The sequence below is a fragment of the Callithrix jacchus genome, chromosome 22, assembly GCF_049354715.1.
Source record: "Callithrix jacchus isolate 240 chromosome 22, calJac240_pri, whole genome shotgun sequence".
NCBI classification, from domain to species: domain Eukaryota; kingdom Metazoa; phylum Chordata; class Mammalia; order Primates; family Cebidae; genus Callithrix; species Callithrix jacchus.
The window spans coordinates 9,144,163-9,269,978 of NC_133523.1; the positions used below are offsets into that span (position 1 = coordinate 9,144,163).

Genomic DNA, 125,816 nt, shown 5'->3' on the forward strand with positions numbered 1-125,816 from the left:
ACAAAAGGAAGGCAGTTTTCGCCTGACTCAGTTCCCAAGCTTCACTTTTCCCTTCTGCCACAGTTGAGTTTGGAGCCCCAGGATTCAGTCTTCCTTTCACAGCTGGGTGTGTGCGACTGTGTGTGTGCCTTGCTATTGGTGCCAGTGTGTCTGAACCTGGCTGAGAATGTCAGGTGTGTATGGGGATCTGGGATATGACCTGCAGTGTGGCAGGGGTGACAAGCGACAAGTCTGACTTTGAGGGTCCTCGGTTCGGTTCTGGTATGTAATTGTGGGTGAATGTCTCCATCAAAGTTGTGGCCAGGCTCGGGAGCTCACACCTGTAACTCCCGACCTCAGGGTGAATCACCTGAGGTCAGGAGTTTGAGAACAGCCCGGCCAACATAGTGAAACCCTGTCCTACTAAAAATACAAAAAATTAGCTGGGCGTGGTGGGGGGGTGTCTGCAATCCCAGCTACTTGGGAGGCTGAGGCAGGAGAATTGCTTGAACCTGGGAGGTGGGGGTTGCAGTGAGCCAAGATTGTGCCACTGCACTATAGCCTGGGCAACAGAGCCAGACTCTGTCTCAAAAAAATGAAACTAAATTGGCCAGGCGTGGTAGTTCACGCCTGTAATCCCAGCACTTTGGGAGGCCAAGGCGGGTGGATCACGAGGTCAAGAGATCAAGATCATCCTGGTCAACAAGGTGAAACCCAGTCTCTACTAAAAATACAAAAATTAGCTGGGCATGGTGGCGCACGCCTGTAGTCCCAGCTACTCGGGAGGCTGAGGTAGGAGAATTGCTTGAACTTAGGAGGCGGAGGTTGTGCTGAGCCGAGATCGCGCCATTGCACTCCAGCCTGGGTAACAAGAGCGAAACTCCATCTCAAAAAAAAAAAAAAAAGAAAAAGAAACGAAGTTGTAAGTATGCATGTGTAAAATTTTCTGCTAGGCCTGGCACCATGGCTCACACCTATCATCCCAGCACTTAGAGGGGCTGAGGCAAGAGAATCGCTTGAGTCCAGGAGTTCCAGACCAGCCTAGGCACCATAGTGAGGCCCTGTCTCTACAAGATTTAAAAATTAGGTGGGCGTAGTAGCATGAGCCTGTGGTCCCAGCTACTCAGGAGGCTGAGATGTGAGGATCTCTTGAGCCTGGGATATTGAGGCTCTACTCCAGCCTGGGCAACAGAACAAGACCCTGTCTCAAAAATAATTATAATAATAACCACAAAAGAATTAGCTGGGCATGGATGCTGTGCACCTGTAGTCACAGCTATTAGGGAGACTGAGGCAGGAGGATTGCTTAAGGCCAGGAATTTGAGGCTTCAGTGAGCTATGATCAAGCCACTGAACTTGACAGAACAGGTCCCTTAGTGGGGAGTGGTGTCATGCACCTGTGGCCCCAGCTACCCTGGAGGCTGAGGCAGGAGGATGACTTGAGCAGGGGAGGTTGAAGCTGCAGTGAGCCATGATTGCACCACTGCACTCCAGCCTGGTGACATAGCAAGACCCCAACTCCTAAATAAACTCCCCTACCATATCTCCCCACACCACAACCATCTCTGTATAAAGCCACGGGTGGCCCCTACTCTGGCGCTCTGCCCTGCCCCGCCCCTACCTGGAACACTGGGTGTCAGTAATCGCTCAGGGAGCACTAGCATTGTGATTAATTACGGATGCTAAATACACCAATCAGCTGGGGGTTTTCCGGGCAGCCGCCTGGGTGCTGGCCCGACGCTGAATAAACACAAGGAGCTCAGCAAGGCCCAGAATTCCCTTCTCACACCTTCGTCAATTAACCTTTCATTTACAGGGTCGGGTTTCTCATTCATTAACGAGCTTTGGGCTCATTAAGGAGTCCTCATTAAATTCTGTATAAATTGTTCCTCCCTTCCAAAACGCCTGCACCAGGATTTTCGAGACAGGCCGGCCTGCATTCAAATGCCTGGCTATGTGCTGTGGGCAGACACCGCCTCTCTCTGAGACTGTTTTCTTCCTGTAAAATGAAAACAAACAGGGATGGGGCCATGGGGGTGAGTGCCCCATGGCTCATGTCTGAAATCCCCACACTTTGGGAGGCCAAGGAGGGAAGATCACCTGAGGACAGGAGTTTGAGACCAGCCTGAGCAACATAGCAAGACCCATTCTCCAAAAAAAAAAAAAAAAAAAATTAGCTGAGCATGGTGAAGTGCACCTGCAGTCCCAGCTACTCAGGAGGCTGAGGCAAGAGGGTTCATTGAGACTAGGTGTTGGAGGCTGCATGCGCCATGATCACACCACTGCATTTCAGCCTAGGCAACAGAGCAAGACTCTGTTTCAAAATAAAAGGCTGAGGTCAGGAGTTCGGGACCAGCCTGGACAACATAGTGAAACTCCCGTCTCTACTAAAGATACAAAAATTATCTGGGCATGGTGGCACCTGCTGGTAGTCTCAGCTGCTTAGGAGGCTGAGACAGGATAATTGCTTGAACCCAGGAGGTGAAGGCTACAGTGAGTCGAGATCATACTACTGCACTCCAGCCATCCAGCCTTGGCAACAGAGCAAGACTCTGTCTCAAAAAAAAAAAAAAAAAAAAAATTGGCTGAGCTGGGTGGCTCATGCCTGTTATCCCAGCACTTTGGGAGGCCTAGGCAGGTGAATCACCTGAAGTCAGGAGTTTGAGACCAGCCTGGCCAACATGATAAAACCCTGTCTCTACTAAAAATACAAAAGTTAGCTGGGTGTGGTGGTGGGCACCTGTAATCCCAGCTACTCGGGAGGCTGAGGCAGGAGAATCGCTCAGGAGGTGCAGATTGCTGTGAGCTGAGATCGCACCGTTCCACTCCACCCTGGGCAACAAGAGGGAAACTCCGTCTCAACAAATGAAATAAAATAATAATAAAATAATAAAAATAAAAATAAAAGGAATGGGAGATTTAAAGTGGACTGTGATAATTAGGTAAGAGAATACATGTAAAGTGCTGAGCCCAGAAATGTAATTTTGAAAAACAGCAATGGCCAAAATTCCCTTAAGAGAGAGAATGGCTTTTTGTTTAGCAAAATGGTTTTTTTGTTGTTGTTCTGTTTTGTTTTAGAGATGGGATAAAGCCAGGCACAGTTGGCTCACGCCTGTAATCCCAGCACTTTGGGAGGCCAAGGCGGGCAGGAGTTCGAGACCAGCCTAACCAACATGAAGAAACCCCATCTCTACTAAAAATACAAAATTAGCCAGGCGTGGTGGCATGCACCTGCAATCCCAGCTACTCCGGTGGCTGAGGCAGAAGAATTTCTTGAACCCAGGGGGCGGAGGTTGTGGTGAGCCAAGATCACATCACTGTACTCCAGCCTGGGCAACAAGAGCAAGACTCACTCTCAAAAAAAAAAAAAGGTAAGGTAGGATCTTGCTGTTTGCCCATATAGACTTGAACTCCCGGGCTCCAACTGCCTCCAGATCTCCCCACTTAGGCGCCTAAATAGCTGGGGCGACAGGTGCATGTCATTATGCCCAGCTCTGTTCAGCAGAATCTGTTAGTGGTCTTCAGCACTTTCTAGTTCTAGACTTTGGATAAATTATTCCACCTCTCTCTGTTCTTCAGTTTCCTTATCTGCACCATGGAGATAATAATAGAACATCCCTCAAACATTGTTATGTGGGCTAAAAAAATTAATTGAGGGAAAACATTTGCTGAACAGTGTCTGGCATATGGACAACAAGGCAACTATGAGTAAGATTAACAGTGTTAACTGAGGCCAGGCATAGTGGCTCACGCCTGTGAGCCCAGCAATTTGGAAAGCTGAGGCTGAAGGATCCCTTGAGCCCAGGAGCTTGAGACCAGCCTGGGCAACACAGTGAGAACTTGTCTCTTAAAAAAAGTTTAGGTCAGGCACGGTGGCTCAAGCCTGTAATCCTAGCACTTTGGGAGGCCGAGGTGAGTGGATCACGAGGTCAGGAGTTCAAGACCAGCTTGGCCATCATGGTGAAATCCTATCAAAAAACAAAAATAAAATAATAAAAAGTTTAGGCCGGGCGTGGTGGCTCAAGCCTGTAATCCAAGCACTTTGGGAGGCCGAGGAGGGTGGATCATGAGGTCAAGAGCTCGAGACCATCCTGGTCAACATGGTGAAACCCTGTCTCTACTAAAAATACAAAAAATTAGCCGGGCATGGTGGTGTGTGCCTGTAATCCCAGCTACTCAGGAGGCTGAGGCAGGAGAATTGCCTGAACCCAGGAGGCGGAGGTTGCGGTGAGCCGAGATGGCACCATTGCACTCCAGCCTGGGTAACAAGAGCAAAACTCCGTCTCAAAAAAAAAAAAAAATTAAAAGTTTAAAAATTAGGCCAGGCACAGTGGCTCACACTTGTAATCACTTTGGGAGGCCGAAGGGGGTAGATCACAAGGTCAGGAGTTTGAGACCAGCCTGGCCAACATGGTGAAACCCCGTCTCTACTAAAAATACAAAAATTAGCAGGGTGTAGTGGTACGCGCCTGTAGTCCCAGCTACTTGGGAGACTGAGGCAGGAGAATCACTTGAACCCTAGAGACAGAGCTTTCAGTGAGTCAAGATCACACTACTGCAAAACTCCGTCTCAAAAAAAAAAAAAGTTTAAAAATTAGCTGGGTGGTGGCACATGCCTGCAGTCCCAGCTATTTGAGAGGTTGAGGTGGGAGGATCACCTGAGCCCAGGATTTGGTGACTGCAGTGAGCTATGATCGCACCACTGCGTTCCAGCCTGGGCAACAGAGCAAGATGCTGCCTCTAAAAAAAAATAATAATATTTTAAAAAGCAGTATTTAATCATATTTACGTAATAATTTATTACAAAAATAATGAATGAATGAACCGTCAACCTCTGGGCACCAACAGTCTTCCTGGAGTCAGCACTCTTGTCAATGTTGATTCAATGAAGGAAGGAATCCAGGACAAGTTTTCGGGTGGCCCTAGGGGGCTGGTGGCAGGAGTAGCAGGGCAAGACAGCCTTGGGTTTGAGGGAGAAAACTCAAAGTCCAAAGCCTCTACCCACCCAATCCCACCTGACCCAACTCAACATGCACCCGTTCTCCATTACTCCTAATGAAACTCAATCCAACTGCCCATCGACTGATGAATGAATAAGCCAAACGTGGCAGGCGACTGAATATTACTTGACAATAAAAAGGAATGAAGTGCTGATGCAGCTCCAAATAGACCCGGACACCAGCTGGGCGCTGCGGCACATGCCTGTAACCCCAGCTTGAGGTGGGCGGATCACTTGAGGCCAGGAGTTCGAGGCCAGCCTGGCCGACATGGTGAAGCCCCTTTTTACTAAAAATATAAAAACTAGCCAGGGATGGTGGTGCGTGCCTGTAATCCCAGTTACTGGGGAGGCTGAGACAGGAGAATTGCTTGAACCCTGGAGGTGGAGGTTGCAGTGAGCTGAGGTTGTGCCACTGTACTCCAGCCTGGGTGACAGAGGGAGACTCTGCCCCGAAAACAAACAAACAAAAAAACACTATAAAGCATTTTGCTGAAATGCCAGACACAAAGGGCCACATATTGTGTGATTCCATTTATTTTTATTTATTCTTTAAGAGACATGGTCTCGCTCTCTTGCCCAGCTGGAGTACAGTGGCATGATCACAGCTCACTGCAGCCTCCAACTCCTGGGCTCCAGTGATTCTCCCTCCTCAGCCTCCTGAGTAGCTGGGACTGCAGATGTGCACCATTGTACCTGGCTAATGTTTTTACTTTTTATTTTTGTAGAGATGGGGTCTTGCTATGTTGCCCAGGCTGGTATGGAACTCCTGGCCTCATGCCATCCTCCTGCCTTGGCCTCCCAAAGTGCTGGGATCACTCAGCCTGATTCCATTGTATGAAATGGACATTTCAGTCCAGAACAGGCAAATCCTTAGGGAAAGAAAGCAGATTCATAGTTGCCTACAGTTGGGAGGTTGGAAAGAGATGAGGAGTGACCACTAGTGGGTATAGAATATCTTTTGGGGTGATGAAAATTCTAAAATTGATTGTGTTGATGGTTGCACAAGTCTGTGAATGCACTAAGAACCATTTAATTATACAGCTTAGATGGGTGAATTCATGGCATGTGAATTCTATCTCAATAAAAAATCAGTTAAAGAACACACCTCAAACCAACATCTAATTCCTAATTCAAATCATCCCAAACCAAACTTTTTTTTTTTTTTTAGACAAAGTCTTGCTGTGGTGTTACCCAGGCTGGAGCACAGTGGTACAATCTCAGATCACTGCAGCCTCTGCTTCCCAGGCTCAAGTGACCCTCCCACCTCAGCCTCCTGAGTAGCTGGGACCACAGGCATGCTCCTCCATGTGCAGCTAATTAAAATCATATATATATATATATATAGTGGCTCATGTCTGTAATCTCAGAACTTTTGGAGGCTGAGTTGGGCGGATCACAAGGTCAGGAGTTCGAGACCAGCCTGATCAACATGGTGAAACCCTGTCTCTACTAAAATACAAAAATTAGCCGGGTGTGGTGGCGGGCACCTGTAATCCCAGCTATTCAGGAGGCTGAGGCAGGAGACTCGCTTGAACCCGGGAGACAGAGGTTGCAGTGAGCTGAGATCACAGCAGTGCACTCCAGCCTGGGGGACAGAGCTAGACTCCACCTCAAAAAAAAAAAAAAAAAAAAATCTTATAAAGAGGCCAAACTTCTGGGTTAAGCTGACGTGGGCCTCCCATCTCAAGCTATTTTCAACTTTTTTTAGGAGCCTGGATGAATAAATAGGCCTATAATCTCCAGCGAGTCTCATTATAATTGGATTCTCAAAAGACATACCTGATTAATATAGGTGATAACAGGTACGTCAGATGAGACAAGAGCAAGACCCCAGGAGAGATATATCACACACCAGATGAAAGAGATCAGGAGTTGGGAGAGGTGCTCATGCTTGTAATCTCAGCAGCTCAGGAGCCTGAGGCAGGGGGATCGCTTGAGGCCAGGAGTTTGAGTCCAGCCTGGGCAACGAAGCAAGGCACCATCTCTACACACACACACACACACACACACACACACACAAAACAAACAAAATCCCAGCTGGGTGTGATGGTACATGTCTGTGGTCCCAGGTACTCAGGAGGCTGAGGAAGGAGGATCACTTGAGTCCAAGAGTTGGAGGCCGCAGTGAGCCAGGATCATGCCCTTGCACTCCAGCCTGGGCAACAAAATGAGATCCAGTCTCTAAAAATGAACAAAGGCCAGGCACAGTGGCTTACGCCTGTAATCCCAGCACTCTGGGAGGCCGAGGCAGATGGATCACCTGAGGTCAAGGGTTCAAGACCAGCCTGGCCAACATGGTGAAACCCTGTGTCTACTAAAAATACAAAAAATTGGCCGGGCGCGGTGGTTCAGGCCTATAATCCCAGCACTTTGGGAGGCTGAGGTGGGTGGTTCACGAGGTCAAGAGATTGAGACCATCCTGGTCAACAAGGTGAAACCCTGTCTCTGCTAAAATTACAAAAATTAGCTGGGTATGATGGTGCATGCCTGTAGACCCAGCTACTCGGGAGGCTGAGGCAGGAGAATTGCTTGAACCCAGGAGGCAGAGGTTGCGGTGAGCCAAGATTGTGCCATTGCACTCCAGTCTGGGTAACAACGAAACTCCGTCTCAAAAAAAAAAAAAAAAAAAAAAAAAATTAGCTGGGTGTGCTGGCAGAGCCCGGCAATCCCAGCTTCTAGGGAGGCTGAGGCAGGAGAATCGCTTGAACCTGGGAGGCAGAGGTTGCAATGAGCCAAGATCGTGCCACCGCACTCCAGCCTGTACGACAGAGCAAGACTCTGTCTCAAAAATAAATAAACACAAAAACAAAAAATTAAAAAAAAGAAACACAGAGACAGAAACACAGTTCATCGGTTTATTCTCAGATTTGAGATGCAAATTATGCCCTATGGCCTGGGGACGGGAGGCCGGGCTTGGGCTGGAATCTCTCATCATATCCCAGCCTTCCCTAAGGAGAAAGCAGATGAAATCTACAACAGGAGGGTATTTTCCCCTTTAATACAGACCCAGGTATAAATAGGGCAGCACCATTAGGATCCTGATTCTCTCCCCACCATCTTGGTCCCCAAACCACCTGGCATGGCAAGGTTAGCCTGGGCAGGTGGGGAGAACGGGGAGTGGATTTGCAGAGCTGGGCTGAGGCAGGAGAAGAAACAGCTCAGTCAAGGGAAGTCCCACTTCCCTCTGTAGTCTGACTTCAGCCCTTTCACCATGGAAATAGAAAGGATCAAAGGGGGTGGGGGGGAGGGTCCCAGCCTGGGATCAGGAGACATCCAGTGCTTAACTCTGGGGAGGGGTAGCACCAAAAGGTGTGAAAGGCAGTGATGGAGGAGTGAGGAGGCAGGCATTGGGGATGGGGGGGGACATCGTTCATCAGCTCTAAGTTAGAAGCTCATTACATGGGAGTTCAAGGGATGGGGGTAGAGGCTTGGGTGAAAAGGGAGGGGAGAAAGAGCCAGACTGCAGTTTGCCACCTAAAATGGGGTGGGAGGAGGCTGGACCTTTGGGCCAGGGAAACCCAGCCACCAGTGCCCTGGAAAGGAGAAGGAATGACTAACCGTGATGAGCGAAGTCACATCCCATTGGCTCCAGAGTCACAGGTAACGATAAATAGGGTGGCTTCAAAGCCTCAGCACCAAATGCACCCCATTTTGGGGCTCCCTTATGATCCCTCCCACCCCAAACACTCTCAGCTGCTGAAGCAGACAGGGCCCAGTTCAAATCCAAACTTCTGGTTCGTCTGGCCAAAGTCAGTGGCCGCCACATCCCACAGGGGCAGAAATCCCGCTCGAGAAGAGCTGAATTCGAAAATGGTCTTTGTCTGTCCTTTCCGGAGCTGTCCACAGAGAAGACAGGGATGGCGAGTTATGGGGAGGGTGGCTGAGGTCTTGCCTCCCCTCTCCAGCCGGCCTCTGCCCCACCCTCTTACCCGGCAGCCGTCCTGGGGGACACTGACGGTGGCTGCTGTCATCTGGTTGAAGGACAGCTCCTCTCCATTGGTGCCAAGGAAGCGGGCGGAGCGGCTGTGGTCACCTGTGGCTTGGTCCAGCCAGGCAGCCGCATTCTGGCAGGAGTAGGTGAAGCTCTGGCGAGCTGTGGCACTCAGCAGTTTCAGGAAGTTCAGCTGCACGACATTCACTGGGGCCCCGTCGGCGTCCACGTAGGAGAACTGGTGGGAGGAGGTCAAGGCAGAGGGGGAAGGGGCTCCATGAGCCTCTATGTTTTCTGCAGAACCACACCCCCCAGTCTCCACCTGCTGGCAGAGCAGCCACCCCTCCCATGTTGCCATCTCGGAGGAGGTCCCTCCAGCCTCCTGGAGATCCCTGGCAGAACTACAAAAGTCATCTGAGCATCCACCCATCCCCCTCTCCATCCAGGGGGTCTCCATGCCCACTCCACCTGACCTCCCAAATTTTGATTGCTTCATCCACCAATCCAGGAATTTTTTTTTTTTTTTTTTTTGAGACGGAGTCTCGCTCTGTCGCCCAGGCTGGAGTGCAGTGGCGCTATCTCGGCTCACTGCAACCTCCACCTCCTGGGTTTAAACAGTTCTCTCCCTCAGCCCCCGGAGTAGCTGGGACTGCAGGCACTTGCCACCATGCCCGGCTCATTTTTGTATTTTTAGTAGAGACAGGGTTTGACCATCTTGGCCAGGCTGGTCTTGATCCTGACCTCGTGATCTACCCGTCTTGGTCTCCCAAAGTGCTGGGATTACAGGCATGCGCCATTTCAGGGTTTTAACACACTCATTCCCATGCAGAAGCCACAACTCTACTTCCACTCTTGTGAGCCGCTGGATCTACAGACCTCACTGTCTCCTAAACACCTGATTTCTGCCCTGTCCAATATGGCAGCCACGTGTCTAATGACCATGTGGCTTCTGAGCACTTGAAATGAGGCCGATTCGAAGGAGGGAATTTTTTTTAACTTTATTTAGTTTTTTCCCCCCTTTTTTGGGTGGAGGTTGGGGTCTCGCTCTTTCACCCAGGGGTGAGTGCACTGGCACAATCCCAGCCCACTCCAGCCTCCATCTCCTAGCCTCAAGTTATCCTCCCATCTTGGCCTCCCAAGCAGCTGGGACTACAGGTGCACACAACCATGCCTGGCTGGCACGTTTTTTTCTTTTTTTTTTTTCCACTCTGTTGACCAGGCTGAAGTGTACTGGTGCGATCTCAGCTCACTGTAACCTCTACCTCCCGAGTTCAAGCGATTCTCCTGCTTCAGCCTCCCAAGTAGCTGGGACTACAGGCATGCTCCACCATGCCTGGCTAAGTTTTATATTTTTAATAGAGACAGGATTTCATCATGTTGGCCAGGATGGTCTCGATTCCTTGACCTTGTGATCCACCCACCTCGGCCTCCCAAAGTGCTGTGATTACAGGCCTGAGCCACCACGCCCAGCTGCCTGGCTGGGGCTTTTTTCTTTTTCAACTTCATTTAAGTTTTTTACAAGAAAAAATTCATAACTAATGACTGAGCTTCAATCCGGTTACCAGAAAGCTTATGCTCGGAACAACTTGAGTCTGAATCTACTTTTTAAACTGTTGTCCATGGTTTTACGAAATCTAAATATAGACCAAGTATTGCCAATAAAATTTAGCATTCAAATTGTGATGTAAAATCTGCACCAGATTTTGAAGAGCTAATATGAAAAAATAGAAAATATCTTAACAATGCTTTTTGTTTGTTTGTTTTGAGGCGGAATCTTGCTCTGTTGCCCAGGCTGGAGTGCAGTGGCGCAGTCCTGGCTCACTCCAACCTCTGCCTCCTTGGTTCAAGCAATTCTCCTGCCTCAACCTCTCGAGTAGCTGGGATTACAGGCATGTGCCACCATGCCCGGCTAATTTTTCGTATTTTTAGTAAAGATGGGTTTTTATCATGTTGGCCAGGCTGGCCTCAAATTCCTGACCTCAAGTGATCCACCTGCCTCGGTCTCCCAAAGTGCTGGGAATACAGTCAGGAGCCATTGTGTCCAGCCATGTGGCTTTTTCTTCTTCAAATTCACCAGATCCTGTCTTGACTCTGAGCCTTTGCATATACCATTCCCTCTCCCTGGAACAATTGTTCTTGTCCTTCCTAGCTTGCTAACACAATACCTTCTGTTTTTTTGTTTGTTTTTGAGACAGAGTCTTGTTCTGTCACCCAGGCTGGAGTGTAGCGGCGTGATCTTGGCTCACTGCCACCTCTGCCTCCCATGTTCAAGCAATTCTCTGCCTCAGCCTCCTGAGCAGTTGGGAGTATAGGCACCTGCCACCATATCCAGTTTTTTTCTTCTTCTTCTTCTTCTTTTTTTTTTTTTTTTGAGACGGAGTTTCACTCTTGTTGCCCAGGCTGGAGTGCAATGGAGCACTGTCAGCTCGTCACAACCTCTGCCTCCCGGATTCAAGTGATTCTCTGGCCTCAGCCTCCCAAGTAGCTAGGATTACAGGCATGTGCTACCACGCCCAGCTAATTTTGTATTTTTAGTAGTAGAGATGGGGTTTCTCCATATTGGTCAGCCTGGTCTTGAACTCCTGACCTCGTGAATCACCCGGCCTCGTGAATCACATTGGCCTCCTAAAGTGCTGGGTGAGCCATTGCGACCAGCCACACAATGCATTCTTTAGGCTTCGGATGAGCTGTGATCTCTACCAGGAAGCCTTCTGGTCTTTCCAGCACTGCCTCTGAATTTCCACCATGCCCTGTGCTTCCCCTGTCCTGGCATCATCATTCTGTATGGCAATTGACTGCCTGTTCCACATCTGATGCTGCTGCCACCCCACCTCTAGCCTGCAATCTCTAGGAAGGTGGAGGAGAGTCTGTCCTGTTCATCTCACTTCTACGAACCCATCCCTCAACCGCCCCCCTGCTGGTTTCCATCCCTTTCCATGCCACCCCCACCTCGGCCTCTGGTGACTCACCTTCTTCCCTCGACGGAATGTGCTATACCAGCCTCCAGGCTTTTCCTTGGACCAGGAGGCCAATTTCACCTGGAGGAGAAAGGGGAAGGTCACTGTTGCAGATGCCCTTGGTGCCACCTAGATCCCACCTGCATTTACCTCCTCACACCAAAGGCTGCTGACTGTGACTATGTCAGGATGTTCTCCGGCTCCTGGGACAGATGGGCTCTGCCAGTGCACAATCAGGGAAAGGGGGTTCATGCCCCTGAGGCAGCCCTCATCCAATGACTGATGAGAGTTGGTGGATAGATACCCCAGGTCCCTTGCCTCCAAGGGGGATAACTCTCAGGTGCCTGTGCTACACAGTCTCCCAGGGTTCCCCAGTGGGACTGAGCTCTGGGTCCCCAGATGATACCATTTTATTTATTTAATTGATTAATTTATTTTTGAGGCAGGGTCTCACTCTATCACTCAGGCTGAAATCCAGTGACATAATCTTAGCTCACTGCAGCTTCAAACTCCTGGGCTTTGAAGCAATCCTCCCACTGCAGCCTCCTGAGTAGCTGGAACTACAAGCGTGCACCATGCCCAGCTTTTTAATTTTTTCTTTTATTTTTTGAGAGTCTTATTCTGTCACCCAGGCTGGAGTGCAGTGGTGTGATCACTGGCCCACTGCAGCCTTGTCCTCCAAAGTTCAAGCCATCCTCTGACCTCAGCCTCCTAAGTAGCTGGGACAATAGGAATATGCCACCGTGCCTGGATTTTTTTTTTTTTTTTTGGAGCTTGAGTCTTTCTATGTCACCCAGGCTGATCTTGAACTCCTGAGCTCGAGTGATCCTCCCACCTCAGCCTCCCGAAGTGCTGGGATTACATGTATGAACCATGAACCACTGTGCCTAGCCCCAGCCTCTCCCTTTGGGCTAGAAGGTAAGCAGGTGACTGAAGAGGAGGCCCTCAGATGTTAGCAATTGTTTAGGGATCAAGGCCTACGCTCCAGGCCCAGGAAGTGGGAAGTCCAAGGTTGTCTAAATTCCCATCCACTGGGCATCTGAACTCCACTAAACCAGGGGAAGATAGACCAGTTAAAAATAACAACATGGGGCTGGGTGAGGTGGCTCAAACCTGTAATCTCAGCACTTTGGGAGGCCGAAATGGGCGGATCACTTGAGGCCAGGAGTTTGAGACCAGTCTGGCCAATATGGTGAAACCCCATCTCTACTAAAAAATACAATACAAAAATGAACTGGGTGTGGTGGCAGGCACCCAGCCAATTTTTTAATTTTTGTAGAAATGGGGTTTTGCCATGTTGCTCAGGCCGGTCTTGAACTCCTGACTCAAGCAATCCACCCGCCTCAGCCTCCCAAAATGCTGAGATTATAGGCCTGTGCCACCACGCTGGCCTGATTTTTTTTTCTTTTTGATCCTCTGCTGTAGTCTTAGCTATTGAGACAGGACTTGGTATACAGTAAGTGCTCCATAAATGTCAGTTGAAGGAAGGATACCATCGCAGACAAGGTGGGGGTGGGTGTGAGGAACAGGGAACAGCCCTTCTTGGGGGAGGGGATGAGAGGTTTGGGGCACTCACGATCTCAAACTTCTTGTCGGGATAGAGGCAGGTCTCTCCTCCCGCCGTGAAGTTGCAAAAAACCCTGAAGGAGTCCCGCGCGCAGCCCTGGTTGGGGTCAATCCAGTATTCCCCTGCCGCAGAGCCAGGCAGGGTGGGTGAGTCCGGGCAGACCCGACGGACCCCACCCCCACCCCGCATCGCATCCCAGTGGCGGGGGAACCGGACCTCACCATCAGGCAGGTGCGGGTGGTTGCGGTGCAGCTCGTGGCACACGAGGCCCGGGCGCTCTGCAGTGCCGGGAGGACGCTGCAGCTGCTCCAGCTCCAAGCTCAGCGACGTGAGCGAGGCCAGCACCTCCTCCAGGCCGCCCTCCACGAATGGGAGCGGGACTGGGACCGAGCGCCGGCGCCTGCGCAGCCCATGCAGCTCAGCAGGGGGACCCTGGGCGCGGGGGATGGGGACCGAGGAGAAGAGAGGGGAGATGGGGGAGGAACAGACGGGAGAAAGAGAGACAGGCAGAGATGAAGAGGGAGAGAGACAAACAAGGGGCAGAGACAGAGAAAGGAGAGAGAAGCAGACAGGGAGAGACACACGGGAAAGAGACAGGTTCAGAGATGGGGAGAAGCCAGGTTGTAAGAGGACAAAATAGAAAACCGCAAGAAAAGCAGACGCCGAGGGAGAGAGAGCAGGAAAAAGAGAAGAGATGAAATAGTGGCGCAGGGGAGCCAGAGACAGGTAAGGGAGATGGAGAGAGACAGGAAGGGAGAGATGGGGTCGGAGAGACAAGACCCATGTCAGAGCCCCCATGGGTGTCCCCTTAAACCCCCCTCCCAGCCCAGACCTTCCTTGGTATTTTGCAGGGAACTGCCCTCTTCACCTACATCCCCTGAACACCAGTGTGTGCCTCGCCCAGTGCTGGGCACAGCCTCTGGGGACACCCATAGTCCTTGCTCTCCCCCTAGGCCTTGGCGCCCAGCCCCCTCTCCCTGGGGAACTCACTGGGGGGCCTGGGGGCCCTGCAGGTCCGGTGTCTCCACGGGGGCCCATGGAACCCTGTAGGGAGAAGTCACTTGGAGGGTAAGCTCTGTCTTTGGAGACCCTTCCCACCAACACACCAACACACACACACACCAACACACACCAACACACCAACACACCAACACACACCCCCACCAACACACCCACACCCCCACACACCAACACACACACCAATACACGCACAAACACACCAACACACCAATACACACACCAACACATACCAATACCACACATACCAACACACCCCCACACACACACCAACATACCAACACACACACCAACACACACACCAACACACCAATACACACCAACACACACCCACACACATCAACACACCAACACACACCAACACACACACCAACACACACACACCAACACACACACACACAGCCTTGGGGAAAGGACATAGTTTTCAGTACTGAGACACAAATTTTTCTTCCTTCCTTCCTTCCTTCCTTCCTTCCTTCCTTCCTTCCCTTCCTTCCCTTCCTTCCCTTCCTTCCCTTCCTTCCCTTCCCCTTCCTCTTCCTTCCTTCCTTCCTTCCTTCCTTCCTTCCTTCCTTCCTTCCTTCCCTTCCTTCCCTTCCTTCCCTTCCTTTCCTTCCCCTTCCCCTTCCTCTTCCTTCGTTCCTTCTTCTGCTAGAGTGCAGTGGCGCAGTCTTGGCTCACTGCAACCTCTGCCTCCTGGGTTCAAGCGATTCTCCTGCCTCAGCTTCCTGAGTAGCTGTGATTACAGGCGCCCACCAGGATGCCCAGCTAATTTTTGTATTTTCAGTAGAGACCGGGTTTCACCATGTTGGCCAGGCTGGTCTCTAACTCCTGACCTCATGATCAGCCCGCCTCAACCTCCCAAAGTGCTGGGATTACAGGCGTGAGCCACCGCGCCCAGCCACAAATTTCCATGTTTTAATGTCTCTGAAATCAGCATCTTAAAAACTTTGGCAAGTCACCGTTTACTTGGCAGAACTGTTTTCTTTCCTAGCAGCTTATAAAATAATGGTACATCTTATAATTGACGGCATTTTGGATCTGATGAAATACAACAGTAGGTGTTGAATAAATATTTGTCAAAGGCACGATGGCGTGAATGAAGAAAGAAATGAAGGCAGAGGCGTGGAGGCTTCTCATGCAGTGGAGGGGTGGGAGCTGGGCTGCACAAGCCCAGGGAAGGAGGGTGTACTCACCGGAGACCCCTTTGAGCCTTTCTGTCCCAGAGGGCCCTGTGGGGCACAAACAGGGAGAGCTGAGGTCCTAGCCTGGTCTGCCATAGTGACCTCATCCCACAAAACATTCCCTTCATACTCACCACCATGCCTGGGGGCCCAGGGTGGCCCAGAGAGCCGATGGGACCAGGGGGACCCTTGGGAAAGGACATCAGGGTCAGTATTGGTGGGGTACACCCTACTGCCCTGACAGATCCCCTAGACAAGCCTTCAGTACCATCCAAGAAAGACCCAAACCCTAGGCAAGCCTCCAATTCCCCAACAGAGAGACCTCAAACCCCAGACCCAGCCTCCAACTTGCCAGTTCCCAGATATAACCCCCTATTTTCCCCAGACACACCCTTATTAATCCAGACCCACGTTTCCCGGACCCCACACCCACAGTCTCCCAACAGCTCCTCCACCCACCCCCTCCTTCAAACATATTTCTCCCACTCAGGGCAGAACACTCACAGGGTCTCCCTTGGGGCCAGGAGGTCCCTGCATGCCTGGTAACCCCTGATCTCCTTTCTCACCAGCTTCCCCCGAGGGGCCAATGAGACCAATCAATCCAATGTGGCCCTGGAGGACAAAAGAGGCACAGACAGGGGAGGACATGGGAGGATGCAGGAGATTTTTCTCCTAGAGCCTTAGGGTGATGAGTTTGGGAGCAGAGGATGCCCTAATCTCCCAGCTCCTGGCCAGGGAGGGAGGGAAAAAGGGGAGGAGATGGGGAAGAGAATAATAAAATGATATTCTTACCTTTTCCCCCTTGGGGCCAGCATCTCCCTTCAGCCCTGGGAGGCCAGAGGGCCCCTGGGAGGAGAGCAATGGTCAGTGAGGGAGTCTCAAATGTGAACACTCAAGGTCTGTGTGGGTGGCTGGGGGATGGTCACATGGGAAATTATGCACACTTCAAATAGGAATGATCAGGGATGGAGTCAAAGCATGGTCAGTGTAGGCCAAGGTGGGATGATGAGAGCCACTGAGGGGTTGATTGGAGGATGGACACTGTGAGTGGTCAGTGGCCAAGGTCAGCATGGATGATCAGTGTAGACTGTCAGGGTGGTGGGTTGGTGTGCTCAGTGTAGATCATCAAAGTGGAGGGTCAGAGCAGAGGGTTAGTAGAGATGGGCAGTGTAGACCATCAGGGTGGCGTGTTAGAGCAGAGGGCTATGGAGACCAGCAGTGTCGACCATCAGGGTGGAGTGTCAGAGCAGAGGGCTATGGAGACCAGCAGTGTAGACCATCAGGGTGGAGGGTCAGAGCAGAGGGCTATGGAGACCAGCAGTGTCGACCATCAGGGTGGAGTGTCAGAGCAGAGGGCTATGGAGACCAGCAGTGTAGACCATCAGGGTGGAGGGTCAGAGCAGAGGGCTATGGAGACCAGCAGTGTAGACCGTCAGGGTGGAGTGTTAGAGCAGAGGGCCATGGAGACCAGCAGTGTAGAGCATCAGGGTGGAGGGTCAGAGCAGAGGGCTATGGAGACCAGCAGTGTCGACCATCAGGGTGGAGTGTCAGAGCAGAGGGCCATGTAGACCAGCAGTGTAGACCATCAGGGTGGAGTGTTAGAGCAGAGGGCCATGGAGACCAGCAGTGTAGACCATCAGGGTGGAGTGTTAGAGCAGAGGGCTATGGAGACTAGCAGTGTAGACCATCAGGGTGGAGGGTCAGAGCAGAGGGCTATGGAGACTAGCAGTGTAGAGCATCAGGGTGGAGTGTCAGAGCAGAGGGCTATGGAGACTAGCAGTGTAGACCATCAGGGTGGAGGGTCAGAGCAGAGGGCTATGGAGACTAGCAGTGTAGACCATCAGGGTGGAGGGTCAGAGCAGAGGGCTATGGAGACCAGCAGTGTAGACCATCAGGGTGGAGGGTCAGAGCAGAGGGCTATGGAGACCAGCAGTGTAGACCATCAGGGTGGAGGGTCAGAGCAGAGGGCTATGGAGACCAGCAGTGTAGACCATCAGGGTGGAGTGTTAGAGCAGAGGGCTATGGAGACCAGCAGTGTAGACCATCAGGGTGGAGGGTCAGAGCAGAGGGCTATGGAGACTAGCAGTGTAGACCATCAGGGTGGAGGGTCAGAGCAGAGGGCTATGGAGACTAGCAGTGTAGACCATCAGGGTGGAGGGTCAGAGCAGAGGGCTATGGAGACTAGCAGTGTAGACCATCAGGGTGGAGGGTCAGAGCAGAGGGCTATGGAGACTAGCAGTGTAGACCATCAGGGTGGAGGGTCAGAGCAGAGGGCTATGGAGACCAGCAGTGTAGACCATCAGGGTGGAGTGTTAGAGCAGAGGGCTATGGAGACCAGCAGTGTAGACCATCAGGGTGGAGGGTCAGAGCAGAGGGCTATGGAGACTAGCAGTGTAGACCATCAGGGTGGAGGGTCAGAGCAGAGGGCTATGGAGACTAGCAGTGTAGACCATCAGGGTGGAGGGTCAGAACAGAGGGCTATAGAGACCAGCAGTGTAGACCGTCAGGGTGGAGTGTTAGAGCAGAGGGCTATGGAGACCAGCAGTGTAGACCATCAGGGTGGAGGGTCAGAGCAGAGGGCTATGGAGACTAGCAGTGTAGACCATCAGGGTGGAGGGTCAGAGCAGAGGGCTATGGAGACTAGCAGTGTAGACCGTCAGGGTGGAGGGTCAGAGCAGAGGGCTATGGAGACCAGCAGTGTAGACCATCAGGGTGGAGGGTCAGAGCAGAAAGTTAGTAGACACAGACAGTATGGACATTCAGACAGTCAGTGAGGGTCAGCCTGCACCAATGCTGACTAGGTGGTCACTGGGTGCCCAGATTGGTCCTCAGAGCCAGGACCTCAGGGATAAGCAAGTCTCTTACCAGAGGGCCTGGAGGGCCCATCAGTCCAGGGGATCCCAGGAGGCCTGGTTCGCCCTGAGGATGAAACAGAATATGGGGTGGGCTGCACCCTGCCAGAACCCACTGTGGACCCCCCGCCACCATGCACCAGAGGCAGCCTCTCCAGATGGTGATGGGATTGCAAGCTGGAAGCAGGTTGGGGGGAGGGGCTGGACCCAGCCTGTCCCACCCCTGCTTCACCCCACTCACCACAGGGCCAGGAATCCCTCGAAGACCTTCGGGCCCCACACGTCCAGGAGGCCCTCGAGCCCCCATTGGACCTGTCCTCCCTGGGGTCCCGTCGGGACCTGGCTCTCCCTGGAATGGACACAGGCAAGGGAGGGGGCCAGAGTCAGAGGATTCCTGCCTCCTGATCCACAGCCAAGAACTACTCAGGACCCAGAAGGAGTGGGTGCCTAGGGTGGTCACGGTCTGTCCTTACCTGGTGGCCCCACTATTGGCCCTTCCCCTTTTCAGGGACCCTTCCCCCTTTCAGGGGGACTCACCTTGGCACCTTTCTCCCCTTCTCTACCTTCTCGACCCATGTGGCCTGAAGGACCCTGGGAAGGGAAAGACAGTGGGGGGGGCTAGGGGCTGACTGAGGGTCTGAGGGGTGACTGGGGGCTGTGGGGTGAGTGGGGTCTGTAAGGTGAGTGGGGTCTGTGGGTGAGTGGGGGCTGTGGGTGAGTGTGGTCTGTAAGATGAGTGTGGTCTGTAAGGTGAGTGGGGGCTGTGGGGTGAGTGGAGTTTGTGGGTGAGTGGGGTCTGTAAGGTGAGTGGGGTCTGTAAGGTGAGTGGGGTCTGTGGGGTAAGTGGGGGCTGTGGGGTGAGTGCGGTCTATAAGGTGAGTGGGATCTGTAAGGTGAGTGGGGGCTGTGGGGTGAGTGGGGTCTGTGGGGTAAGTGGGGGCTGTGGGGTGAGTGCGGTCTATAAGGTGAGTGGGATCTGTAAGGTGAGTGGGGGCTGTGGGGTGAGTGGAGTTTGTGGGTGAGTGGGGTCTATAAGGTGAGTGGGATCTGTAAGGTGAGTGGGGGCTGTGGGGTGAGTGGAGTCTGTGGGGTGAGTGGGGTCTGTAAGGTGAGTGGGGGCTGTGGGTAGGTCAGGGATCCAGGAGGTGGCTCATCACTTACCCTCTTGCCGGGGGGCCCAGGGGCGCCGGGTTCCCCAGAAGCTCCAGGCGGGCCCTGGAGGAGACAAGGGCACCAGCTGTGGTCTCAGCTAATGTTGTTTGAGCCTCACTGTTTTAGGACACCTTGGACCAGAGGACAGCTTTCCCCAGGCATCACCCCAGCACCGGGCACTCCCACCTCCCACCTGCTCCCTCAAGCTGTTCACATTCCTGGGGGTCCCCAGAGAGGTGAAGCAGGAGCATCTGCAGGGGCCTTGGGTACCCCACTAGCCCACTCCCCTGCCCCCCAATTTACTCATTCATTAGCTTCCCAACCCCCTCCCAGCACCACACCCTCTGTTCCCCCACTCACCGGCCCCCCAACATCACCAGGGTCTCCCTTCTCCCCTGGGGAACCGTCTATGCCCTGTATGGGGGGAAGACAGAGTTGGGTGGGGTGATGAGGGTCCGTGAGAATTTGGGGTGGGGCTGGGAGGCAAATGAAGGTTATTGGTTCCACTGTCAGTGCCCAGGTCTGTGGGGGTGGGGAGACGGGGACACAATCAGGAAACATGTCAGGATTGGGGAGGAGAGGGGGTCACACTCACTGAAACTCCAGGGTCTCCTGGGGGCCCTAGATCTCCGGGGAGCCCTGTGGGGCCCTGGAACACAGAATGATTAATAATCACATCTCTGAATTGTTGAGCAATCATGCATTTATGAAACAGATCAACTGTATCCAGGAACAGTTTGCTTTCTGGGGACACATTTGTGAGCAAAACATAAAATCCCCGGCCTGGTAGAGCAAACATTCTCCCATTTCATGGGTGCAGGCTCTGAGCTAAGAATGCTGCATGCATGGTCTCACTGCAGCCTCCTCACAGCCTCCCAGCTTGGGACTCACAGAGAAAACTGGCCATTCACTTGTCTATTCATTCATTCATTCATTCATTCATTCATTCATTCATGTATCTATACACTCAGAGAAGGGACATTCTGAACGATGAGACTCAAGTGGAGGTCCCAACGATGTTAAAGCCCCTCCCTGACCTCCACCCACCCCAGACCCTACTGTGGTGGCAAAAGGGCCTCAACCTTCACCTCAACACCAAATCCCACATCCACTCCCAATGTGACCCAATTCAATCTTCACCTTTACAACAGTGTTAGAATGATTCACTGTGAAATCAACTTTCATGCCATACAATGATGTATAACCACTGTATATATATGTTTCTTTGGTGTGTGTGTGTATTTTTTTTTTTTTAGTAGAGACGGGGTTTCACCATATTGGCCAGGCTGGTCTTGAACTCCTGACCTTGTGATCTGCCCACCTTGGTCTCTGAAAGTGCTGGGATTACAGGTGTGAGCCACCGTGTCCGGCCATTTCTGTTTCATTCACACATTTATTCACTAATTTACTCATCCATCCACCCACCCATCCATCCATCCATCCATCCATCCATCCATCCATCCGTCCATCCATCCATCTATCCATCTATCCATTCACTCATCTGTTCAGTAATTTTGTTCACTTATGCATCTATCCATTCATTCAGTCATCCATTCACACATTCACTCACTCATTTGTTCATTTGGCCACTCATTTATTCATCCATTCATTCACATTCATGCACCATTAATCTACTTGTTCATCCATTAATTTACTCATTCGTTCATTAATTCACTCATTTATTCATACACATTTATTCATTCGCATATTCATCTATCCACTGATTTATTCACTTATCCATTCATTAATTCACTCATTCATCTATTCATCCATTTATTTATTGAGACAAAGTCTCCCTCTGTCGCCCATTCTGGAGTGCAGTGGCACAATCTCGGCTCACTGCAACCTCTGCCTCCCAGGTTCAAGCATTTCTCCTGCCTCAGCCTCCCAAGTAGCTGGGACTACAGGCACATGCCACCATGCCTGGATAATTTTTGTATCTCTTTTAGTTGAGACAGGGTTTCACCATATTTGCCAGGCTGGTCTCAAACTCCTGACCTTGTGACCCACCCGCGTTGGCCTCCCAAAGTGCTGGGATTACAGGCGTGAGCCATTGAACCTGGCCACTTGTTTATTCATCCATCCATCCATCCACCCATTTGTTCATTCATCCATGTTCTGGAGGTTGCTTATGAAATCAGTAAAAAGTTTGGGAGAGCTTCAAGCACACTCAAGCGCTTCCTCACATGTCTGCCTCCACTTCCCCCCAGGACTCACCATGTTCCCTTTGGCTCCATCCTCTCCAGGGGGACCTTTCTTGCCTGGAGGTCCAGCAGCTCCAGATGGGCCTGAGTCCCCCTTTTCACCAATGTCTCCTTTGGGCCCCTTGACAGAAACAGGTCAGAGGTCAGAGTGGCCTGGACTGCCCAGGGATCGAGGATCAGCATTGGATTCAGGCATTGGGTGGTCTGGGACTTTTCTGGGGTCAGGGTTCAGAGTAGACTAGGCTGTCCAAGGATCAAAGGTCAGAAGGAGCTAGGACTTATGACAGTGAAAGGTCAGGATGGTATAGGTGCCCACTGGTTATGTGCAAGGTTGGCCTAGCCCATGTGCTGCCCTTGAGTGAATTAGAAGATGGGCCCCCTCTGGGCAACTCATCCTCAAGTCAGGACTCATGACGCAGATTGGAGCCCTCACCTATCCTCTGGGCCATGCAGTCTTGTGCAGTGTGCAACCTGCAGAACTGTACATAGCAGCCCTGTCTGAGACCTTCCAGGTTTCCTTCCTCAAGGTAATCAGGGATGCCCACAGGACAGGGGTGAGTGGATGACCTTCGACTGCACAGAGTTTAAGGTGGCCCAAGATGCCCAGGGGTCAGGAGTTCCCTGAGATGAGTGCAGGGACCACATCACATAGTCACTCACCAGGATGCCCGGGGCTCCTGGTGGCCCTGGGTCTCCAGCCTCCCCTGGCTCACCCTGCAAGAGGCAAAGTGAGGATGGGGAGAGGTCCTATCCTAGCAGACAGGGAGGGGCTCCCCAGAATGGCCCTGCCCCATAGGACTGGATTTGCCTCTTCCCCCCATGCAGCCCCTGCTTTCCCCCACTCACCTTCTCACCCACAGCGCCTGGCTGACCAACTCCTCCAGGCAGCCCTGGAGTGCCCTGGAGAGACAGCAAGGGGTAGGAATGGGACTGTGGAATCCCAACATCCTCTTACATCCTCTTACTAGGAAATGGGTGTCACCATCTCTGAACCATCTTGGCCCCCCAAGAGTTCTCACCTCTGAGCCACTGGGGCCTTGGGGACCCCGAGGACCTGGAGCTCCATGGGGACCCTGTGGAAGGGTCAGAATAGTATCCAGTGACTCCATGGCCCCCAAAAGGCCACGGTGACCACAGATACCACTCTCGATGCTACTTACCCTTAAGGACCTTAAAGTGACAATGTCCCTCAAATGAATCTAATGCCTCCCCCAACCCTATAACGCCACCATCCTCCCCCCACCCCCAACCTTTCCCTGAGAGTGCATACCATGGACCCAACATCTCCAACCTCCCCTTTCTCTCCAGGAGGGCCTGGCAGCCCCTGTGGAACAAAGAAGCAAGATTGGGGCACCAGGTAGGGAGACTCAGAGGTGCCAACCCCAAACCCAGACACCTACCTGCAATCCAGGAGGGCCAATCACCCCCACAAAGCCTCTGACTCCATCATCTCCTTTCTGCCCAAAGAGGCCTGGGGGTCCCCGGCGCCCCTGAGCCCCGTCTGCTCCCTGGAAGAATGCAGACAGGGTCATATTTGGGATCTGAGTCAGGGATTAGTGTACAGTGAGGCTCAAGGGTCAGGACTGAGGTTAAGGGTCAGAGTCAGGGTTCAGATTAAGTTTAGGGAGGGTCAGGGTTGAGTTTGGAGTTGGGGTCCAGGTTAAGGAATGGGGCTTTGGAATGAAGTCAAGGGTTGAGTCAAGGTGTTAAGCAGTGAGTTGGATTCAGTTCACGGGCAGGGTTCAAATGGGGTTGAGATGGGATTTAGCATTGGGTTTAAGGTTGGGGCCAAGGTTGGGGCCAGGGTCATATTCAAAGTCTGAGTTCAGGTCTGGGGTCAGCATTGGAAGAGTGGGTCAGAGCCGGGGTTAAAAATAGGGCTGTATGTTCCTATAGTTTGTTAATAAACAAACAAAAAGGAGAGGTCTGGGTCATGGCTTGTTTAAGAGATTTGTTTGGTTGGTTGTTTTTGCTTGCTTCATTTTGCTTTTTTTTTTTCCTTTTGAGACGGAGTTTCGCTCTTGTTACCCAGGCTGGAGTGCAATGGCGCGATCTTGGCTGACCACAACCTCCGCCTCCTGGGTTCAAGCAATTCTCCTGCCTCAGCCTCCTGAGTAGCTGGGACTACAGGTGCGCACCACCATGCCCAGCTAATTTTTGTATTTTTAGTAGAGACAGGGTTTCACCTTGTTGACCAGGATGGTCTCGATCTCTTGACCTTGTGATCCACCCACCTCGGCCTCCCAAAGTGCTGGGATTATAGGCGTGAGCCACCATGCCCGGCCTGTTTCATTTTGTTTTAAGGAGTCTCACTCTGTCATCCAGGCTGGAGTGCAGACCTTGGCTCACTGCAACCTCTGCCTCCCCAATTCAAGCAATTCTCCTGCTTCAGCCTCCCGAGTAGCTGGGATTACAAGTGTGTGCCACCCATGCCTGGCTTTTTTTTTTTTTTTGAGATGGGTGGAGTGCAGTGGTGCAAATCTTGGCTCACTGCAATCTCTGCCTCCTGGATTCAAGCAATTCTCCTGTTACAGCCTCCTGAGTAGCTGGGATTATAGGCGCCTGCCACCAAGTCCAACTAACTTTTTTTGTATTTTTAGTAGAGATGGGGTTTCGCTATTTGGCCAGGCTGGTCTCGAACTCCTGACCTCAGGTGATCCACCCGCCTTGGCCTCCGAAAGTACTGGGATTACTGGCAGGAGCCACCACGCCTGGACGAAGATCAGGTTTGAGTAGGACTGAGGTTAAGGTCATGAGCAGAGTTGAGATGGGGCTAAAATGGGGTTCAGAGCTGGGTTTAGGTTGGAACTGAGTCCAATTGTAGGGTTGAATTCACATTGGGCATCAATATAGGGGGGCAGATTAAGGTTGAGGATGAGGTCGAGACTCAATCAGACTCGGGGTGCGTTCACATTGGGTGTTGGTATTGAGGGGACACATGGTTGGGTTGGGATTGAGTCAGATTCTGGGGTTGAGTTCACACCGGGTGTCGGCATTGGGGGAGGACCAGGGTTGGGTCTGGGGTTGCAATTGAGTCGGTGAGTTTCCACTGTCATTTGCACCCAGTATCCCTTCCCATCAAGGGTCCAGAGAAGGACAACAAAGCCGTAAGCACTCACTGGGGGACCTGGGTGTCCTGCAGGACCCCGTATCCCTGCTGGTCCAGGTGGGCCCTGGGAGAACAGGAAACAGAATAAAAAACTCCCTCAGGTTTAAGATCAGAGAGGGCACTGGAAATATCAATCAGCACCTCCCTGCCCACACCCTTCATGAGAACAACTTCCCCTACCCGGCAGCAACAGCTGCATCCCCCCAAATCCTGGCTTCTCAGCCACCAGCTAATGGGACCAGAGACAGACATCTGTCCTAAGCCCAGCCCTGGCCATCAGGATCTTTCCCCACAAGTTCTACCAAGACCAGGGGCAAAGCTGGCTCAGTGATGGGAGACACTGGAATCAGATGCCTCAGCGCCTGCCATGCGGAGTCACAGGCAGAGGGAAGAACGTGTCACTAAGAAGGGAGAAGGAGTTCACCCCCACCCCAGTGCCTTTCCAGTTCTTCAGGAGCCCCAGCTATCCTTAGCCTGTCTGCAGTTGGGTTCTGTGGCCCCATTGCTCTAGCCAGCTCAAGTACCTTTTGTTGCATGTAGGTGTCAAGATGGTGCCTGGGAAGGCAGGAAACTCCATGGCCTCTCCTACCCCATAGAAATGATCTCTACGTCCCTGGCCTCCTCTCTTCTGCTACCTGCCCGCCCCGCCTCACTGGGGATCTCCACTCACCGCATCTCCTTTATCGCCTTTGATCCCCTTGTGACCGGGGGCGCCCACGTCCCCCTGCAGAGGAAATGGGATGAAGGACCCAGCTGCCATTCACCCCCATTCTCCCCTGGACCCTTTCTCTCTGTGAACCCCTCACCTTGTCCCCTTCCTCGCCAGAAGGCCCAGCAGCTCCAGAGGGTCCCAGAGGCCCTAAGGGCCCTGGGATCCCATCCTTGCCAGTGGCGCCAGGGGGACCACGTTCTCCCTGTTGTGGGGAATGGAAAGGGGGATGTCAGGGGAGGAATGTCCTGCAGGAGCCCAGTCCTGGGATGTGGCACGGCCAGACCCTGAGGGGGCCCTAGGAATGGGATGGGCAGGTCACTTACTGGGGACCCCTTCTCGCCTGCAGGCCCAATGGGGCCTTGGTTGCCACTTTGGCCAGGAAGTCCAATGCCTCCTGCTGGGCCCAAAGGACCCCGCTCACCAGGGGAGCCCTGAAAACAGAGGTAACAGATCAAGAATAATATGAGCAGTAGCCCTCCTTTATGGAGGGTTTTTAAGCCACCAGGCACTGAGTTCTGTGATTATCAGGATGGTATCTAACTCGTTCCCTTCCTGCAGCAGCCAGAGGTGCCTGTGAGCATGTGAGGGGCAAGGCACGTTCCTCTTCTGCTCAAGAACACTCCATGGTTCCCATATCACTTAGAGCAAAAGCCAAAGTCCTCTTGGCAGCCTATACACACACACAGACACACACATATAAATACACACATACATGTATTTATCTACATATATACACACACATATATTTATATACATATATACACATATACACACATACATACATATGTATTTGTGTGTATGGATATATGTATATATATGTGTATGTATGTATTGGTAGAGACAGAGTCTGCTATGTTACCCAGGCTGGCCTCAAACTCCTGGGCTCCAGCAATCCTCCAGCCTCAGCCTTCCAAAGTGCTGGGATTACAAGCATGAGCCACCACGCCTGGCCCAAGAAAAAGGGTTTTTATATGTTGGTGGCCAACACACAGGTAAGTATTTGTTGGATAAATTGTCTCATTGAGGCTTGTGATCATACTTGAGATGAGGCTTCTCATCATGGCTATTTTACAGACAAGGAAACTGAGGCTTGCCAAGGAATACAACTGCCCAGCCAGTGAGCAACAGAACTGATCTCGGCTCACTACAACCTCCACCGCCCAGGTTCAAGAGATTCTCCTGCCTCAGCCTCCAGAGTAGCTGGGATTACAGGCATCCACCACCATGTCTGGCTAATTTTTGTATTTTGAGTAGAAAGAGGTTTCCACCATGTTGGTCAGGCTGGTCTCAAACTCCTGACCTCAACTGATCCACCCACCTCGGTCTCCATCATGGGTTTTATCACGACAGTGTCAAGCTTCCAAGACACCTTGAGTCCCCTCCACCCTGCCCCCTCCCCAGCACATAGGGTTATACTTACATTGGCCCCGACGGGCCCTGGGGGTCCCTTGTCACCCTTCAAACCAGTAGGTCCCTGAAGGAGGAGATAATTTACAGTCAAGAGACTCCCAAGGGTGTCCCCAAGTCCTGTTTTCCTCTAGGGGGAGCTCACAGTCCTCACTCCTCTCCTGAGCTTTGAGGGGTCTGCCTTTCCCAGTTCCCGCCGCCATCTTTTTTCTTTCATCATTTCCCCTACTCTAAATGCCATTCCTCCATCCCCCTGCGGCCCCCCATCCTTTCCTTCTCTAAGGGACAGGCAAGAGGGTTTCCAAAGATACTCACTGGGTCCCCAGGGGCCCCCTTGGGGCCAGGAAAGCCCCTGGGTCCAGCTGGCCCTTCCTTCCCAAGGGGTCCTGGTGATCCTAGTTCCCCCTGCAGAAGTGGAAAGGCGGGAAGTCAAGCTCCAGGGAGGGGCTGTCTCCTCCCAGTCTGTGACTCAGGGCCCCTTCCCCACGAGACTGATTCTGAGCCCTTGGTTGATCTTGGATGTTCAGCCACGATCTCCAGTAGACAGTGTCTCACCTTGGCTCCCTCTCTGCCTTCCAGGCCAGGAAGACCTTGTTCACCAGGAGGTCCAGGGGGGCCCGGAGGCCCCCTTTCACCCAGAGGTCCCACTTCTCCTGTCTTTCCCTGGTGAGGAAGAAGGCTCCTCTTGAGTGAGGGTGGCCTGGGGGAGATGCTCAGGTGTCCAGCTGCCTTCTAAATATCCCCCAACTGGTACAAAACAAGGGAAGTTTAAGGAGTCCACGCTGACCTGAGGGCCCAAGACACCAGCTGGTCCAGGCGGGCCTGTCTGACCTTGGAAGCCCTAGAGAGAAAAATTAAATGGTGAGAGGGGGTGTTACATGGGAAAGGGATGGGGGAGGGGGAGACGGGAAAGGCCTGATAGGATCAGGAATCTGGCCAGGCGCAGTGGCTCACGCCTGTAATCCCAGCACTTTGGGAAGTCGAAGTGGGTGGGGTCACTCGAAGCCAAGAGTTCGAGACCAGCCTGGCCAACATGATGAAGCCCCGTCTCTACTAAAAACACAAAAAATAGCCAGGCATGGTGGCACACGCCTGTAGTCCCACTCGGGAGGCTGAGGCAGGAGAATTGCTTGAACCCCGGAGGCGAAGGTTGCAGTGAGCTGAGATCGCCCTACTGCACTCTAGCCTGAGCGACAGAGCGAGACTCCATCCCATTAAAAAAAAAAAAAAAAAAAAGGATCAGGTATCAAAGGTTGAGGGGTTACTCACCAATTCTCCTCTCTGTCCAGGGTGCCCTGGTCGTCCATCTTTACCTTGGTGACCCTGGGGGATGAGGTAGGAAAGAGTTGGGGCACAGATACAGGGCTTCCTCCCTTCCCACATCCTCCACCCGCCTGATCCACAATGAGGGTGACGTCACTCACAGGGGGGCCCTTTGGCCCGGGGAATCCTGGAGGGCCTTGCAGACCAGGGAGGCCCTGAAATGGAACTGAAGTCATTATCTCATCCCTCCTGCCTGACTGCCCACTCCCTGAGCCAGACACAGCAACAACAGGAGCCAGCACATACTGAGTGCTTACTGCCTGCCAGGCTCCGCATAGCAAGTCATTTTATTAACTACTGCAGCCCTTTAGGATGGAGACTAAGGTTACTTCCATTTTACAGAGGAGAAAACTAAGGCACAGAGAGGTTAAGTGTCTTGCCCAATGTCACACAGTAGGTGAGTGGCAGAGTCAGGACTTGAACTCATGGCTCTCTGACTTCAGAGGCTGTGCTCCTTCTTTTTTCTTTTTTAATGATGGAGTCTTGCTCTGTCACCCAAGTTGGAGTGCAGTGGTGTGATCATAGCTCACTGCAGCTTCCATCTCCTGGGCTCAGGTGATGCTCTCATCTCAGCCTCCCGAGTAGCTAGAACTACAGGCAGGCACCACCATGCCCAATGAAGCTGTGGTCTTCCCACTGCATTATAATATCTCTTCATCTCCTGGGCTTGTCCTCCACTCAGAGTCTCTCTCTCTCTCTCTCTCTCTCACACACACACACGCACACACGCACACACACTCACCTTTTCTCCAGGGATGCCAGGGGACCCGTCCTGGCCCACATCACCCTAGGACAGAGTAAATGAGACTCAGGCCCCAGAACAAACTCAACTGAGAAAAATTGGGAGGGACTAGCTGAGCCTGGGGCCTGGGGGGCCTTGATTGCCCAACCATCCCCAACCATCCCATACCTTGGGGCCTGGTTGCCCTGTGGCACCTGGTTGCCCCCTCTCTCCACGGGAGCCCTGAGTAAAAAAAAAAAAAAAAAAAAGGCAAAGATCAGATGTGAGGTGGTGGGGGAGCCTGGGAGATGGGACCGAGTCTTCCAGGTCCCCTCCCCTTGTGACTCCCTCTCCCACCCCACCAGGGTCATTGATATAACTGAAACCCTTTCCCTGCCCACTGATGATCCCTCCACCACCTCTCCTTCCCAGCCCTGTCCTGAAGTCCCAGCGGGGTAGGGGCACTCTCTATTTTCTTACTGGTGGTCCCCGCTCTCCTTCCAGCCCTGGCTGTCCTGCCTTTCCCTGAAAATAAATTGTAAGAGAGAAAGCAAAAGAGAATTAGAGTGCGAAGGCAGGACAAACACAAAACGGCACCTAGTCACAGACCCAGAAAGGTGTCAGCCACACATTCATTCACAAGCCTTTCAGTCATACACATACACACAAATACAACTTACACTCACAGCCACGCAAAGATCACAAACACACAATTACAGCTCTCATTGCATCTACAGAGTCCAAATGTGCAAGCATGTTTGCCTACAGACATATATTTATCACAGCTGTGCAGTATGCATACATGATTGCTTGCAATCATGGCATGCATTTGGCAACCCATAGCCTGAAGATGAGACAAAGAACTCATCATACAATAGATCTTTTGTACACATGTATACCCCTGTAAACACATGCATGCCTGGATTCATCTGAGGACCTTGTCCTGGTAAGCACAGCAGCATACGTACACTCATGTACATGTATACAATGTTCATTAACACTATTACAATACACACATAGCAACATGAATACAATACATGCCTGTATACACATCACTCAGTGTGCACAGAAGCACACACGTGTATACACATGTCCTTTCACATGTGTGTACAAGCTTCTTGCACACATTTATGCCCACCACCATGCCCTTGTTTGCCCAGGCACAGGCCTGCAGGCTGCAGTACTCAAACCTTGTCTGATCTATATTGAAAGACAGATGAAACACACATACATGTACTTATGGTCATATTTACAGTAATACCATGTGTGATCACTTACATGTGTCATGCATTGCATATAATAGCATGTGTGCACATAAGTGCTTCCAGGCATAGACACAGACACCCAGGGTCCACCATCATCAGGCACGTCCACACATGCTGTTCCCCTCGGACAAGCCCCTCTCCCTTACCCTGGTCATGACTCACCGACTTCCCTTTCTCTCCTATGGGTCCCAGGGGCCCCGGAAATCCAACGGATCCCTGAGTGGAGAGAATTAGAAAGAAGACATGAGGGTAAAGAGTGAGTGGTGCATGGAACTGACCCCTCATACCGTCCTTTGGGGCATTTCCAGGTCACTGATTCCAGAAGCTTCCTTGGTCTCCAGCCCCAGCCTCCTCCAAGGCAGCCCTCTTCTCTCCTCTCCCTTCCTCTCCTCCCTTCTTATTTCTCTCCAGCAAAACTGGCCTCCTCGATGTTCCTTGGGCACAGCAGTATGTTCCTGCTTCAGGGCCTTTGCACTGGCTGCTCTCTTTGCCTGAAATGCTGTTCTTCTAGGTCTCCACACAGTCAGCCACTCCTGGCCATTTAGGTCTCACTCAGATGTCACCTCCTGAGAATGCCTTTCTTCCGCCATCCTGACTTTCACACATTGCCCAAGTCACCCTCTGTCTGTCACATTGTGCTATTTTGTTTTCCCAAGAACTCTTGCATTGAAATGACTCTTAGTCACTTATTCAATGCCTGTTTTCCTTCACTGGGACATAGCTCACTGGTCTTACTCCCCACTGCCTGGCACACAGTGAGTGCTTTTTAATATTTGTTAACTGACTCCAGTCCATGCCGGAGGAACCTTCCCTCCACTTGGGGGAAGACATCAGAAGCTCTGCTATCCTCTCACACTCTTCACTGTGCAGACTGAGTTCAGATCAGAAAAGAGATTTGCCAAGTCACCTGGGTGCGGGTGGCATCCAGTCTCAAATTCCATTCCAGGCTCCCTCTACCCTCCCTTCCCATCTAGGGGCTCCATGGTCCCTATACTCATTTTTTTTTCCTTTTCTTTAGAGACAGAGTCTCACTTTGTCACCCAGGCTGGAGTGCAGTGGTACAATCATAGCTCACTGCAGCTTCCACCTTCTTGAGTCAAGTGATCCTCCTACCTCAACCTCCTGAATAGCTGGGACTACAGGTGCACACCACCATGCCCAACTAATTTTTAAAATAATTTTTTAATAGATATGAGGTCTCACTGTGTTGCCCAGGCTGGTCTCGAACTCCTGGCCTCTAGTGATTCTCCCACCTCAGCCTCTGAAAGTGCTGGGATTACAGGTGTGAGCCACCACAGCTGGCCCCTACGCTCTTCAAGGATCCTGCACACATGCACACAAGGACTTTCTAAAACCTTAGTCTGTGCCAAGTACAGTGGCTTATGTTTGTAATCCCAGCACTTTGGGAGGCTGAAGTAGGAGAATCACTTGAAGTTGGGAGTTTGAGACCAGCCTGGGCAACATAGCAAGACGCTGTCTCTGTAAAGAACTTAAAAAACCATTAGGCATGGTGGTGTGTGCCTGTGGTTCCCAGCCTCTCAGAAGGCTGAGGCATGAGGACTCTTGAGTCCGAGAATTGGAGGCTGCAATGAGCTATGATTGTACTACTGCACTTGAGCCTGAATGACAGAGTGACACCTTGTCTGAAAGAAAAGAAAGAGAAAAAGAAAAGAAAGAAAGAAAAAAGAAAAGAGAGAGGGAGGGAGGGAGGGAAGGAAAGAAGGAAGGAAGGGTGGAAGGAAGGAAGGAAGGAAGGAAGGAAGGAAGGAAGGAAGGAAGGAAGGAAGGAAAAGTTATCTATTAAAACTAAGTTAAAAGATTTTCCCCGATCATTAAAAAGAAAAAAGAGCCGGGCGCGGTGGCTCAAGCCTGTAATCCCAGCACTTTGGGAGGCCAAGGCGGGTGGATCACGAGGTCAAGAGATCGAGACCATCCTGGTCAAAGTGATGAAACCCCGTCTCTACTAAAAATACAAAAAATTAGCTGGGCACAGTGGTGCGTGCCTGTAATCCCAGCTACTCAGGAGGTTGAGGCAGGAGAATTGCCTGAACCCAGGAGGCGGAGGTTGCGGTGAGCTGAGATCACACCATTGCACTCCAGCCTGGGTAACAAGAGTGAAACTCCGTCTCAAAAAAAAAAAAAAAAGAAAGAAAGAAAGAAAAAGAAAAAAGAAAAAACTAGTTAAAGGGAAAGGATTCAACGTGAAGGGAAATCACACACACACAAAAGTGCTGCCAAATTCAATGTAGTTCCATAGAGCAAAAATATGGAACTCTGAGGATTCTGCACTAAAATATCTTCCCAAATGTCTTTTTTTTTTCTTGAGACAGAGTCTCACTCTGTTGTGTAGGGTGGAGTAAGTGACATGATCTCAGCTCACTATAACCTCCAATTCCTGGGCTCAAGCAGTTCTCCTGCCACAGCCTCTGGGTAGCTGGGATTATAGGCGCCCTCCACCATGCCCAGCTAATTCTTGTATTTTTAGTAGAGATGAGGTTCCGCCATGTTGGCCAGGGGGGTGGTGAACTCCTGACCTCAGGTGATCCACCCACCTCGGCCTCCCAAAGTGCTGAAATTACAGGTGTGAACCACTGTGCCTGGCCCCAAATGTCTTTATGTTCCTGCTCTACTCTGTAGAAACAGAACTCATCAGTGATATAATATGGATATAGTTTAGGCAGAAAAATGAATCTCATCAGTATCCTCACCCATCGAAACACTGGCAAACAAATGTTGTTTTTATGTAAGAATGTTTCTGCATAAGTACATTTGACTACAAGTTATAATTAATTCAAGATATGTAAGATGTGTATTTCATGATTCTATGATTCTCCCCCTTAACTGACTGTTGGTGAATGAAACTTAATCATGTCAAATAAAAGGATTCTACAGTTTTATAATCATTGTCATTGTCACCATGATCAACATTATTGTAATCAAATTGATGAGGTAGAAATTACTGGGATGTTTCACAGCAGAGAAAACAGGCTCAAGAAACTTGCCCAATATCACGTGGCAGGTAAGAGGGTATTTGAGCCCAAGTCTGTCTGATGCCAAAGCTCATTTTTTTTGAAATGAAGGAAGGCTCACTCCATTGCCCAGGCTGTAGTGCAGTGGTGCAATCTCGGCTCACTGCAATCTCCGCCTCCTGGGTTCAAGCAATTCCCTGGCTCAGCCTCCAGAGTAGCTGGGATTACAGGCACCTGACACCATGCCTGAATAATTTTTGTATTCTTAGTAGAGATGGGGTTTCACAATCTTGGCTAGACTGGTCTTGAATTCCTGACCTCGAGATCCACCCGCCTCAGCCTCCCAAAGTTCTGGGATCAACTGTGCCCAGCACCAAAGCTCACTTTTTGAAAAATTTTTTTGAGACAGAGTCGCCCAGGCTGGGGTACAGTGGCTCCATCATAGCTCACTGCAGCCTCAATCTCCCTGGGCTCAGGTGATCCTCACATCTCAGCCTCCCAAGCAGCTAGGTAACTGGGACCGCATTTGGCTATTTTTTTTTTTAAGATGGTATCTCCTTTTATCACCAGGCTGGAGTGCAGTGGTGCAATTTTTTTTTTTTTGAGATGGAATTTTGCTCTTGTTACCCAGGCTGGAGTGCAATGGCTCACCACAACCTCCGCCTCCTGGGTTCAAGCAATTCTCCTGCCTCAGCCTCCTCAGTAGCTGGGACTACAGGCGCGTGCCACCATACCCAGCTAATTTTTGTATTTTTAGTAGAGACGGGGTTTCACCTTGTTGACCAGGATGGTCTCAATCTCTTGACCTTGTGATCCACCCGCCTCGGCCTCCCAAAGTGCTGGGATTATAGGCATGAGCCACCGCGCCCGGGCTAGTGGTACACTCTTGGCTCACTGCAACCTTTGCCTCCTGGGCTCAAACAATTCTGCCTCAGCCTCCCGGGTAGCTGGGATTACAAGTACCTGCTATCAAGCCTGGCTAATTTTTTTGGATTTTTAGTAGAGATGGGGTTTTACCACATTGGCCAGGCTGGTCTCAAACTCCTGATCTCAAGTGATCCATCTGCCTCTACCCCCACAGTGTTAGGATTACAGGCATGAGCTACCATTCACAGACACATCTGGCTAATTTTTGTATGTTTTTGTAAAGACAGTGTTTTGCCTTGTTGTCCAGTCTGGTCTTGAACTCCTGGGCTCAAGCAACCCTCCCACCTCAGCTTCTCAGGGCTCTGGGATTACAGGCATGAGCCACTATGCCTGGGCAAAGCCCATATTTTGCATTCTTTCAATGACCCTTGGGGTGGGCAGCTCATCCCCCAAGACCACAGCCTGGGCCCCCAGATGTTAGTCTCTGAATCCTGCCCATCTCCAACTCTACCGCCAGCTCCAGCTTCCTACCTTAGATCCAGGACGTCCTGGATAACCTGGGAGGCCTGGCACCCCAAGCTTGCCCTGCAGAGAGATTATGAGACAAAGGTGAGAAATTGCAACCTGGAGGTCAGAGGCAGAAAGGTCAGGCTGGCTGGGGCATGGCGAACGGGCTAATGGAATGGGAGTTGGGGCAACAAGTTTCAAGTCCTGGCTCCTGCCTGCTAGGGGCACATCCTTGGGCAGGCCATTCAGCCATTCCAAGCCTCAGTTTTCCTTGTCTGTAAAATGGGATGAAAATGCCTATTGCATGTGGCAGTTATGGAGATAAACACCTAAGTTACGTGCAATAAATTGTTCTGTAATGCTGAGCTGAGGAATCAGGATGACAAGGTTGGTAGCAGCCTCGTGATGTCGGAGGCATAATAAAAGGGCAAGGGCAAAGGGCAGAGGGAGAAGGCTGGGGACACCCTGACTGTGGGAGGCTGGAGGGTGGAGAGTCATTTACCTTCTCCCCAGCTGAACCTGGGGGCCCCTCCTCGCCAGCCAGCCCCTCCTGCCCCTTTGGCCCCTCGGGACCATCCTCTCCCCGGGGACCTGGGGCTCCAGGCTTCCCCTGGAAGAGAAAGGAGAATCTTTAATATTAATCTTTTGTCCTTCCTGCTCTGTCTAGCTCCAGGTCATCCCCTTGCTGTCTTCCTCCAGCCCCATAGAACCACACCACCCCTCATCTGCAGCTGGTCTTACCCGATCACCTTTGAGCCCCACGTCACCCTTGAAGCCCGGGAAGCCGTCCTCTCCCTGGTGGGAGAGACAGAGGCTAGCAGTGAGGGCCTCGGGGAAGGGATGCCACCAGGACCCTATGACTGGGGGGTCCTTCTCCCAGAATGAATTCCTTCTCTCCTCACCTTCTCGCCTTTCTCCCCCTGGAGGCCCCGGTTCCCTGAAGTGCCCTGAAAAATAAAAAGGCTCTCAGGCCTCTGCCCTGCTTAAGAAGGACCCCAAACTCAGTCCCCTGCTCTAAAGCAGCCAGGACAGTCCCCAAAAGGATGCTAGGCAGAAGCTGGGAGGGACAGCTTCAGAAGAAATGATCTTTCCCCGGAGTCCCCTCCCTCCCCACTGGAGGCCTCCCAAGGTCATCTGTGCGGGGGTGTGTGGGGACAGCCAAATTTCCAAGTAAGTGATTCCGGTCTCCTGGAGACACTTTGTCCACAGTTCCTTCTGGCAGGAGAAGGCAGATGAGCATTCCAGGCCCGGACCTCATTACACAGGCAAAGGAATGTTCCCCACGCCAGCTACAAGGCGACTCTGTGCTTGGCTAAGGAGAGAACGCTCAGTGCAAGTCTGGATGCTGCTCACACCCAGTTCTGAAAACTGTACTTGGCTACGATGTATCTGAGCTCAGCAATGAAACGGCACTTGGATACAATATAGCCAGCCACAGAGAAATTCACTTGATCAAAATGTAATTGGGCTGATGGCCCCACAACAGTTGCTCTCTAGCTTTGGCTACAATGTAACCAAACTCAGCTACAACATGGGGGTCAATTAATGGAACTGCAGGCTGGGCATGGTGGCTCATGCCTGTAATCCCACCTTTTTGGGAGGCAGAGGCAGGAGGATCGCTTGAGCCCAGGAGTTTCAGATCAGCCTGGGCAACATGGGAAAACTTCATCTCTACAAAAAGTACAAAAAGAAGAAGAAGAAAAAAAAAAAAGCCGGATATGGTGACATGCACCTGTAGTTCCAGTTACCCAGGAGGGTGAGCTGGGAGGATTGATTGCGGCTGGGACTCCAGGCTTCATGAGCAAACTGATGGTGGCACTGTATTCCAACAATGACAACAGCCCTGTCTCAACCACCATCATCATCATCAAACGAAAAAACTGCCAAGCCTGATGGCACATGCCTATAGTCCTAGCCATTCAGGAGGCTAACGTGAGGGGATTACTTAGCCCAGGAGTTCAAGGCTGCAGTGGGCCAGTATTATGCTACTCTACTCCAGCATGGTCAACAGAGAAGGCTAGGTCTCTCTAAAATAAAACATTTTAAAAAATGATTTTTAAAATGTAACTATGCCTGGCTACAATGTAACTCTGAGGGTGATGCTTGCCAGACTCTGTGGCCTGCTGCAGTGTAGCTGATTCCTTGATTACAGTGTGACAAAGCTTGTCTAATGCACACATGTTCAGGTAAATTACATCTGTACTTGGCTACAATGTCACTGGACTCAGCTTCCATATGAACGTGAACTCTAATGCCCCTGTACCTCTATTTAGCCAGGGTGCAGCTCTTGGCTTAACTCAGCATTACTGTGCTTGTAGATTATATGGTTCTGAGCTTGGGTTAGAACACAATTCTCGGGCCAGGTGCAGTGGTTTACAACTGCAATCCAGCGCTTTGGGAGGCCAAGGCAGGCAGATCACCTGAGGTCAGGAGTTCGAGACCAACCTGGCCAACATGGTGAAACCCTTCCTCCACTAAAAATACGAAAATCAGGCAGGCGTGCAGGCACATGCCTTTAGTCCCAGCTACCTGGGAGGCTGAGGCAAGAGAATTCCTTGAACCCGGGAGGAGGCAGAGGTTGCAGTAATCCAAGACGGCTCCACTGTACTCCAGCCTGGCCACAAACTCTGTCTCAAAAAATAAAGAAAAAAAAAAAAAAAAGAAAAAGAAAAAGAAATGTGTTCAGCCTCTAATGGGCTTAACTCTTCTCAACAAGGTGACAACCACACTGTAAGGCTGTCCTTGGCTGTGCAGCTCCAAACCCCACTCCCACTACATCTGGCCTGTGTGATTCCCTTCTGCACACATCCAGAAGTTTCCAATGGAGCTGCATCCCTGAACCCAAAGCTGGTAAATCACTCTTACTTGCAAGCCCCCAATATCACCTACCTTCACTCCTCGAGGTCCAGGATAGCCTGGAGGGCCTGCCGACCCTGGTGGACCCTGGGAGAAAGACAAGGTCAGTGCCATTCTAGCCAATCCTTTCCACATTCCGAGAGCCTCCATCATTCTCCTCTGTGGCCCGTGACTCCAGGCCCTGCCTCCTGACCCTTGTTCCCAATCTTGTCTAACCTCCTGGTCACTCACCTGGACTCCTTTCTCTCCCGTGGGGCCCTCATGGCCTGGGTGACCCTGGGGAAGAAACATTCTAAGTTATCAGAGGCCAAAATTTGCCATTCCAATTCCCAAGCTTCCCCTTTCTCCTTCCTCCTTTTCCCAGCTCCTGGTTCTCACCGGAGGGCCATCAGCTCCTGGGAGGCCTGGAATTCCTGGGTTTCCAGGGGGACCCTGAAAGAAGATGAACAGCAGGGGAAAGACAGGCGTTCAGAGCCCTGGAGCACCACCAGGATCAGATCTACTCAGACATGCAGCCACCTCAAGGTTAAGGAAGAAGCAAACCCCACTGGCCAGAAAATCTCTCCCAGCTCTGCTCAAGCTTGCTGTGTGACCCCAGGCAAGCCCATTTCCCTCTCTGATCCTCAGAAATCCTTTGCCTCTGGGAGGGTTGCAAGGGGAACATAAAGACAGTACAAGATTGATGGCACAACAGGATGACTATGTCAATAATTTTTTTTATGAGATGGAATCTTACTCTGTCACCCAGGCTGGCATGCAGTGGCATGATCTCACCTCAGTTTTCTGCAACCTCTGCCTCCCAGTTCAAATTATTCTCCTGCCTCAGCCTCTTGAGTAGCTGGGACTACAGTGCCTGGTCAATTTTTGTAATTTTATTAGAGGAGGAGTTTCACCATGTTGGCCAGGCTGGTCTTGAACTCCTGACCTTAAGTGATCAACCCACCTCAGCCTCCCAAAGTACTGGGATTACAGGCGTGAGCCACCATGCCCAGCTTCAGTAATAATTTAATTGTACATTTAAAAATAACTAAAAGAAGCCAGGCACAGTGGCTGACACCTGTAATCCCACCAATTTGGGAGGCCCAGGAGAGCAAATTACCTGAGGTCAGGAGTTCGAGACCAGCCTGGCTAACACAGTGAAACCTCTTCTCTAATAAAATTGCAAGAATCAGCTGGGCATAATAGTGGGCACCTGTAATCCCAGCTATTCGGGAGGCTGAGGTAGGAAAATAATTTGAACTGGGAGGCAGAGTTTGCAGAAAACTGAGGTCACGCCATTGCACTACAGCCTGGACAAGAGTGAAGCTTCGTCTCAAAAAAAAAAAAAAAAAAAAAAAAAACCCAAAAACAAACTAAACTAAACTAAAACTAAAAGAGTACAATTGGGCTGGTGTGGTGGCTCATACCTGTAATCCCAGCACTTTGGAAGGTGGAGGTGGGAGGATCATGTAGTCAGCAGTTTGAGACCAGCCTGACCAGCATGGTGAAACCCCATCTCTACTAAAAATACAAAAATAGGCCAGGCGTGGTGGCGAACACCTGTAATCCCAGCTACTCAGGACGCCAAGGCAGTAGAATTGTTTGAATCTGGGAGGTGGAGATTGCAGTAAGCAAAGATTGCACCACCGCACTCCAGCCTGGGCGACGGAGAGAGACTCTGTCTCAAAAAAAAAGGGCCAGGCATGTTGGCTCATGCCTGTAATCCCAGCATTTTTGGAGGCCAAGGTGGGCTGATCACCTGAGGTTGGGAGTTTGAGACCAGCCTAATCAACATGGAGAAACCCAGTCTCTACTAAAAATACAAAAAATTAGCCAGGTATGGTGGCAGGCACCTGAAATCCCAGCTGCTCGAGAAGCTGAGGCCAGAGAATTCCTTGAACCCAGAAGGCAGAGGTTGCAGTGAGCTGAGATCGCATCATTGCACTCCAGCCTGGGCGACAAGAGTGAAACTCTGTCTCAAAACAAACAAAAAAAGTATAATTGGACTGTTTGTAACACAAAGGATAAATGCTTGAGGGGATGGTTACCCCATTCTCATTTTCCATGACATGATTCTTAGGCATTGCAGGCCTGCCTCAAAACATCTCATGTACTCCACAAGTATGTGTGTATATATATATATATATATATATATATACATATATATATATATATATACATATATATATATATTTATATGTATATATATATATTTATATGTATATATATATATATATGTATATATATCCCTACTATGTACCCGCAAAAATAAATTAAATTAAAACAGTGCAAAAGACATGTTGAAACAGAGGCTTCCCAACCACACCCCTTTCTTTAAGAATGCCAGCTGGGCAGTATGGCTCTTGCCTATAATTCCAGCACTTTGGGAGGCCAAGGCAGATTAGTTGCTTGAGCCCAGGAGTTTAAGAGCAGCTTGGGCGACATAGGGGGACCCCATTTCTACCAAAAAGAAAACAGCCAGGCATTCTGGCTACTCAGGTGGCTGAGGTGGGAGAATCACCTGAGCCCGGGGAAGTCAAGGCTGCAGTGAGGCACCATTGCACCACTGCACTCCAGCCTGGGCGACATAGTGAGAAATAAATAAAAACCAAAAATAAAAGATATGTGCAGAAAGAAGTCTGTCTGCCAGCGAAGGCGGAAGCAGATGTCCCAGGAAACAAAGATGAGACCACAGGGCCTGTGCATCTTGGTAATACCTTCTGTGACAGGCTTCTGTGGGCTCTCTGTATCCTGACAATATCCCTTATGTGAGCTAGCCTTGGTGGGTTTCTGTTTTTTGCAACCAATTCTTCCTCAACAAGGACACTTTGTAACTCTGGGCTGGCTTAGGGAATGTCGCAATTTATCACTATCCAGAGCTAACAGAGGAGCCCTGATGGGAAGATTTCCCTGGCAACAGAGTTGAAGGAAGGAGACTTGAGGAGGTCATGGTAGGTGGAACTGTCATTCACCTTCTCCCCAGGAGTGCCGATGAGTCCCTGGGGGCCGGGGATTCCCTGGGGACAGAAAAAAGAAGATGTGGGAAGGCATAAGAAAGAAGGATTATAAATCATTCTATAATAAAGACACATGCACACATATGTTCATTGTGGCACTGTTTACGATAGCAAAGACCTGGAACCAACCCAAATGCCCATCGATGATAGACTAGACAAAGAAAATGTGGCACATGTACACCATGGAATACTATGCAGCCATAAAAATTGACAAGTTCATTTCCTTTGTAGGGACATGGATGAATCTGGAAACCATCATTCTCAGCAAACTGACACAAGAACAGAAAACCAAATACTGCATGTTCTCACTCACAGGTGGGTGTTGAACAATGAGAACACGTGGACACAGGGAGGGGAGCATCACACACTGGGGTCTGTTGGTGGGTGGGAGGCCAGGGGAGGGACAGTGGGGGGTGGGGAGGTTGGGCAGAGATAACACTGGGAGAAATGCCTGGTGTAGGTGATGGGGGGATGGAGACAGCAAAGCACCATGGCACGTGTGTACCTATGCAACAACCCTGCAAGGTCTGCACACGTACCCCAGAACTTAAAGTACAATAATAAAAAAGACGAAGAAGAAGAAAAGAAAGAAGCAATGAGTGCAGAGGTTGGGAAGCCTGGGCATGGCCTAAGGTCTTAACTGACCACTCCCATGCCCCATTATTGGGAAAAATAGTTCAAACCTGGGACCCGTGGTTTCCCTGTTGTCCTGGAGGGCCTGGTTCTCCTGGAGGACCCTAGGGAGAAAGTGGGGTTTCAATGAAGCTGAGAGGGATCATGGTGTTGAGGCATCAGTCAGGGAAGGGAATAGGGATGTGGACAATCGGGGGGTCTGAGTGTCAGAAGGATCAGGGGTCAGAGGGCACAGGGCACGTACCACATGGCCTTTGGCACCAGGAGCACCGTCAATTCCAGTTACACCCTAGGAGAAAAAAGAAAGTGAGACCAGGACAGAGCAATAAGCTGGGAGCCTGAGTCTGAGACACCGAGAGATACAGGTGGAAAGGTGAGCGGAGCTGGGTGCGGTGGCTCATGCTTGTAATCCCAGCACTTTGGGAGGCTGAGGCAGGCAGATCACCTGAGGTTGCAAGTTCAAGACCAGCATGGCCAACATGGTGAAACCCTGTGTCTGCTAAAAATACAAAAATTAGCTGGGTGTGGTGGAGCATGCCTGTAATCCAAGCTAATTGGGAGGCTGAGGCAGGATAATAGCTTGAGTTTGGGAGGCAGAGGTTTCAGTGAGCAGAGATCACGCCATTGCACTCCAGCCTGCGCCACAAGAGCAAAACTCAAGAAAGAAAGAGAGAGAGAGAGAGAGGAAGGAAGGAAGGAAGGAAGGAGGGAAGGAGGGAAGGAGGGAAGGAGGGAAGGAGGGAAGGAGGGAAGGAGGGAAGGAGGGAAGGAAGGAAGGAAGGAAGGAAGGAAGGAAGGAAGGAAGGAAGGAAGGAAGGAAGGGAGGAGGCCGGGCACTGTGGCTCACACCTGTAATCCCAGCACTTTGGGAGGCCAAGGCAGGTGGATCATGAGGTCAGGAGCTCGAGACCAGCCTGGCCAACATGATGAAACCCTGTGTCTACTAAAAATACAAAAAATTAGCCAGTGTGGTGGCACGTATCTGTAATCCCAGCTACTCGGGAGGCTGAGGCAGAATAACTTGAACCTGTGAGGTGGAGGTTGCAGTGAGTAGAGATCACGCCACTGCACTCCAGTCTGGGTGACAGAGCAAGACTCCATCTTGGAAACAAAGAGAAAAGAAAAAGAAAGAAAAGTTAGCAGGCAGAGAAGCCAGCAACAGAAATGGACATGCAGAGGGCAGAAAAGTGAGGAAAAAAAGATAGACAGGGGCCAGGAATGGTGGCTCAGGCCTGTAATCCCAGCACTTTGGGAGGATTGCGAGAGGCCAGGAGTTCAAGATCAGCCTGGACAACATGGTGAAACCTTGTCTGTACTAAAAATATAAAAATTAGCCAGGCATGGTGCCAACACCTGTAGTCCTAGCTACTTGGGAGGCTGAGGCACGAGAATCGCTTGAATCCAAGAGGCGGAGGTTGCAGAGAGCCAAGATCTTGCCACTGCACTCCAGCCCGGGTGACAGAGTAAGACCCTATCTCAAGAAAACAAACAAACAAACAAAAAGACAGGGATGCAGAGAGCCAATGACACTCACCGGGCGACCCACGACGCCAGGGGAGCCTCTGGGGCCAATCAGTCCTCGGGGACCCTGAAAGGAAGCAGGCAAATTATCTCTACATGGCCTTGTGAGTTCTAGGGGGCCTTTGAGTCCTGGGGCTGACTCCCTCCCCTGCACCAAGCAAGGGGCCCAGGGATCCCTGATACTCACCGGCTCCCCAGCCTGGCCAGTGGGCCCTGGAGGTCCCTCTGGTCCCTGTGTGAAAGCATCATTACTTGGGAACAGGAAGGTACAACCCCCAGAGAGCCACCTCCCTCATCTGGGCAGCCCTTTCCAGGAAGTCTGAGTTAGACCAAGATCCCTGGGAACCTGCAGACTAAGTGCATGGGATTCCATTCAGGCCCCTGACTCCAATCCTGGACCTGCAACTCTCACCTCCTAACCCCACAATTTGTCCCCAGCTCTCAAGCTGGCCACTGTGACCTCCAGATCTTCCTCTCTGATTCTCATTCAGGCTTCCAAACTTACCCTCCAAACCAGGCCCTAATTCTCTTCCAAACTTACCCTCTCACCATCCTCTCCTGGAGGACCAGGTTGTCCCACGTGGCCAAAGTCACCCTGAAGCGAGGAACAGAGAAGAGTTCAGAGTGCAAGGGTGTGGGTGGAGAGGCCAGTCCCCCTGGGAAGGCAGATGGGGTGTGAGGAGTGAAGACAGGCCTCATGACTCTGATACTGAGGGAGGAGAAGGGGGCTTGAATATTGGGAGGAGGTCTTGGACCTCAGGGAGGGACCTCACACACTCACCCTTTGGCCCTTCTCACCAGGCAGCCCTGGGAGGCCATCGAAGCCACGATCACCCTGTCCAGAGACACCAGTGAGCCTTGAACCCATAAGGCTGACAGCCCCCACCGAGTCTTGTCTCAGCTCCATCACCTACCTTAGGTCCAGTGTCCCCTGGGAGGCCCCGAGCCCCGTCTGCTCCAGGGCGGCCCTATGGAGAAAGTGAGCCCAGAAGTCAAGGGTGAACCTCCCCTGTACCTCTCCCCCAAAGTCGGAACCCAACTTCTTCATCATCCCATCATCTAGATTTTTGTTTCTGAGATGGGGTCTCACTCTGTCACTCAGGCCGGAGTGCAGTGGCGCCATCTCAGCTCACTGCAGCCTCAGCCTTCCGAGTAGCTGGGACCACAAGTGCATGCCACCATACCTGGCTAATTCTTTTGTATTTTTGGTAGAGATGGTGGGGGTTTCACCCTGTTGCTCAGGCTGATCTCGAACTCCTGAGCTCAAGCGATCCACCACCTCAGCCTCCCAGACTGCTGGGATTATAGGCACGAGCCAGCATGCCCAGGGTAAGATACTATCTTTTAAACTGTATTTATGCATTTTAGAGCTGAGGTCTTGCTCTCTTGCCCAGGCTGGTGTCGTGGCATGACCATGACTCAATGCATCTTTAAACTCCTGGCTCAAGCCTCCCTCCCACCTCAGCCTCACAAGTGGCTGGGACTACAGGTGTGCACCACCATGCCTGGCTAATTGCTTATTTTTATTTTGTGTAGCTACTGGGTTTTGCCATGTTGCCCAGGCTGGTCTGAAACTCCTGGGCTCAAGTCATCCTTTCACCTCAGCCTTCCAAAGTGCTGGAATTACAGATACGAGCTGCTGTGCCATGGCCGGTTTATTTATTTATTCCTTTTTGAGATGCAGTCTCACTCTGTTGCCCAGGCTGGAAATATATATAAAACCATGGTCACATGTCACTGAACAACAGGGATATGTTCTGGAAATGCATCAGTGGGCAATTTCGTCATTGTGTGAACATCACAGAATGCACGTACACAACCCTGGATAGTCCTGCCTACTACACACCTCGGCTATGTGGTATAGCCTATCGCTGCCGGGCTACAAATTTGGACAATAGGCGACTGTACTGAATACCACAGGCAATTGTAACACTGTAGTGAGTATTTGTATGTCTAAACATACCCAAACATAGACATGGTACAGTAAAAATGCAGTGATATAATTTCATGGGACCATCACCTTATTTATTTATTTTTTTAACTTTTAATTTTTTTGAGACAGTCTCACTCTGTGGCCCAGCCTGGAGTGCAGAGGCTCACTGCAACCTCCACCTCCCGGATTCAAGCCATTCTCATGCCTCAGCCTCCCGAGTAGCTGGGTTACAGGTGCAAGCTGCCATGCCCGGCTAATTTTTGTAATTTTAGTAGAGACGGGGTTTCCCCATATTGCCCAGGCTGATCTCAAACTCCTGACCTCAAGTGATCCACCTGCCTTGGCCTCCCAAAGTGCTGGGGTTACAGGCGTGAGCCCCCGTGCCCGGCCAATCATCTTACAAGCATCATTATATCATTATGTGGTGCATGACTCGATCTGGAATCGGCCTCCTCGCCATTTCCTTCAGTGTGGTGGGCCTCTTTCTTGCCATGCTGCTTCTTCCACTTCCCCACCTGTTCATCTGTTATAGTTCAGATCCCAGGGCAAGCAAGCCCTTCCTGACTGTGCAGCCTGCCACACACTCAGTGGAGCTGCCATTCCTTGCCTTCCGCACTCTTGTCCCACTCATGACACCAGCGGACCCCAAGGTCACAAAGCCAAGGCTCGTGTTGGGTGTTGAGGGATGGATAAGGGGTGGTCTGGGAACCTGGCTGTCACTCACCATCTTGCCCACTCGGCCAGGGGGTCCATGAGGTCCCTGTAGACCTCGGGGACCCTAGGAGAAAGAGAAAAGGAGGAAGGAAAGGAAAATAAGAAGGAAAAGGGACTTATTTTATTTAAAAAAAAAAAAATTAGAAATGGGGTCTTGCTATACTGCCCAGGCTGGACACCTGGGCTCAAGTGATACTCCCTCCTCAGCCTCCCCAGCTTGGAGGGACACATTTATTTATTGTAGAGATAGGGTCTCCCTATGTTGCCCAGCCTGGTCTTGAACTCCTGGCCTCAAGCAATCCTCTCACCTTGGCCTCCCAAAGTACTAAGATTACAGGCATGAGCCACCATTCTCTAGGAAAGTCAGTAATTGCAAGGCATTTTGGTCCGGGGGGAAGGCGCTTCCCATCCGATTCCACCCCATCTCCGCCAGTCTCACCTGTGGCCCTGCCACTCCCACCTCTCCTTTTAGACCTGGATGTCCGGGAAGGCCCTTAAGGGAAGAGAGATGGAGGAGTGTGGTTTGAAGGAAACGATCCTTCTCTTCAGATGCATGCACCGCCTCCTCCATGCAGCCCCCTTACTCACCACGGGGCCTGGGCGCCCGGTGAGCCCCACTGGTCCAGGGGGGCCTTTCATAGAAAGCTGGAAAGACAGAGTCAGAGCCTGGGGTCTTCCACAAGACCCCCAAAATTCCCCACAGAGGCATCTACAGGAGAAAAATATCCCCCTTCTGCCCAGCCCCTCCTTACACGAGGGCTCTGTCACTCTCTGGGGTTCCTCCCACTGTGTCCACGCCCCCCACTCACCTGGGTCTGCTGCAGAACTGCCTGAGCCTGGGCCTGCTGGAAGGAGACTTGGGGTCCTTTAAAGGAGCCACCTGCAAACTGGAACTGGGGGGAATTTAGTGGTGAGAGGAGCCCCGGGGAGAGGCCCCCTCCTGGATCAGGACTCCACTCCCCAAGATTGGGCCACTCCATCTCCTTACCGGCATCATGATCACTGTGCCCGGTGGGCCCCGGATCCCGTCAATGCCGGGGATTCCTGGGAGGCCAGCAGGGCCCTGAGAGAGGGACGGGGGCAGAGAGATGAAGACAGGGAGAGAGGAGACAGAGAAAGTGAAGACAGGGAAGGCAGAGAAGGATGAGACAGGAAGAGAGAGGAAGGGAGAGATGGAGAGACAGACAGAATCAAAGAGGGATCGTGCAGCAGAGAAAGAGAGAAATAGAAGGGGAAAGGAAAAGACAGATGGAGACAGAGAGTCACAGAGAAGAGGAGGGAGAGACAGAGAAGGATGGAGGTAGAGGGATAGACATACAGAGAAACGAGACAGAAAAGGCAGGGAAAGAGAGACAGAGATGGAGAAATAGAGGCAAAGATAGAGATGGAGGGAGGGAGAGAGACAGAGACCAGCAGAGAGACAGAAGAGAGATGAAGAGACAGAGTCACAACAGGAGAAAGACAGAGATGAAAGACACTCAGAAACAGAGAGAGACAGAAGAAAAGCAGAGTAGACCCCAGAGACACAAGGGGAGCCAGAGTAGTTAACAGATGGGAGACAGAGAGCAGAAGACACAAGGGGAGCCAGAGTAGTTAACAGATGGGAGACAGAGAGCAGAAGACGTCAGTGCCAGGCCTGGGATGGTGCTCCTGAGTGCTGTGCCCACAGATCCGTGTTCAGACCCTCATGCTCCCAGCCCAAAACCTCACTCCTCTAAGGATGCACCCCAGGGGTAGTCTCTTACCGGTAGTCCAGGGTCCCCAGGGAATCCTGGGGGTCCAGGAGGGCCTGAGGGGCCAACCACCCCCTGTTGGGGACAGAGAAACAGGAGTCACAGGAAGTGAAAGTTTGAGCCAGGCTGACTTTCAACCTACCACTGACTCTGACCTCAGGCTGACCTACCTACCCTAGTACAGACCCCCTCCAACTCCCCTCACGCAACGCTGACCCTCGCTCACCCCCAACACTACTCTCTCACCCCTACTCTTTTTAGAGACAGTCTCACTCTGTCTCCCAGGCTGGAGTGCAGCAGAATGATCACAGCTCACTGCAGCCTCCAGCTCCTGGGCTCAAGAAATCTTCCTGCCACAGCCTCCCAAGTAGCCAGGAGTATAGGTGAGTCTCACTATTTTTTTTAAATAGGTGGCTATTTTTTAAAGAGATGGGGTCTTGCTATATTGCCCAGTCTCTATGTTGTTTATCCTCCCTATTTTGACTCATCCGTTAAGCCTCAAATGTCCACTACCTTCCACTTGGCCAAGCAATATTACATCCCAACTCCTCACTCCAGGGGCACAAACACCCCTCTGCTGAAAGGGAAAGACTGGAAGAAGGAAACAGACATGACTTACTCGGGGTCCTGGGGCTCCTGGAGGTCCCTCAAATTGCTGCCCCTGAAGGGAGAAATGAGTGTGACCCCTGTCATCATGAACCCCTCAACCCCCTCGCAGTCCAGACCCCTCACCTGTTCAATCACTGCCGGCTCTCCTTTTGCTCCTTTCTGTCCAGCACCCTGGGGCGGGGTTGGGGAAGATAAGAGAAAAGAGATGTGAACTTGGACATAAACCCCTCAACTATCCGATCTCTCTCTCTCTCTCTCTCTCTCTCTCTCTCTCTCTCTCTCTCTCACACACACACACACACACACACACACGGGGTCCACCCTCAGAGCCCTCTCTGCTCTCCTGTAACCAATACGCACTGAGAAGCTCAGCCCCCCGCATCCACCTGCTGACCCTGCATCAAGGTGAGGAGCATGAACTCCAGGGCCTGCTGCCCAGTAGTGATCCTGCATCTGCCTCTTACTAACCAAGTGATGTTGGGAAACAGTCAACCCTATGATCACTTACAGGTCATTGGTCCACTTGTAAAGCCAGTGGATGAATGATGACTGTGTATATTGCATGCAAAGATGAATGAATTAAAACAATGCTTGGCACACACCAAGCGCTCCAGGTAACAAGGTAACAAGGGCAAGTTAGTTACAGCCATGTGCCTCCCCTGTGGAACACCAAGCCTCGCTCCTTCCTTCCTTCCTTCCTTCCTTCCTTCCTTCCTTCCTTCCTTCCTTCCTTCTTTCTTTCTCTTTCTCTCTTTCTTTCCAATGGAGTCTCGCTCTCTCCCCAGGCTGGAGTGCAATGGCATAATCTTGGCTCACTGCAACCTCTGCCTCCTGGGTTCTACCAATTCTCCTGCCTCAGCCTCTTGAGTAGCTGGGATTACAGGTGCCCACCACCACGCCTGGCTAATATTTGTATTTTTAGTAGAGACAGGTTTCACCATATTGGCCAGGCTGGTCTTGAACTCCTGACCTCAGGTGACCCACCCACCTCAGCCTCCCAAAGTGCTGGGATCACAGGTGTGAGCCACTGTGCCTGGCTCCTTCTTTCCTTCTTTTTGTTTTTGAGACAGGGTCACTGTATTGCTCAGGCAGGATTTTCCTTTTTTTTCCCCCTCCCTCCCTTCCTTCTTTCCCTTTCTTTTTTTTAAGACAGGGTCACTCTATTGCCCAGGTTAGAAGGCAGGGGTATAATCATGGCTCACTGCAGCCTCGATCTTCTCAGACTCAGGTGTCCTCCATCCCTCATCAGCCTTCAGAGTAGCTGGGACCACAGGTGCACGCACCATCATGCCCAGCTAATTTTTTTTTTTTTTTTTTTTTTTAAGAGACAGGGTCTTGCTATGTTGCCGGGGCTGAATTCAAACTTCTGGGCTCATGTGATCCTCCCAAAGTTGGAATTACAAGTGTGAGGCACTATGCCTGGCCTCTTTTCTTTCCTCTAGAGACAGGGTCTTGCTCTGTCACTCAGCCTGGAGTACAGTGGTATGATCACAGCTCCCTGCAGCCTCCACCTCCCAGACTCAAGCAATCCTCCCACTTCAGCTGGGACCACTCTTGGGCTCAAGTGATCTTTCCACCTCAACCTACCAAATTGCTGAGATTATTGGTGTGCGCCATAGTACCCAGCCTCAGTTACCTCTTGATTTCTACCCTCTTCTCCTCCCCCTACCCTTAACATAAAAAGATCCTACCGGCCAGGCACAATGGCTCACACCTGTAATCCTAGCACTTTGGGAGGCTGAGGTGGGTCGATCACCTGAGGTCAGGAGTTTGAGACCAGCCTGACCAACATGCCAAAACCCTGTCTCTATTAAAAAGTACAAAAATTAGCTGGGTGTGGTGACACCTGCCTGTAATCCCAGCTACTCAGGAAGCTAAGGCTGGACAATCACTTGAACCCCAGAGGTGGAGGTTGCAGGAACCTGCTTTTCCTCCCAGCCAGCAGAGGGAGCCATCATGGATGGAGGAGGCGCTGAGACTGGCTGGCCCAGGAGCCCAGTGGTCAAGGTCCGACACTCAGGGCCAGCACCCCTGCACTCCAGCTTGGGTGACAAAGCAAGACTCTGTTGCAAAGGAAAAAAAAGTTTGTACTGACTTAAGGTGGTGCTTCAGAACAACAGTCCACTGTCTTCTTGGTTTGCTGTGTGTTGGAATAAGCCCGCTTTTCCTCCCACCAATTCTCATCTCTCTTGTTTTCCTTTCAAACATCAAGCCACTGAGCTTGGGTTGTTACATCAAAAGTGTATCCACCTTGCTCCACCTCCAGCAGCAAGGCCAAGACAAGCATGTCCCAAATCGGTCCACTTCTCTCCCTCCCTCCCTCCCTCCCTCCAATCTTCCTCCAGGCAGGTCACTTTCCGGACTGCGGACTGTGGGCGTCGGGCTCCCCTGCTGCCCCTCTGGCTCCCTCTACTGTCCATGTGCCATTCAGCAGCCAGAGAGAGTTTTTTGTCAAGAGATGGGCAGGACGGTGAGGGGGGTGGTGGTCTCACTATGTTGCTCAGGCTGGCCTCGAACTCCTGGCCTCAAGCGATCCTCCTATCTCAGCCTCTCAAAGCACTGCAATTACAGGCGAGGGCCACCGCCCCTGGCCCAGAGGGAGCTTTTAAAGCTCCAATATCGTATTCTTTCACAAGTGCTCAAGCGGCTTCTCCTGGCACTTGGACTAAAAGCCAAAACTCCAAAAAGCCAGAGTCAACTATCAGTAGAGTGCCTGACATAAGCAGCTGCAGAAGTCAAAAGAGAGACTGAGGCCTTTCGCAGCTCCAGGTAAAAATCCCTTCTAAGCCCACAAGATGTGATAAAAGCAAATAAATAAAATAGCACAGGAACAGAAAACCAAATACCACATTTTCTCACTTATAAGCAGGAGCTAAATGATGAAAACACATGGACACATAGAAGAGACCAACAGACACGGGGGCCTGGTAGAGGGTGGAGGGTGGGAGGAGGGAGAGGGTCAGTAAAAATAACTAATGGGTAACAGGTTTAATACCTGAGTGATGAAGTAACCTGTAGAACAAACACCCATGACACAAGTTTACCTATGTAACAAGCCTGCATTTATACCCCTGAACTTAAAAGTTAAAAAATAAAAACATTTAAAAATTAAATTAAATTAAACATATATAGGCCGGGCGCAGTGGCTCATGCCTGTAATCCCAGCACTTTGGGAGGCCGAGGCGGGTGGATCACGAGGTCAAGAGATCGAGACCATCCTGGTCAACATGATGAAACCCCGTCTCTACTAAAAATACAAAAAACTAGCTGGGCATGGTGGCGCGTGCCTGTAATCCCAGCTACTCAGGAGGCTGAGGCAGGAGAATTGCCTGAACCCATGAGCTGAGATGGCGCCATTGCACTCCAGCCTGGGTAACAAAAGCAAAACTCCTCCTCAAAATAAATAAATAAATAAACATATATATATATGTGTGTATATATATATAATTTTATTTTTATTTTTATTTTTTTCTGAGATGGAGTCTCACTCTTTTGCCCAGGCTGGAGTGCAGTGGCACGATCTTGGCTCATTGCAGCCTCCACCTCCTGGGTTCAGGCAATTCTCCTGCCTCAGCCTCCTGGGTAACTGGAATTACAGGCAGCTGCAACCATGCCCGGCAATATTTTGTAATTTTAGTAGACATGGGTTTCACCATGTTGGTCAGGCTGGTCTCAATCTCCTGACCTCAACTGATCCACCCGCCTCGGCCTCCCAAAATGCTGGGATTACAGGCTGGAGCCACTGCACCCTGCCTAAATAAATACTTTTTTTTTTCAAAAATTTTAAAAAAGGAATCCCAGGTTTTTAAAACCTAACCCCAGCCACCTAGACTCACAGGAAAGATCTGGAACTGAGTCTGAGATGGGTGTTCTGCTGCCCGGAAGTCAGGCCCCATGGTGGAATCACCTCCTTCTTCATCTTCCCTGGTTGCCTCGGTCTCTGGGGTCCCCAGCTCGGTTCCACTGTCAGGGTCCAAGCTTCCCTGAGAACATTAGGACAGACCAAAGTTTCCCCTAACCTCCTTATTGTCTGCCACCCCCAACCCTTGGGGTCTCCCCACTTCCAGCCCCAACCAACCTCTAGGATGGTGGTGGCATTGAGGCCAGTAGTCACAGTGGAGGTGATGACCAAAGGCATGGGGGTCGGAGGCAGATTTGGAGCCGGAGTCTCTGTCTTGGGGATGTCAGTGGAGGTCTGGAACAGGGATGGAGGCAGCCTTGGGCCTGGGGTCAAGGCAATCAAGACATCATCCCCAGGAGCTCCCAGTCTGGGGACAGGGCCAGAGAAGGCTCCCCAAAGAGCACCGAGACAGAAGTGTGCTGGCTGGACCAGGGCTGCCAGCAGAGGGAGCCGTCATGGATGGAGGAGGCGCTGAGACTGGCTGGCCCGGGAGCCCAGTGGTCAAGGTCAAGGTCCAACACTCAGGGCCAGGCTCCCAGAAGCCTGTCCCACATGTCCTCTCCCAAGGCAGAATTCAGCGGCCAACCAGCCAGGCCACAGTCAGAGAGGGAGTGGTGACTCCTTCTGGCCTGGACAGCTGCAGAGGAACTGGGTCAAGGCAGGGGTGTGGGGGAGGGGTGTGGGAAGAGGGTGGTAGGGTCCCAGGTGAGGGGACGAGGCTGAGGAAAAGGCTAAAGAAGGGCCCACTACTCCTGGGGTCTGCATTCAGGGCCAAGAAGATCTGGAACTGAGAGGCAGTGCAACCAGTGACACCCCCCCCAGCCACAGACCCCAAGCAATGACCCCCACCCAGGACCCCCCAACCCAGTGACCCACCAAGAATGACCTGCATCAACAGAACCCAATGATTCTAGAACCAGTGACCCATAAACAATCCCTCCCACTCCCATCAATGGCCTCAACCCATCACTCCTCCATTCAGTGATTTTCCCAACCAGTAATCTCAACCAGTGACACTACCTTGACTATTAGCACTAACTAGTGACTCTCCAACTAATAACCCCCAACAGTGACCCCTAATCAATTGTTCCTGTAATCAGTGATGCTTCAGCAATGAACATCCATACATGAGCCCAACAAAAGCGTCCTAACCAATGACCCCCAAGCAGTAATTTCACCTATCAATGACTTCCTAACTAATAATCCCTCAGGGACTCCCAAACTAATTACTCCATCCTTGACCCCCTGAAAATCACTCTTCCAACTTGTGGCCCCGATGAGAGACCCCACTATGACTTCCAATCAGTGACCACCCACCAACAACCTCCCATCACTGATCCTAAACTAGGGACATCAGTAATGCCAATAATGGTTTCTATCAACGACCTTCCACAGTGATCCCCAGCTAAGTGCACCCCAGACACTGACCTCAATTAATATCTCCCTAAATTATTCCCCCTTCCCCAGCCACCTCTATCAGGGAAGCCAAACAGTGCCCCCAACTAATGACTCCCAATGAATAATCGTCCTCACAGATGGGAGAGCTCATGAGATAGGACCCACCTCCACCCTGTCATCAATCACCCTGGCAGTCATCATTCAGCTGAGAGAAGTCAGAGCTCATGGATCACAGACCGAGAAAAAGATTATAAATTGAGGGACCAGAGATTAGTGGCGATCAGAGGCTAGAAGTCAAGCACCGAGACCGGAAGTCAGACTGTCGAGACCGGAAGTCAGACGGTCAAGACAGGAAGTCAGGCAGCCATGACCAGAAGTCAGGTGGTCAAAACCAGAAGTGAGCGATCTCGGGGCTCTTACCTGGTTCTCCAGGGAGTCAGGAGGTGGACTTGACGTCGAAATTTCCTTGTTCTTCTTTTTCCTGCCCTTCCCCTTGCGGCCTCGCCCTTTCTTCCTCCCCTTTCCCTTCCCCTTCCGCCGAGGACGAGGGGTTTCTGGTTCACCCTGGGGAGCCTGGGAGGAGGGTCCCAGTTAGGTCTAGAGCATTCCGCCAGCAGAGACCCCATCATTCAGGTTACCTGGGGTGAGACTGGCTCATGGCCCATGGGTCCTCACTCAGCCCTGTGACCTGCAGTCAAGGTTATTCATGTAACTTGGGGTCAAGGTGGCTCAGGAATATGACTTGAGGTCAGAGTCATTTGTGCCTGGGATCTGCTTGAGTAATGGGCCTTTTAGTGCCACATCTAGGGGATGACAATTCACTCTTTCCAGGGATCTGTAGCCTGGGAGAACCCAGCCTGTGTCCTGAGGTCAGGAGTGACATAGCCCCTCACTCACCTCTGTGGCTCCCGGCACCAGGCTGTCACAGCCGGGGAGGTACCGCTCACAAGCCTGGAAGGCAGCCTGAGGATCTGGACTTATCAGCAGCTCCTGAATGTCTCCCTGGGGGTCAGGGGTGTAGGAGTCAAGGAAGGCAGGCATAGGCTTACTCTGACCCCCATTACCCAGCAGTCCTGCCCACCTCCTGGCACCAAGGTGTGATGCTCCCTGACCCAGAGCATGCTAAGTGTAAGGAGGAGGTGACCTCATCACAGCCCTAGTAATCCCGCTACCCCCTGTAACTAAGAGAAGAAAAGATCCTATCAGGGGCACACCCGATCCCGCCCACAAGCCACAGCGCACACATCTGCCCCACTGGAGGTGCATTGGTTCCTTCACTCTCAGGAACAAGTTGAGCCAGGTGTCCTTCTATGTACTGGGGATAAGGAGCATGAGACAGATCAAGTCCCTGGCCTCCAAGAGGTGACACACATCACGGTCACACAGAGCTAACAACAGTCCCCACACCCAGAACACACATCACACAGCCACACAACACCGCTGCTTACCGGCTCCCAAAGTCATAACTGCCCACACACAATCACACACTATCACAGCAACCGGGACCATCTCAGGTCGCAGACTCAGATGCAGGACACCACCAGATCTTTCCACAAAAGCCAAGTAGGTGTCGTCACAATTTATGGTCTTGGCCGGGCTCAGTGGCTCATGCCTGTAATCCCAGCACTTTGGGAGTTCAACATGGGTGGATCACCTGAGGTCAGGAGTTTGAGACCAGCCTGGCCAACATGGCAAAACCTCATCTCTACTAAAAATTCAAAAATTAGCCAGGCGTGGTGGTGCATGGCTGTAAACCCAGCTGACAATCTCTTGAACCTGTAAGATGGAGATTGCAGTGAGCTGAGATCAAGCCACTACACTCCAGCCTGGGCGACAGAGTGAGGCTCCATCTAAAAAAAAAAAGTATACATATATGTTTTACATAACATATATATAACAAGTGTGCACTCGATTCCTTCAGCTTCCTGGGGATAGAAGCTTGACACCTTCCTTCTCCAATATCCTCTCCAAATTCAGGCTGTAGGCAAAACATCCCACCCTCTGCCTCAGGTTTCCCTATCACTGAACTCCTACCTCAAAAGTCTTCTCCCCAAGGTCCTGGGTCCCCAGCATAGTGAGTCCGGCTATGCTGATGAATCGGGGGCCATGGCTCAAGACAGGGGGCTGAGCTTCACAGTCAGTGACCAGGGTCACCATCCCACCATCTATGCTGACCGCCACACGGTGCCACCTGCAAGGGGACAGCCTCAGTGTGGGTCTCCTCTCCCCGCCCCTCATCCACGGACCCCCACCCACTCTCCCCATGCTCACCTTCCATCTGTGAGGTTGACCTGCTGGGGGAGGGGGCGGAAGGGGCCACCTAGGAGATCCAGGGCTGGCCCCAGTGCCAGGCCCAACTGCCGGGCACCCGTTTCATCATAAATGGACAGCAGGACAGACTGATTGGCTGGCTGGCCCCGCAAGGTGATCAGCAGGGAGAAGTTCTCAGGAAAGTGGCCATCTGGATGGGCAGAGGGAATGGGGCAGCTCAGATGGCTCGGCAGTGTCTCCCTCCAGGGTGACCCCCAGGCCCTCTACTCCGACTTACCTGGAAAGAGTTCCCACGTGGGGATGCCGAGCGTGCTGGCCTGGCCCACTCTGAATGCCCGGTCACCCTCCGGAGTCCTCTGGGGACAGAAGCCAGGCACCTCAGGGACCCCAGCCTGGCCTCCCCGCACACCCATGGCCTTCAGCACATCCACAGGATCTGCAGCAGAGAGAAGGTGAGGGGGCAGAGGTGGGGAGCAGCTAGAACAAGCCCAGGACTCCAGGATAGAGGCTCAGTGGTTTTTTGGGGTGCTCAGACTCTCTCGCCCTCCCCCCACCATGTGTTTGTGACTCAGAAAGGAGGAGCAAGCCCTGGCCCTCAGCACCCCCTGCCTCCTCACCACCCCACAGATGTTCCAACCTCATCAGCCTGTTGACTCTTGGTTTTTGGTGAGAAAAAAAGTTGACCTAGTTCTGGGATGAATCAAAGCTTTCTGGCCTAAGTAAGCCCCAGAGTGGAACTGTCCCCCTCTTCCCACTCCCCTGCGCAGGCTCCCTAGGGCTACATCCAGGCCTGGGACCCCCTTGCCAGGGGAAACCCGCATGGAGAGGAGGGGCTTCTAGTGTGTTTTCTTCCCCCATCTCCTCCCTCTCTGTAACCTCCTCCCTTGACCACCATCACCCACAGCCTCTTCCTTTTGACTACGGCCACTTTGGAGCTTCCCCTGACCACTCTTTCTCTGACCATGCCCACTAACTTCTCTTTCTGGTTACCCCCTCTGACCCTCTGATCTCCTGCCTGACCCCAGCCTATTCCCTCTGATCTCCTTTTTCTGCCTGATGGTAACCTCCTCCCTCTGACTTTCCCCTCTCCTCTGATTTTTCCTTCTGACTTCCCTTCCGACCTCCTCCCTCTGATTTCCACTTTGACCTCCTCCCTCTGAGCCTCATCTCTGACCTCCTCCCTCTGACTTTCCCCTCCAACCTCCTCCCCTCTGATTTTCCCCTCTGACATCCTCCCTCTAACATTTGCTTCCAACCTCCTCACTCTTACGCTCCTCTCTGACCTCCTCCCTCTGACTACCCCCTGACCTTCTCTTACTACCTAATCAGATCTCCTCCATCTGACCTGTAACCTCTTCATTTCTTCTCTCTGACCTCCTTCTGACAAGCTGTCTCTGATAACCTCCAGGCCTCCCCTCTCTGACCCTCTCCCTCTTTCATCCCAGCTAATGAGAGGACTGGTCTAGTCCAACAGTTCCTAATCTAGGCCATGCTACCAGCCCCACCCCGGCAGGCAGCCCAGCCAGTACTAAGTGGAACCACATGGCTGGGGCAGGGGAGGGTGGGGGCTTCCCCTGGGCCCCAAGCCCCTGCCTGACCCCCCTCCCCCCACCCTCAGCAAACTGTCCCACTGACCCCCTGCCCCAGCCTCTTGGCAGAAGCTGGATTCTGTAGAAGCTGGATTCTGCAGAATCTGCCATGACCTCACCCCTGGGGGTGGCTCTGCTGATCTCACCACGGGGAGCTGGTGGGGGGGGGCAGCGGTACAAGACGTTGGGGAGGCAGGGGCTTGGATGAAGGACCCTATTCCCATTCTTCCTAGGTCAGAACCCTCATTTTCCAGACTCCTCAGAGGCCTGTTTCAGTCTCTGTTTTCTCTTGCCTCCAATCTCCTCTCTCCATCCCTGCTGGCCTTCTCACTGTCCCACTTTCTGTGCCTGTCTTTCCAGGCCTCTATCTGTGTCCAAGTCTGTCTTTCATTCTCTCTCTCTTTTCTCAGTCTCTCTCCCTCTCCACCTTCCTTCCCCAACCCATCACCCCAACCCCCATCTCTAATTGCCTGTTTTGTGGCTGGGCTGTCATTAAGAGAAATCTGGGTTGCAGCCCCCTGGGGCTGAGATCTGGGCTCCCAGGCTCTGCTGACCACAAGAGTGACTCCCCCACAGAACAATCATCCCAGCTGCGCCATCTCAGGCTGGGGCCCAGGGGAGGATTGAGATCAACGACCTCACCTAGCCTGGAGGCCCTCCCTGACCCCAGACCCCAGCCCCTCTGCAGAGGAAAGAGGGTCTTCCCTCAACTACCACTCATTTACATTAAGAAAGTCCTTCCCGGGCTGGGCACAGTGGCTCACGCCTGTAATCCCAGCACTTTGGGAGGCTGAGGCGGGTGGATCACGAAGTCAAGAGATCGAGACCATCCTGGTCAACATGGTGAAACCCCGTCTCTACTAAAAATACAAAAAGTTAGCTGGGCATGGTGGCGCATGCCTGTAGTCCCAGCTACTCAGGAGGCTGAGGCAGAATTGCCTGAACCCAGGAGGCGGAGGTTGTGGTGAGCCAAGATCGTGCCATTGCACTCCAGCCTGGGCAACAAGAGCAAAACTCCGTCTCAAAAAAAAAAAGAGAAAGAAAAGAAAAAGAAAGTCCTTCCCGGCATCCAACTCAAATATCTCCTGCTTGAAACTTGTGCCCCTTCTGGAATGACCTTTCAGAAACTGACTGCCCTTTCTTTTCTTAGCTGGCTTTATGACAAAAAGGCACACAAGCGGCATTGAGTCCTGCCTACAGGGACAGGGTGTGTGGGGGGGTCTGTCGGGGGCCCAGTCTGCCTCCTGCCACTCTCCCCTGTGCTGGTCAGGGCCCTCAGGGAGATGCTGGATGGGGTCTGGGATGTGGAGGGACAGAGGCAGGGACTGGGTCAGGGCATGACTGGGAACCCCCCCACCCCAGGTATGCAGGTGAGAGAGCATTGGTGTATGTGAAAATATGAGCATGAGTGTGTGTGCAAATATGTGTATGTGCATGAGATTGTGTGAGCGTGGGTGAGTCTGAATGGGCCAGGCAGAGAATGGCAGGTCATGTCATTTCCCTAGGTGTCAGTGTGTGCAAATGTTTGGCTTCTAATGGAGGGATTAGGTGCAGTTGCTTGGCGTGTGGCCATGCTATGCTTGCAGTGACCCTGCAGGTGAGTCTGTAACACCTGGGACTGCTGATGAGGGAGTGTTTCTCTGTGAGAGTATGACCCAGTCAGCAAGTGGGTAATGGATTGTGAATGCTGACCGTATTTGTTCGGATGCCAGGGGCAGCATGTGTGAGAATTTGAGCGTGTGGGAGGGTCATAAAAGCTGGTTCCATGTGGCGGGTGGCTGAAGGGGGTTGCCTGGACACGGTGTTTTATATTCCTAGTGTCCCAGGGGACTTACATTCAGCGTGAGATTGCACGACCCTGTGGATGTGTGAGCATGGGAATGGGGCATAGGCCAATCAGGAACAAACCACATGTACAGGCACCTCCCTGGACTCCAAAGTGAGAAGTGTGCTGTGGTGTGTGTGTGTGTGTGTGTGTGTGTGTGTTGGGAAACTGAGCTCACCTTAGAAAGGGATTTCCAGGAGGGCCTAGCCTGGGGTCTCTCAGATAAGGGAAGCCCCATCTTCACCACTTGAGAAGTCACGCCATCCCCTGACTCTCGGAGCACCCCCAACTCCGAATCCTGTGGGGCGGGACACGGCGCCCAGCCAGATTCGAGCAGCTGGGCGTGCGTCAGCGCTGACTCACCCCATCCGGCGGCCCCCGGGACCCCTGGGGGGGCCCCTGAGAAACTCCTCGGGAAAAACACCCAAGGCTCCAGCAGCTGGGTTTAGGGGGAGCAACTTCCACTCCTGCCCCGCCCCGCCCTGCGTCCCGCCCCGCCCCGCCTCGCCCCTCACCGCGGCCCTCCCCCGAGGCCCTGTCCATGGTGCTGATAGCGGCTCTGGGGAACGCGGGGTGGGGGAGGGGGCAAGAGGGAGGGAGAAGATGGGCGCGCGCCAATTTGGGGCAGAAGAGGAAAAGGGAGAATGGGGTGAAGTCATTTAAAGAGACTCAAAGGAAACTGGGTTACCGAACAGCACCCTATACTCGTCCCCACTCAACTTCACCCTCACGGGCAATTATTTGCATCCCCAAATCACAACTACACCCCTCATAGGGGCACTCTGAGACACACAATCACACCCACAACCACACACACGGTTACCCTCGAAAATCAGCACATGAAAAAGCACACACGTGCATACTCACCTGTCGCAATAGACGCACTCAGCACTGCCTTGCCACTCATAGTCACACTATCGTCATCAAGCCCCCAGGCAAGCACACACGCAACTTCACTCCAAATACACACACATGGCTACACACACATGCACACACGCAGGCACCTGCACACTGCATGCATTCCCACGCGCCCGCCAGAAAACGCAGTCACACATCCCCACCCCCATCCCCGAGCTGTCACACCCACAAATCGCCCAAAGTCGGACACTCAGGCGCCCACATCACACCGGGGCCGCACACAGCCCGCACACCCTCCCCTTCTACGCCCCTACGCCCCTCGCTCTTTTAGGGCCTCTCTGAGTGGTGCGCCCTGGGTCCCATCTCTTCCCTCCCGGCTCACCGGCCTGCGTCCCGGGCAGAAGCTGCAGCGTGGCCAGGAGCAGGCAGAGACCGGCCCGCGGCTGGCCCAGGTCCCGGAGGTTCCCCATCCCGGCGGAGCCCACGGGCAAGGCGGGGGACCGGACGGGGCTGCAGCGAGGCGCGGCGACTCCTCGGGCTCTGTGCGGTCACTTACGGCGGCCGCTCCTCTCGGGGTCCGCGGGAAACTGCTGCCCGAGACCCCGCCCCGGCCTCGCCCTGCGCTCCAGAGCCCGGCCAGGCGGGGCTTGTTGGAGGAGGGCAGCTGACAGCTGGACGGGGAAATTGGGAAACTGCTGAGCGCTGATTGGCCGGCTGGGATGGAGCCCAGAGCCAGGAGCTGGGTTGTTCCTGCCCCACCCCATAGAGGAGGAGAAGGGTCACTTCCACCCAGCCCTAGAGTTCCAGTCTTACCCCAGACCTTTTCCGCCTAGGAGATGGAGACCTTAGCCTCATTCAAACCTTCAGCCTCCATGCAGGCCCTAGAATTAGGGGGAGGCGCAGCTTTATACCAAATCTTTTAAATTTTATTTTTACATTTTATTTTGGAGGCAGAGTCTTGCTCTGTCAGCCAGGCTGGAGTGCAGTGGTGCAATCATAGCTCACTGCAGCCTCCAACTCCTGGGTTCAAGCCATCCTCCTGCCTCAACCTCCTGAGAATCAGGGACCACAGGCACACACTACCACACTCAACTAATTAAAAAATACATTTTGGCTGGGCGCAGTGGCTCACGCCTGTAATCCTAACACTTTGGGAGGCCGAGGTGGGTGGATCACCTAATGTCAGGAGTTCGAGACCAGCCTAACCAACAAGAATAAACCCCTGTGTCTACTTAAAAGTGCAAAACTAGCCGGGTGTGGTGGCACGTGCCTGTAATCCCAGTTACTCGGGAGGCTGAAGCAGGAGAATCACTTGAACCTGGGAGGTGAAGGTTGCAGTGAGCCAAGATCATGCCATTGCACTCCAGCCCGGGCAACAAGAGCGAAACTCTGTGTCCAGGGGAAAAAAAAGAAGTATTTTGTAGAGACTGGGGTCTTGCTATGCAGCCCTGGCCGGTCTTGAACTTCTGGTTTCAAGTGATCCTTCAGCCTTGCCCTCCCAAAAGGCTGGAATTACAAGCATGAACCACCTTACCTGGACCCAAGTCCTTTCTGCTTCACTCAGAACCCCAAGTGGGGTCCCAACCTCACCCTGAACTCTCACTCACCTACCTGCTTTATCCTCAGTCCCTTACCTGCAAAATAGGAGGTACCAGCCTCAGCCCCAAAGCCTTTCTTCAGGTCCCTAAGGGGTCCTCATCCCACCTCAAACCTTGTCCAGATCCCAAATGGGGTCCCCGGATTTATCCCAAATTTTCATCTCTCCACTCAAATCCCTGAGTCACGTATCCTGGCCCCAAATTCTCACCACAGATCCCAGAACACAGTTTTCACTTTCCCCCAAATTCTTGATTTCTCAAATAAAGGATCTCACCTCCATCTCTAACCCTCATCTCCCCCGACCCCGAGCCAGGCCTCCAAATGGATGCCCCGGCCCCAATCCCAAATCCCCACCAAATAGGGGAGTCTGGGCTGGGTGCAGTGGCTCACGCCTATAATCCCAGCACTTTGAGAAGTCAAGGCGGCCAGGTTGCTTGAGTCCAGGAGTTAGAGACCAGTCTGGCCAACATGACAAAACTCCATCTCTACTAAAAACACAAAAATTAGCCAGGCGTGGTGGCTGGCACCTGTGGTCCTAGCTACTTGGGAGGATGAAGTGAGAGAATCACTTGAACCCAGGAAGTGGTGGTTGTAGTGAGCCGAGATTTGCCACTGCACTCCAACCTCGGCAACAGAGCAGGACTCTGTGTCAAAAAAAAAAAAAAAAAAAAAAAGGCATCAAGGGGGCTGGGGTGTGAGAATCTGGCCCTGTCGCAAAGCAGGGCACAGCTACCTGGAAGGAAGGGGTGGATTCTTGCCATTCTTGGGGTGAGGCAGAGGCCCCCCTCACTGTGCTGGGTCCCCCACCTGCAGCATGAAGAGGCCCCCAGGGAGTCAAATAGAGATTTTGTGCAACTGGACAAGCACAGACACGAAGGATGAGAGGGTGCTTCCCCAGGGAAAGGAGGAGCCAAAAGGCGTATCCTGAGCCCTGAACTACTCCCCGAACCCTGTTCCCCCCACCCCTGCCCCAGGGGAACAGTGAGACGCAGGCAGAGCCTCCCTCCTGGCCTCTGACTCCCCAGACAAAGAGTCTCTGTGTCCCTGAAGAGGAGGGGGTGGGGCCCCATCAGGCCTGACGGGGAGTTGGGGGGCCCCCCCAGGGTGGGAGGAGGAGAGGGACTCTCTGTAAGCTGCTCCTCCTCCTCCCTCTACAGGGACATCCGAGGCTGAGACTTCTCCAACTAAAAGGCTCTCACAAAATTCCTGCCCTGCCCTGCCTTGCTGGAAGTTCTTCCTGTAGTCTAACTGCTTCTTCTGACAGTTCTACACCCCTTCCCTCCATGAAACCACACTTCTGGATCCACATTCTCTGTCATCTTCTCTCATTCTCTCCCTTCAATCAGAGATTCTTCATCTAGAATACAGACACTAATTCCCCCCAGCTTTCACAAAAACTCTCCCAGTACTAAATAATTTACACTTGGCCGGGCTCAGAGGCTCACCCCTGTAGTCTCAGCTCTTTGGGAGGCTGAGGCGGCTGAACCACTTGAGGTCAGGAGTTCAAGACCAGCTTGGCGGAGTTCAAGACCAGCCTGGCGGAGTTCAAGACCAGCTTGGCCAACATGGTGAAACCTTATCTTTACTAAAAATACAAAAATTAGCTGAGTGTGGTGGCAAGTCCCTGTAGTCCCAGCTACGCGGGAGGCTGGCACAGGAGAATCGCTTGACCCCAAAAGGCAGAGGTTGCAGTGAGCTGAGATTGCACCACTGCACTCCAGCCTGGGTGACAAGAGCAAGATTCTGTCTGAAAAATAAATAAATAAATAAATAAAATAATTTACACTCATAATAAAAATAAAAATTAAGAAAACAGGCTGGGTGCAGTGGCTCACACCTGTAATCCCAGCACTTTGGGAGGCCTAGGTGGGTGGATCATGAGGTCAGGAGTTCAAGACCAGCCTGACCAATACGGTGAAATCCCATCTCTACTAAAAATACAAAAAATTAGCTGGACATGATGGCGCATGCCTGTAGTTCCAGCTGCTCAGGAGACTGAAGCAGGAGAATCGCCTGAGCCCGGGAGGCAGAGATGGCAGCGAGTTGTGGTTGCTCCAGCCTGAGCAACAGAGTGAGACTCCGTCTCAAAAAATAAAATAAAATAAAAAGATAAGAAAACAGTTTACAAATGGCCAAGGCCAGAGCATCACTGGAGGCCAAGAATTCGAGTCCAGTCTCGGCAACTTAGCAAGATCCCATGTCTAAAACAAAATTTAAAAAACTAGCTGGGCATGGTAGTGGGCACTGGTAACCCCAGCTACTCTGGAGGCTGAGGCGGGAGGATTGCTTGAGGCGGCAGTGAGCTATAATGGTGCCACTGCACTCCAGCTTGAGTGACAGAGCAAGACCCTGTCTCTTAAAAACAAACAAACAAAAACCAGTGATGCGTATAAAAGGTGGAGAAGAAATTTTGGGCAGATGAAGAAAATGAGGTGCAGAGAAGATGTGAGATTCTCTCTAACTGCCTCTTCAGGGTCAGTCCAGAATCGACGGTCTCCGGGGGAGGGTAGGGGCTTCTTCCTGCAGGGGATCTGTGGGAGGTGGTTAGGAGGGAGCAGATGAGCCCAGGATGAATGGTGAGAGTCAGGTGCTGCCCAGCAGAGGTCACGCGTCCAGGGAGGGGATCAACATGGCCGCTGCACCCCGGACTGTACTGATCTCCGGCTGCTCATCAGGAATTGGTCTGGAACTTGCAGTGCAGCTGGCCCATGACCCCAAGAAGCGCTACCAGGGTAAGAGGTGCAGGGTGGTGCTAGGAGGTGGCAGGGTGCAGATGGCTTCCCCAGCACTGTCTCCCCTACCTATCCCTTCCAGCTGCACTTGTGGGCTTGGGGAGGACCAGCAGGCATGGGGTCTTCCTCTCCCTCCGGGAATCATCCCCTCATCCTGCAAATATTTCTTGAGCACCTTCTGGCTGTTCTGAATGCTGGCAACACAACTGGGGATGAAATAGATGAAAATCTCAGCCCTCAGGACGCATGTCATAGAACTGGGGTACGAGAGGGAGGATGGGAGATAAACAGATGAAATTGTTGCTGTATCTGGTGGGAATATGTGCTAAGAAACAAAATGAAGCATGCCAAGAGTGACGGGTGGTATTTTTAGAAGGGTTTCACTGGGGCACTTCCTTGGCTGGAATAATTACTACCCTGATGCTAACTCCTCCACCTCTCCCCAGATTACTGCTTTTAATGAGATAAGCTTCTTAAGCACTCCTGACCTTGGGGGTTGAAGGGATGGCCTTCTAATTCTAGGCACTTGCCCCTCTGCAGCTCTGACATAAATCCCTGGGACCTGCATCCTAACCAACCAGGAGAACCCCTGACCCAGACGAGCATGCTGCAGTCCAAGTGGGCAAAGGGTTGTTACTTATAAGGAGGCGACTGGGGGTGAGGGCACTGCCCCAGTTGGCAGGGCTGCTTCCCCCAGCCCTCTGTCCTCTGTTTTAGAGACACTCACAGCTTTGAGCGTGAGAGCCTGAATGCCAGTGTGCAGGGAAGAACGTGTGTCCCTGTGGGCAGGCAGATGGGTGCATGAACCTGCTGGAGGCTCGTGCTGATTGAGCTTTTACAATGCACCAGGCTGCATTCTAAGTTCCCTGGCATCCAGGAAGTCGTTCGTTTCTCAGGCCTGTGAGGCAGGCACTGTCAGCCACCCCAATTTATTATTATTTTATTATTTATTAGTTTGTTTGTTTGTTTTGAGTCAGAGTCTCATTCTGTTGCCCAGGCTGAGTGCAGTGGTGCAATCTCAGCTCACTGCAACCTCCACCTCCCAGGCTCAAGTGATTTTCATGCCTAAACCTCCTGAGTAGCTGGGATTACAGGCACACGCCACCATGCCCGGCTAATTTTTTGTATTTTTAGTAGATGGGGTTTCACCATGTTGGCCAGACCAGTCTCAAACTCCTGGCTTCAGTTGATCTGCCCGCCTCGGCCTCCCAAAGTGCTGGGATTACAGGCGTGAGCCACTGTGCCCAGCTGCCCCATTTTAGAAGTGAGGAAACTGAGGCACAGACTGTCGAAGGTCTTTACTCAAGGTCTCTCAGCTGCAAAGTGGCAGAGCTGGGATTTGAACTCAGGCAACCCATCCCTTGCATCCATGTTTGCCACTAACTCTCATGTAGATGCAAGTGGCCTCATTCATGTGGCTGCTACCCATGAATCACACTGGCCCAAAGACAAGATGCAAATGCCCCCAGGAGTGTTCATGGGTGATTATGGGTGCACACGTGGGGGGATATCAAACATGTATGCTGGGGCAAGTCCAGAGTACATATTCTGAGGTCCCACTTAAGAGCATAAGCTGGAGGCCGGGCACAGTGGTTCATTCCTAAAATCCCAGCACTTTGGGAGGCTGAGGCAGGGGGATCACCTGAGGTCAGGAGTTCAAGACCAGCCTGGCCAACATGGTGAAACCCCTTCTCTACTAAAAATATAAAAATTAGCCAGGCATAGTGGCACGTGCCTATAATCCCAGCTAGTTGGGAGGCTAAGGCAGGAGAATGGCTTGAACCTGGAGGCAGAGGTTGCAGTGAGCTGAGATTGCGTCATTGCCCAGCATGGGCAACAAGAGCTAGATTCTGTCTGGAAAAAAAAAAGAGAGCAAGAGCATGAACTTGGCTGGGCACTGGGGTTCTCTGGCCCCTCATGCCTGCAATCCCAGAACTTGGGGAGAATGAGATGGGCAGATCATCTGAGGTTCAAGACCAGCCTGACCAATATGGTGAAATCCTCTCTCTACTAAAAATATGAAAAATAAGCTGGGCATGGTGGCGGGGCCCTGTAATCCCAGCTACTCAGGAGGCTGAGGCAGGGAAATCGCTTGAACCTGGGAGACGGAGGTTGCCGTTAGCCGAGATAGCACCATTGCACTCCAGCCTGGGAAACAAGAGTGAAAGAGTGAATCTCCTTTAAAAAAATGTGGCTATTCACTTAAGTGTTTATATATGTACATACGTTGGCTGTAGGTGCGCATGCGCTTTTTTCATGGCAGTCTGTTTTGTGTTTATATATTTTACTGTCTTACCTACTAGGCTATAAGTTCCATGAAGGCAGACACTATTGATTGATTGATTTTTTGAGACCGAGTCTTACCAGGTTGGAGTGCAGTGGCATGATCTTGGCTCACTACAACTGCCACCTCCAGGTTCAAGCGATTCTCCTGCCTCTGCCTCCTGAGTAGCTGGGATTACAGGTGCCTGCAACCATGCCCAGATAATTTTTTGTATTTTTAGTAGAGATAGAGTTTCACCATATTGGTCAGGCTGGTCTCCAACCTCAGATGATCTGCCTGCCTCATCCTCCCCACGTGGTGGGAGGATGCCTGCCTCAGCCTCCCGAGTAGCTGAGATTACAGGCACGTGCCACCACACCTAGCAAAGTTTTGTATTTTTAGTAGAGATGGGGTTTCACCATGTTGGTCAGGATGGTCTCAATCTCTTGACCTTGTGATCCACCTGCCCAGGCCTCCCAAAGAGCTGGAATTACAGGTGTGAGCCATCTTGCCTGGATTTATTCTTTGATTTTTTGAATCAGGGTCTCACTCTGTCACCCAAGCTGGAGTGCAGTGGCTCTGTCTTGGCTCACTGCACCCTCAAACTCCTGGGCTCAAGCGATCCTTCCATTGCAGCCTCCCAAGTAGCCTGGACTACAGGTGGGGGCCAGCCCACCACACCTGGCTAATTTGTATATATATTTTTTGTAGAGATGGGATCTCGCTTTACTTGTCCAGGCTGGTCTCGAACTCCTGGGGTCAAGCCACCCTCCCACCTTGCCCTCCCAAAGTGTCGGGATTACAGGCGTGAGCCACCAGGCCCGAATGACTTTATCTTATTTCATGCCATAGCCTCAGCACCTAGAATAGGGCATAGTGTATCGTAGATGCTCAATAAATGTCTGTTGAACTCATGGTTGGCAGGATGGATATAGGTAGGTGGAGATGCGTGTACACAAGTGTGCATTTGTTGGCTGAGTGATAATGTAGGTGTGTAAACTGTGACTTCTCATGCAAGATCACAGAAACACGCAAGCCCTCACCCAGGGGAAAGGAGCTCAGTGCCTGTCCCTGCTCTACTCTCTGCCCCCAGTGGTGGCCACTATGAGGGACCTGAGGAAGAAGGAGACACTGGAGGCTGCTGCTGGGGAGGCTCTGGGGCAGACCCTCACTGTGGCCCAGCTGGACGTGTGCAGCGATGAGTCGGTGGCCCAGTGTCTCAGCTGCATCCAGGGAGAAGTGGACGTGCTGGGTGAGAGTCACAGTCCCTGGTTCACTAAGCCCCATCCTGGGCTGAGTATAGACCCTCAATACGGCCAGGTCTGAGCACCAGCTTTCTGGTTTCTTCAGCAGTCTCTAAACCTGGACAGAAGGGGTAGATCAATTGGCCAAGATGGGTAGACAGATGGTCCTACCAATGATTTACTAAGGGCTGGGTAGGGTGGCTCACGCCTGTCATCCTGGCACTTTGGGAGGCTAAGATAGGAGGATTGCTCGAGTCCAGGAGTTCAAGAACAGCCTGAGCAAAATAATGGGACTCTAACTCTACAAAAAAAATTAAAATTTAGCCAGGCATAGTGGTGCATGCCTAATCCCAGCTACTTGGGAGGCCAAGGTGGGAGGATCCCTTGAGCCCAGGGGTTTGAGGCTCCAGTGAGTTATGATAGAGCCAGTATGGAAGACAGAGCAAGACCTTGTCTCAAAACTCAATTTTTTTTTTTGAGACATAGATTTGCTCTTGTTACCCAGGCTGGAGTGCAATGGCGCGATCTCGGCTCACCGCAACCTCCGCCTCCTGGGTTCAGGCAATTCTCCTGCCTCAGCCTCCCGAGTAGCTGGGACTACAGGCGCGCGCCGCCATGCCCAGCTAATTTTTTTTGTATTTTTAGTAGAGACGGGGTTTCACCATGTTGACCAGGATGGTCTCGATCTCTTGATCTCTTGATACACCTGCCTCGGCCTCCCAAAGTGCTGGGATTACAGGCGTGAGCCACCATGCCCGGCAAATCAATTTTTTTTTGAGATGGAGTCTTGCTCTGCATCCAGTGGCATAATCTTGGCTCACTGCAATTACCACCTCCCAGGTTCAAGCGATTCTCCTTCCTCACCTCCAGAGTAGCTGAGATTACAGACACCTGCCACCATGTCCAGCTAATTGTTGTATTTTTAGTAGAGACGAGGTTTCACCATGTTGGCCAGGCTGGTCTCAAACGCCTGACCTCAAGTGATCTGCCCACCTTGGCCTCCCAGAGTGCTGGAATTACAGGCATGTACCACCACACCTGGCCAAAAATGAATTTTTTTAAAAGAATAAAAATATTAGAGACACTAGTAACAAACAGAGGCCTGGGCGGGGCGGATTTTATGGAATGGAAATTCTCACATATGGAGAAAGCCATATGTGGTTGGGAAAATTACTTGGATGAGTCACTTGGGGAAGACAGTATGATGCAGAAATAAGTCATAAGGTCCCTAAACCTTCACAGGAGGGTGGGTGTTGCTGTCTTGATGTGATTTGGGGTCGGAATTCAATTGCTCATGCATTAAGGGGGACGCTATTCCCAGCAGCCCTTCCTCCCACCCAGGGCTGAGGATCCCCTATGACAAATGCTAAACTGTGTTCAAAGATCATCAAGGTTTCAGCCGGGCTCGGTGGCTCACACCTGTAATCCCAGCACTTTGGGAGGCTGAGGCGGGTGGATCACGAGGTCAGGAGTTTAAGACCGGCCTGACCAACATGATGAAACCCTATCTCTACTAAAAATACAAAAAATTAGCTACTTGGGAGGCTGAGGCAGGAGAATCGCTTGAACCCGTGAGGTGAAGGTTGCAGTGAGCCAAGATCATGCCATTGCACTCCAGCCTGGGCAACAAAGCAAGACTCTATCTCAATAAATAAATAAATAAAGATCACCAAGGTTTCCAGGGTTTCATATTTGTCCACCTAAGATACCGTGGACATGGAGTACGGGATGGGGTGATTCAGGGAGTGTCTGAAAGTGATGCTAGGGGACAAGGGATTTGCGGTAACCCTTAGTGCCTCTTCTCTTAGTGAATAATGCCGGAATGGGCCTGGTGGGGCCCCTGGAGGGGCTCAGCCTCGATGCCATGCAGAATGTCTTTGACACCAACTTTTTCGGAGCTGTCCGTCTGGTCAAAGCTGTGCTTCCAGGCATGAAGAGGAGGCGGCAGGGCCACATTGTGGTCATCAGCAGCGTCATGGGGCTGCAGGGTGAGCTGTGGGGACCCGCCCCTGGAAATCCCAGCAGTGTCTGACCCTCTCCAGACTGGAAGGATGGCAAATGGGTTTTAGATCATATTCTAATTTAGCCTGGAGCCCGGGTGTGATGGTTCACGCCTATAATCCTAGCATTTTGGGGGGCTGAGACGGGAGGATTGCCTGAGCTCAGGAGTTTGAGACTAGCCTGAGCAACATGGTAAAAGCCTGTTTCTAGTAAAATACAAAAAAATCAGCCAAATGTGGTGGGCACATGCCTGTAATCACAGCTATTCAGGAGGCTGAGGCAGAATCGCTAGATCTCGGGAGGCGGAAGCTGCACTCCAGCCTGGACAACAGAGCGAGACTCCGTCTTCAAAAAGAAAAAAACTGAGAAATCAGCCGAGCATGGTTGTGTGTGCCTGTAGTCCCAGCTACTCGAGAGGCCGAAGTGGGAGGATCACTTAAGCCAGGAGTTCAAGGCTGCAGTGAGCTGTGATGGTGCCACTGCAGCCCAGCCTGCAGGACAGAGCAAGACCAAGCAAGGAAGGAAGGAAAAGAAAGAAAGAAAGAACAAAAGACAGAAAGAGAAAGAAGAGAGAAAAAGAAAGGCAGGAGAGAGAAAGAAAAAGGGAGAAAGAGACAAGGATCCCACTGAAGAGAAAATGGAGGGGATTCCATGTCCATGGGGCCCAAAGGTTTAGAGAATGGAGGGAAATAGGGGAGTTTCCTGGGACCAGGTAGAGCTGGAAGGTGGTGGCACCCGAGAACAACCTTGTCCTGACCCCGTACGACCCCATCACACACAATGCCATACAGCCATCATCTTGGCACCAGATATCTGTTCTGTCTGGTCCCCACATCCTCGTTGCTCTGTCTCCCAAAGGCCCCATCACCCTGGAACCCACAAAACCTATCTCCCAGACCCCCAAAGAGGTTTCCTCCCTCTGACCCTCACAGGTGTCATCTTCAACGATGTCTATGCTGCCTCCAAGTTCGCCCTGGAGGGATTCTTCGAAAGCTTGGCTATCCAACTGCTGCACTTCAACATCTTGTGAGGCGGGCACGTGGGCAGATGGGGGTTGGAGGCCGGGCTGGGGAGTTGGAATCGAAACGGGGAAAGACAATGAAGTTGGGTGCAGTGGCTCACACCTGTAATCCCAGCACTTTGAGAGGCTGAAATGGGAGGATCGCTTGAAGCCAGGAGTTTGAGACCAGCCTGGGCAACATATATCGAGACCCTATCTCAACAAAAAACTTAAAAATTATCCAAGGGTGGTGGTGTGTGTACCTGCAGTCCCAGCTACTTTGGAGGCTGAGGGAGGAGGACTGCTTGAGCCTAGGAGTTGGAGGCTGCAGTGAGCTATGATCATGCCACTGCACTCCAGCCTGGGCAACAGAGTAAGACCTGTCTCTTAAAAAAAAAATTGGAGGCCGGGTGCGGTGGCTCACGCCTGTAATCCCAGCACTCTGAGAGGCCGAAGTGGGTGGATCACCTGAGGTCGGGAGTTCAAGACCAGCCTGACCAACATGGTGAAACCCCATCTTTAAAAAATAAAAATAAAAAAAATTGGACAAAATAGGGCAGGGAGTGGTTGAACTGTCAGACTCACACTACCCCTGCCTGGTCACAGCATCTCCCTGGTGGAGCCAGGCCCCGTGGTCACCGAGTTTGAGGGGAAGCTTCTGGCGCAGGTTTCTACAGCTGAGTTCCCAGGCACTGACCCTGACACCCTGCACTACTTCCGGGACCTCTACCTCCCAGCCTCCAGGGAGCTGTTTCGCTCCGTGGGACAGAGCCCACAGGACGTGGTTCAGGTGAGTGAGGGGCCCAGAGCCCCAAGATGTGGCTCGGATATGTTTCAGGGAGAGGCCCTCCCTGGGTCCCAGCACTCAGGGACTCCACCCTGCAGGCCATTGTCAAGGTCATCGGCTCAACTCGACCACCCCTGCGCCAACAGACCAACATCCGCTACTCGCCGCTGACCATGCTCAAAACCGTGGACTCCTCCGGCAGCCTGTACGTGAGAACCACCCACTGCCTCCTCTTCCGCTGTCCACGCCTCCTCAGCCTCGGCCTCCGATGTCTGTCCTGCGGCTGCCTCCCAGCCCGGGTGCGGCCAAGATGAGCCGAACAGAGCCTCACGATCCCCACCCCTAAACAACTAGATCTGTTCATTCCATGTCTAATTCAGAGACTGAGCAGACTCTCCATGCATTCATTCACTCTGCAAACTCCTCTCCTGCTCTGTGCCTGGATGTGGCTAGAATCCCAGAAAGGCCTCAATTTTCAGGCATAGACACCTCTGTGGTCACAGTTGGAATAGAGAGAGGAACCCCGGGAACTTGGGCTGGGGAGCCCAGAGCAGGAAGCCCCAGCTGTCGCTGGGAAAGCAAGGGCGGCTTTCTGGAGGAAGAGGCATTGTTATGACCCTTGAAGGATGAGACAGACTCTGCCTCATTCAACCTCATGACTTCACGATCCTGGGCCCGAGAATACAGGAATGATTCATAACTCCCACCCCCCACCCCCGTGCATACCAGAGCTCTGTAGACCAAGGGGACACTCCTGGTTACACATCCCATCAGCAAAATGTATTTGAGCACACACCAGCAATGTATGTATATTTTTTCCATTAAATATATATTTATAATCACAAGTCATAGTTACATTTACTATTTAATGAAGCTCGATTTCTTAAAATTGAATAAAAAATTAAAAAGCCAGTTGAACTACTGGCTCCAAAGAGAGAGAGAGAGAAAGAAAGACGGAGAAAGCCAGCAAGCAAGCAAGCCGGGCTGGTGGCTCACGCCTGTAATCCCAGCACTTTGGGAGGCTGAGGCAGGCAGATCACTTGAGGCCAGGAGTTCGAGATCAGCCTGGCCATCATAGCGAAACTCTCTCTCTACTAAAAATACAAAAATCAACCGGGCACGGTGGCAGGCGCCTGTAATCCCAGCTACTAGGGAGGCTGAGGCATGAGAATCACTTGAACCCAGGAGACAGAGGTTGCAGTGAGGCCAAGATCACGCCACTGCACTCCGGCCCGGGCGGCAGAGCAAGACTCTGTCTGAAAAAAATAAAACAGAAACTCATGAAAGGATAAACAGACTTTTGTATATCCTTATAAAGGAAGGAAATTCTGACACACGGGTGAGTACTGAGAACACCAAGCTGAGTGAAATAAACCAGATAGAAAATTCCACTTATCTGAGAGGCCTAAAGTAGTCAAATCCACGGAGGTGAAAAGTCACACAGTGGGCACCCGGGGTGGAGGGAGGACGGAATGGGGAATCTGTGTTTCAAAGGGACAGAGTTTTGGTCTGGGAAGTGGATGAAGTTCTGGAGATTGACAGCGGTGAGGGTTGCACCCCAATGTGAATGTACCTAAGGCCGCTGATCTGTACACTTATAAATGGTTAAAGTGGTAGTTACTATTTTTTTGGAGACAGTCTCGCTCTGTCACCCAGGCTAGAGTGCAGTGGCACAATCTCAGCTCACTGCAACCTCTGCCTCCTGGGTTCAGGCAATTCTCCTGCCTCAGCCTCCAGAGTGGCCACAGGCGTGTGCCACTATGCCCAGCTGATTTTTGTATTTTTAGTAGAGATGGGGTTTTTCCACGTGGGTCAGGATGGTCTCAAACTCCCAACCTCAGGTGATCCTCCCGCCTTAGTCTCCCAAAGTGCTGGGATTATAGGCGTGAGCCACCATGCCCGGCCAAAAATGGTAAGTTTTGTAGTGCACATATTTTACCACAATTTTATTTTTATTATTATTTTTTCTGAGACAAAGTTTCGCTGTTGTTACCCAGACTGGAGTGCAATGGCACGATCTCGGCTCACCGCAACCTCCGCCTTCTGGGTTCAAGCAATTCTCCTGCCTCAGCCTCCCGAGTAGCTGGGACTACAGGCACGCACCACCATGCCCAGCTAATTTTTGTATTTTTAGTAGAGACGGGGTTTCACCTTGTTGACCAGGATGGTTTCAATCTATTGACCTCGTGATCTACCCGGGTTGGCCTCCCAAAGTGCTGGGATTATAGGCGTGAGCCACCGAGCCCGGCCTTTACCACAATTTTAAAACAGACATGGAGAGTTTTAGTTTAAACAAACTGAATATAGGCCAGGCACAATGACTCATGCCTGTAATCCTAGCACTTTGGGTGACCGAGACAGGTGCATCACCTCAGGTCAGGAGTTCAAGACCAGTTTGGCCAACATGACTAAACCCCATCTCTACTAAAAATACAAAAATTAGCTAGGCACGGTGGTAGGTGCCTGTAATCCCAGCTACTCAGGAGGCTGAGGCAGGAGAATTGCTTGAACCCAGAAGGTGAAGGTTGCAGTGAGCCAAGACTGCCCCACTGCACTTCAGCCTGGGTGACAGAGTGAGACTCTGTCTCAAAACAAAAAACACGCAACTGAATATATACTTTAAAAAACTTTTTTTCACTAAAAGCATCATACGATATGAATTAATGTGAACTTTACTTGTTACCTTTAATCATGTATACCTTGGAGGATTTTTTTTTCTTTTTTGAGACAGGGTCTTGCTCTGCTGTCTCAGCCTCCTGAGTAGCTGAGATTACAGGCACACTCTACTACACCCAGCTAATTTTTTGTACTTTTAGTAGAGACGCAAGGTGGTGCACGCCTATAATCCCAGCTACTCAGGAGGCTGAGGCAGGAGAATTGCTTGAACTGGGGAGGTGGAGGTTGCAGTGAGCCGAGATCACACCAGTGCATTCCAGCCTGGGTGACAGAGCGAGACTCCATCTCAAAAAAAAAAAAAAAGTTTGGACTTACTCTATTTATTTATTTAATTTTGAAATGTTTCCTAGCTGGAGTCTTGTTCTGTCACCCAGGCTGGAGTGCAATGCGCAGTCTCGGCTCACTTGTCCCACCTCAGCCTCCCAGCCTTACTCTTATGTTGTGGAATTATTATTATTGTTATTACACTTTTAAATTTCAAGACCCAGTAACAAAGGACGTACTGATAGCACAGTGGCTCACACATGTAACCCCAACACCGGGAGGTGAAGCCAAGCAAATCACTTGACGCCAGGATTTTGAGACCAGCCTGGGCAGCACAGCAAAACCCCTTCCCTACAAATAATTTCAAAAGTAGCCCAGTGTGGTAGCATGCCCCTGCAGTCTCAGCTACTCAGGAGGTTGAGGTGGGAGGATCCCTCGCATCCAGGAGTTGGAGGCTGCAGTGAGCTATGACTGCACCATTGCACTTCAGCCTGCTGAGAGAGACAGACCCCATCTCAAATAAATAAATAGATAAAGGACATACCCACACTGATTCTGTTAAAACACAAAGATGGCTGGGCACGGTGGCTCACGCCTATAATCCCAGCACTTTGGGAGGCTGAGGCGGGCAGAACATGAGGTCAAGAGATCAAGACCATCCTGGCCAACATGATGAAACTCGTCTCTACTAAAAACGCAAAAATTAGCCGGGCGTGGTGGCACGCACCTGTAGTCCCAGCTACTGGAGAGGCTGAGGCAGGAGAATCACTTGAATCCAGGAGGCAGAGGTTATAGTGAGCCTAGATAGCGCCACTGCCCTCCGGCCTGGAGGCAGAGCGAGGCTCCTTCTTCAAAAGCAAAAACAACAACAACAAACAAACAAACAAACCAGAACCAAAAGGTACAAAGGTAAAGTCAATCCTCTTTGCAAAACTCCCCAGTGGCTTCTCCTCCTATTTAGACTTTTTTTTTTTGAAACAGGATCTTGCTCTGTCATCAGATTGGAGTGTAGTGATGCAGCCTCAACCTGCTAGTCTCAGAAGACCTTCCCACCTCAGCCTCCTGAGTAGCTGGAACCCCAGGTGCACGTCACCACGCCTAGCTAACTTTTAATAAACTTTTTGTAGAGAGGGAGGTCTCACTATGTTGCCCAGGCTGGTATTAAACTCTTGGTCGGCTTTGCAGATGCCACCGCCGCCTGGAGCCTTGTAGTATCAGCCATGGTCAACCCCACCGTGTTCTTCGACATTGCCGTCGACGGCGAACCCTTGGGCCGCGTCTCTTTTGAACTGTTTGCAGACAAGATTCCAAAGACAGCAGAAAACTTTCGTGCTCTGAGCACTGGAAAGAAAGGATTTGGTTATAAGGGTTCCTGGTTTCACAGAATTATTCCAGGGTTTATGTGTCAGGGTGGTGACTTCACACACCATAACGGCACTGGTGGCAAGTCCATCTACGGGGAGAAATTTGATGACGAGAACTTCATCCTGAAGCATGCAGGTCCCGGCATCTTGTCCATGGCAAATGCTGGACCCAACACAAACGGTTCCCAGGTTTTCATCTGCACTGCCAAGACTGCGTGGTTGGACGGCGAGCATGAGGTCTCTGGCCAGGTGAAAGAGGCATGAGTACTGTGGACGCCATGGAGCGCTCTGGGTCCAGGAATGACGAGACCAGCAAGAAGATCACCATTGCTGACTGTGGATGACTTTCATACGTTTGACTTGTGTTTTATCTTAACCACCAGACCGTTCCTTCTGTAGCTCAGGAGAGCGCCCTCCACCCCATCTGCTCGCAGTTTCCTAGAATCTGTGCTCTCGCTGCAGTTCCCTTTGGGTTCCACGCTTTCCTTGTTCCCTTCCATGCCTAGCTGGATCGCAGAGTTAGGTTTATGATTATGTAATAAAGACTAATAAAATAAAATAAATAAACTCTTGGTCTCAAGCAATCCTTCTGCCTTGTCGTCCCAAAGGGCTGGGATTGCAGGTGTGAGCCGCCGTGCCCGGCCTGTTTTCCCTCTTATTCAGACTCAGATCAAAACTACACCATCTGACCACTGAACATTTGTCTCAAATTATCTCCCACTTTTCCCCCATCCCCCACTCATTCCAGCAACACTGGCCTCTTTGCTGTGCCATTTCGTCTGTCTGTCTTTCACTCTTTTTTAGAGACAGGGTCTCTCTCTGTCACCCAGGCTGGTGTGCAGTGGCACAATCATAGTTCACAGCAACCTCAAACTCCTGGACTCGAGTGATCCTCCAGCCTTGGCCTCCTAAAGTGCTTGTCTCACAGGTATGAGCCACCATGCCTGGCCTCCTTGCTGTTTCCTCTTCATAGAATGTTTTCCCCAAATATCCACAAGGCTCCCTCCTTCACTTCCTTCATTTGCTCATTTATCACCTCCTCCATGAAGCCCTCCAGGATCACCATAAGATAGCACACTGTTCCTTTATTCTCTTACCTGTTTTATTTCCCATCATCTGACATGGTTCTCCCTTTCTTTCCTTCCCCCCTTCCTTCCTGCCTTCCCTCGTTTTTCTTTTCTTTTTCCTTCCTTCTTTTTCTTTCATATATACATATATAAACAAGGGCCTTGCTTTACTGAGCAGGCTGCTGTTGAACTCCTGGGTTCAAGCGACCCTCCCACCTCGGCCTCCCAAAGTGCTGGGACTACAGACATGAGCCACCACGACTGGGAAGCATATACTACTATGCTACGCTTGTTTCTTACTGGCGCCACCCCCTAGAACGTCAGCTCCACGGGCAGGGGACTGTTGTTGTCTCTTTTCTCTACCCACATCATCAGCACTGTGGAAATGAAAAAATGACTCAAGGAGCCTGGGCTGGGGACTGGAAGTGACCAAGCTAGCACATCCTGGCAGTAGAGTCCACACTGAGAAGCTCCTGATACCTCCTACCTGGACAAGACAGGGTACTTCTCTGACCCTCGGTTTCTTCATCTGTGAAATGGAGCTTGCCAGGGAGAAAGTCCTATTAAGTGCTGGGAACGTAGTAGGTGTCTAATAGATTAGAGCCCTTAATAATCATGTTGATGGTAGCCTTATTCCTTGGTCTCCTGGGTCCTGCCCGGCCTTTCCTGGGAAGCTCTGAGCTACAAGCCCTGGAGGAGGGAGTAAAACCAGAGGCTGCATCTCTGTAAGGACACATCCCTGCAAGGCCGCCCCTCCCTCCTCGGTTTAAACTCCGGGTCCCCGGGAGGGGAAGGCGGACGGAATCTGAGCGGCAGGCGCAGCTGCTCCGGGCGGGCGGCCAAAGTCTCCTCCCTCCAGCACCGGCATTCCTGCGGGAGGGGCCGAGAGCAGCTGTTCGCCTGGCCGGAGGCTCGCTGGCGCCCTCTGGTGTCCAAGTGCGAGACGCCACGTGGACTTGAGCAGGAGCCGCCAGTCTGTCCCAGGCCACTGTCTGCAGCTCAGGTGGACCTGGGTGGAGCTAGGTCCACCCCCTACCTTTCTGGGGTTCCCTTTACCATCCGGGTTCACGAACTCAGCTGCCATTACTAAACTTGCTGTGTGACCTTGGGCAAGACACTCAACCTCCCTGTGCCACAGTTTCTCAGCTGGGCAATTTGGGATAGGATTCTTCACCTTTTTAGTGCTGCTGTTTTTCTCTTTCTTTCTTTCTTTCTTTCTTTCTTTCTTTCTTTCTTTCTTTCTTTCTTTCTTTCTTTCTTTCTTCCTTTCTTTCTTTCCTTCCTTCCTTCCTTCCTTCCTTCCTTCCTTCCTTCCTTCCTTCCTCCCTCCCTCCCTCCCTCCCTCCCTCTCTCTCTCTCTCTCTCTCTCTCTCTCTTTTGACAGAGTTTCACTCTTGTTACCCAGGCTGGAGTGAAATGGCGCGATCTCGGCTCACCAAAACCTCTGCCTCCTGGGTGCCTCCTGGGTTCAGGCAATTCTCCTGCCTCAGCCTCCCGAGTAGCTAGGACTACAGGTGCGCACCACCATGCCCAGCTATTTTTTTTTTTGTATTTTTGATAGAGACGGAGTTTCACCTTGTTGACCAGGATGGTCTCGATCTCTTGACCTCATGATCCACCTGCCTCGGCCTCCCAAAGTGCTGGGATTATAGGCGTGAGCCACTGCGCCCAGCCTAAAAAAAAATTTTTTAATGGCTCAGATTGTTCTACCTGGAAATCTCATCGTGTAGACAGAGACATTGGTACTGGGAGATAGGGCCCAGACTGGAGGAAAAGAAAGGGACTGTGGAGAGAGCCAGCTGATGCCCCTTGCTTCTGGACAATTGCCTGTCCCAGACACCTGCAATCCCTGCCCGCAACAGAGGGGGGATGTGAACACCTGCTGAAGGGAACTCTCACCCCCAGCCCAGGCAGAGCTAAACAGAACTACTGAAGGCCAGGCACAGTGGCTCACGCCTGTAATACAGGTACTTTGGGAGGCCGAGCTGGGCGGATTACCTGAGGTCAGGAGTTTGAGAGCAGCCTGATTAACATGGTGAAACCCCGTCTCTACTAAAAATACAAAAATTAGCTGGGTGTGGTGGTGGGCATCTTTAATTTCAGCTACTCATGAGGCTGAGACAGGAGAATTGCTTGAATCTGGGAAGCAGAGATTGCAGAGAGCCAAGGTTGTGCTACTGCACTCCATCCTGGGTGACAGAGCGAGACTCCATTTTAAAAAACAAAAACAAGACCGGGCGCAGTGGCTCACACCTATAATCCCAGCACTTTGGGAGGCTGAGGTGGGCAGATCACAAGGTCAAGAGATCAAGAACATCCTGGCCAACACAGTGAAACCCCGTCTCTACTAAAAGGACAAAAATTAGGTAAGTGTGGTGGCAGGCGCCTGTAATCCCAGCTACTGGGGAGGCTGAGGCAGGAGAATCACTTGAACCCGGGAGGTAGAGGTTGCAGTGAGCCAAGATCACACCATTGTACTCCAGCCTGGCGATAGAATGAGACCCCGTAAAAAAAAAAAAAAAAAAAAAGAACAGAACCAATGGAGATTCCCTGAAACCCTGGGACAGTAAATATAGACACTAATGTTCTAGAACCTTCCAAATTAAGTGTCACCTGCTTATCTGAGCCAGGCTTAAATTTGATTCTATTGAGTCTTTGCTCCCTAAAACATCAACTTAAGAGCATTAGCTGAAGCCTCACTGCTCCGCAGCTGCCTGACATGGGGCAAATTGCTTAGCCTCCTGGGGCCTCAGTCTCCTTATCTGTAAAATGTGTGCTAATTACTTCAGCATGACTGGAAGGCAACTCTTCCTCCCCCTTCTCCCCCTTCTCCCCCTTTTCCCCCTCTTCCCCTTCTCGCCCTCCTTCCCCCTCCCCTCCCCCTTCCTTCTCCCCCTCCTCCCCTCCCTCCCCCCCTCCTTCTTCTTCTCCCTCTCCTTATCCTCCTCCTCCTCCTTCCCCTTCCCCTCCTCCTCCTCCTTCTTCTTTTAAGGTAGGGTTGCCCAGGCTGGAGTGCAGTGGTGTAATCACTGCTCACTGCATCCTCGGCCCCCTGGGTTAAAGCAATCCTCCCACCTCAGCGTCCTGAGTAGCTGGGACTACAGGTGTGCACTACCACACCTGGGTTTTTTTTTTTTTTTTTTGTAGGGACAGAGTCTCACTATGTTGCCCAGGCTGGTCTCAAACTCCTGGCCTCAAGCAATCCTCCTACCTCAGCTTCCTGAAGTGCTGGGATCACAGGCATGAGCCACCACTCCTGGCCCAGCTGCAAACCTTCTATGAGGGGACAAAGAGCACATTGAACGCTGTCTGGAAACAAATGCCCAAGGAATAAATAACTAGATCCCACTCCTCTCTTTGCTTCTGACACCCTTGGTTTCAGCTCTCTACAAAGGCAGGACCTATAAAATGGGCACACATTAAGGCCCAATTAATGGGAGACTATGAGATTTCAGGAGAAAATGCACCTTAGACCCTTGGTAAGTAAGTGTGCAGTAAATGTCCACTTCACACAGGCAGGGATTTTGTCTGTCATGCTCACTGCTGTGTCCCCAGCATGCCAAGTAGGGGCCAGGCTCATAGTAAACGCTTAACGAATCTTTGCTGGATAAATGTGTATTATCTGCTGGATGCAGTGGCTCAGGCCTGTAATCCCAGCACTTTGAGAGGCTGAAGTGGGTGGATCACTTGAGGTCTGGAGTTCAAGACCAGCCTGGCCAACATGGTGAAATCCTGCCTATACTAAAAATTCAAAAAATTAGCTGGGTGTGAATGATGCACACCTGTAATCCTAATGACTCAGGAGGCTGAGGTGGGAGAACGGCTTGAACCTGAGATTGCCGTGAACCAAGAGCGCACCACTGCACTCCAACCTGCAACAGACTGAGATGTCTCAAAAAAAAAGTGGCTGGGCACAGTGGCTCACACCCATAATCCCGGCACTTTGGGAAGCCAAGGTGGGTGGATCATGAGGTCAGGAATTTGAGACCAGCCTGACCAACATGGTGAAATCCTGTCTCTACTAAAAATACAAAATTAGCTGGGCATGGTGGCGCACACCTGTAATCCCAGCTACTCAGCAGGCTGAGGCTGGCGCAGAGCCAAGACTGCGCCACTGCACTCCAGCCTGGACAACAGAGCAAGACTCTATCTCAAAAAAAAAAAAAAGTATATTATCATTTAGCAGGGGGATCAGGAACCCTTCAAGAGGCAAAATTTCCCAAGCTGCTGAATTGACATCACTGTAGGGGGTCGAGTCAAACAGGCTCTTCATCAAGCCCAGCTGCCTCGTAGAGGCAGACACCACAAAGCCATCTCAACATTGTATTTAATAAGCCCACTGAACAGTGCGAATTATTTGAGGACAGAGAAAGCCTTTTTCCAGGAATGCTTCAAGCATGATGTGTTTTCTTCCCTGGTTTAATATGTATAATTTGCCTTCTGGAAAAGGAACCCAGAGACTCTGGCATGGCTTAGGAAACAATAGACAATGACCACAATTTACTAAGCGGAATTGCCTCCTGCAAGGATGGAGAAATCCGTGTAGTACAAGGACTTGAACCCCGGAAAGAGGACTTTGACCCGTGGATTTCTCAGGAGGTTCCGTTATGGTGGGTCCTGAGGCCAGATGGTCAAATGCCACATGGCTGCTCATGCCTGGAATTGGGAAATAGGGAAAAAATGCCAGCACTGCCCCTATTTGGGCAGCTGCCCTGTTTTGCCAATTTCACAAGGGCAAAAGTAGGGAAAATCCATCCAGGCTAGGGAAGAAAGATGTTTGCTCCTCCTCCTGTCAGCCAATCGCAACCAAGCCCTGAGTTGTGTCCTGGGTGTGCAAAGCTCCTTGCTGGGTGAGGGGAGGGCTTTAGGATAAGACCTTCATGGCCAGGCATGGTGGCTCACACCTGTAATCCCAGAATTTTAGGAGGCCGAGGCGGGCGGATCACTTGAGGTCAGGAGTTCAAGACCAGCCTGGCCAACATGGTGGAAGCCCGTCTCTATTAAAAATACAAAAATTAGTCAGGTGTACTGGCGCATGCATGTAATCTCAGCTACTTGGGAGGATGAGGCCTGAGACTCACTTGAACCCAGGAGGCAGAGGTTGCAGTGAGCTGAGATTGCGCCATTGCATTCCAGCCTGGATGACAGAGCCAGACTCCATTTAAAAAAAAAAAAGGATTAGACCCTCATGGCTCATGGGGCAGGCAATTCTCCTACCACTCTGGCCCCAGAGGAAGGGGACTGGGGTACTTCTCAATGCATCTGACCCAAGCCTCTTTTGGAGGCTTGGCTGGAAAGTAAGAAACACCCCTGACTCCACCCCATTGGATTTACAGGAATTCTCGCCCCACACTTGTTTAGATATTAACTCAGCCACGACAAGCCAAGGCAAACAGTCCAGGGCTGGGGCAGACGAGAGGACAGACATCTGCAGCTGCCATGGATGTGCCCTGGCCCCTGGGGTGGATTCTGCTTCTCTTGGGAAGCCCCCTTACCCAAGCTGAGCCTCTGTGAGTCTGGGGAATGGAGGGGGCTCAGCCAGCTTCCTGCACATCCGATGTCTGTGATTCCAGCGTGTAACTCCTGTTCTGTGTCACTTTCCCTACTCAAGTCCCTTACTGCCACTGTGTTTATCTACCAGCAGGTACATCCTGGTGACCCCCCGAGTCCTGAGGGTCGGCAGCCCAGAGAACATCCACATTCAGGCCCATTCGGACTCCAGGCAGCCCCTCACAAGGACCCTGGAGGTGAACCTCACAGTGTGGGACTTCCCCAGGAAGAAGACAGTGTTGGCAAGGAGCCAGCTCATTCTCTCACCAGGAAATAACTTTATGGGCCAGGCACCTGTGACGGTATGTGGCAGGCTGGGATGGGTGACCACAAAGTGAGGCTCTGGGTCAGCAATAAAGGCAAAAAGGGGCAGACTCGGTCTGGAGAGTAGACGCAGGCCCCAAAGTACTTACTGCTCCTCTCATGCCCTGTCCATTTAGAAGTCGAATGTCCTTAATACTGGGCTCCAAGAAGCCTCCATTAGCCCATTTGATGCCTCTGCATGAATTATAAAAGGTGCCTTCTGTCGGTAGCTTGGGAAGCTGAGCAAGGACTGGGTCCGTCCTTCCCTTGGCTGGGCGTTCTTGTGTAGTGAGCAACCTGCACAACTGCACGTGGCAACATGTCTCCCAAAGACAGAGCCAGAAGACCTTCAGTCAATTGCTCCTTCCAGGATCTGTCCCAGGGCTTTACCCCCAGCCAGGGAGACCCCAGCAGAGCCTGCGGAGTATGGGTATCTCTCTCTCTCTCTCTCTCTCTCTCGGGTTCCTGAGAGCCTGGTATACCCCCCACAACCAGGGCAGCAATATGTCATCATCCGGGCAACTTGGGCACCCACTTCAGTCTCCTCATTCATGGAGAAGATGGTGCTGGTGGCTCCTCATGCTGGTTACATCTTCATCCAGACAGACAAGACCATCTACACACCTGAGCACTTGGGTACAGCCCTGAGGCCCTTGGCCTGGGACAGTCACTGGCTCTCATCCCTAGTCTCTCCCAATGTCTGAGATACTCCCATCCCCTAAAACCTTTTCCACCTCCCAAGATTTCTCTCTGCATAAATGGCCCCCCCACAGCCCAAGATTCAAACCTCTCTCTCTCTCTCTCTCTCTCTCTCTCTCTCTCTCTCTCTCTCTCTCTCTCCCTTCCTCTACCCAATACTCAGAGTCCTCCTTCTCCCCCAGTTCAGTACCGGGTGTTCACTGTAAACCACAGGATGGACCCTGTGACCAAGATATTCATTCTGGACATCAAGGTGGTCTTTCCTGATGGGGGGTGAATCCGGGACTCGGGTTACACGGTGTGCATGCCCCCCGGGCTGTCCCAGAGGGCAGTCACCAGCACGAGCCCCTGTCCCCACAGAACCCGAATGGAATCCCTGTGACTAGCCAGAGTGTGTTGGCCAAGGACGGCTTCTTTTACAGCTCCTTTCACCTCCCAGAGCTTGTCAGGTGCCCTTGTCAGGTCTGGGAGCCCGAGGGGTGTCAAGGGAAGCTGTCATTCTCTGTCTCCATCTCTCTTAACTTTCTGTGCCTCAGTTTGGGGACCTGGACCATCGAAGCCCGCTACCAATGTGCACCCAGGCAGAGGTTCAAGGCTGCCTTTGATGTGAAGGAATATGGTGAGAAGGGTATGGATGGTGTGGGCAAGATGAACACGCCAGGGACAGGACTGGGATGGAAGGGAGGTTTCAGGGGGAGCCTCTGCTGTGAACCAGGACCTGAGCTGGGCACTGAGTGCTGGGTGCTGGTGTTTTAGACCTTAGGGGTTGGCAGAGCCACCGAGGAAGGAGCAGGACTGGGAGGAGATGAGGGAGCAGATGCAACACTGAGGGTGCCCATGGCTTTTTTTTCTCCTAGTCCTCCCATCTTTTGAGGTCCAGCTGATCCCCAACAGGACTTTCTTCTCCCTCAACGATGAGGCTCTGGGCATTGATATCCAGGCTCGGTGAGCCCCTTCCTCCCAGCCCTGCCAAAGGGCCAGGGACACAAAAATCGAGTGCACAGAAACAAGTGCCAGGTGTGATAGCTCATACCTGTAATCCAAGAGCTTTGGGAGATCTAGGCAGGAGGATCACTTGAGGCCAGGAGTTCAAGACCAGCCTGGACAACATGGTAAAATTTCTTCTCTACAAAAAAAAAAAAAATACAAAAGTCAGCAGCCGGGCGCAGTGGCTCATGCCTGTAATCCCAGCACTTTGGGAGGCCAAGGCAGGCAGATCATGAGGTCAAGAGATCAAGACCATCCTGGCCAACATGGTGAAACCCCTTCTCTACTAAAAATACAAAAATTAACCAGGCATGGTGGAATGTGCCTGTAGTCCCAGCTACTTGGGAGGCTCAGGCAGGAAAATCACTTGAACCCGGGAGGCGGAGGTTGCAGTGAGTGGAGATTGCACCACTGCACTCCAGCCTGGCAACAGAGCAAGACTCTGTCTCAAAAAAAAAAAAAAAAATTAGCTGGCTGGCTGGGCACGGTGGCTCATGCCTGTAATCCCAGCACTTTGGAAGATCAAGGCCATCCTGGCCAACATGGTGAAACTCTGTCTCTACTAAAAATACAAAATTAGCTGGGTGCGGTGGTAGGTGCCTATAGTCCCAGCTACTCAGGAGGCCGAGGCAGGAGAATCACTTGAAATAAGGAGGTGGAGGTTGCAGTGAGTGGAGATTGTGCCACTGCACTCCAGCCTGGTGACAGAGTGAGACTCCATCTCAAAAAAAAAAAAAGATATATATACACACACACACAATTGCTGGGCACGGTGGCACACACCTGTAGTCCTAGGTACTCAAGGACTACTGAGATGGGAGAATCGCTTGAACCCAGGAGGCGGAAGTTGCAGTGAGCCGAGATTGCACCACTGTACTCTGGGTGACAGAGTGAGACTCTGTCTGAAAAAAAAAAAAATTAGCCGGTATGGTGGTGTGTGCTTGTTGTTTCCATTACTAGGGAGGCTGAGGTGGAAGGATCACTTGAGCCCAGGAGGTAGAGATTGCAGTGAGCCAAGATTGTGCCACTGCACTCCAGTTTGGGTGACAGAGCAAGACCCTGTTGCAAAAAAAAAGAAAGAAAGAAAAGAGAAGAAGCAAGCCACTTCTGTAGCACTTAGGGTGGCAGACGCACTCTTCTCCCACCCATGGGCTATTCTGGGCCACCTATGTTGTCCTGTGAGGTTGTGCAGACCATGTCTGCCACCTGTGAGGTCGTATTTCTTCAAGTCTACAAAGTTGTACAGACCACCTTGTCTACCCGATGGAGTTATACTGAGTCTCATCTCACCTGCAGCTTCACAGTGTAGACCACCTCTGAAAGTCCATGAGGTGGTACAGGCTACCTTTGCCATCGTGAGATTGTCCAGACCATCTCTGCAGCTCTACGAGATGGCAAATGACACATTTGCCACCTTGCGTTTCGCAGACCATCTGCATAGCTCTGTGAGGTTGTTCAGGCAATGCTGTCCACCAGAGGTTGTACAGGCGATGCCTGCCACTTCTGGACATTATATATAACGTCCGCAAACCATTCCTGCAGCTCTGGCATGCCACATAGGCCACCTGGTTTCCCTGGTGAGGCTGCACAGGCCACTTCATAGGTTGCCCAGACTTCTTGCGGCTTTATGTAGTCTTAAGTCCACCTCTACCATCTCGGGAGATTGCACAGACCACATCTGCAACCCATCAAGGCTTTATGAGATATATTTTTCACCTCTCAGAGTTGTGTGTGTCATCAGTGAAACCATCTAAGTTTCCAGGGGCTACCTCTGCCCCTCCCAATTGTGCACAGCCATCTCCGAAGCAACATGAGGTGTGTGGGTGCTTCAGAGACAGTGGAATGATCCTTCATCTCCCCACCCCAGGTATATATTTAACAAGCCGGTGGACGGACATGCTCTGGTCATCTTCGGGGTAAAGTTGGATTCCCGCCGGATCCTTATCCAAAGCTCCCTGCAGACGGTGAAGGTAACTGAATCCCGGCCCCTCCCCGACCTCCAATCCACTCCACCCTCTATCACTCCCCAAGCAACCGTGTCTCTTCCTCTCTCTTATCCTACAAACAGATCTCTGAAGGCCTGGGCCACATCTCTCTCCAGAAGGACATGCTGACGTCCACATTCCAAGGCCCAGAAAAGGACTTCATTGGAGGCTCAATCTTCGTCAATGTCACCGTGTTCTCCTCAGGTGCCACCCTTGCCTAGGCCCCTGACTGAGGACAGGACATGGTGTTCTTGCCCAACGCAGACACCCAACCCACGTAGCCTGGGGCCATTAGAGAAATGGGAAAACACCAGAAGGGGTGGAAGGAGCTGAAATGGCATTATTGTCTTTCTCTGCCTTTACCAAGTTGGGGCTCCCATACTAATCCTGCCACTCACTCAGGAAATTGAACCCCCTCACGAACTCTACGGTCCCCCTGTCTCTACAGGGGGTGAGATGGTGCAAGCCAAGACCTCAGGGGTAAAGATCGTCCAGAGCCCATACAACATCAAGTTCACCAGGACACCCCAGTATTTCAAACCAGGAATGCCCTTCCACTTTCGGGTCAGAGTCTGGACTCACTACAACCAGGGACTCAGGGCTCCCTCCCCAAAACAGACCTCCCACAAGGAGACAAAAACCCACACTGGACTCACCTGTATCCAACTCATCTGAAAGTTGAATTCATCATGTTCCCCAGACTAATCCCAGAGTCCCCCCAAGCCTTAACCCAGGTACCCTCAAAGCACAGTGATGGCTCCAGAATTTCTCTATGGAGAAATTACCTTCATCACCTCTATTAGAGGCCACAATCAGGCTGGAAGGTGGTGTTTGAGGCTTTATCTAAGAGGCTGCATTTGCACGGTAAAGCATGTTCTTTTCACATGTTAATTTGAATGGGCATTGGGAAAGCAAGGAATATCCTTTGGCGTCAGTCCTACTTCACGTTTCCTGCAGGCTCTCCGTGCGTCCTCCGTCCCTCCACTCTGTCTTTCCACTCACCATCGGCTCCCAGACACCCAGGGTAACCACGTGTGGTTGTCCACTGCAAAGCTCTAGGGGGCGCCATTCATAAAAACTCTAATACGAATGGTGCCCCTGGTGCTTAGTGCATCACTTATATAGTTGTACAAAGCAATCCTCCTTATAGCCGGGCGCAGTGGCTCAGTCCTGTAATCCCAGCACTTTGGGAGGCCGAGGCGGGTGGATCATGAGGTCAAGAGATCGAGACCATCCTGGTCAACATGGTGAAACCCTGTCTCTACTAAAAATACAAAAAATTAGCTGGGCATGGTGGCGCGTGCCTGTAATCCCAGCTACTCAGGAGGCTGAGGCAGGAGAATTGACTGAACCCAGGAGGCGGAGGTTGAGGTGAGCCGAGGTCACGCCATTGCACTCCAGCCTGGGTAACAAGAACGAAACTCCGTCTCAAAAAAAAAAAACCAATCCCACTCAGATCACGTTCCAGTCTCACCTCTCACACCGGGCCACCCCAGGCTTTTTCTTCACCTTACCCCAGATTCCACCCCAGGTCTTCGTCTCAAATCCTGATGGATCCCCGGCTTCCAGAGTCCTTGTCCACTCCCCAAACCAAAAAGTGTATACCTCGACTGAGGGTTTGGCCACTCTGACCGTCAACACAGATGGAAATATGGACAAGCTCCCCGTCCAGGTACCAACTTGACAAGGCAAGGAGGGTGGGTTGGAGCTGTGTGAGCTGGAAGAGTTGGGGTCTACTTGCCCATCACCTTCCCCAGGTGAAAACTGAACAATCTCTTCGGCCAGAAGAGCAGGCTTCAGCCAGGATGACAGCTTGGCCTTACTTGACTCAGGATTCGTTAGGGAACTTCCTACACATCGAAGTAAAGACACTGGATACAGAGGTTGGCAGCAGCATCCAGCTGAGCCTCAACACAAGGCACCAGAACCCTGAAACCAAGAACAGGATCACTCACTTCACCATCCTGGTGAGGGACTGGGACCAGGATCTGAGTCAAGGAATTCTTTCCTTGGAAAAACCTTGACTTGCTGGGTTGGAGAAACTATGAAAAAATATATGACGATGGGAAAATCTTGAGTGGGCTCAGATCAAGAGGCTGAAGCAAAGAGACTATGGGCCTCCACTGTGGGCTGGGACAGCTTCCGGGAAAGACTGAAGCTGCCCTACCTTTCTCATCCTTGGTCTAACCTTGTCTCCAAGGTCCTGAGTAAGGGCCAGACTGTGAGTGCTACACATCAGCTAAAAGCCCAGGAGAGTGTCTACACGTCAGCCACTATTGATGTGACTTCAGAGATGCTGCCCTCCTTCCGCATTCTGGCCTTTTATTTACTTCCCAGAGGAGGAAGCCAGAACCCTGAGCTGGTGGCTGATTCCATATGGATTGATGTGAATGATGCATGGGGACGGTAAGACAAACTCCTGACAGTTTGTGCACCAGCATCATAAAGCCCCACGAAGGGTCTGTACAAGTGTAGGCATTCCCAAACCGGAAGCCAGGGGAGAGAGGGGGAATATCTGGCCTAAAGAGCTCAACACAAAGTACAGTGATGATGCTGGAAAATAAATACAGAGTTGGGATTAGCCTAGTGGAGCTCCCAGATGCTCCATCAGCGCAGCAGGGGACATAAACTTGAATGTGGACTTGTACGGTCTATGATTACCTTTTCCTGACATCTCTCTTTTTCTTGGTTCAGCTGAAAGTTGGCTTGAAGAATGAGGGATTATTCCAGCCTGTGGAGCCCAACAGCCTAGTGGAACTGAAGGTGACAGGTGATGCAGAAGCCACAGTGGGGCTGGTGGCTGTGGACAAGGCTGTCTATGCCTTGAACAGCAAACACAAGCTCACTCAGAAGAAGGTAAGAGCATGTGGTCTTTGGGCCAAGATATTGCCAGGATGTTCTAGCTGCAGCCTCAGCTTCTTCAGCCATAAAGAGGACAGCATCAGTGTAAGGACTCAAGGGGACGGTGCAGAGTCTAATGACTGAAAGGTGATAAGAGCTCAAAAAATGGGAGATAGTATGAGAATTATTATTTGAGCCTGCAATTCCCATTCACCACTGCTCCTTTCATTTAGGAGTCATGGAGATCTCACATCCAGGCTCCTCTCTTGTCCTCTAGGTCTGGGATGTCGTGGAAGAACATGACATTGGCTGCCCAGCACGAAGTGGGAAAGACAGATTTGCTGTGTTCAAGGATGCTGGATTGGACCTGAAAATCAGCACAGGAATGGATAGCCTGGCAAGCTCAGGTACAGGCTTGGAGGGGTGGACAGGAGGAGGGCAGGAATGGGGGCAGTGCTGCCTAGTGGGGTTTAGTGTCAAACAGATATGGGCTGTAATCCAGATCCTGTCACTTACCATGGGCTAGTCACATTTCTCTCTGAGTCTTGATTTCCTTGTCCATAAAATGGAGATAATCATTGTCAAAGATACAGACTAACAGTAGGTTAACCAGGTCGTTTATTTCTCATTCAGTAACACTGGGAAGGTCATCCTGGGACTCAGACTCCTTACAGGAGTCCATCCGTGCCAGGCAGCAGGGTGAAGGGAAGTGGGAAGGGGAGGACACTTCCACATCTCACTGGACAGAATTCAGTCACGTGGCCCCATCTAAGTGCAAGAGAGGCTAGGAAATGTAGTCTTTTTCTGAGTGATCTATACAAGATGGAGGCTTAGTTGCCACAGATGAGGGATGATAAAGATTTGGAGACAACTGAGAGTGTCTTCTCTCAGTATAAATAGTAATATTCATAACAGTTCTTATTCATTACATGCCAGACTCAGTGCTAAGTACTTGTACATGCATGATCTCATTGATAGAACTATGATTATGCCCATTTTATGTCACTGGGGAAATTAGCACCCAGAGAGGTTAAGTGACTTTCTGAAAAGCTCCCAGCTTTTAAGCAACAGTCTTGAATATAGGAGGCTATCAGGTGAAATTAAGTGATACATATAAAGCACTGGACACACAGCAAACACCCAATGAACATAATCAAGAATGTTGGTAATGATCTTGGCAATCGTTCTATCATCATTCCCTCTGCTCCCCAGATTGGCCCTGCCCCCGGGACCTTCCTCCCAGCCGCCATCACTGCTCCCTGAAGAGGATGGAGACAAAGAGGCAGGTCAGTGTCAAAGCTGCATGTCTCCCTCCATCTCCCCAACCTACTGTATCCATCAGGGCTTAGAATAGGACACCCAAAGCACTCTAGGTATTTCTAGCAGAGAGGGATCTAATGGGGGGAGTTTGGTTCTTATGAAATCATTAGATGGGCTATTGGGGTGGACGTTGGAAGGCTGCTTGCTGGGACTCAAGATAACCCCATGTCAGTCTTGCAATCCATGAAATATCAAGAAACTGCTGCCAATATCTCTCATAAGGCTGGTAGGTTGATAATGAAACATGGACTCATGCCCATTGCAAAAACACCCACAGACTGGAGCCCACCCATCAGCTACCACTGCTGCGGGAAAAACGGTTTCTGCTTCTCTTCTATCTCCCAGATCTCTCGTGAGAGCATCTCAGTGGCTGCATCTAATCCCATTCAGAACCCCAGCAGCAAGGCAGTATGGGGAATGTAGTTTTCAGATGTCTAGCCTCTGTGGTACAGGAAGGAATGCAGACAAAAGGAGAAAGAGGTCTTGAGTGTCATTGGACAATATCTAAACTGCCATCCTGAAGACTAGAGTGTGAACCAGAAGAAGGGGTTTTGAGCCTGGAGTCAGGGGAAGATGGGAGGCAGCACTGGGTGGTGTTAGAGGCATGGAATCTGAGGCTGGCACGGTGGCTCACTCCTGTAAACTCGGCACTTTGGGAGGCCAAGAGTAGGTGGATCACTTGAGATCAGGAGTTCGAGACCAGCCTGGCCAACATGGTGAAACACTGTCTCTACTAAAAATACAAAAATGAGCAGGGTGTGGTGGTGGGCACCTGTAATCCCAGCTACATGGGAAGTTTAGGCATGAGAATCGCTTGAACCTGAGAGGCAGAAGTTGTAGTGATCTGAGATTGCACCACTGTGCTCCAGCCTGGGTGACAGAGCAAGACTTCATCTCTTTTTTTTTTTTCTTTTTTTGAGATGGAGTTTCGCTCTTGTTACCCAGGCTGGAGTGCAATGGCGTGATCTCGGCTCACTGCAACCTCCGCCCCCTGGGTTCAGGCAATTCTCCTGCCTTAGCCTCCTGAGTAGCTGGGATTACAGGCACATGCCACCGTGCCCAGCTAATTTTTTGTATTTTTAGTAGAGACGGGGTTTCACCATGTTGACCAGAATGGTCTCGATCTCTTGACCTCGTGATCCACCCGCCTCGGCCTCCCAAAGTGCTGGGATTACAGGATTGAGCCACCGCGCCTGGCCAATCTCTTTTTTTTTTAAAGATGGGGTTTCACCCTGATGGCCAGGCTGGTTTTGAACTCCTGACCTCAGGTGATCCACCCACCTCAGCCTCCCAAAGTGCTAGGATTACAGGTTTTAGCCACCACGCTTGGCCGCAAGACTTCATCTCAAAAAAAAAAAAAAAAAAAAGCAGTATGGATTCTGGTCCCAGCTCAGCCACTTGGAAGCCTTGACTTTAGGCAAATGAACTCACCTTTCTGTGGCTCAGCTTCCTTGTCAGAAGCTCACCATGTGAGTTCAATATGAGGCTTCAGAAAGAGCACAGGTAAGGCACTAGACATAGCATCTGCCACAGGGTTATCGCTAAATAACGGCAAGGTGTGCATAGCATCAAGGTGAATGGGTCCTAGCTTCTTAGATCCTGCCCAACCCCTCCTCTTTCCCTCTATCCCGCAGTGAACAAGTTTAACACAGAGCTGGAGCAAAGGTGCTGTAAGGCTGGGCTCCAGGAGAGCCCGGTGGGGCTGTCCTGTGAGGAGAGAACCTGGCATGTCCGCCACGGTCCAGCCTGTGTGGCTGCTTTCCTGGACTGCTGCCATCTGTCTGAGACCCTGACTCGGGAGGCTCGAGAGGATCAGCTGCTTCTGGGGACAAGTGAGGGGGCCATGGCAGGAGATGCAGGGTGGGAGTTTTGTGGAGGGATATAGAGTGACACAGGACAGGCTAAGGGGTGATACGGGCCGTGGGGGATTGGAGAAGAGGACCCCACAAGGATTCTGGTGGAACATGGAAGAAACATGAAGGAGACTCTGCCTCACACCTGCTCCCTGCAGCGGATGAAGAGGAGGACTTGGATGATCTCTTTGAGGATGACATGCCTGTACGGACCCTGTTCCCCGAGAGTTGGCTCTGGAGGAAGTTCACTCTGCCAAAGACTGACTCGGGGCAGGACATCAGCCCCCATGCCAGAATCTGGTCCCGGGTCCTTGCCATCATCAGTGGATGCTGGTCAGGGACAGTGACCCCAGCAGTGACGTTGAGCCTCAGGACAGTCCCACAATGGGGAAAATATCTTAACGGGTTCCCTAAAAAGATGATGACCCTCTGGTGATGTTGTCACTAATGAGATGACCTGATGATTCTCAATAGTGACCATAACCCCTGCATGGTGATCCCAACCCAGAGATTCTGTCCATGCAGCACAAACTCAATGACGCCCCCTCGCTCCCAGCAGCATCTCCCACTACCCCATCTCTGTGAACATGCCGGATTCCATCACCACGTGGCAGTTTGTGGCGGTCAGCCTCAAGGCTGGTCAAGGTGATCCCCAGCAAGCCCAGTGCTAAGGGAATGTGGGTATGGAGACCCTACCCAGCCCCTCTCCCCAACCCAGCCTGTGCTTGAACCCAGTGTGCTCTCCTGGCTGTAGGTCTCTGTGTCTCAGACCCCTTTGAGCTGACAGTTATGAAATCCTTCTTTGTGGACCTTAAGTTGCCCCACTCCGTGATCAGGAATGAGCAGGTGCAGATCCAAGCCGTGTTGCACAATTTCAGGAATCATCAGGCCAAGGTGAATCCCCTGAGCCCTCAACTTCCTGCCAAAATCTCTGCTAGCATGTATTTTATTTTATGCTTAAATTATTTTTATTTGTTTATTAGATGGAGTCTTGCTCTGTTGTCCAGGATGGAATGTAGTGGTGTGATCTTGGCTCACTGCAACCTCCACCTCTAGGGTTCAAGTGATTCTCCTACCTCAGCCTTCCAAGTAGCTGGAACTACAGGCATGCACCACCATGCCCAGTTGATTTTTGTATTTTTAATAGAGACAGGGTTTCACCATGTCAGCCAGGCTGGTCTCGAACCTCTGACCTCAAGTGATCTGCCTGCCTCAGCCTCCCAAAGTGCTGGGATTACAGGGTGAGCCACTGTGCCCAGCCTATTTTTTTTAATTTATTTTTTGAGATGGAGTTTTCTCTGTTACCCAGGCTGGAGTGCAGTGGTGTGATCTCAGTTCAACCTCCGTCTCCCGGGTTCAAGCAATTCTCCTACCTCAACCTCCTGAGTAGCTGGGACTACAGGCGCCCACCACCACACCTGGGTAATTTTTGTATTTTTAGTAGAGACAGGGTTTTGCCGTGTTGGCCAGGCTGATCTCAAACTCCTGACCTCAAGTGATCCACCTGCCTCGGCCTCCCAAAGTGCTGGGATTACAGGTGTGAACCACTGCACCCAGGCTATTTTATTTTATTTTTGGAAACAGAGTCTCGCTCTGTTGCCCAGGCTAGAGTGCAGTAGCGCGATCTCAGCTCGCTGCAACCTCACCTCACAGGTTCAAGTGATTCTTGTGCCTCAGCCTCCCCAGTAGCTGGGGTCTCAGATGTGTGCCACCACGCCTAGCTAATTTTTAGTATTTTGAGCAGAGACAGAATTTTGCTGGTTGCCCAGGGTGGTCTCAAACTCCTGAGCTCAGGCAATCCACCCTCCTTGGCCTCCCAAAGTGTTAGGATTACAGGCGGGAGCCACCATACCCAGCCTGTTAGTGTGTTTTAGAAAAGGAAGTTGGGTGTATTTATTATTCCCATGGGTCAGTAAAGTGGAGGCTGTTTTGGAAAATCTAAAATATTCTCTTATTTAACTAGGCATATTGGTGCACACCTGTATTTCAGCTACTTGAGAGGCTGAGGTAGGAGGATGGCTTGAGCCCAGGAGATTAAGGTTGCAGTGACCTGTGATTGCACCACTGCACTCCAGCCTGGGTGACAGAGTGAGACCTTGTCTCTACAGAAAGTAATTTTAAGAAGATTAGTTAGCCAGGCTTGATGGAATGCACCTGTGGTCCCAGCTACTCAGGAAGCTAAAGCAGGAGGATCGCTTGACCCCAGGAGTTCCAGGCTGCACTGAGTCCTATTTGTGCCACTCCACTCCAATCTGGGTGATACAGCAAGATAAAGGAAGAGAGGAAGGAGGGAAGAAGGAAGGAAGGAAGGGAGGGAGGGAGGGAGGGATTAATTTAAACCTCACGACAACCCCATCAGATGGGTACTATTATTGTTCTTGGTTTAGAGATAAGGAAATTGAAGCACAGAGAGGTTAAAGGGCTTGCCTGGAGTCACACAGCACATAAATGGCAGATGAGGCTCTGACTCAGGCTGGGTCTGTGGTCCCCATCACTAGGCTTCACTGTCACCTACTTGGGCATCTCAGGGCAAGGAGGGGACTGTGACACTAGGGTCCTGGACCACGCCATGGATTGATACCCCCTCCCTTTGCCCATTCTGCTCTAGGTCCGAGTGGAGTTCCCCCACAGGGAGCCACTGTGCAGCGCGTCAAAGCCAGGAGCACCATCCCGCCAGGTGGTGGTCATGCCCCCCACCTCCTCCAAGATGGTACCCTTTGTTCTTCTCCCTCTGGAGATAGGCAAAGTGGACGTGGAGGTCAAGGCTGTGGGCTACGGGATCCAGGACCACGTGAAGAAGACACTCTTGGTCCGGGTAATGGGCACCCCCAGCTCCCTAGCTATTGGTGCAGACAGCAGGGCTTCCACCAGGTCCAGGCTGTGTGATCGTGGATGGGGCAGGTGGGCCCAGGATGGATAAACAGGGCTCCTAGATGGGAGTGAGGTGAGAGAGAACGGATCTGACAGTTCAGTTGGTCAGCCAAGCACAGCGGTTTACACCAGTAATCTCAGTAGTTTGGGAGACCGAGGCGGGTAGATCATCTGAGGTCAGGAATTTGAGACCAGCCTGGCCAACATGGTGAAACCCCATCTCTACTAAAAATACAAAATTAACTGGGCGTGGTAATGCACACCTGTAGTCCCAGCTACTCTGGAGGCTGAGGCAGGAGAATCACTTGAACCTGGGAAGTGGAGGATGCAGAGAGCCAAGATGGCACCACTGCACTCCAGCCTGGGTGACAGAGTGAGGCTCTGTCTTCAAAAAAAAAAAACACAAAGAAAAAAAGTTTAGTCAGTGGACTGATGGGAGGGGCTCACAAGACCCCACTTCAAAGGAGTCAGGCCTGGGATCAAATCTTGTCTCTGCTTTGTGACCTTGGGCAACTTACTTAACTTCTGTGTTCTGAGCCTCCCTTTCTTTGTTTGCGGGATGAGGGTAATTTTCATACCAGCGAATAATCAGAGTTGCAAAAATGACCATAACCAGTGTATGGTCCATCAAAAATACTTTATTAGGCTGGGTGTGGTGGCTCATGCCTGTAATCCTAGCACTTTGGGGGGCCAAGGCAGGTGAATCATGAGGTCAGGAGTTCAAGACTAGCCTGGCCAACATACTGAAACCCCATCTCTACTAAAAATACAAAAAATTAGCTGGGTATGGTGGTGGGTGCCTGTAATCTCAGTTACTCGGGAGGCTGAGGCAAGAGAATCTCACTTGAACCCGGGAGGCGGAGGTTGCAGTGAGCCAAGATCACACCACTGCACTCCAGCCTGGGCGACAGTGCAGGACTCTGTCCAATTAAAAAAAAAAAATTTGTCTGGTGTGGTGGTGCGCACCTGTAGTCCCAGTTACTCAAAAAGCCGAGAGGGGATTGCTTGAGCCCATGAAATTGAGCCTGAAGCTGAGATCGCACCACTGCACCCCAGCCTGGGTGACAGAGCAAGACCCTCTCTCCGAAAAACAAACAAACGAGCAAAAAACTTTATTTACTTTACAAACGCTTAAGATATGGGTGCTTAAGAATATTAACTCCGTCAGCTGTGGTGGCACCCTCCTGTATTCCCAGCTATTTGGGAGGCTGAAGTGGGAGGATCATTTGAGCATAGAAATTTGAGTCTAGCCTGGGCAACCTAGAGAGAACCTTCTCTGAAAAAAAAAAAAAAAAAAAACATTAACTGGGCCAGCCATGGTGGTTCATGCCTGTAGTCCCAGCACTTTGGGAGGCCGAAGTAGGTGAATCACGTCAGGCCAAGAGTTCAAGACCAGCCTGGCCAACATAGCTTAACCCCCATCTCTACTAAAAATACAAAAATTAGCCTGGTGTGGTGGTGTGCACCTGTAATCCCAGCTACTCAGTAGGCTGAGGCACAAGAATCGCTTGAACCCAGGATTTTTTGAGAACCTGTCTCAAAAAAAATTAATTCAGTCCTCCAAACAACCCTCTGAGGTAGGGACAATTATTATCCCCCTTTTACAGATGAGAAAACTGGGGCAGAGAGAGGGTAAGTAACTTTCCCAAGGACACACAGGAAGCGGAAGAGCTGGGATTTGAACCCAGGTATTTGGGCTCCAGAGTCTGTGCTTATCATAGCCCAGCAATGCCTCCTGCACCGTCACTGCGATTGTCATTATTACTGTGGCTGCTGTTTTTGCTTTTGACTTAGATCCTCCTCTCGTCCCTCAGGCAGGGGGTCAGATTCAACAAATGTCCCGTAGTATCCTCCTGAATCCCCAAGGTTTGTGAGCTCTGCAGGGGACATGTGAGATCCTGGGGCCATGCTGGGAAGGAGGAGGGAGTGGGCATGAGGGGGTGTGCCCAGGTGGGAATCCCCAGCCCCAGAGCCTACTTGTCACAGAAGGTTATGCTTCTTCAGGTCAGACCCAGACAGAACTGGTGCCAAGACAGGAGTTCTTGAACATGGTACCCGACACGCAGGCAGAAGTGTTTATCAGTGTTCAAGGTGCTGGGGGACACAGGGATGTGGGGAGGGCTGGCGCTGGGTCCTCTAAGGTCCATGAGGCATCAGGGCTGGAGGAACTGGGGGTGGCCATGTGGGGTGATCAGTGAACCATGGTGGCGTAGGCAGAGGCCACTCCCAGAGTCACCCAACTCACCCACCTGACAGGTGACATCCTTGGTGAGGCGACTGTGGGTAGCCTGACACCCGAAGACATGCAGCAGCTGCTGCGGGTCCCCAAGGGCTGCCCCGAGCAGACACTGAGCTCCCTGATGCCTGTCGTCATCCTGACCCGATATTTGGATGCCACCGGCCAGTGGGGCAAGGTCAGGGTGGAACACAGGGACTAGGTGATGAAGAATATTGTAAGCGGTGAGAGCAGGAACCCTCCTGGGGCCTCCAGGGGGTGTCTGGGGCTCTCCCGGTGGGTGGCTGGGGCACCCCCAAGATTGGGGAAATCGTGGGGTGACCCCCGGCCTCAGGCACTAACACCCAAACTGTGACTCCTCCTCCAGACTCAGCTTGATACTGAGTTCCCCAAGGTCATTCCATGACTGACACACCTGTGGGACTTCTTCACCCTGACCCCTTCCCAGACTTCAATTTTTTTTTTTTTTTGCAGTGGAGTCTCACTCTGTCACCCAGGCTGGGGTGCAGTGGTGTGATCTCAGCTCACTGCAACCTCTGCCTCCCAGGTTCAAGCCATTCTCCTGCCTCAGCCTCCTGTGTGACTGGGATTACAGATGCCTGCCACCATGCCCATTAATTTTTGCATTTTAAATCATTTATTTATTTATTTTTCGATACAGTCTCACTCTGTCACCCAGACTGGAGTGCAGTGGTGCAATTTCAGCTCACTTAAACCTCTGCCTCCTGAGTTTGATTGATTCCCCTGCTTTGGCCTCCTGCAGAGCTGGAATTACAGGTGCCAGCCATCACAGCCGGCTCATTTTTGGATTTTTTGTAGAGATGGGGTTTTGCCATGTTGGTCAGGCTGTTCTTGAACTCCTGACCTCAGGTGATCCACCTGCCTTGGCTTCCCAAAGTGCTGGAATTACCAATGTGAGCCACTGCGCACAGCCTCCAGGCTTCAGTCTTATAACAGACACCCTGATTTCTCCCAAAAAGCCATCCTGCCAGAGGATGTTATACTCGGACCCTGCTCCAGGTTACACTCCCACCCCCAGGGAATCCCAGGGAATACCCAGGCAGCAAACCCCAGAATAACCCCAGGGAGTGGCCCCTTGGTTGTACCTGGATGCTGACACCTCCCCAGGTTACAACCGAACACCCCAGGGAGCAACCAGAGAGGAACACCCCTGGTAACACCCACAGACCTCTGAGCTAATTGTCCCAGGTTACCCTCAGACTCCAGCCTTTCCTCCAAGTCTTCTCAAGCAGTAACCCCTCAGGTAACATCCAGATACTATCACCCCAATGCTCCAAACAATCAGTAAACCGCTGAGCGTGGTGGCTCACGCCTATAATCCCAGCACTTTGGGAGGCCGAGGTGGGCAGATCACAAGGTCAGGAGATCGAGACCATCCTCAGGGAGGAGAATCACTTGAACCTGGGAGTCGGAGGTTGCAGGGAGCCAAGATCACACCACTGCACTCCAGCCTGGGCATCAGAGCAAAACTCTGTATCAAAAATATACATATATATTTGCTTCCCAAGCTGTATATAAGGTGGGCAAAAATTTTTTAAATTAAAAAAATTAAAAATAAAGAAAAGGGCCGGGTGCAGTGGCTTACGCCTGTAATCCAAGCACTTTGGAGGCCAAGACGGGCAGATCACCTGAGGTCGGGAGTTCAAGACCAGCCTGACCAACATGGTGATACTCCGTCTCTACTAAAAATACAAAAAATTAGCTGGGCATGGTGGCGCGTGCCTGTAATCCCAGCTACTCAGGAGGCTGAGGCAGGAGAATTGCCTGAACCCAGGAGGTGGAGGTTGCGGTGAGCCAAGATCACGCCATTGCACTCCAGCCTGGGTAACAAGAGCAAAACTCTGCCTCAAATAATAATATAATAAAATGAAGAAAGAAAAAGGAAAACTTCCAGGTAGCGCCCCTCCCAGGTTGCATGTGGACAACACCTTCTATGATTTCTTCCAGCAGCAACTCCAAGGCTGGCATGCCCTGCCCCAGAGTCCCCGAGGTGAAGGTCACCTGGGTTATACCCGGAGTCAACTGCCTCCTGGGTCCCTCAAAGTCATTCCTGAGCCCTGCCCTTCACTTACGCCTGGGCCCTAAACCCCCCTCCAGAGTACACCTGGACAATAGGCCACCCCTTCTAGATGACCTCCAGGTGTGACACCCCCATGCCACCTCCAGTCCCTGCCCACCAGGTTCTATCTGTAACACTGATTGTCCCTCCAAGCCCTGCTCTGTTTCCCCAGGGTACACCCAGATGCTGACCCACCGGAGTTCAGACAGCACCTACCACACCTCCAAGGGGAACCCAGGAAGCACCTGGTGAGGATGACCCTGTCTCTCCTGCCACTGCCACCCTCGAAGCCCAAGGGGCCAGCCTGGGGCCTGATTTCCCAGGAGCATCCATGCTGCCGTCTTGGGGTCTTGGGGTATCCAGTGCATGGGCCTGGGGCATTCTGCACTGGCAGACCTGGGCAGCGGTGAATGGCAGGGGTCCACCTGGGAGGGTATGTATGGCCCATGGTGTAGACTCCCCTGTCCCAGAGCCCCCTTGGCTGCCGTTCGCAGGTGTCACCCTCGCTCTCTGCCAACAGGCTTACAAACTATGTGTTCCGCGTCTTTGCCCTGGCCTACCCTATGATGACGACCAGCGTTCTTGACCTGCCCTCTCTCTGTGCCATGGCCAACTGGCTCATCATCAACAGGCAGGCGGAGGACGGGCACTTCCTGGAGAAGGGCCCTGTGGTCATGACATCCATGCAGGTAGTCACAGCCCTCCCTATCCAGGCCATTCAAACCCATCCGCAGGGCTCTGTGCACTAGGAGGGGGATTTCAGGCTCCCAATCTGTTCTTGGGCAGATGAGAACAGGAAAGAGCTGAGGCTCAGTGCCAAGGATCACACCTGCCCTGGTCTGAACCACCTCGTGCTCTGTTAGAATGTGGGTGAGGCTGGGCACATCTGGGAACCCATCCCTTCCTCATCCCCACATCAAGCAGTGGCCTGCCCTGGCCCTCTTCCCTTGGAGACTGTGTCCTGCCAGCTTGCACACCCATCTCTACCAAGAGTCCCTTTGCACCAGCATCCAGAGAAGTCTTTCAAATGCAGTCTGGCAGGTCTCTCCCCTGCTCAAACACCTGCTGTGGCTCACAGCTACCTTTATCTATATCTCCTCCTAGGACTCACCTCACCACTCCCTGCTCACTATGCACACTTAACCATTCATGGGCTCTTCCAACTCTCCCCCAAAAAGGGCTTTTGCTGTCCTCTCTGCATGTATCAGGCCAAATTATTATTATTATTAATTATTTTGAGAAAGAGTTCCACTCTGTCACCCAAACTGCAATGCAGTGGCATGATCTCAACTCACTGCGACCTCCACCTCCCGGGTTCAAGTGATTCTTATGCCTCGGCCACCCAAGTAGCTGAGATTATAGGCATGTGCCACCGCGCCCAGCTAATTTTTACATTTTTGTTTTAGTAGACATGGGTTTTCGCCATGTTGTCCAGGCTGGTCTCAAACTTCTGGCCACAAGTGATCTGCCTGCCTCAGCCTCCCAAAGTTCTGGCATTACCGACATGAGCCACAGTGCCCAGACTACTATTATTATTTTTAGAGACAGGATCTTCTTCTGTCACCCAAGCTGGAATGCAGTGGCACAATCATAGCTCACTACAACCTCAAACTTCCGAGCTCAAGAGATCCTCCTGCCTCAGCCCCCTCAGCGGTTGGGACTACAGGTGCACACCACCATTCCTGGCTATTTTTTTTTTTTTTTTGAGACAGAGTTTCGCTCTTGTTACTCAGGCTGGAGTGCAATGGTGCGATCTTGGCTCACCACAACCTTCACCTCCTGGGTTCAGGCAATTCTCCTGCCTCAGCCTCCTGAGTAGCTGGGATTACAGGCACGCGCCACCATGCCCAGCTAATTTTTTGTATTTTTAGTAGAGACGGGGTTTCACCATGTTGACCAGGATGGTCTTGATCTCTTGACCTCGTGATCCATCCGCCTCGGCCTCCCAAAGTGCTGGGATTACAGGCGTGAGCCATCACCCCCGGCCCTGACATGACCTTATAAGGAGACCCATCATTAGACAGGGTCTGCTCTAATCCAGTATGACATCTTCTTAATTTTAATCACATCCTCAAAGGCCTCATTTCCAAATAAGATCACATCTTGAGGTCCTGCATGAACACGAATTTTGGGGGACACTATTCAAGTCCAGACAGGAGGTGAGGGTGGAAGCTGGGGTACTAAAGAGATGTTTGAACCCTGACTTGGCCACTTTCTAGAAATGGGAAGTCTCTGCCACTCTGACCCTATTTTCTCATCAGGAAAGTGGGGCTGCTGCCAGAATGCTCTGATATGGTGTACAGAGCTCAGCCTCTCAGGTTGATAGCTTTTTGTTTGTTTGTTTGTTTTGTTTTGTTTTTAGAGATGGGGTTTTACCATGTTGGTCAGGCTGGTCTCAAACTCCCGACTTCAGGTGATCCACCCTTCTTGGTCTCACAAAGTGCTGGGATTACAAGCATGAGCCACCATGCCTGGCCTTGTTTTGTTTTTGAGACAGAGTTTCGCTCTGTCATCCAGGCTAGAGTGCAATGGCACAATCTCGGCTCACTGTACCTTCCACCTCCCAGGTTCAAGCAATTCTCCTGCCTCAGCCTCCCCAGCAACTGGGCTTACAGGCACCCACCATCTTGACCAACTAATTTTTATATTTTTGTAGAGACATGGTTTCATCTTGTTGGCCAGGCTAGTCTCAAACTCCTGACCTCAGGTGATCCTACTGCTGCAGCCTCCCAAAGTGCTGGGATTGCAGATGTGAGCCATCGCGCCTGGCTGATGGCTTTTGTTAGTAGGGCAGACCCCAGGGAGGGAAACCTCTCCTCTCTGTCTTTATCCCACCTCCACCATTATCCAGCCCAGAGCTGGGTACTTGGAAGCTTCTCAGGGTCAGACAAGAGAGGCTGAGGAAGGCATCACCAAGATGCTGAGGGGATCACATGGGGGACTCTGCATCACCCACAGGGTGGCTACCAAGGCTCCGAGGCGAATATATCCCTCACGGCTCTTGTCGGGATAGCCCTGGATGAGGGAAAGGAGCTGTGCAGCCGGGAGATACCGGTAGGATCCGGAGAGGAGGGCAGGATCTGTGGGGCCCTCCAGCCCCAGCACCTGGAAAGCTCTTCCAGCCTCATGTCCCTCTGGGTCCCTCCAACTCCCAGACTTCTCTCCTCTGGTGATCTCCCTCTGGCCTCCTCCCTCTGACCCTCTAGAATTTGATGACCAGCATCGAGCGAGCCCGTGGATTCCTGGAGAGAAAACTCCCGACATTCAGACAACATTTGCCATAGCCACATTATCCTACGCACTGGCCCTCGCCAACAGCCCCCAGGCCAACGACCGCCTGGACAGCTTTGCCAGCCAAGGTGGGTGTGGGCAATTCTTAGTCAACCTCAGTCGTGGAGTGGGGAGAGGGTGATCTCAAACCCAGCAAGGTGTCACTCATCACTTAGTGTTTCCTGAGCACCCACTCTGTGTCAACTCTTGAGCCCAAACCCCGTGAGACCAAAGTAAGTGACACTGATGAGGTCCCCGCCCTCAACGGTCCTACAGTCCTTGGGAGAGACAATCAGAAGACAGGTCACTGTATAATTCCAAACTGAATCCAGGAGCAGTGGCTAATGCCTGTAATCCCGGAACTTTGGGAGGACGAGGCAGGAGGATCACCTGAGGTCAGGACTTCGAGACCAGCCTGGTCAACATGGTGAAACCCTGTCTCTACTAAAAATATAAAAATTAGCCAGGCATGGTGGCAGTTACCTGTAATCCCAGCTATTCGGGAGGCTGAGGCATGAGAATCACCTGAACCCAAGGGGCAGAGGTTGCACTGAGCTGAGATTGCACCACTGCACTCCAGCCTGGATGACAGAAGGAGACTCTGTCTCAAAATAATGATGATAATGATAATAATAATAATAACTCCAAACTGAGACAAGCACTGAGATGATAACACACAAGGTGGGTAGGAGAGATAGCAACGGGAGGGGAGTACAGATTGGGGGACCGAGATGAAAGACGGAAAGACATACCTGCTAGGTGTGGTAGCTCATGTCTGTAATCCCAGCCACTTGGGAGGCTGAGACAGGAGGATTGCTTGAGGCCAGGAGTTTATGACCAAACTGGGCAACATAGTGAGACCCCATCTCTAAAAAAAAAAGTTTGTGATTAGCTGGCTATGGTGGTATGCACCTGTAGTCCCAGTTACTAGGGAGGCTGAGGCAGGAGGATCACTTGAGTCCAGAAGGTCAAGTCTGCAGTGAGCTATGATCAACCCCACTGCACTCAAGCCTGGGCAACAGAGCAAGACTCTGTCTCTATATAAAAATAAAAAAGGCTGGGCATGGTGACTCATGCCTGTAATCCCTGCACTTTGGGAGGCCGAGGCAGGCAGCTCACAAGGTCAGGTGTTTGAGACCAGCCTGACCAACATGGTGAAACCACATCTCTACTAAAAGTATAAAAATTATCCAGGCATAATGGTGCATGCCTGTAATCCCAGCTACTCAGGAGGCTGAGGCAGGAGAATCACTTGAACTTGGGAAGTAGAGGTTGCAGTGAGCTGAGATCTCGCCACTCTACTCCAGCCTCAGCGACAGAGCAAGACTGTCTCAAGAAAACCTTATTTTTAAGGTACACCTTCATGAAAGACCATGGACATTCCAAGCAAAGGGAACAGCACAAGTAAACACCCTGAGGTGGAAAGAGTGCTTGGTGTTGTCAAGGATGGAGAGGGATTTTTTGTTTTGTTTTGTTTTTGATTTTTGGTTTTTTGAGACAGAGTCTCTTGCTCTGTCACCCAGGCTAGAGTGCAATGGCATGATCTCGGCTCACTGCAACCATCCACCTCCTGGGTTCAAGCAATTCTCCTGCCTCAGCCTCCCAAGTAACTGGGACTACAGGCACCCACCACCATGCCTGGCTAACTTTTGTATTTTTAGTAGAGATGGGGTTTCACCATATTGGCCAGGATGGTCTCAAACTCCTGACTCTATGATCCGCCTGCCTCAGCCTCCCAAAGTGCTGAGATTACAGGTGTGAGCCACCGAGCCCAGCAGGATGGAGAGGTTATAAAATCTTCCCCTGGTTGATTCTACCGCATCCCCAAGGATCCACATCCCGTCTGCTACATTCCACAAGGCAAAGAAAGTGGAGCTAGGTCAATTTGCTTGCAGTGGGACTGGAGAGACCTAAAGGAACTTTTACCGTTTTTTTTGGTTTTTTTGTTTTTTTTTTTTTTTGGTGAGACAGAGTCTCACTCTTGTCACCCAGGCTGGAGTGCAATGGCATGATCTTGGCTCACTGCAACCTCCACCTCCCAGGTTCAAGCGATTCTCCTGCCTCAACCTCCTGAGTAGCTGGGATTATAGGTGCCCACCACCACGCCCAACTAACTTTTTTGTATTTTTAGTAGAGACCGGGTTTCACCATATTGGCCAGGCTGGTCTGGAACTCCTGACCTCAGGGGATCCACCTGCCTCGGCCTCCCAGAGTTCTGGGATTATAAGCATGAGTCACCACGCCCAGCCAGGAACTTTTTTTTTTTAACTCAATTTCTCCATTGGTAAATGGAGTCCTGTCTCCTAGGGTCGTTCTGAAAATGGAATGTCCACGTTTCCTTAGCAAAGAGCTTCACATAAAGTAGGCGATGAGGGCTGGGCACGGTGGCTCATGCCTGTAATCCCAACACTTTGGGAGGTCAAAGTGAGAGAATGGCTTGAGGCCAGGAGTTCGAAACCAGCCTGGACAACATAATGAGAACCACCCCCACCCCCCCTACAAAAATAAAAATAAAGTAGGTGATCAATAAGATGACAGATGAGAAAACTGGGCCAGATGGCACAGGAGAGAGCAGGTTAAGGTGGGCAGGCCCAGCTCTGGGTGAAAAGCCGGGCATCCCTATTTCTAGACAAAACCCACTGGCCAGTGGATGAGCAGAAGCTGGGCCCCCTGTACACTGTTGAGGCCACAGCCTATGCGCTCATGCAGAAGCTGGAGCTTGGCCGGCACAATGAGACACACCCCATTGCCAAGTGGCTACTAGAGAAGCGGGAGCTTGGAGGAGGCTTCGGGTCCACCCAGGTGATGGGGACCTCCGGGAGGTGGGGGCCAGGGTCGCTAGCCAAGGTGCTGACGTGCCCAGCCCAGGGGGGGAGGGGGGGTGGAGCTGTCCTTGGTCTTGACGTGCCGCCCAGTGGTTTCTTGGGTGCTGTCTGTGGTGCTGATCCACATACCCCTCCCCCCCCCACACACCTCCCCACCCCATTCCAACACCCAGACCACGGTGGTGGCCCTTGAAGCTCTGACCCGCTTCCGCGAAGATGTTCCCTTCGAGGGTGTCCAGGATCTCCGTGTTCAGATCAGTGCCCCCAAGAGAGCCTTGAATGTGAATTGGCAGATTGATGACAACAATGCCTACCAGCAGCGGTCAGCAAAGGTATGGCACTGAGGGGCAGGCCAGAGTCCACGCAGAGGTGGTATTGGAGATGAGGCCAAGCATCATGTCCCTGCTGATCTCCCTCCTCAAGATGATATCATAAGCATTGGAAATGTGGCTATACTGTCAATGTATTGATTCATTTATTCCACCAACATTTCCTGAGCATCTACTATGTACCAGTGAATCTCCTAGGTATTTGGGGTTATGTTGTGAAAGATCCATGGTCCCTGCTCTTATGGAATGTACAATCTAGAAGGAAATGGGTCTGGCACGGTGGCTTATGTCTGTGATCCCAGTACTTTGAGAGGCTGAGGTGGATGGATCACCTGAGGTCAGGAGTTCGAGACCACTCTGGTCAACATAGTGAAACTCCATGTCTACTAAAAATACAAAAATTAACCGGAGATGGGCATGCCTGCAATTCCAGCTACTTGGGAGGCTGAGGCAGGAGAATCGCTTGAACCCAGGAGGCAGAGGTTGCAGTGAGCCGAGGTCACCTGAGAGTGAGACTTTGTCTCAAAATATAAATAAATAAATAAAAAGAAACGACACCTTGGGCAACATAGCGAGAACTCATCTCTACGAAAAAAGAAGAGAAGTAAAACAACCAGTCTAAGGTCATGCATTGTTTAGTGGAATGTCTTGGACAAATAGTTGTCAAGACGAAGAAAGCAGAGGGAAAGGAACACTGTTCCTCCTCCCCCTCCTCCTCCTCCCTCCTCTCCTCCCCCTCCACTTTCTCCTCCTCCTCCCCCCCTCCTCCTCCCCCTCTTCCTCATCCCCCCTCCCCTTTTCCTCCTCCCCTTTCTCCTCCTCCTCCTCCTTCTCCTTCTTCTGCTTTTGAGACAGAGTCTCACTCACCCACCCAGGCTGGAGTGCAGTAGCACAATCTTGGCTCACCACAACCTTCACCCTCCTGGGTTCAAGCAGTTCTCCTGTGTCAGCCTCCCCAGTAGCTGGAATGACAGGCATGTACTACCATGCCTGGCTACGTTTTGTACTGTTAGTAGAGATGGGGTTTCACCATGGTGGCCAGGCTCATCTTGAACTCCTGGCCTCATGTGATCCACCTGCCTTGGCTTCCCAAAGTTCTGGGATTCCAGGCATGAACCACTGTTCTTGGCCTAGGAAGAATGTTTCTGACATAGGGAACAGCATAGAGTGGAGACCCAGAGCCAGTCAAGCACAAGAGTGGTCAGAAGGGAGAACAGCAGATAAAGCAGGCTATCAGGAGGCTTTGAGGCTAGCATGGCTCAGCAGTGAGGGCTGCAAGGCCATGGCGAGAATTAGGACTTGATCCTATAGGCAGTGAGATTTTGGTGACTGGCTGTGATTTTTTTAAAAAATTAATTAATTTATTTTTTTTGTTGTTATTTTTTGTTTTTTAGAGACAGGGTCCCACTCTGTCGCCCAGGCTGGAGTGCAGTGGCACAAACATAGCTCACAGCAGCCTCAAATTCCTGGGCTCAGGCAATCCTCCTGCCTTAGCCTCCTGAGTAGCTGGGACTACAGACATGCACCACCTTGCCCGACTCGATTTTTAGTGTTTTTTTTTTTTTTTCGTAGCGATGGAGTCTGGCTAAATTGCCCAGGAATATTTTGAATTCCTGGGCTCAAGCAATCCTCCCTGCTTGGCCTCCTGCATTGCTGGGATTACAGACGTGAGCCACTATGTTTGGCTTGGCTGTGAATTTTTAAAATTTTATTCTGGCTGATGTAAGAATGCAGTGAGGAAAACAAGAGTAGCTGCAGATGAAGATAGAGATTAGATTGGTGGTTGCCAGAGGATAGGAAGTGTAGGAAGAAAGGGAGGGAGGAAAAGAAGTTGATTAATGGATGCAAACATATGGTTAGATAGAAGAAATAAGACCGAACATTTGATAGATTGGTAGGGTGACTGTATTTACAATAATCTACTGCATATTTCAAAATAGCTGGAAGAAAAGAATTAGAATGATTTTAGCATAAAGAAAAGACAAGTATTTAAGGTGATGGATATCTGAGGTACACTGATCTGATCTTTACACATTATATGAATGAGTTTCATTATCACATGTGCCTTGAAACTATGTACATCCATTATGCATCAATTTTTTCTTTTGAGATGGAGTTTCACTCTGTTGCCCAGGCTGGAGTGCAATAGCACAGTCTTGGCTCACTGCAGCCTCCACCTCCTGGGGTCAAGTGATTCTCCTGCCTCAGCCTCCCAAGTAGCTGGGATTTACAAGCACCTGCCACCACACCCAGCTAATTTTTGTATATTTTAGTAGAGACAGGGTTTCATCATGTTGGCCAGGCTGCTCAAACTCCTGATCTCAAGTGATCCACCCACCTCGGCCTCCCAAAGTGCTGGGATTATAGGCATGAGCCACTGCATCTGGCCCATTATGCATCAATTAGAAAAGGCAAAGAAAAATAGAGAGGTACAGAGATGCCAGTGAGAAGGGGCTCGTGGGAGCTCTATGCACAGGAACCTTGGAAATGCTACAAAGAGAACAGATTCTAGGGATGCACATTAGGACACAGCCTGAGCTGAGGTGGCCGGATCACCTGAGGTTGAGAGTTTGAGACCAGGCTGGCCAACATGGTAAAATGCTGTCTCTACTAAAAATACCAAAATTAGCTGGGCATGGTGGCATATGCCTGTAATCCCAACTACTCAGGAGGCCGAAGCAGGAGAATTGCTTAAACCTGAGAGACAGAGGCTGCAGTGAGCTGGGATTGCACCACTGCACTCCAGCCTGGATGACAAAGCAAGACTCTTGTCTCCAAAAAAAAAAAAAAAAGGCTGGGCACAGTGACTCCCACCTGTAATCCCAACACTTTTGGAAGTCAGAGGTGGGTGGATCACTTGATGCCGGGAGTTCAAGACCAGTCTGGGCAACATAGTTAGACCCTGTCTTTACAGAAAAATACAAAAAACAAAATTAGCCAGGTGTGGTGGCATATGCCTGTAGTCCCAGCTACTTGGGAGGCCAAGACAGGAGGATTGCTTTAGCTCAGAAGGCAGAGGCTGCAGTGAGCTGAGATCACACCACTGCGCTCCAGCCTAGGCTACAGACTGAGACCCAGCATCAAAAAGAAAAAAAATAGGCTAAATGAGCAGTTCCAGTTGATCTATGAGAGTGTAGACACCACAAATGCTTTCTGAAGAGGGAAAAGAAAAACCATCTGCATGTAGAGAGATGGAAAATTAATCACCAGGTCCCAGGTTAGGGAATAACCGAGGCCTTAGTGACAGTTCAGGCTCCACATCCCCCTGCACTTGACCCTCACTTTGCTGCCTCCTCCACCCTTAAATCTTCCTCTTTGTTCTTTTCAGTTCCTTGCCCAGGACGATCTAGAGATCAAAGCCAGTGGCAGCGGGAGAGGCACCATCTCAGTAGGTCTTGTATTCTACCAAAGCAGTTTGTTCCGGCTGCTACAACAAAATAGACTGGGTGGTTTATAAACAATAGAAATTGACCCAGCATGTGGCTCATGCCTGCAATTCCAGCATTTTGGGAGGCCCACGTGGGAGAATCGCTTGAGCCCAGGAGTTCAAGACCCACCGGGGCAACAGAGTGAGACTCTGTCTCTACAAAAAAATGGAAAAATGGGCTGGGCATGGTGGCACATGTCCGTAGTCACAGCTACTCAAAAGGCTGAAGTGGGAGGATTGCTTGAGCCCAGGAGGTGGTAGCTGTAGTAAGTTGTGATTAAGACCTTGCATTTTACCCTGGATAACAGAGTGAGACTCGGAAGGAAGGAAGGAAGGAAGGAAGGAAGGAAGGAAGGAAGGAAGGAAGGAAGGGAGGGAGGGAGGGAGGGAGGGAGGGAGGGAGGGAGGGAGGGAGGGAGGGAGGGAGGGGAGGGGAGGGGAGGGGAGGGGAGGGGAGGGGAGGGGGGAAGGAAGGAAGGAAGGAAGGAAGGGAGGGTGGGAGGGAGGGAGGGAGGGAGGGAGGGATGGGAGGGGAGGGGGGAAGGAAGGAAGGAAGGGAGGGAGGGAGGGAGGGAGGGGAGGGGAGGGGGGAAGGAAGGAAGGAAGGGAGGGAGGGAGGGAGGGAGGGAGGGAGGGGAGGGGAGGGGGGAAGGAAAGGAAGGGAGGGAGGGAGGGAGGGGAGGGGAGGGGGGAAGGAAGGAAGGAAGGAAGGAAAAGCAAGAAGGAAAGAAGGAAGAAAGGGAGGGAGGGAAGAAAGGAAGAAAGAAAGGTATGAAGGAAGGAAAAAATAAAGAAAGAAAAGAAAAGAAAAAAGAGGCCGGGTGCAGTGGCTCAAGCCTATAATCCCAGCACTTTGGGAGGCCGAGGTGGGCAGGTCACCTGAGGTTGGGAGTTCAAGACCAGCCTGACCAACATGGAGAAACCCCGTCTCTAGTAAAAAATACAAAATTAGCCGGGCATGGTAGTGGATTGTAATTCCAGCTACTCAGGAGGCTGAGACAGGAGAATCACTTGAACCCAGGAGACAGAGGTTGCAGTGACCTGAGATTGTGACATTGCACTCCAGTCTGGGCAACAAGAGTGAAACTCAGTCAAAGAAAGAAAGAGAGAAAAATAAAAAAAAAAAGAGAGAGAGGGAGGGAGGGAGGGAGGAAGGAAGGAAGGAAAAAAAAGGAATATTTATTGCTCACAGTTCTCAAGGCCAGGAAGTTCAAGATCAAGACACAGTACACTCTGTTTCATAGATGGTGTCTTCTTGCTATGTCCTCACATGATAGAAGGGGCCAGGCAGGCCAGGCAAGGTGGCTCGTGTCTATAACCCTAGCAGTTTGTTAGACCGAGATGGGAGAATCACTTAACGGCAGGAGTGCAAGACCAGCCTGGGCAACATAGTTAGTCCTTGTCTCTACAAAAATAAAAATAAAAAATGAGCCAGGTGTGTTGGCATGTACTTGTAATCCCAGCTACTCAGGAGGCTGAGGTGGGAGGACTGGTTGACCCCAGGAGGTCGAGGCTACAGTGAGCTGTAATTGCACCACTGCACTCCAGCCTGGGCAACACAGCAAGACCCTGTCTCCAAAAAAAGGAAGGTGTGAGGAAGCTTTTTGGGGTTGCTTTTACAAGAGCCCTAATCCCATGCAGGAGAACATCACCCTTGTGATGTAATCACCCCCCAGACCCTATTTCCAAATACCATCACACTGGTGATTAGGTTTCAGCATGTGAACTTGGGGAGACACAAATATTCAGCTTATAGCCCCCTATCTTGAGATTATTATTATTATTTTTTAAGACGGAGTCTCACTCTGTCGCCCAAGCTGGAGTGCAGTGGCACAATCTTGGCTCACTGCAGCCTCCGCCTCCCAGATTCAAAGTACTCTCCTGCCTCGGCCTCCTGAGTAGCTGGGACTACAGTGTGTGTCATCATGCCGGCTTTTTGTATTTTTAGTGGAGACGGGGTTTCACCATGTTAGCCGGATGGTCTTCATTTCCTGACCTCATGATCCGCCCACCTTGGCCTCCCAAAGTGCTGGGATTACAGGTGTGAGCCACAGCACCCGGCCCCGTCTTGAGATTCTTAGCTGGAGCCCAGGGATTCCCTAGTTGATGGGGCTACAAACAAGCCCTAGATTCCACAGCAAGATCAAAATCATCAGTAATTTTAGCTATCATTTAGGGCACTGCTGTTTGCTAGGCATCAAGCTAAGGACACCTCAAAGCTACCTAGGAAGTTGGTAAGTTCATTCTACAGCTGGAGAGACAGAATCAGAATGGCCGTCATTTGTTCTAAATCAAGAGCCAGGACAGGTAGAGGACCAGCTGTCCTGGGACCCCTCTGCCCGCCCCCCCCCCCACCATACTGAGTCCCTCAGCAGATGTCTCCTTGCTTGTCTCTCCCAAGGGAAGATTTTCCCTCCAGTATGCCTCCCAAGGCCCAGGAGATAACTCCACCCTTCCTCCAAAATCTCAGCCAGTGACTGGGACCCAGGGATGTCTAATTCTTCTTTATTATTTTATTTTGACTATCATTCATTAAGCACATTTATTGCTGGATAGAGTCATTTAGCTTTTTTTTTTTTTGAGACTGAGTCTTGTTCTGTTGCCCTGGCTGGAGTGCAGTGGCATGATTGCAGCTCACTGCAACCTCTGCTTCCTGGGTTCAAGTGATTCTCCTGCTTCAGCCCCCCAAGTAGCTGGAACTACAGGCACGTGCCCAGCTAATTTTTTTTATTTTTAGTAGAGAGGAGGTTTTACCATGTTGTCCAGGCTGGTCTTGAACTCTTGACCTCAAGTGATCCACCCACCTCGGCCTCCCAAAGTGCTGGGATTTACAGGCATGAGCCACTGTGCCTGGCCCATTCAACAAATATTTAGTCAGCATTTACTGTGTGCTGGGTCATTTATGAGTCCCAGGAAGACAGACATGAACAACAGCAAAAAATATTCCTGGCTGGGCATGGTGGTTTACTCCTGTAATCCCAGCATTTTGGGAGGCTGAGGCAGGTGGATCACTTGAGATCAGGAGTTCAAGACCAGCCTGGCCAGCATAGTGAAACCCTGTCTCTACTAAAAATGCCAAAAAAAATTAGCCAGGCACAGTGGCAGGCACCTGTAATCCCAGCTACTCAGCCGGCTGAGGCAAAAGAACTGCTTGAAACCAGGAGATGGAGAGCTAGACTCCAGATAGTGCTGTGGCCACTGCACCTAGGAATTGACAGGGGGCATTCTTACAGTAAATTCCCCACATGGCCAGAGACCTGGGAAGTCAAAGACTGGGGTGCAGGGCAAAGGCAGTGGGTGAGGAAAAGCTCTGACAGCCCCCTTTCCTGGCCCGGCAGATCCTGACCACGTACCACAAGTCCCCAGTGTCCTGGGAAGACAACTGCAAGCTGTACCAACTGAATGCGACTCTCTGCAGTGTTCCAGAAGGTGAGCCCGGACCCAGGAATGCCTAATCCTTGTTGTTATTTTATTTTTTTGGCCTTTGGGGATTTTTTTTTGAGATGGAGTCTTGCTCTGTCACCCAGACTGGAGTGCAGCGGTGTGATCTCAGCTCACTGCAACCTCTGCCTCCTAAGTTCAAGAGATTCCTGTACCTCAGTCTCACGAGTAGCTGGGACTACAGGTGCTGCCACCACAACTGGTTTTTATATTTTTAGTAGAGATGGGGGTTTCACCATGTTGGCCAGGCTGGTCTCGAACTCCTGACCTCAAGTGATCTGCCCACCTTGGCTTCCCAAAGTGCTGGTATTACAGGTGTGAGCCACTGCACCCAGCCTGTTATTTTATTTGACTCATTCATTAAGCATATTTATCATGTAATGTAGTCATTCAACAAATATTTAGTGAGGACAGGCACGGTGGCTCATGCCTGTAATCCCAGCACTTTGGGAAGCTAAGACAGGATGGCCACTTGAGCACAGGAGTTCCAGACCAGCCTGGGGAACACAGAAAGACCCAATCTCTAAAAAAAAAAAAAAATTAGCCAGATGTGGTAGTGCACCCCTGTAGTCCCAGTACTTTGGGAGGCCAAGGCAGGGGTGTCACTTGAGGATAGGAGTTTGAGACCAGCCTGGTCAATCTAGCAAGACCCCATCTCTAAAAAAAAAATTAAGTTAGCTGGATGTGGTGGTGTGCACCTGTAGTCCCAGCTACTGAGGGGTGAGGCAGGAGGATTGCTTGAGCCTAGGAGTTAGAGGCTGCAGTGAGCTCTGATCACCACACTGCACCAGCTCAGGTGATAGAGTAATCCCTGTCTCTAATCAATTTTGAATAGAAACAACATTTTAGTGTGCACTCACTGTGTGTTGGGTCATTTATGAGCCCCGGCAACATAGGCATGACAAGAAAAATATTCCTTTTTTTCCAAGAAGCCACATTCTAGTGGGGAGAGACAAACAATACATAAATTGTAACATATTATACTCATACTGTTATTTATTTACAACCTAAAGAAATAAATCTAGGCTGGGCACCATGGCTTACACCTGTAATCCCAGCACTTTTCGAGGCCAGGGCAGGAGGGTCACTTAAGGCCAGGAGGGTCACTTAAGGCTGGGCAACATAGCAAGATCCCATCTCTATAAAAAAAATTGTTACCCATGCATGGTGGTGGGGACCTATAGTCTTATTTACTCAGAAGGCTGAGGCAGGAGGACTGCAGGCCAGGAGGGTGAGCCTGCAGTGAGCTATGATTGCACCACTGCACTTCAGTCTGAACCACAGAGTGAGACCATGTCTGTAAGAAATACAAATAAATACATATATATTAAAAACAATCAGGCTGGGCACAGTGGCCCACGCCTGTCATCCTAGCACTTTGGGAGGCCAAGGCAGGCGGATCATGAGGTCAGGAGATTGAGAACATCCTGGCTAACATGGTGAAACCCCATCTCTACTAAAAATATAAAAAATTAGGCATGTATGATGTGCGCCTGTAGTCCCAGCTACTCAGAAGGCTGAGGCAGGAGGATCGCTTGAACCCAGGAGGCAGAGGTTGCAGTGAGCCGATTGCACCACTGCACTCCAGCCTGGGTGTCAGAGTAAGACCCCATCTCAAAAAAAAAATCAGGATATAACATAATAGCAGGTGATAACAAGTCTGTAGAAAATAGAGTAGAAAGGCCGGGCACAGTGGCTCACAGCTGTAATCCCAGCACTTTGGGAGGCTGAAGCAGGTAGATCACCTGAGGTCAGGAGTTCAAGATCCGCCTGATCAACATAGTGAAATGCCATCTCTACTAAAAATATATAAATTAGCTGGGCATGGTGCCCTGGATCCTGTAATCCCAGCTACTCGGGAGGCTGAGGCAGGGGAATCGCTTGAACCTGGGAGGTGGATGTTGCAGTGATCTGAGATGGTGCCATTTCACTCCAGCCTGGGCAACAAAGCAGGACTCCATTATAAATAAATAAATAAATAAAGTAGTTGCTTATAGTCATTACTGGAGATAGTGGGAAAAAAAGAGAATAAATAAAGTAGGAAAAGGTGATGCAGGCTTTGGGATGATCCACGAAAAGCCCTCTGAGGATATGGCATATGAGCTAAGATAAGAAAGACGGGAGAGACTCAGCCATGAAAGATCTGAGGGAAGAGCATTCCAGGCAGACAGAACAGCAGGTGCAAAGGCCCTGGGGCAGAAATGAGCTCATCATGTTTGAGAAATAATGAGGAGGTCTGTGTAGCTACAGGAGGAGCAAGGGTAGAGTTTTAGAAGAAGAAGTTGGAAAGCTGATGGGGGAAGATGGTGTAGGGACTTGTTAGCCACAGTGAGGACTTTGGCTTTTGTTCTGAGTAAGGTGGGAGCCATAGAAGTTTCCGAACAGAGAAGGAATGTGACCTACCACTGTTTTGCACAGGCTCCCTCTGATCTGACTAGTCTGGGGGAAATAGACTGTAGAGGGTGAGGGTGGAAGCCAGATGACCAGGAAGGAGGTGACTGCACTGGTCCTGTGGGAGATGGTGGAGGCTGGGCCAGATTAGGGGCTCTGGAGATTATCAGAAACAGTGGGCTGGGAAGTGGCTCATGCCTGTTATTCCAACACTTTGGGAGGCAGAGGCAGGAGTATCGCTTGAGCTTAGGAGTTCAAGACCAGCCTGGGTAACATAAGGAGACCCTATGTCTACAAAAAAATTAGCTGGACATGGTGGTACGTGCCTGTGGTCCCAGCTATTCAAGAAGTTGAGGTGGGAGGATCGCTTGAGCCCAGGAGGTTGAGGCTGCAGTGAGTCATGATTGCACCATTGCACTCTAGCCTGGGCAACAGAGTGAGACCCTCTCTTAAAAGAAAAAACAAAAAGAAAACAAAAAAACAGAAATAGTTGGATTCCCCAGTTCCCAGTCTGGGGCACGAAGAAGGAGAGAGGACTATTGGAACCCCCTGTGCAAGTAAGGAGAACAAGCCTCACCAGTCCCATGAAATGTAGGGGCTAGACATGACCCAGGCTTTGCTTTTTGCCTGATTTCTTAATAATAATAGTTACAGGGCTGGGCTCTGTGGCTCAAGTCTGTAATCCCAGCACTTTGGGAGGCCGAGGCGGGTGGATCATGAGGTCAAGAGATTGAGACAATCCTGGTCAAAATGGTGAAACCCCGTCTCTACTAAAGATAGAAAAAATTAGCTGGGCATGGTGGCCTGTAGTCCCAGCTACTTGGGAGGCTGAGGCAGGAGAATTGCTTGAACCCAGGAGGTGGAGGTTGCAGCGAGGAGAGATCGTGCTAATACCCTCCAGCCTGGGTGACAAGAGTGAGACTCCGTCTCAAAAAAAAAAAAAAAAACCCATGAGGAAAGTGAGAGCTATGAACAATTTACCAGTGGCAACAGTTCTTTCCTTCCTGTATAACACCTGAGTTTACTTACTGGAGAAGTTCTCCAAGAGTTACATTCCACCTTTTGGAGTTAAAACAATTTTTGTGTATACCTTTTTTGTATTACTTTGACCAGGGTCTGACATATGCCTTAAGTAAAAGGTTTAGGCCGGGTGCGGTGGCTCACCTCTGTAATCCCAGCACTTTGGGAGGCCGAGGCGGGTGGATCATGAGGTCAAGAGATTGAGACCATCCTGGTCAAAATGGTGAAACCCCGTCTCTACTAAAGATAGAAAAAATTAGCTGGGCATGGTGGCCTGTAATCCCAGCTACTCCGGAGGCTGAGGCAGGAGACTTGCCTGAACCCAGGAGGCGGAGGTTGCGGTGAGCCGAGATCGCACCATTGCACTCCAGCCTGGGTAACAAGAGCGAAACTCCGTCTCAAAAAAATAAAAATAAAAATGAAAGTAATAATAGTTACAGAGCACTGAGCAGGCACCATGCAGAGGGCTTTGCCCATATTAACTCACTGAATCCTCATGGCAGCCCTGTCGGGTTGGGAATGTTATGACCCCCTACAGATGAGTAAACCGAAGCACAGAGAAGTTCAGCAACTTGCTCAGGTCACACAGCAGAGTCAGGATTTGAACCCAAGAAGCCGGCTCCAGAGACTGCACCTGATCACTCTGCTCCCCGGCCTCTAAAATGCTGCCTTCTCTCTGCAGAAAATAAAAAGGGAGAGGAGACTTTTCGGCTCCGGATGGAAACAAGGTCAGGGCACCAGGATCTTGGACTGGGCGGGAGGAGGGTCTCACTTTCTGCCATCCAGATTCCTTATCGGCCCTCCCTGTGTGCTGAGTGGATGGTGGAAACCAGCCAAGCTTGCTTCTCCGTGCCTGTTCCCCATTCTGTCCCTGCCTCCTGCCATGTCTGCGTGTCCTCAGGTGACATGCTCTGTGACTCAGATGCCCAGAGCTGGTTCCAAGCCCTGAAGCTCTCCCTGTGCTTCTCATCTTCTTCAGGCACCTGAGCCCCTACCCCAGTCCTGCCCTGTCCCATACCTCCCTTGCCCAGGTCTGCTTCAAATACAAATATTACTGGGCACCTGCTGTGTACCAGGCCCTGTTTTTGGAGCTAGGGGCCCAGCTATGAGCAAGGCAGCCTCTCCTTGCCCTGGCGAAGCCCACAGTCTATCAGGAGAGACAGACAATCATCAGATAATCACACAGAACCAATATGAAATGGCAACCATGATTTTCATGTGGCAAAGGAGAGGTTTACAGAGTCGTGGGAAGCAAATCAGAGAATGATCTGGGCCCGGCGCAGTGGCTCATGCTGTAATACCAGCACTTTAGAAAGCCAAGAGGATCACTTGAGCCCAGGAGTTTGAGGCCAGCCTGGGCAACATAGCAAGACCCCATCTCTAAAAAAGAAAAAGTTCAAAAATTATCGAGGCATGGTGGGTGGTGCATGCCTATAGTCCCAGAGACTCACAAGACTGAGACAGAGGATTGCTTGAGCCCAGGAAGCTGAGGCTACAGGGAGCCATGATTGAGCCACTGCACTCCAGCCTGGGTGACCCTGTCTCAGAAAGAAAAAAAAAAAAATGAATGATCTGGTGTGTCTGGGGTGTAGGCTGGGGAAGGCTTCCCAGAGGGAGTGATGCATCAGCTAACATGGAAAACGTGAGGGGTGTTTCAGGACGAAAAGGCAGAAGTGAGGGTTCCAGGCCGAGTGAACAGCATGTGCAAAGGTCCGGTGGCAGGAGAGGGAACAAGGCTAACAGTGATCAGATGAAGGCTGAGGTGGGAGGAGGTGACGTGAAAGGGTGTCAGGACTGAGGGAAGACCTTTGGTCATTGAAGCAAGGAGGCGACATAGTCAGATCTCTGCTTCTTAGAGCTCTGTTGTGCATGGCAAAGGGGACATGGGGAGACCTGAGAGGAGGCTACTGCACTAGACTGAGCAAGGGATGATAGCAGTGGGGAGGACAGTGGGGAGAGACTGGGGCTGTGAACTCCCAGGTTCCAGGACGATCGAGAGGCCACGATGACCATCATGGAGGTCTCCCTGCTCACTGGCTTCTACACCAACCAGGATGACCTGAAGCAGGTAATGCAGACCCCACCTGCCTGCTTCCTGAGTAGCAGTCCCATGCTTCCCACGTGGGTGCGGGGCAGTGTCTACTCAAGGCAAGACTCCGGGGTTATAATGCCCCAGTGTCACTTCTGGTTGACTCCCTGCATGGCCTCAACCAAATCTTTTTCCTGCTGGGGCCTCAGTTTCCCCAAGAGTGGGGTTGATTGGACAAAGCCTGGAGCTCTAGGGCTGGGGGCCTCGGAGGCTGTCAGCACCTCCAGTGTCTGCCCTCTGTCCCAGCTCACAAGTGATGTGGAGAGGTACGCCTTTCAGTATGAAACCAAGACAAGTCCCAGCGACAGCACTGTTGTCCTCTACCTGGAGAAGGTGAGGAAGGCGGGTGCCCTCCACCAGAGGTGTGTGGGCACCTTGGGGGCTGGAGAACCCAAGGTTAGCCCCCTGGGAGGGTTTTGCAGGGAGCCAGGCCCTCTGAGGTTAGCTCCTCTGGTTGCAATTCCTATGATTAAGGCCACATGGTCCGTGGTCATGGCCAATGCCAACAGCCAAGGCCTCGTGGTCAGTGCCACAAGGTCAGTGCCCCATGGTCAGTGGCCCTGGTCAGCTCAGACAAGACTCTGTTCTCTCCAGCTCTCCCATGAGAAAAACACGGTGCTGGGCTTTCGGGTTCACAGGATGCTGCAGGCCGAGTTCCTGCAGGCCGCCCTGATCACCATCTACGACTACTACGAGCCTTGTAAGGAGGGGCCCCGCGCAGAGGGAGGAGGCCTGCAAAGGACAGGGCCAGAAGCCAGGGGATGAGAGACTGGGCATTGCCAAAAGGGGCGGGGCCTGGGCGGGCATAAGGGGCGTGGCCTTCTGGGATTGCCGTGGGTAGGCGGGGCCAGGAAGGAGGTGGGGCAAAGTTGAAGGGGAACTGGGCATGGCCTGCAGGAAATGGGTGGGGAAGGGGCAGGCTCTTTTGAGTGGGCGTGGCCTGTCAACGGAGGTGGCTGGGCATGGCCCTTCAAAGTGAGGTTTGCAGTGGGCAGGGCCAGGAAGAGGGAAAGGTCTGGGAGGACCTGGAGGGCACAGCCCAGGGACAAGAAGGGGCAGGAGGGAGCCTGGACTCGGCCCTTTGGAGGATGGGGAAGGCAAGGGCAGGTCCCGGAAGGGAGAGGTGGACACTGAATCCCCAGGAATTCTGGCCCTATGACCCCTTCCCCAACCCCTGCACCCTCCACCCACAGCCCGGAGTTGCAGCACTTTCTACAACCTGCCCACAGAGCAATCTTCCCTGCAAAAGATCTGCCACAAAGACGTCTGCAGATGTGCAGAGGGTGAGATGTACCGAGAGTGAGCTTCATGCCACCGGGCTGGGGCTGTCAGGTTGTGGGGGGAGGGTAGATCCAGGACGCCTTCAAGCCTTCTCCTGGCTATAGTCTGCTCTGAATTTAGACAGAAAGAGACAAAGCCAAGGAGAGACAGAAACAAGGCACAGAGAGACAGATTGTCACACACACGCACGCACTGCCAAAGATCAAATGACAGGGAGACAGAAAGACACAAAGAGACGAAGAAGGGAGAAATAGACAAGAAAGTGACCAAGGGCCGGGCGCGGTGGCTCACGCCTATAATCCCAGCACTTTGGGAGGCCGAGGCGGGTGGATCACGAGGTCAAGAGATCGAGACCATCCTGGTCAACAAGGTGAAACCCCGTCTCTGCTAAAAATACAAAAATTAGCTGGGCATGGTGGTGCGCGCCTGTAGTCCCAGCTACTCGGGAGGCTGAGGCAGGAGAATCACTTGAACCCAGGAGGCAGAGGTTGCGGTGAGCCAAGATCATGCCATTGCACTCCAGCCTGGGTAACAACAGTGAAACTCCGTCTCAAAAAAAAAATAAATAAATAATAATAATAATAAAAAGAAAAAAAAAGAAGGAACAAAGGAAGGAAGGAAAAAGAAAATAGAGAGCCCCACAGACTAGAAAGGCCAGATCCAGAGACCCAAGGGTCCCAGGCCTGGGGGCTGAGCAGGGGGGCGAATAGGAGGAAGTCACCTGTCCCAGTGCAGCCAGAGCAGCCGGCCACCCGACCCTGCAGAACAGTGCCCATCCCTGCGGAAGCCCAGTGTCCAACTGAGGCAGGAGGAGCTCCAGATAGCAGTATGTGAGACAGGTGTGGATTTTGGTGAGTGTGGGGAACGGCAGGGGACAGGCAGAGCCCACCTGCAGGCCAGACGCCCACATGACATCCTCCTGCCCTCCCCTTTCCCCAGTGTACAAGACAAAGCTGGAATCCGTGGAGGTCTCTGCCGCCAACCCTTACGTCTATTACAACATGCAGCTTGAAGACATCATTAAGGGTGGTATTCCTCCAAAGAGGAATCCCAGTGTGGAGTCATGCTGGAAGTCCACCCTGGGGGTCCCAGTGTAAGGGAGGGTCCAACCTCTGCATGCACACACACTGGGTTTTCTCCAGGCACGGACCCTGCCACACCTCTCAGCATGAAGAAATTTGTCTCCCACACCACCTGCCACGACTCCCTGGGGCTGCAAGAACAGGAATCGTACCTCATCATGGGCCAGACATCAGACCTGTGGAGAATCAAATCTGGGTACGTGAGGGGCTCCACCTGTCCTGCGGACTCAGGCCTGGTCTCTCTTCTCTACCCTCAACCCAGCCTTCAGTTCCACAATTTTTGCTGGACCTACCACAAGAGAGCTCAGATTTCAGGGTGGCCCTGAATGGAGGTACAAGTTGTGCACTGCACAACTCCAGGAAGTACCATTCATACAGTGCAACCTCCATCTCACTGCAACCTCCATTTCTGGGTTCAAGTGGTTCTCCTGCCTCAGCCTCCCAAGTAGCTGGGATTACAGGCATGTGCCACCACTCCTGGCTAATTTTTGTACTTTTAGTAGAGATAGGATTTCATCATGTTGTCCAGCTGGTCTCAAACTCCTGGCCTCAAGAGATCCGCCCATCTCAGCCTCCCAAAATGCTAGGGTTACAGGCGTTAGCCAACACACTCAGCCAGGGAAGCATTTTCTAATTCCCAGTGATTTGGGATAAGAGGCTGGAAGACCAGAGAGGGCCCTAGAGTGTGGACACTGCAGGCTAAGGCTCTGGGACGCTGTTAGGCAGGGCAGGGCAGGGAGATCCCCGTGTCTCCAGGGCACCAGGCTCTCCTCAGCTGCTTGCTGTCTCTGGCCCACAGTTACAGCTACATCCTGGGCAGGGAGACGTTCCTCATGCTTTGGCCAGCAGACAGAGATGCCACCAAGGAAGAGTTGCGGGGCCAACTGGAGGAATTTTCAGAATATATGCGCACCCACGGCTGCAAGTCCTGAGCCTCTTCTGCTTTCAGGAAGGTGTCACCAGGCAGCTCTGGGCCACTGGGTTTAACCCCAAATAAAGAGCACAGGATGTCACACTCAAACCCTGGACACTTGTTGCTGTTTCAGCTTTCACCAGGGGCCCTGCACAACTTGCCCCGGCATGGCGGGGGCCTGTCTCCTGTCTCCTTCTTTCTTCCTCCATTCTAATCACCCTGGGCTCCCTTGCATCCTTCCAACACCCACCTCAGCAGGGAGATGATTCCCAGTGCTGGGCTTCTGCACCTACTATTCCTCACCCGGGCGCACCCCTCCCCCAAAGTCGGCTCGGCTTGAACCATTCCTTTGTGTGGGTTCTGTTTAAATGTCACCTCTGGCCAGGCATGGTGGCACATGCCTGTAATCCCAGCACTTTGGGAGCCTGAGGTGGGTGGATCACTTGAAGTCAGGCATTCAAGACCAACATGGTGAAACGCCATCTCTACTAAAAATACAAACATTAGCTGGGCGTGGTGGCACACACTGTAATCCTGGCTACTCGGGAGGCTGAGGAAAGAGAATCGCTTGAACCTGGGAGGTGGAGATTCCAGTGAGCCGAGATTGTCCCACTGTACTCCAGCCTGGGCAACAGAGCAAGACTAAGTCTTAAATGAATAAATAGGTAAATAAATAAATGTATGTCACCTCTTCAAAGACACTTTCTCGGGCAGAGTACAGTGGCTCACACCTGAAACCCCAGCACTTTGGGAGGCTGAGGCGGGAGCATCATTTGAGGACAGGAGTTAAACACCAGCCTGGGCAACACAGCAAGACCCCCGTGTCTACTAAAAATAAAAATAAATTAGCCATGCCTGGTGGTGCACGCCTGTAGTCCCAGTTACTTGGGAGGCTGAGGCAGGAAGATCACTTGAGCCCAGGAGTTGAGACCAGCCTGGGCAACATAGCAACACCCCAATCTTTACTGTATGTGTGTGTATATATATATATATATATATATTTAACCAGTCGTGTTGGCATAAGCCTGTAGTCCCAGCTACTTGGGAGGCTGAGGCTGGAGGATTGTTTGAGTCCCGCAGGTCAAGGCTGCAGTGAGTTACTATCATGCCACTGCACTCTAGCCTGGGTGACGAGCAAGATCCTGTCTCTAGGAAAAAAAAAAGGTAACTTCTTTCATAACACACCTAAAATAGACTCCCTCCTGTCACTCTCCCTCCTGTCACTCTCCCTCCCCTCACCCTGCTTTTTTTTTTTCAGGCAGAGTCTTGCTCTGTCACCCAGGCTGAAGTGAGGCTGGAGTGCGGTGGTGCGATCTTGGCTCACTGCAACCTCCGCCTCCCCAGTTCAAGTGATTCTCCTGCCTCGGCCTCTCAAGTAGCTGGGACTACAGGGGTACACCACCATGCCCAGCTAATTTTTTTTTGAGATGGAATCTCACTCTGTCGCCCAGGCTGGAGTGCAGTGATGCAATCTCGGCTCCTTGCAACCTCCACCTCCTGGGTTTAAGTGACTCTTCTCTCTCAGCCTCCTGAGTAGCTTGGATTACAGGCACCTGCCACCACGCCCAGCTACTTTTTGTGTATTTTTAGTAGAGATGGGCTTTTGCCATGTTGGCCAGGCTGGTCTCAAACTCCTGACCTCAGGTGATCCGCCCACCTCGGCCTCCCAAAGTGCTGGGATTACAGGCATGAGTCACTGCACCAAGACTAGATTCTTTATCTGTGTTCTGGCTGTCTGTTTCCCCTCCTAGGCTGGGAGCTCCAGGAGAGCAGGGATGCTGCCTGTCTTAGCCACAGTTAGAATCACAGACACTCAGGGCCTAGCACATAATAGCTGCCCATTTTGCTCAACGAATGGTTGAAGAAGTAAAAGAGAGAGTGAGAAAGAAGAAAGGGAGGGAAGGAAGGAAAGATAAAAGGATGGAGGGAGAGAGAGGTGGGAGGAGGGAAGGAGGAAGGAAGGGAAGGAAAAAAGGAAGGAGGGAGAGAGAGAAAAAAGAGAGAAGGATACAGGAAGGGAGGGGAGGGGAGGGAATAAAGGGAGGAGGAAAGAGGGCAGGCACACTGGCTTATGGCCTGTTTCTGTACAGCCCTCAGCTAAGGGCTTTTTTATTTTTTAACTTTTTATATATTTATTTATTTGAGACAGTCTCACTCTCGTCCCCCAGGCTGGAATGCTGGAGTGCAATGGGTGATCTCAGTTCTCTACAACCTCCGCCTCCTAAGTTCAAGTGATTTTCCTGCCTCAGCCTCTCCAATAGCTGGGATTACAGGCACCTGCCACCACGCCTGGCTAATATTTATATTTTTGGTAAAGACAAGCTCTTGCCATGTTGGCCAAACTGGTCTCAAACTCCTGACCTCAGGTGATCCACCTGCCTTGGCCTCCCAAAGTGCTGGGATTACAGGTGTGAGCCACCACGCCCAGCCTTTTTAAAAAATATATTTGTAAAGGATTGATAAACGACAATAACAGGCACCTGCCTGTAAGCCCAACACTTTGGGAGGATGAGGAAGGAGGGTCACTTGAGGCCAGGAGTCCATGATCCACTAGACAAGAGCCAGGCATGGTGGTGGTGTACACCTATAGCCCCAGCTACTTGAGAGGCTGAGGAAGGAGGGTCACTTGAGCACTGCTTTAGGCTGCAGTGAGCTATGATCACGCCACTGCACTCCAGTCTGGGCAACAGAGTAAGACCTGTCTCTAAAAAAGAAATATAAACAAACAACAAAGAAGAATGTGCAACAGAGAACCTATGTGGCCCGAAAACCTAAAATACTTATTATTCTGTCCTTTATAGAAAAAAAAATGCCTACTTCTGAGTGAGGGCATTTGTTATCTATCAAATCACCTCAAAACATAGAGGCTTTTTAATTTCTTTTTTAATCCAGCAAAAAACATAGAGCCTTAAAACAATAAATATTTATTATTATTATTATCATTTCATTTCTGTGAGTTAGGAATTCACAGACAGTGGTTTAGTTGGAGAGTTTGGCTTAGAGTCTCTCATGAGGTTGCAGTCAAGATATCAGTGGGGGGCCGCTGTCATCTGAAGGCTTGACTGGGGCTGGAGGACCCACCTCCAAGGTAGTTCACTCACATGACTGGCAAATTGGTGGTGGTTGGTGGTGAGAGGCCTCAGGTCCATGCCATGTAGATTTTTCCATAGAGCCCTATGGAGAGGCTATGGAGAGGAAGCTGCTTGAGCTTCCTCACAATATGGGAGCTGGCTTTCCAAAAGCCAATATTCCAAGAGAAAGAGCAGAGGGAGGTACAGTGCCTTTTATGACCTAGCCTTGGGAGTCACACACCATCATTTCTACAACATTCTATTGGTTACATGAGCCAGTGTTATTCAGCATGGGTGGAGACTACACAAAGCATGACTACTGGGAGGCAAGGTTCACTAGGGGAATACATTTTAGTTGGCTGTGGTATCCAGCCCATTTAATGTGCTGCAGGATTTGGTTTGTTAACATTTTGTTGAGGATTTTTGCATCTATATTCATAAGGGATGTGGGTCTGTAGTCTTCTCTTCTTGTGGTATCATTGTCGGGAATGCTGGCCCCATAGATGTGTTAAGAAATATTAAGAGAATTCTTAATATTTAAGAAAATATTAAGAAATATTCTCTCCTCCTCCTGGGCATGATGGCTCACATGTGTAGTCACAGGACTTTCGGAATCTGAGTCAGGCAGATCACTTGAATCCAAGAGTTCCAAACCAGCCTGGGTAACATGGAAAAATCCTGTCTGTACCAAAAAAAATAACAATTAGCCAGGTTTAGTGGTGTGTGCCTATAGTCCCAGCTACTTTGGAGGCTGAGGTGGCAGGATGGCTTGAATCTGGAAGGTTGAGGGTGCAGTGAGCTGTGATCACACAGCTTGAGTGACAGCGTATCCAAGAAAAAGAGGAGATGGGGAGAGAGAGAGACCAGGTGTGATGGCTCACTCCTGTAATTCCAACAATCTGGGAGGCTGAGGCGGGAGGACAACTTGAACCCAGGAATTTGAGACTAGCCTGGGAAACAAAGTGAGACCCTGTCTCTACAAAAAATTAAGAAATTAGCCAGATGTGGTGGCGTATATCTGTAATTCCAGCTACATGGGAGGCAGGAGGATTGCTTGAGCCCAGAAGGTCAAGGCTGCAGTGAATCTTTCACACCACTGCACTCTAGCCTGGGCAGCAGAGTAAGACCCTGTCTCAAAAAAAAAAAAAAAAAAAAAAAAGGAAGGAAAGAGAAAGATGAAGGAAGGAAGGAAAAAAGGAAGGAAGGAAGGTTGGTTCCTTTATCTTCTACTTGTTGGAAGCATTTGAAAATGTGTACTTAAATTATCAGTAGACTGCATCCCTTAAGCCATTCAGTCATGCCCTTTTCTTGTTTGGAGGTTTTTGATGACTAATTCTAGCTCTTATTACAGGTCTGTTGAGATTTTCTATTCCTTCTTAAGTCAGTTTTATGTGTT

General features: G+C 51.3%; 4 protein-coding genes and 1 pseudogene across 9 annotated transcripts; 4 read left to right on the forward strand and 1 right to left on the reverse strand.

Annotated features, from left to right (window-relative positions):
• Positions 1-7,819: 7,819 nt before the first annotated feature.
• On the reverse strand, positions 7,820-60,151 carry COL5A3 (collagen type V alpha 3 chain). Of its 3 annotated transcripts, XM_035284227.3 has the most exons (67): positions 59,942-60,151; positions 55,565-55,723; positions 55,288-55,477; positions 55,051-55,207; positions 53,914-54,018; positions 53,437-53,589; positions 51,796-51,912; positions 51,554-51,700; positions 47,841-47,888; positions 47,728-47,769; positions 47,121-47,183; positions 46,364-46,438; positions 46,185-46,268; positions 45,964-46,020; positions 45,815-45,868; positions 45,386-45,439; positions 43,643-43,696; positions 43,510-43,563; positions 43,270-43,323; positions 42,916-42,960; positions 42,742-42,795; positions 41,452-41,496; positions 41,258-41,311; positions 40,530-40,574; positions 37,957-38,010; positions 37,810-37,854; positions 37,612-37,665; positions 35,625-35,669; positions 35,464-35,517; positions 35,225-35,332; positions 34,747-34,800; positions 30,542-30,595; positions 29,595-29,639; positions 29,304-29,357; positions 29,136-29,180; positions 28,495-28,548; positions 28,340-28,393; positions 27,858-27,911; positions 27,626-27,733; positions 27,386-27,475; positions 27,084-27,137; positions 25,987-26,094; positions 25,758-25,865; positions 25,622-25,675; positions 24,962-25,015; positions 23,243-23,350; positions 23,113-23,166; positions 22,862-22,915; positions 22,689-22,742; positions 22,503-22,556; positions 21,856-21,963; positions 20,234-20,287; positions 19,999-20,052; positions 19,648-19,701; positions 19,024-19,077; positions 18,728-18,835; positions 18,500-18,553; positions 16,427-16,480; positions 16,139-16,246; positions 15,769-15,822; positions 15,647-15,682; positions 14,424-14,477; positions 13,655-13,865; positions 13,443-13,555; positions 11,879-11,947; positions 8,908-9,147; positions 7,820-8,814 (listed from the first exon to the last, which is right to left on the reverse strand). In XM_035284227.3, the coding sequence occupies exons 1-67, from the start codon at positions 60,027-60,029 to the stop codon at positions 8,668-8,670; spliced, it is 5,244 nt and encodes a 1,747-aa protein (XP_035140118.3). In that variant the 5' UTR covers positions 60,030-60,151; the 3' UTR covers positions 7,820-8,667. The 3 variants fall into 3 exon arrangements, with proteins under 3 accessions (XP_035140118.3, XP_078216635.1, XP_035140119.3); XM_078360509.1 differs by lacking the exon at positions 27,386-27,475; XM_035284228.3 differs by lacking the exons at positions 53,437-53,589; positions 53,914-54,018; positions 55,051-55,207; ... (1 more) ...; positions 55,565-55,723; positions 59,942-60,151 and adding an exon at positions 53,182-53,332.
• A 3,606-nt stretch (positions 60,152-63,757) lies between these two features.
• Positions 63,758-72,030, forward strand: RDH8 (retinol dehydrogenase 8). Of its 3 annotated transcripts, none has more exons than XM_002761719.4 (6): positions 63,758-63,890; positions 67,247-67,405; positions 69,206-69,385; positions 70,331-70,424; positions 71,005-71,188; positions 71,284-72,030. In XM_002761719.4, the coding sequence occupies exons 1-6, from the start codon at positions 63,788-63,790 to the stop codon at positions 71,497-71,499; spliced, it is 936 nt and encodes a 311-aa protein (XP_002761765.2). In that variant the 5' UTR covers positions 63,758-63,787; the 3' UTR covers positions 71,500-72,030. The 3 variants fall into 3 exon arrangements, with proteins under 3 accessions (XP_002761765.2, XP_035141117.2, XP_035141118.2); XM_035285226.2 differs by having other exon boundaries at positions 71,332-72,030; XM_035285227.2 differs by lacking the exon at positions 67,247-67,405.
• Positions 72,031-74,183: 2,153 nt separating this feature from the next.
• LOC128930428 (peptidyl-prolyl cis-trans isomerase A pseudogene) lies at positions 74,184-76,206 on the forward strand (annotated as a pseudogene).
• Positions 76,207-81,946: 5,740 nt separating this feature from the next.
• Positions 81,947-88,481, forward strand: LOC103789763 (complement C3-like). Of its 2 annotated transcripts, none has more exons than XM_078361732.1 (6): positions 81,947-82,066; positions 82,198-82,408; positions 83,645-84,053; positions 85,963-86,065; positions 86,164-87,752; positions 87,838-88,481. In XM_078361732.1, exons 1-3 carry the CDS (start codon positions 81,996-81,998, stop codon positions 83,711-83,713), a joined length of 351 nt encoding a protein of 116 aa, XP_078217858.1. In that variant the 5' UTR covers positions 81,947-81,995; the 3' UTR covers positions 83,714-84,053; positions 85,963-86,065; positions 86,164-87,752; positions 87,838-88,481. The 2 variants fall into 2 exon arrangements, with proteins under 2 accessions (XP_078217858.1, XP_078217859.1); XM_078361733.1 differs by having other exon boundaries at positions 82,201-82,408.
• A 3,396-nt stretch (positions 88,482-91,877) lies between these two features.
• LOC100400012 (putative protein C3P1) lies at positions 91,878-102,737 on the forward strand. Its single transcript, XM_078361731.1, is given in 12 exon segments — positions 91,878-92,364; positions 92,654-92,739; positions 92,849-92,988; positions 94,703-94,771; positions 96,780-96,831; positions 96,970-97,056; positions 99,454-99,529; positions 99,802-99,970; positions 102,240-102,335; positions 102,488-102,533; positions 102,536-102,649; positions 102,652-102,737. Coding segments are annotated over 12 exon segments (1,092 nt in total). The 5' UTR covers positions 91,878-92,293.
• Positions 102,738-125,816: the final 23,079 nt, after the last annotated feature.

Excerpts from the sequence above, each read along its gene's own strand:
- COL5A3 (XM_035284227.3), bottom strand. The coding sequence starts at position 60,029 with ATGGGGAACCTCCGGGACCTGGGCCAGCCGCGGGCCGGTCTCTGCCTG. Across the intron at positions 53,590-53,913 it reads TGGTGCCGGGAGCCACAGAG|GCTCCCCAGGGTGAACCAGA; the intron begins GTGAGTGAGGGG and ends CCCTCCTCCCAG. Across the intron at positions 20,053-20,233 it reads CAGGAGACCCTGGAGTTTCA|GGCATAGACGGTTCCCCAGG; the intron begins GTGAGTGTGACC and ends CCCCCCATACAG.
- RDH8 (XM_002761719.4), top strand. The coding sequence starts at position 63,788 with ATGGCCGCTGCACCCCGGACTGTACTGATCTCCGGCTGCTCATCAGGA. Across the intron at positions 63,891-67,246 it reads CCCCAAGAAGCGCTACCAGG|TGGTGGCCACTATGAGGGAC; the intron begins GTAAGAGGTGCA and ends CTCTGCCCCCAG. Across the intron at positions 70,425-71,004 it reads CTGCTGCACTTCAACATCTT|CATCTCCCTGGTGGAGCCAG; the intron begins GTGAGGCGGGCA and ends GCCTGGTCACAG.
- LOC103789763 (XM_078361732.1), top strand. The coding sequence starts at position 81,996 with ATGGATGTGCCCTGGCCCCTGGGGTGGATTCTGCTTCTCTTGGGAAGC. Across the intron at positions 82,067-82,197 it reads CTTACCCAAGCTGAGCCTCT|CAGGTACATCCTGGTGACCC; the intron begins GTGAGTCTGGGG and ends TTTATCTACCAG. Across the intron at positions 82,409-83,644 it reads TGGGCCAGGCACCTGTGACG|TTTGGGGACCTGGACCATCG; the intron begins GTATGTGGCAGG and ends TCTGTGCCTCAG.